Raw genomic sequence first — 129,827 nt, 5'->3', positions numbered from 1 at the left:
TTAGGGACTCTCCAATCCAATCCTGGTGGTTTTGGGGTCACCTCTGGAAAAGCCAATCCTGGGGATTTTGGGGTCACGTCCAATCCGATCCCGATGTTTTGGGGTCCCCCCAGCAGGAGAATTCCCAGATTTGGGATTTGGGGTTCCCGTTTCCCGTCCCCGTGGGGATCCTCCTGGTCCTGGTTTTCACATTCCGAGCGGGAATTGGGGAATTTTGGGGGGAAATTCCGAGTTTTGGGACCGAATTTCCCCAGGGGAGAAACCCTGGAAAGGGCCCGGAGGCATCCAAAGGGTCCCTGGAATTTTTGGGGTTTTTTTGGGATTTTTTGGATTTTTTTGGGAGTTTTTTTGGGTTTTGGGGAGGAGCAGTTTGGGGGGGTTTTTTGGGGGGGTTTTTGGGGGTTTTTTTGGGGTCAGGAAGCGGCTCCGGAGCTCTCAGGGGTCGGATCCCGACGGGTCTGGAAAAAGAAAAAAATGGAAATTTCAGCTCAGAAAAATGTAAAAAAAAGAGAAGTTTTTAAAATAAATTAAGGGGGTTTTTAATTAAATTGAGGATTTTTTTTTTTAATGAATCAAAGAATTTTTAAATAAATCAAGGAAATTTTAAATAAATCAAATAATTTTTAAATAAATCAAGGAAATTTTAAATTAAATTGAGGAATTTTTAAATAAATCAAGGAATTTTTAAAATAAATCAGAATTTTTAAATAAATTTGATTTTTTTAAATAAATCAAGGAAAATTTTAAATAAATCAAGGAGTTTTTTAATTAAATCAAGAAGTTTTTTTAATAAATCAAGGAATTTTTAAATAAATCAAGGATTTTTAATTAAATCAAGGAATTTTTAGTTAAATCAAGGAGTTTTTTAAATCTCTAAAGGAGTTTTTTAATCTCTAAAGGAGGTTTTTAGTATCTAAAGAATTTTTTTTCTGTGGTTTTGGGGCTTTTTTGGGCTCAGACCCTCCTGGGGCTGGAAAAGGATCGGGAATTTCGGGAATTTCAGCTCCGGGGGAGGAAGGAGCTGCAGAGGATCAAAATCAGAAATAGAAATGAAATAATCAAATAATAAAACCAAATAATCAAATGAAATAATCAAACCAAATGTGAAAATGAAATAATAAAATGAAATATTTTTTAAAATATAAAATAAAATAAAGTAAAAATTGAAACTGGTTAAAATGAAGTAAAACGAAGTATGTTCGAATATTGAAATATTAAAAATATTTTTAAAAATAATAATGAAAAATAAAAAATATTTTTAAATAAAAATAAAAGTTAAGTAAAAATATAAATAAAAATAAATATAAATAAAAATAATAAGAATAATAAAAATAAATAAATAAATGAATAAAAATCATTAAAAATAATAATTAAAAATTTAAAAATAAAAATAAAAATAAAGAAAAAAATTAAGTAAAAATAAAAATATAAATAAATATAAATATAAATAAAAATAAAAATAATAAAAAATTAAAAATAAATAAAAAATAAATAAAAATAAAAATACTAAAAAAATAATAATTAAAAAAATAAAAATAAAAATAAAAATAAAAATAAAAATAAAAATAAAAATAAAAATAAAAATAAAAATGAAAATAAAAATGAAATGGAGGATTTTTCACAGCTTTTCCCCGTCAGGTCGTGGCTGATTTGGGAAACAAACTCAGGGAATTCCAACTCTGGGATGGCTGTCCCTGTGTCTGTCTGTCCGTCTGTCTGTCCTTCTGTCCCTGTGTCCATCTGTCCCTGTGTCTGTCCCCCTGTCCCTCTATGTCTGTCCCTGTGTCTGTCTGTCCCCCTGTCTGTCCATCCATCTGTCTTGTCCCCGTGTCTGTGTGTCTGTCTGTCCCTGTCTCTGTCCCCCTGTCTGTCTGTCCCCCTGTCTGTCTGTGTGTCCGTCCCTGTGTCTGTCTGTCCCTCTGTCTCTCTGTCCCCATGTCCCCCTGTCTGTCCCTCTGTCCCCCTGTCTGTCTGTCCCCGTGTCTGGCAGTGTGTCTGTCCCTGTGTCCGTCCGTCCCTCTGTCCCCATGTCTGTCCCCGTGTCCCTCTGTCTGTCCATGTGTCTGTCTGTGTGTCTGTCCCTCCCCCCGCGCCGGCCACTGCTGCTCTTCATCCTCATCATCCTCATCTTCCTCCTCCTCATCTGCATCCTCATCTTCATCTTCATCCTGATCCTCATCCTTATCTCATCCCCATCATCCTCATCTTCATCCTGATCCTCATCCTTATCTCATCCCCATCATCCTCATCTTCATCCTGATCCTCATCCTTATCTCATCCCCATCATCCTCATCTTCATCCTGATCCTCATCCTTATCTCATCCCCATCATCCTCATCTTCATCCTGATCCTCATCCTTATCTCATCCCCATCATCCTCATCTTCATCCTGATCCTCATCCTTATCTCATCCTCATCATCCTCATCTTTATCCTGATCCTCATCCTTATCTCATCCTCATCTTCATCTTCATCCTGATCCTCATCCTTATCTCATCCTCATCTTCATCCTCATCTTCATCATCTTTATCCCAATCCTTATCTCACCCTCATGAATTGGGAATTGGGGAATTATTTGGGAATTTTTTGGGAAATTTTTGGGAATTTTTTTGGGAATTTTTTGGGAATTATTTGGGAGTTTGGCCCCTTGGATCTGGGATTCCCAGGAATTTGGGAATATTTGGGAATTATTTGGGAATTTGGCCCCTTGAGCTGCCTCGTGAATCTGGGATTTTGGGAAATTTGGGAATTATTTGGGAATTAATTGGGAATTATTTGGGAATTTGGCCCCTTGGATCTGGGATTTTGGGGAAATTGGGAATTAATTTGGGAATTTGGGAATTATTTGGGAATTTGGCCCCTTGAGTTGCCCCGTGAAACTGAGAATTTGGGAAATCTGGGAATTATTTGGGAATTTGGGAATTATGTGGGAATTTGGGGATCTGGGATTCCCAGGAATTAATTTGGGAATTCTCTGGGAATTCTTTGGGAATTCTTTGGGAATTCGGGAATTATTCGGGAATTTGGCCCCTTGAGCTGTTCTGTGAATCCGGGATTTTGGGGAATTTGGAATTAATTTGGGAATTATTTGGGAAATATTTGGGAATATTTGGGATTTTGGCCCCTTGGATGTGGGATTTTGGGGAAATTTGGGAATTATTTGGGAATTCTTTGGGAATTTTGGGTGGATCCCACCCCTGGACGGGAACCAGGAGATTTTTTTGGGGTAAAAATTCAAATTTCATCCTCCCAATCCCCCCGAGCTTTTCCCTGGGGTGAATTTCTGCTCCTGGCTCCTCTTTTCTCACTTTTATTTTAATTTTTTTGGGGAAAAACCCTCCAAACCTCCCCATTCCCAACTCCAGCCCCTCCAGGGATTCCTCCCCATCCCACTTTTCCCTGGAATTTTTCCCTCCTCTCCCTTTTTCCTCCATTCCCAACCCCTGGAACAACAAAATTCCCCAAAAAAATTTCCCCCAGAAGCTCCAAATGACCCCAAATTCCACAAGGAATTTTTTTTCCCTTTTTCTCTGCCCCCAAACTCTCCCAGGAAAAAAATAAAATTAAAATCCCATTTTTTCCAGAATTAAGATCTCATTTTTTCTAAAATTAAAATCCTCTTTTTTTTTTCCAAATTTAAATCCTATTTTTCCAGAATTAAAATCCCATTTTTTCCAAAATTAAAATCCTCAATTTTTCCAAATTTAAATCCTATTTTTCCAGAATTAAAATCCCATTTTTCCAGAATTAAAATCTCATTTTTTCCAAAATTAAAATCCCATTTTTCCAGAATTAAAATCTCATTTTTTCCAAAATTAAAATCCCATTTTTTTCCAAATTTAAAATCCCTTTTTTTTTCCAAATTTAAATCCCATTTTTTCCAGAACTAAAATCTCATTTTTTCCAAAATAAAAATCCCATTTTTTCCAAATTTAAATCCCATTTTCTCCAAAGGGGGATTTAAAAGCCAAATCTGGCAATGGGATGGAGGTTTTTATTTTTTTTTCCAAGAACTTGGGGCAGAATTCCCGGAATTTTTCTATTTTTGGAGAAAAAAAAAGAGAAAAAATTCCCTCCTTACCCCCCAAATCCGCCGCCTTCCCGAGGATTTTCCTCCGGGCTCTTCCATCCGTGGAGAAAAACAGAGAAAAAATAAAAAAAAAACCCAAAAAACTTTCCTTGGATTTGATTTTCCCAAGTCCCGGGATGGGAAATTTGGGGGGGAAAAAATCGGGAATTTTTCTGGGAGGCTCCAAAGGGGAATTTCCCGGGAATTCTCCGGGAATTCTCCTCCTCACCCCAAAAAAACCCGAATTTATCCGGGCCGGGCCCGAGCCGGAGCCTCATTGGCCTCTCCCGCCGCCCCCTCCCCTTTCGCCTTTTTTTATTAATTTATTCCTCATAAATATGGAAATTCGGGAATTCGGGATTTCATTGGGCGGGGGAGACCCGGGGGGGAGAGAGGGAGGGGGAATATGGGGGAAAAAAGGGAAAAAAGGGGGAAAAATGGGGGAAAAAATGAAAAAAAGGGGAAAAAAAGGGAAAAGGAAAGGGAAAAAAGGGGGAAAGAGGAAAAAGAAAGGGGAAAAAAAGGGGAAAAAAGGGAGAAAAAAGGGGAGGAAAAGGGAAAAAAGGGGAAAAAAGGGAAAAGGGGGGAAAGGGAAAAGGGGGAAAAAGAAAAAAAGGGAAAAAGGGGAAAAAAAGGAAAAAAGAGAGAGAAAAGGGAAAAAAAAGGGAAAAGGGGAAAAAGGGAAAAGGGAGAAAGAAGAAAAAAAAAGGGAAAAAAGGGGGGGGAAAGGGGGGGAAAAGGGGGAAAAGGAAAAAAAAAGGGGGAAAGGGGGAAAGGGGGAAAGGGGAAAAGGGAAAGAAAAGGAAAAAAGGCAAAAAAAGGGGGAAAAGGGTAAAAGGGAAAAAGAAAAAAGGGGGAAATGGAAAAAGGTAAAAAGGGGAAAAGGGAGGGAAAAAGGGGGGAAAAGTGGAAAAAAGGGGAAAAGGGGAAAAAGGGGGAAAAAAAAGGAGAAAAAAAGGGAAAAAAGAGAAAAAGGGAAGAGGGAAAAAGGGAAAAGAGGGGAAAAAAAAGGGAAAAAGGGAAAAACGGAAGAGCAGCTGCTCCCGGGGCTGATTCCCGAGGGGAATCCGGGAAAAAAAAATAAACGGGGGAGGAAGAGCCGGGAGAGAAATTCCTGGTCCTGAAAAATGGGAAAAGGGGAAAGAGATCAAAAAAAAAAAAAAAAATGGGAAAAGGGACCCAAAAAATGGGGAAAGGGAACCTGGAGGGGAATTCCCAGACCTGAAAAATGGGGAAAGGGACCCAAAAATGGGGAAAGGGACCCAAAAAAATGGGGAAAGGGACTCAAAAAAATGGAAAAAGGAACCCGGGAAATGGGAAAAGGACCAGAAAAATTGGAAAAGGGACCCAAAAAATTGGAAAAGGGAATAACCCGGGAATAATCCGGGACAACTTTGGGACCGGTTTTGTTCTTGCCCCTCTGGGATTGTCCCGGTTTTCCCAGGAAATTGGGGGAATTTGGGAAAATCCCTTTTCCCAGGGAGTTTGGGATTGGGATCCATGGGGATTGTCCCGGGAGGGGGTTTGGGGTGTCCCGGGAGGGGTTTGGGGTGTCCCGGGAGGGGGTTTGGGGTGTCCGGGAGGGGGTTTGGGGTGTCCCGGGAGGGGGTTTGGGGTGTCCCGGGATGGGTTTGGGGTTTGGGGTGTCCCGGGAGGGGTTTGGGGTGTCCCGGGATGGGTTTGGGGTTTGGGGTGTCCCGGGAGGGGTTTGGGGTGTCCCGGGAGGGGGTTTGGGGTGTCCCGGGAGGGGTTTGGGGTGTCCCGGGAGGAGTTTGGGGTGTCCCGGGAGGGGTTTGGGGTTTGGGGTGTCCCGGGAGGGGGTTTGGGGTGTCCCGGGATGGGTTTGGGGTTTGGGGTGTCCCGGGAGGGGGTTTGGGGTGTCCCGGGAGGGGGTTTGGGGTTTGGGGTGTCCCGGGAGGGGGTTTGGGGTGTCCCGGGATGGGTTTGGGGTTTGGGGTGTCCCGGGAGGGGTTTGGGGTGTCCCGGGAGGGGGTTTGGGGTTTGGGGTGTCCCGGGATGGGTTTGGGGTGTCCCGGGATGGGTTTGGGGTTTGGGATTGTCCCGCCCGGGTCTGTCCCGGGACATCCCGCGGCTCCTCCCGGCCCCGGGTCCTGGGCCTGTCCCTGTCCCTGTCCTTGTCCTGGTCCCCATCCCTGTCCCCATCCCCGTGCCTTGTCCTTATTCCTGTCCCTGTCCCCATTTCTTGTCCCTGTCCCCTCTGTCGCTGCCGTGGCGCTGCTATTCCTGTCCCTGTCTCTGTCCCCATCCCTGTCCCCATCCCCTCTCCAGTCCCTGTCCCCATCCCTTGTCCGCCTCTCCTGTCCCCCTGTCCCTCATCCCTGTCCCCTCTCCCTGTCTCCTCTCTCTGTCTCTGTCCCTGTCCCCATCCCTGTCCCCGTCCCCTGTCCTTATCCTCCTGTCCCCCTCTCCCTGTCTCCTGTCCCCATCCCTGTCTCCCTCTCCCAGTCCTCATCCCCTCTCTGTGTCGCTGTCCCCCATCCCCTGTCCCTGTCCCCATCCCTGTCCCCATCCGGTCTCTCTGTCGCTGTCCCCATCCCCGTCCCCCCCCCGGTGTCCCCGCGGCCGCAGCTGTTCCCGGAACGGCCCCGGAGCCGCCGGCGACACGCGGGGCTCAGCTGGCGACAGCGATGGGGACAGCGACAGCGGGGACAGTGCCAGCAGTGCCAACAGAGCCAACAGAGCCAGCGGGGACAGTGCCAGCAATGCCAACAGAGCCAACAGAGCCAGCGGGGACAGCGACAGCGATGGGGACAGCGACAGCGGGGACAGTGCCAGCAATGCCAACAGAGCCAGCGGGGACAGCGACAGCGGGGACAGTGCCAGCAGTGCCAACAGAGCCAGCAGAGCCAGCGGGGACAGCGACAGGGCCAGCAGCGACAGTGGGGACAGCCATGGGGACAGGGCCAACAGCGACAGCGGGGACAGTGCCAGCAGTGCCAACAGAGCCAGCACAGCCAGCGGGGACAGCGACAGTGCCAGCAGAGCCAACACAGCCAGTGGGGACAGCCATGGGGACAGTGACAGTGACAGTGCCAACAGCGACAGCGGGGACAGCGATGGGGACAGGGCCAGCAGAGCCACTGGGGACAGTGGGGACAGGGGTGGGGACAGCGATGGGGACAGTGCCAACAGCGACAGCGGGGACAGTGGGGACAGTGACAGTGCCAACAGCAACAGCGGGGACAGCAGAGCCAGCAGAGCCACTGGGGACAGCGGGGACAGCGACAGTGACAGCAGTGACAGCGGGGATAGGGGTGGGGACAGCGACAGCAGAGCCAGGGGACAGGGATGGGGACAGGGATGGGACAGGGATGGGACAGGGATGGGACAGGGACAGGGATGGGGACAGGGATGGGGACACAGGGACAGGGATGGGACAGGGATGGGGACACAGGGACAGGGATGGGACAGGGATGGGACAGGGATGGGGACAGGGATGGGGACAGGGATGGGACAGGGATGGGGACAGGGATGGGGACAGGGATGGGACAGGGATGGGGACAGGGACAGGGATGGGGACAGGGATGGGGACAGGGATGGGGACAGGGATGGGACAGGGATGGGGACAGGGACAGGGATGGGGACAGGGATGGGGACAGGGATGGGGACAGGGACAGGGATGGGGACAGGGATGGGGACAGGGATGGGGACAGGGATGTTACAGGGATGGGGACAGGGATGGGGACAGGGACAAGGACAGGCACAGGGATGGGACAGGGACAGGGACAGGGACAGGGATGGGGACAGGACAGGAGATGGGGAGAGGGGACAGGACAGGGATAGCAAGGGGACAAAGCAGGGACAGAGCACGGATAGGGACAGGGATGGGGACAGGGATGGGGACAGGGATGGGGACAGGGTCAGGGTCAGAGCAGCAGAGCCCGGAGCGGCTCCAGGAACATTCCCGGTGCAGCCACAGCCCAAACCCCAAACCCCAAAGCCCAAATCCCCATCCCTTATCCCGAATCCCCATTCCCATCCCAAATCCCCCTCCCCCGCTGCCCGAGGGGATTTTTTTGGATCATTCCCGGCTCCTCCTGCATCCCAAATCCTCATCCATCATCCCCATCCCTCATCGCAAACCCCCCTCACTCCTCCACGAGAGGATTTTTGGGATCATTCCCGGCTCCTCCTCCATCCCAAATCCCTCATTCCCATCCCAAATCCCCCTCTCCTCCTCCCAGAGAGTTTTTTATGGGATCATTCCTCACTCCTCCCACATCCTTCACCCCAAACCCCCATTCCCATCCCAAATCCCCTCTCCCTGCAGGGATTTTTTGGGATTGTTCCCGGCTCCTCCTGCATCCCACATCCCAAATCCCCATCCCTCATCCCGAACCCCCCTCACTCCTCCACGAGAGGACTTTTTGGGATCATTCCCGGCTCCTCTCGCATCCCTCACTCCCCATCCTCACCCCAAATCCCAAACTCCAACCCCCAAACTCTGCACCCTCATCCCAAATCCTCCTCCCCTCCTCCCTGAGAGTTTTTTATGGGATCATTCCCAGCTCCTCCTGCATCCCAAACCCCAAATCCCCATCCATCATCCCAAATCCCTAATTCCCATCCCAAATCCCCCTCCCCGAGCATTTTTTGGGGATCTTTCCTGAATCCTCCCGCATCCCAAATCCCCATCCCAAACCCCCATCCCTCATCCCAAACCCCAAATCCCCATCCCAAACCCTCATCCCAAACCCCCATCCCTGATCCCAAATCCCCATCCCTCATCCCAAATCCCCATCCCTCATCCCAAACCCCAAATCCCCATCCCAAATCCCCATCCCAAATCCCAAATCCCCATCCCAAACCCTCATCCCAAATTCCCATCCCTCATCCCAAATCCCAAACCCTCATCCCAAATCCCCCTCCATCATCCCAAACACCAAATCCCCATCCCTTGTCCCCATCCCTCATCCCGACCCCCGTCCCTCCTCCCCGAGAGGATTTTTGGGATCATTCCCGGCTCCTCCCTCATCCCAAATCCCCCATTCCCATCCCAAACCCCATCCATCATCCCAAATCCCCCATTCCCATCCCAAATCCCCTCCTTTCCTCCCCCGTGGGGATTTTTGGGATCATTCCCGGCCCGGGCTCAGCTGGGGCCGCCCGCGGCTCGTCCGGGCGCGATTCCAGCCGGGAATGAACCGGGAATGATCCCAGCACCTTCCACTGGGAATTCTGCAGCTTTTCCCATCCCTGATGGTCCCAAAATGGGATTTGGGGGGTCCAGGCTGATCCCAAAATGGGGAGTGGGATTGGGGATGAGGATGGGGAATTTCTGATCCCAGGAGAATTCCCTTTTCCCGGGAATTCTGCAGCTTTTCCCATCCCGGATGTCCCAAAATGGGATTTGAGGGGTCCAGGCTGATCCCAAAATGGGGAGTGGGATTGGGGGATGAGGATGGGGAATTCCCGATCCCAAATTTGGGATTGTTTTGTCGGGAATTCCCTCCAGGATGGGCCCGGCTCAGATTTTTCCTTTTTTTTTATTTTTCTTCCTGTTGGGAATTTCCCGGCTGGGATTGGTGGGAATGGGGGAGTTCAGGTAGGGATGGCCCCGGATCCCAGAGATCACAAAGAAAGATCCCAAAAGCCCCAAAGGTCCCAAATATCCCAAAGGTCCCAGAAAACTCAAAGTTCCCAATGGTCACAAAGGTCCCAAAAGACCCCAAAGGTCCCAAAAGACCCAAAGATCCCAAATGTCCAAAAGATCCTACAAATCCTGAATGTCCAAAAGGTCCCAAAGATCCCACAGATCCCAAAGATCCAAAAGATCCCAAAGATCCCACAAATCCCAAAGATCCAAAAGAACCCAAAGATCCCACAAATCCCAAAAATCCCACAAATCCCAAAGATCCAAAAGAACCCAAAGATCCCAAATATCCAAAAGATAACACAGATCCCAAAGGTCCCAAGGATCCTAAAGATCCCAAATATCCCAAAAATTCCACAAGTCCCACAAATCCCAAAGGTCCAAAAGGTCCCAGAAAACCCAAAGAACCAAAAGATCCCAAAGGTCCCACAAATCCCAAAGATCCAAAAATTCCCAAAGTTCCCAAAGGTCAGGAAGGTTCCTGTGGTGCTGTTGGGATTTTTTTCATTCCCAATCCCAGGAATTCCTGGAATTTCTCTTTTTCCCTTCCTCTTTTTCCTAATTTTCCCATATTTTTTCTCAGCTCTTCCCATTTTTCCCCCCTTCCTTTTCCCTTTTTTTTTTTTTTTTTTTTTTTTTTTTTCTCTTTCCCTTTCCCTTTTTTCCTGGTTTTCCAATTTTTTCCCGTTTTTTTCCCATTTTTCCTCAGCTCTTCTCATTTTTTCCTGAATTTCCCATTTTTTTTCCTGGCTCTTCCCACCAGGATTTGGGATCACTCCAGGACGTGGATTTGGGATTTGGAATTCTCCAGCCCTTTCCCAGCCCAATTCCCATTTTTTCCAGGAATTCCCATATTTTCCCTAGAATTCCCAGACCAATTCTCATTTTTCCAGGAATTTCCAGCCCAATTCCCATTTTTTTTCCAGGAATTTCCATTTTTTCACAAGAATTCCCAGCCAATTCCCATTTTTTTCCAGGAATTCCCATTTTTCCCCAGGAATTTCCAGCCATTTTCCATGATTATTTTGGGATCCAAATCCCATCCCTTTTCCCTCAAATCCCAACTCCAATTCCCAAAATTTTTTCCCTTTAATTTTTTTTTTTTTTTTTTGTGGCTCCCCCGAGAAAAGAAACCCGGAATTACAAAAAGTTCCTTGGGAGTTCCATGGATTTATTGAAAATATTTACAAATCCCAGGAAAAAAATTAAAAAAAAAAAAAAAGAAGGAATTTTTCCATCGGGACATTCCCAGACCCTCCCCTTGGAATTCCTCACAATTCCCCAAAAAATTCCCAAAAAATTTCTCCTCTTTGTCCTTCATTTATCTGGATTTTGGGAAAAAAAATGATGGAATTCTGGGAAAATTCCGGGAATTTCCCACTCAGGACATTGACCCAACCCAGAAATTCCTGGATTTTTTCACTTGGGGCACCGAATCCAACCCGGAATTCCAGGAATTTCTCACCCAGGACATGGATCCAACCTGGAATTTTGGGAATTTCCCAAGGCAGAATTTTGGGAATTCCCATTTCCTGGGAATGCCTCTGGCATTTCCAGCGTCGGGAGATTCCTGAGGGTGATCCCGACTTTCCTGGAGTTTTCCAAGGAGAATTCCCGTTTTTTTCAGGCCATTCTGTGGACTTTTCCAAGGAGAATTTCCCAAGATTTTCCAGGAGTTTTCCAAAGGAGAATTCCTGCTTTTTCCAGGCCCATTCCTGGATTTTTCCAAAGGAAATTCCTGTTTCTTTCCAGGCCCATTCCATGGAGTTTTTCACGGGAGAATTCCCATTTTTTTCTGACTCATTCCACCGATTTTTCCAAGGGAAATTCCCAAGGTTTTCCAGGGAGTTTTCCAAAGGAAATTCCCATTTCTTTCCAGGCCCATTCCGTTGAGTTTTCCGAGGGTGATCCCAACTTTTCCAGGCCCATTCCATGGACTTTTCCAGAGGAAATTCCTGTTTTTTTCAGGCCCATTCCATAGAGTTTTCCAAGGAGAATTCCCAAGGTTTTCCCAGAGTTTTCCAAGGGAAACTTCCATTTTTTTCCAGGCCCATTCCATGGACTTTTCCAAGGGAAATTTCCGAGGTTTTCCAGGACTTTTCCAAAGGAAATACTGTTTTTTCCAGGCTCATTCTGTGGAGTTTTCTGAGGAAATTCCCAAGGTTTTCCAGGAATTTTCCAAAGGAAATCCTGTTTTTTTCCAGGCTAATTCTGTGGACTTTTCCAAAGGAAATTCCCATTTTTTCCAGGCCCATTCCATGGATTTTTCTGACAGAAATTTCCGTGTTTTTTCCAGGCCCATTCCACGGAGTTTTCCAAGGAAATTCCCGAGTTTTTCCCGGATTTTCCCAAGGAAATCCCCGCATTTCCCGGGATGTCCCTCAGTACCCTCCGGGGCCGGGTTGGCTGAAGAGAACGTCGGCCTTGGAGTTGATGAGGAAAGTGCAAAGCAGGGACAGGAACAGCACCAGCAGCCCCAGGAACAGCGTCAGCAGCTGGAAAAACGGGAATTTGGGAATGAGAAATGGGGATTTTGGGAATTTGGGAATTGGGGATTTGGGATTTGGGGATTCAGGGATTTGCCCCAGGAATCTCTGGGATCAGGGACAGGAACAGCACCAACAGCCCCAGGAAAAGAGTGAGGAGCTGGAAAAATGGGAAAAACGGGAATTTGGGATCAGGAATTGGGGATTTTTGGGATTGGGAATTTTTGGGATTTGGGGGTTTGGGATTTGCCCCAGGAATCGCGGGGATCAGGGACAGGAGCAGCACCAGCAGCCCCAGGAACACCAGGAAATGGAAAAATGGGAATTTTGGGATCAGGAATTGGGAATTTTGCGGATTTGGGATTTGGGTATTTGGGGATTTTGGGGATTTGGGGATGTGGGGTGAGGAAGGTGCAGAGCAGGGACAGGAGCAGCACCAGCAACCCCAGGAACAGAGTGAGGAGCTGGAAAAACGGGAAAATTTGGGAATGAGAATTGGGGATTTGGGATTGGGAATTTGGGGATTTGGGATTGGGATGACCCCAGAGTCCCTCCCCACGTCCCCTCTGTCCCTGTGCCCTCCTCAGTGTCCCTTCTGTCCCCTCAGTGTCCCTCATGTCCCCCCCGGTGTCCTTATGGTGTCTCTGCTGTCACCTCCATGTCCCTGTCCCTCTGTCCCCTGTGTCCCCTGTGTCCCTCTGTCCCCGTGGTGTCCCCAATGTCCCCAATGTCCCCAGTGTCACCTCCATGTCCCTGCTGGCCACCAGAAGATCCGAGCCCTGATGTCCTTCCACCTGCTCTCAGTCCATGTGGAGAACTCAGTGGAGTCCCTCTGTCCCCTCAGTGTCCCCTGGGTGTCCCCAGTGTCCCTATGGTGTCCCCAGTGTCCCCAATGTCACCTCCATGTCCCTGCTGGCCACCAGGAAGATCCGAGCCCTGATGTCCTGTGTCCCTGTGTCCCCTCAGTGTCCCCTGTCCCCTGTGACCCCTGGGTGTCCCTAATGTCCCCATGGTGTCCCCATTGTCACCTCCATGTCCCTGCTGGCCACCAGGAAGATCTGAGCCCTGATGTCCTTCCACCTGCTCTCAGTCCACGCTGAGAACTCGGTGGAGTCCCTCTGTCCCCTCAGTGTCCCCTGGGTGTCCCCAGTGTCCCTATGGCGTCCCCAGTGTCCCCATTGTCACCTCCATGTCCCTGCTGGCCACCAGGAAGATCCGAGCCCTGATGTCCTTGTGTCCTGTGTCTGTCCCTGTGTCCCCTCAGTGCCCTCATGGTGTTCCCTGGGTGTCCCCAGTGTCCCCAATGTCCCCGTGGTGTCCCCAGTGTCCCCAATGTCCCCACTGTCACCTCCATGTCCCTGCTGGCCACCAGGAAGATCCGAGCCCTGATGTCCTTCCACCTGCTCTCAGTCCACGTGGAGAACTCAGTGGAGTCCCATCGGCGCAGCTCGAAGGCCGGGGACAGGGCGGGGGACAGACGGACACCGGAGCGGACACAGCCCCCCAGCCTGGAGCTGGAGTTCCCTGCCAGGGGGCCCTGCGACCACCAGTACTCGAACAGCTGGGAAAACAGGGATTAAACATGGAAAAATGAGAATTAGAGCCAAAAAAATGGGAATTTTACGTGGAAAAATGAGAATAAAACACAGAAAAATGAGAGTTCTACACTCCTCCCGGGTGAGGTTCACCCTGACCCTGGTGAGGTTCCCCAGCACGGCCCCAACCCCAAATCCCAAACCCCAATTTTCCCACATTCCAATGCCTCACCTGGTGCTGCAATCCCGGGTTTTTCCCAGGATTCTGACCCTGAAATCCCATTCCCATTATCCCTGGTCCCAATCTCATTATCCCAGTCCTCAGCTCTGGCTGCAATCCTGGATTTTTCCTGGGATTCTGACCCCAAATCCCAATTTTCCCATATTCCCAGTTCTCCCCTCTTATCCCAGACCCCATTCCCACATTCCCAGGTCTCACCTGGTGCTGCAGTGAGGGGCTTTTCCCGGGGTTCAGACACTCCTCCCGGGTGAGGTTCACCCTGACCCCGGTGAGGTTCCCCAATCCCAAATCCCAAACCCCATTATCCCTGACCCCAAATCCCATTATTCCCACATTCCCAGGCTGACCTGGTGCTGCAGTGCGGGGTTTTTGCCGGGGTTCAGACACTCCTCCCGCGTGAGGTTGACCCTGACCCCGGTCAGGTTCCCCAATCCCAAATCCCCAATCCCCAATCCCAAATCCCAAATCCCAAATCCCAAACCCCATTATTCCTGACTCCATTCCCACATTCCCAGTCTCACCTGGTGCTGCAGTGCGGGGTTTTTGCCGGGGTTCAGACACTCCTCGCGGGTGAGGTTCACTCTGGTCCCAGTGAGGTTCCCCAGCACAGCCCCAATCCCAAATCCCATTATCCCAATCCCAAATCCCATTATCCCCATCCCAAATCCCACATTCCCAGGCTGACCTGGTGCTGCAGTGCGGGGTTTTTGCCGGGGTTCAGACACTCCTCGCGGGTGAGGTTGACCCTGACCCCGGTGAGGTTCCCCAGCACGGCCTGCAGCAGCTGCGTCGTGTTGGTGGGGCTGGACACGGCCACGTAGTGCTGGGGAAACGGGCCTGGAACAACAGGGAAAACAGGGAAAAATAATGGGAATTCTGGCTGAAAAGGTCACTGTAGTGCTGGGGGAACAGGCCTGGAACAACAGGGAAAAATAATGGGAAAAACAATGGGAAAAACAATGGGAATTCTGGCTGAAAAGGTCACTGTAGTGCTGGGGAAATGGGCCTGGAACAACAGGGAAAAATAATGGGAAAAGTGGGATTTGGAACAGGAAAAATGAGAAAAACATGGGAAAAATGGGATTGGAGACAAGAAAATGGGATTGGGGACAGGAAAAGTGCGAATTCTGGATGGACACGGCCATGTAGTGCTGGGGAAGAGGGCCTGGAAAACAGGGAAAAATAATGGGAAAAATGGGAAAAACAATGGGAAAAGCAATGGGAAAATAATGGGAATTCTGGCTGAAAAGGTCACTGTAGTGCTGGGGGAACAGGCCTGGAAAAACAGGGAAAAATAATGGGAAAAATGAGAAAAACAATGGGAATTCTGGCTGAAAAGGTCATTGTAGTGCTGGGGAAACGGGCCTGGAACAACAGGGAAAAATAATGGGAAAAACAATGGGAAAATGGGATTCAGAATGGATATGGCCATGTAGTGCTTGGGGAAATGGGCCTGGAAACAATGGGAATAATAATGGGAAAAGTGGGAAAAACAATGGGAAAAGCAATGGGAATTCTGGCTGAAAAGGTCACTGTAGTGCTGGGGGAAAGGGCCTGGAAAAGTGGGAATTATTGTCAGGAAAACAGGAACTACAGGCAGGAAAAATGGGGATTGCAGCTCATGGGAATCACAGCAGGAAATTGGGAATTACAGGTGGGAGAAATGGGATTTACAGCAGGAAAAGTGGGAATTAGAGCAGGAAAAGTGGGAATTTCCAGTGTTTTCTCACCCAGGATCCCCTTCTGGTCAGGTTTGATCACGGACTGGAACCAGGAATTGTTGGAGTTGATCAGGAATCCATAGAGGAGCCGAGTGACCTGGGGAAAACAGGGAATTCCATCAGGGAAAATCCCAAATTCCATCAGGAAAACCCTGGAATTCCATCAGGCCCCGGGCAGGGAGGTCAGGGATGGAGCAGTGCCCAGGGAAAAGAGCAGGAGAGAGATGGGAATGGGGATCCCAGGAAAATTTGGATTTGAATTCCAAGAATTCCAGGAAAATTGGGGACTCCAATTCCAGGAACTTCAGGAAAATTTGGGATCCTAATTCCAAGAAAATTGTGGATTCTAATTCCAGGAATTCCAGGAAAATTCCAATCCCAGGGATCCCAACCCTGAGCATTCCAGGAAAACTGGGGATTCTAATTCCAAGAATTCCAGGAAAATTGGGGACTCTAATCCCAGGGATTTCAGGAAAATTTGGGATTCTAATTCCAGGAATTCCAGGAACAGGAAAATTCAGGATTCTAATTCCAGGAATTCCAGGAAAATTGAGGATTCCAATCTCAGGGATCCCAACCCTGAGCATTCCAGAAAAACCAGGCTAATGGGGGAGTTCCAGCCCAACATTCCCAGAATTCCCAACACTCCCAACATTCCCAAGGAACACTCCCAGAATTCCCAATGGATGTTCCCAATGAACGTTCCCATTGTTCCCAATGGACATTCCTATCATTCCAAATGAAAGTTCCCAATGGATATTCCCATTAAACATTTTCAATGAACATTCCCAATGGACATTCCCAATAAATGTTCCCAATGAACATTCCAATGAACATTCCCATCGTTCCCAATGGACGTTCCCATCATTCCCGATGAATGTTCCCAATGAGCGTTCCCAACGGACATTCCCAATGGACATTCCCATTAAATGTTCCCATTAAACGTTCCCATTAAACATTCCCAATGAACATTCCTAGTGAACAATCCCATCATTCCCAATGGACGTTCCCAATGGATGTTCCCAATGAACCTTCCCAATGAACATTCCCATCATTCCCAATGACCATTCCCAATGGACGTTCCCAATAAATGTTCCCAATGAACAATCCCATCATTCCCAATGAACGTTCCCATCATTCCCATTAAAAATTCCCAATGACTATTCCCAATGGAATGAATGTTCCCAATGAATGTTCCCATCATTCCCAATGGACGTTCCCAATGGACATTCCCATCATTCCCAATGGACGTTCCCAACGTTCCCAATAAACTTTCCCAATGAACATTGCCGTCATTCCCAATGAACATTCCCAATCAACATTCCCATCATTCCATATGAAAGTTCCCAATGACCATTCCCATTAAACATTCCCAATGAACGTTCCCAATATTCCCAATATCCATTTCCAATGGACATTCCCAACGAACACTCTCATTAAACGTTCCCAATGAATATTCCCAATGAATATTCCCAATGAACGTTCCTAATGAACAGTCCCAGAATTCCTAGCACTCCCAGCAGACATTCCCACCCAACATTCCCGGAATTCCCACCGTTTGTGGGTCGGCCTGGATGCTCTCGATGCCGGCGGTTCCCCCGGCCAGGGTGAACAGAGTCCGGGCCAGCAGCGTCCCCACCTCGGCCAGCGCCTGCAGGGAATGGGATCAGTCCTGGGGTTCCCGGAATTCCCGGGAAAACACAGCCCGGGACAGAGATCCCAGTCCCAGAGATCCCAATCCCAAAGATCCCAAAGTTTCCAATCGCGAAGATCCCAGATCCCAAAGTTTCCAAAGTTCGCGTTCCCAAAGATCCCAGTCCCAAAGTTCCCAGATCCCATAGATCCCAGATCTCAAAGTTTCCAAAGTTCCCGATCCCAAAATTCCCAAAGTTCCTGATTCTAAAGATCCCAGATCCCAAAGTTCTCAGATCCCAGGAATCCCCTGGATCTTTCCAGTCCTTTATTCCTGGCTTTTCCCTCCTTTCCCACAATTCCCAAATCCCTCAGGATTAATTCCCGCTCCTTTTCGCACCTTTCCCTCCCCTCCAGTTCCCATTCCCAATCCCAGGAATTCGCAGCTCCTGATTCCCAGGAATCACCTGGATCTTGAATCCCACATCCCAGGAATCCCAGATTCCAAATCCCCAGCTCCCAAATCCCAGGAATTCCCCAGATCCTGAATTCCAACTCCCAAATCCCAGGAACCCCCAACTCCCAGGAATCCCAGGAATCCCCAGATCCCAAACCCCTGGATCCTGAGCCCCAAATCCCAAACCCCAGGAATCCCCAGACCCCAAATCCCCTGGATCCCAAATCCCAAACCCCAGGAATCTCCTGGATCCCACATCCCAGGAATCCCAGCTCCCAAATCCCAGAAATCCCCAAATCCCAGAAATTCCCAAATCCCAGGAATTCCCAAACCCCAGGAATCCCCAGCTCCCAACTCCCAGGAATTCCTGGATCCCAATTCCCAGGACTCCATGGATCCCAAACCCAGGAATCCCTGGAATTCCCAGATCCCAAACCCCAGGAATCCCCGACTCTCAGGAATCCCTGGAATTCCCAAACCCCCGGAATTCCCGGGAATGCTGCAGGACCTTTGCGGTGTTGGTGACGAATTCCAGCCTCTCCTCGGGGCTCATTCCCTCGGGATAACGGATCCCGATGTTCTCGGCCGTGTCGTAAATGCTCTGGAAATACCTGGGGAGAAACCGGGAAAATCATGGAAAAATTCCTAATGAGATTGGGAATTCCCCTGGAAATATCTGGGAATAAAATCCTGGAAAAATTCCCGAGGGGATCAGGAATTCCCCAGGAAATAACTGGGAATAAAATCCTGAAAAAATTCCTAATGGGAAAGGGAATTCTCCTGGAAATATCTGGGAATAAAATCCTGAAAAAATTCCTGATGGGAATGGGAATTCCCCTGGAAATATCTGGGAATAAAAACTGGAAAAATTCCACTGGGAAAGGGAATTCCCCTGGAAATATCTGGGGATAAAATCTGGGAATAAAATCTGGGAAAATCCTGGAAAAATTCCTGAAGGGATCAAGAATTACTCTGGAAATATCTGGGGATAAAATCTGGGAAAATCTTGGAAAAATTCCTGATGGGAACAGGAATTCCCCTAGAAATATCTGGGAATAAAATCTGGGAAAATCCTGGAAAAATTCCTGATGGGAACAGGAATTCCCCTGGAAATATCTGGGGATAAAATCCTGGAAAATTTTTCTGATGGGATCAGGAATTCCCCTGAAAATATCTGGGGATAAAATCTGAGAAAATCCTGATGGGAATGGGAATTCTCCTGGAAATATCTGGGGATAAAATCTGGGAAAATCATGGAAAAATTCCTGAGGGAAAAGGGAATTCCTCAGGAAATTTGGATTGGGATTTGGAATTTTTGCAATTTAAGGGTTTTGGGGACTTTGGGATTTGGGGTTTTGGATTTGGGGATTTTGGGGTTTTTGGGATTTGGAGTTTTTGGATTTGGGATTTTGGGGATTTGAGGGATTTTGGGGATTTGGAGTTTCTGGGATTTGGAGCTTTTGGATTTGGGATTTTTGGGATTTGGGAATTTGGGGATTTAGAGTTTTTGGGATTTGGGGATTTGTCAGATTTTGGGGTTCGGGGTTTTTGGGATTTGAGGATTTTGGGTTTTTGGGTTTTGGCATTTTTGGATTTGGGGGATTTTGGGATTTGACGGTTTTGGAGAATTTGGGATTTGGGGATTTTGGAGATTCCCAAACCTCCATCCCAGAATTCCTTCGGAAAAGCCGGATCGGGGTCAGGGGAGGTGACCCCAATAACCCCCTCAGGACCCGCAGAGCAACGACCCCAAACCGACCCCACAAACCCCCCGGGGCTGCTCGGGAGTCGCAGCTGCGGCTCCTCCGGCCCCGGAGCCTCTTCCCAAAAAAACCAACAAAAAACCCGGAATTTTCTCCCGCCTGAACGAGCGATTCCCTCGCGCTGCTCCGAGCATTCCCACAATTCCCACAATTCCCCAAATTCCCACGGGATGGGAGAAAATCTGCCTCAAAATCCTGGATTTGGGGGGTGGAAAATCCCTGGAAAAGGGAATTCCCGGATTTTTTGTGATGGGATTTCGACAGGAAGAGTCAAATCCTGCTGGAAATCCCCGGATTTTGGGGTGGAAAATCCCTGGAAAAGGAAACTTGGGATTTTTTTGGGATGAAAGTCTCACAGGAACAGGCAAATCCTACTGGAAATCCTGGATTTTGGGGGTGGAAAATTCCTTGGAAAGGGAATCTGGGGGTTTTGGGGATGGGATTTCCATGGGAAGAGTCAAATCCTGCTGGAATTCCGGATTTTTGGGATGGGAAGAAAATCCCCTTGGAATTCCTGGGTTTTGGGGTGGAGAATCCTTTGGAAAAGGGAATCCAGGGATTTTTGGGATGAAATTCCCATGGGAAGAGCCAAATCCTGCTGCAATTCCGGATTTCTGGGATGGGATTCCCACAAGAACGAGCAGCTCCTACGGGGATTCCCAGATTTTGGGGTGGAAAATCTCTTGGAAAAGGGAATTCCCAGATTTTTTGTGATGGGATTTCGACAGGAAGAGTCAAATCCTGCTGGAAATCCCCGGATTTTGGGGTGGAAAATCCCTTGGAAAAGGGAATTCCCAGATTTTTAGAATGGGATTCCCATGGGAAGAGTCAAATCCTGCTGGAAATCCCCGGATTTTGGGGTGGAAAATCCCTTGGAAAAGGGAATTCCCAGATTTTTAGAATGGGATTCCCATGGGAAGAGTCAAATCCTGCTGGAAATCCCCGGATTTTGGGGTGGAAAATCCCTGGAAAAGGAAATTCCTGGATTTTACCTGTTCCTGAACTCGGTGCTGTGGTCAGTGAGCACCACCCCGGGGAGGCTCCGGGCCCGGAGGAACCTCTGGAATGACGAGGGCGGGAGGGGCTGGGAAAATCCCGGTTCCCGAAGGGAAATCCCGGGAACCCCCGAGCCAGAACTCCGGAGGGCCTGGAGCAGGGACTGCACCTGGGAAAACAGGGAAAAATGGGGAAAAATGGGGATTATTCCGGGAATTCTGGGGGTTCTGGGAATTCTGGAGGGCCTGGAGCAGGGACTGGACCTGGGAAAATGGGGAAAATGGAATTATCCCGGGAATTCTGGGAATTCTGGGAATTCCAGAGAGTGGACAGGAGGGTCTGAACCTGGGAAGGGAGGAAAAAATGGGAAAAAATGGGAAAAAAAGGGAATTATTCTGGGAATTCCAGGAAAAAAACCCGGAATTCTGGAGCAGACAGCAGGGTCTGAACCTGGGAAAAGCAGGAAAAAAAAAGTGAATTCTGGGAAAAAAAAGGGATTTCCAGGAAAAAAGTAGGAATTTTGGGAATTCTAGAGTGGACAGGAGGGTCTGCACCTGGAAAAATAAGGGGAAAAACAGGAATTCTGGGGAAAAAAAAGGGAATTCCAGGAAAAAAACAGGAATTCTGGGAATTCTGGAGGGTGGACAGGAGGGAAAACGCCTGGGAAAATGGGAATTATTCCGGGAATTCTGGGGGTTCTGGGGATTCTGGAGGGTGGAGAGCAGGGTCTGCATGTGGGAAAATGGGAAAAAAAAATGTGAATTAAGTCTGCACCTGGAAAAAATGGGGAAAAAATAGGAAAAACCGGGAAAAACCGGGGAAAAATGGGAAAAAATGGAAAAAATGGAAAAAAATGGAAAAAAAAATGGGAATTCTGGAGGGCAGAGAGAAGGGACTGAACCTGGGAAAATGGGAAAATGGGGATTATTCCGGGAATTCTGGGGGTTCTGGGAATTCCAGAGGGTGGGGAGAAGGGACTGCACCAGGAAAAGGCAGGGAAATTTGGGATTGGAAACATTCCAGGCTGGGATATTTTGGGATTTGGAACATTCCAGGCTGGGATATTTTAGGGATTTGGAACATTCCAGGCTGGGATATTTTAGGGATTTGGAACATTCCAGGCTGGGATATTTTGGGATTTGGAACATTCCAGGCTGGGATATTTTGGGATTTGGAACATTCCAGGCTGGGGTATTTTAGGGATTTGGAACATTCTCAGGGAGATTCCAGGGTAGGATTTTTTGGGATGGGATTTTTCTGGGATTTGGGAACATTCCAGGCTGGGATATTTTGGGATTTGGGACATTCCAGGCTGGGATTTTTCAGGACAGGATTTTTTTTGGGATTTGGGAACACTCCAGGCTGGGATATTTTGGGATTTGGGACATTCCAGGCTGGGATATTTTGGGACTGGGATATTTTGGGATTTGGGACATTCCAGGCTCACCTGCTGATCCAGGGATTGGTTCTGTCGGGAAACGGGGTCCGTGTGCATCCACAGCACCGAGTCGCTCCTCAGGGACACCTGAACAGCAGGGATGGGAAATCCGGGAAAACTCAGGGAAATCCGGGAAAACTCAGGGAAATCCAGGGAAAACTCAGGGAATTCCAGGGAAAACCCAGCCCCAGGGATGGGAAATCCAGGGAAAATTCAGGGAATTCCAGGGAAAACCCAGCCGCAGGGATGAGAATTCCATGGACATGAAGCCCCAGGGAGGGAATTCCATGGAAATGAAACCCTGGGGAGGGAATTCAAGAGAAAACCCAGGAAATTGCAGGGAAAACTCAGGAAATTCCAGGGAAATGAAGCCCCAGGGAGAGAATTCCATGGAAATGGAGCTGCAGGGGGGGAATTCCAGGGAAAAGGAGCCCCAGGGAGGGAATTCCAGGAAAAATTCCAAGGAATTCCATTGAAAAGGAGCCCCAGGGAGGGAATTCCAGGAAAAACTTCAGGGAATTCTGGGGGAACCTCAGGGAATTTTAGGGAAATGGAACCTCAAGGAGGGAATTCCAGGGAAATGAAACCCTGGGGAGGGAATTCCAGGGAAAACTGAGGGAATTCCACGGAAATGAACCCCCAGGGAGGGAATTCCAGGGGAAACTCAGGGAATTCCAGGGAAATGAAACCCTGGGGAGGGAATTCCAGGAAAATGAAACCCCAGGTAGGGAATTCCAGGAAAAGCTCAGGAAATTCCATGGAAATGGAGCCCAGGAAAAGCTCAGGAAATTCCATGGAAATGGAGCCCCAGGGAGGGAATTCCAGGAAAAAGCCAGGAAATTCCATGGAAATGAAGCCCCAGGGAGGGAATTCCAGGGGAAACTCCAGGAAATTCTGTGGAAACAGAGCCCCAGGGAAGAAATTCCATGGAAATAAAACCCCAGGGAAGGAATTCCAGAGAAAACTCAGGAAATTCCAGGGAAATGAAACCCCAGGGAGGGAATTCCAGGGAAAACTCCTGGAAATTCAGTAGAAAAGGAGCCCCAGGGAGGGAATTTCAGGGAAAACTCAGAGAATTCCATGGAAATGAACCCTCAGGGAGGGAATTCCAGGCAAACGAAACCTCAGGGAGGGAATTACAGGGGAAACTGAGGGAATTCCTAGGAAATGAACCCCAAGGGAAGAAATTCCAGGGAAAACTCCAGGGAATTCCAGGAAAACAAAGCCCCAGGGAGGGAATTCTGGGGAAACCTGGGCTCCCTGACCTGGCCCAGCTCGAGGAAGGCGTGGATGTTGTGCAGCCCCAGGGGAAACTTGTCCTGCTCCATGTCAAACACCAGCCGCGAGCTCCCGATGTAATCAAACGTCTCCTGGAACGGGGAATAATGGAATAACGGACCCCGAGTGACGGGGGGACACGGGAAATGGGGAAAGGGGGAAAGGGAAAAGGGGAAAAGAAAATGGGAAAAGGGGGAAAAAGGAACAAGGGGAAAAAGGAGAAAAAAGGGAAATGGGAAAAGTGAAAAGGGTAAAAGGGAAAAAGAGAAGGGGAAAGGGAAAAAGGAAGAAGGGGGAAAGGGAAAAGGAGAAAAAGGGGAAAAGAGAAAAGGAGAAAAAGGGGAAAGGGAAAGTGGAAAAGAAAGGGAAAAATGGGAAAGGGAAAAGGGAAAAAGGGGGAAAAGGGGGGAAAGCGGCAAAAAGGAAAAAGGAGAAAAAAGGGGAAAAGGGGGAAAAAGGGAAAAGGGGAAAAAGGGAAAAAAGGGGAAAGGGAAAAGGGGAAAAGGGAAATGGGAAAAGGGGAAAAGGGAAAAGGGGAAAAGGGAAAAGGGGAAAAAGGGAAAGGAGAAAGTAAAAGGGGAAAGGGGAAGAGAAAGAGAAAAAAGGGAAAAGGAGAAAAGGGGAAAGGGGAAAAAGGGGGAAAAAGGGGGGGAAAAGGGGGAAAGGGGGGAAAAGGGAAGGGAAAAGGAGAAAAAAGGGGGAAAAGGAAAAAGGGGAAAGGGAAATGAGAAAGTAAAAGGGGAATGGAAAAAGGGGAAGAGAAAGGGAAAAAGGGAAAGGGGAAAAGGAGAAAAGGGGGGAAAAGGAGGGAAAAGGGAGGAAAGGAAGGAAAAACCAAGGAATGATGGGAAAGAAATGGAAAAAGAAAGGAAATAAATGGGAAGAAAGGTAAAAATGGAAAAAAGAAAAAAAAAACAGGGAAGAAAGAGAAAAAAGGAAGGAAAAAATGGAAAAGATGGGAAGTTCAGGGGAAGTTCAGGGGAAGTTCAGGGGAAGGGAAGGGAAGGGAAAGGGAAAGGGAAAGGGAAAGGGAAAGGGAAAGGGAAAGGGAAAGGGAAAGGGAAAGGGAAAGGGAAGGGAAGGGAGGGAAGGGAAGGGAAGGGAAGGGAAGGGAAGGAGGAAGGAGGGAAGGGAAGGGAAGGGAAGGGAAGGGAAGGGAAGGAAGGAAAGGAAAGGAAAGGAAAGGAAAGGAAAGGAAAGGAAAGGAAAGGAAAGGAAAGGAAAGGAAAGGAAAGGAAAGGAAAGGAAAGGAAAGGAAAGGAAAGGAAAGGAAAGGAAAGGAAAGGAAAGGAAAGGAAAGGAAAGGAAAGGAAAGGAAAGGCTCTACCCCCTGGAAGAAGACAGAGACGTTCCTGGGCAGGCTCTGGGCCCCCGGGGCTCCCTGCAGGGCCTGAGCCGCCGCCAGCAGAGACACAAAGGAGCCCACGGAGCCCTCGGCCCCCGGGGCCACGTTCCAGAAAAACGAGTGGCTGTCCACCTGGAAAAATGGGAATTACATAGAAAACATTCCAGAAAAACGAGTGGCTGTCCACCTGGAAAAATGGGAATTATATAGAAAACATTCCAGAAAAACGAGTGACTGTCCACCTGGAAACACAGAGAACATTCCAGAAAAACCAGTGGTTATCCACCTGGAAAAATGGGAATTATATAGAAAACATTCCAGAAAAACCAGTGGTTATCCACCTGGAAACACAGAGAACATTCCAGAAATACCAGTGGTTATCCACCTGGAAAAATGGGAATTACACAGGGAATGTTCCAGAAAAACGAGTGGCTGTCCACCTGGAAAAATAGGAATTATATGGGAAACATTCCAGAAAAAACCAGTGGTTATCCACCTGGAAAAATTGGAATTATAGAAAACATTCCAGAAAAAACAGTGACTGTGCACCTGGAAAAATGGGAATTATATGGAAAATATTCCAGAAAAACCAGTGGTTATCCACCTGGAAAAATGGGAATTCTATAGGAAATATCCCAGAAAAACCAGTGATTGTCCACCTGGAAAATCCACTTGGAAAAATGGGAATTACACAGGGAATGTTCCAGGAAAACGAGTGACTGTCCACCTGGAAAAGTGGGAATTACACAGAGAACATTCCAGAAAAATTAGTATTTTCAGGATTTTTCCAGGTTTTTTTTTTTTTTTTTCACAAATTTTCCAGGGATTTCTCCATGATTTTCCTGGGATTTTTTCTGGGACTTCCCTGAGATTATCCCAGGATTTTTCCAATGATTTTCTCTGAGATTTTTCCAGGATTTTCCAGGGATTTTTCCAGGGATTTCCCCCTTATTTTCCCTGGATTTTCCCCAAGATTTTCCCAGGATTTTCTTGTGATTTTACAATGGACTTTCCTGGGATTTTCCCCAGGATTTCCCTGGGATTTTTCCTGGGATTTTCCCAGGGACTTCTCTGAGATTATCCCAGGATTTTTCCAGGGATTTTTCCCTGGGATTATCCCAGGATTTTTCCAGGGATTTTCCAAGGATTTTTCCTTGATTTTTCCAGGGATTTTCCTTGAATTTTCCCCTGATTTTCCCTTGATTTTTCCAGGGATTTTCCCATGATTTTTCCTTGATTTTCCTGGGATTTTCCCCAGGATTTCCCTGGGATTTTCCCCTGATTTTTCCAGGGATTTTCCCATGATTTTCCCCTGATTTTTCCCAGAATATTCCCATAATTTTCCCATAATTTTCTCCAATATTTCCCCTTATTTCCCCGTGAACTGACCCGTGTGGCGGCCAGGACGAGGCGCTGCTCGGGCTCCACCTTCCCCGAGGAGTTGATGGGCTGGAGGGAACTCCAGACATTGAAATCCAGCAGAGGGTCACACACGATCTCTGGGGGAAAAAAACATTCTCAGGAATTCCACTAAAAACCAGGAGAAAAATGGAATTCCCGAGAAGATTTTCATGGAAAAAAGGGAAGAATTGATGGGATTGAAGGCAGAACCCACAAAGGGATCACAAAGAACATCCGGGACAAGAAGAAAACATTAAAGGGGTCAAAACAACACCAAAAATGAAGCGAAAATCAGGAAAATTCCACTAAAAATCAGGAAAATTCCACTAAAAATCATAAAAATTCCACAAAAAAACCAGAAAAAAAAGGAGAATTCCTTGGGAGTGTCCATCTCACCGGGGTTGATGCTGAAGGTGCTCTGCAGGGAGCTGCGGCGCATGCAGGTGACGGTGCTGGCGGCCGCGTGCATGTGAGACTGTAACTGCATCGCACACAGCGGGAACTCCGGGGCGTCAGATCCATCCCGGGGCACGTTGTGGGCACGGAAACACTGGGGAAAAATACAGAGAGATGGTTAAAAATGGGTTACGGAGTGAGGGGATTTTTTGGGATTTTTTTGGGAATTTTTTTGGGGATTTTTCGGATTTTTTTAAACATTTTTTTGAGGTTTTTTATGGATTTTTCGCAAAATTTTTAATATTTTTGGTGGATTTTGTAATGGGTTTTTGATGAATTTTTTAAAGGGATTTTTTCACAAGGATTTTTAACAGATTTTTTAATTTTAAGTTTTTTAAACCTTCTTTTTATTACTACATATTTATAATTTATTACAATTTATTTATATATTGTATTATTGTCTTACTTCAAGTTATAATGTTTTACTATTGTAATAAATCCCATTGTATTGTTGTATATTATATAATACACTGTATTACATTAGATTTTATTATGCTGTATTATATTGTGTTGCACCACATCATACTATACGATATTATTATTATTATATATTATATTATACTATACTATATTGTTATTATTATATCACTACGTAATTTATCTATATTATTTTTATTTGGTGTTTTCCTTTTATTTTTTTTTATTTCTGTGAGGTTTTAATAGATTTTTCCCCTGATTTTTTAAAGATTTTTCAAGGATTTTTTTTAGGTTTTTATGAGTCCTATGAACTCTAATGGATTTTAATACATCTTGATACATCACGAATTTTTAATGGATTTTAATGGATTCTTCCCCCTCCCCCTGGGGGAGGTTGTGGGCAGGGAAACACTGGGGAAAAAAATACAGGAATGGTTAGAAAGGGGGCAGGGAGTGAGAGGATTTTTTTGGGATTTTTTTTGGAATTTTTTTTGATTTTTCACAAAGTTTTTAATATTTTTGATGGATTTTTGTAATGGGTTTTTGATTAATGTTTTAAAAGGATTTTTTCACAAGGATTTTTAATGGAATTTTAATTATTTTTTAAAAGGATTTAAGCTTTGCAAGTTTTTTTATTTATCTTATTTTTATTATTATGTGTTTATAATTCGTTGTTGTTTATTTATACACAATATCACTATATTATTTTATATTATAATGGATCATTATAATATATTACATTGCACTGTATTACGTTACATTAGATTATAGTGCATTATATTATACTATATTACATTATATTATATTATATTACATTTTATTACATTATATTATATTACATTTTATTACATTATAATATTACACTACTTTATACTATACTCTATTGTACTGCTAATATAATATAATATAATATAATATAATATAATATAATATAATATAATATAATATAATGTTATATCATACCATATATTTTAGTATATTATATTAATTATATTATATTGTACTATATTACACTGTTATTACATTGTTATTATTGCATCATTTATATTATTTTTATTTGTTGTCTTGGCTTTTTTTTTTTTAAATTTTTGTGAGTTTTTAATGGATTTTTCCTTGAACTTTTCAAGATTTTTAAACGACTTTTTAAAACAGATTTTTATAAACCCTGTCAGATTTCTAACAAACTTTAAATGGATTTTTTTTTTCCCTTTTTTTCTCCTTTTTTCCCCCATTTTTTGGCACCTCTTTGATCACTTGGGTCTCGTTGGCGTCTTCCAGGAGGAAAATGGGGAAGGGAAAATCCTCGTAGGAAACTCCGCTGCCCCCGGGGTTCCACAGGGAGCCGTTGCAGTGGGCAAACTCCGGGCCATAGGCCTCGGAATAAACTCCTAAAATGGTGAAAAAACAGGGGAAAATGAGTAAAAAATTGGGGGAAAATTGGGAGGGAATTGGGAGAAAATTGGGAGAAAAATGGGGGAAAAATGGGGGAATAATGGGGTGAAAAAGAGGGAAAAATGGGGGGAAAATCAGGTAAAAATGGGGGAAAAATGTGGAAAAATGGGGGAAAAATGGGGGGTAATTTGGTCAAAAATTGGGAGAAAATTGGGAAAAAAATGGGGGAAAAATTGGGGGAAAAATGGGGGGAAAAATGGGGGGAAAAATGGGATAAAATTCGTGTAAAAATGGAAGAATAATGGGGGAATAATGGGGGGAAAAGTGGGGGGAAAATAGGGGGGAAGTGGGGAAAAGTGGGGGAAAAACGGGGAAAAAGGGGGGAAAAATGGGGGGAAAATGGGGGGAAAAATGGGATAAAATTCGTGTAAAAATGGGAGAATAATGGGGGAATAATGGGGGGAAAAGTGGGGGGAAAATAGGGGGGAAGTGGGGAAAAGTGGGGGAAAAACGGGGAAAAAGGGGGGAAAAATGGGGGGAAAATGGGGGGGAAATGGGGGGAAAATGAGGGAATAATGGGAAAAAATGGGGAAAAAATGGGGAAAAAATGGGGAAAAAATGGGGGGGAAATGGGGGGAAAATGGGGGGAAAATGGGGGGAAAATGGGATAAAAATGGGATAAAAATGGGATAAAAATGGGATAAAAATGGGAAATGTGAAGGGAAAAATGGGGGAAAACTGTTAAAACAGGAAAATGGGTTAAAAATGAAAAATGTGGGGGGAAAAATGAGGAAGAAAGAAGGAAAAAAGTGAATTTTCCTCACCAAATCCATCATTGGGACACTTCAATCCCGGGGAAAAGCCCTGGGCAGGGGCAGGAGAAGCTGCAGCCACAGCCAGACCAGAAATCCGGGAAGTTCCTTTCAGCTGCATCAAAATCTCCCTAAAAAAGGGAAAAAAAAGGGTTGGAATGAAGGATTTATACAAAGAAAAGTGAAATCTGGGGGTGAATCAAGGAAATGAAGGAAAAAAATCCCCTAATTTTTATTTTTGGGGGGTTTAAAAAAGGAAAAAAATCCTGGATTTTTATTATTGGGGGCTTAAAATGTTGGGAAAATCAGTGGGGCAAAAACTCAGCCACTTTTTCCAAGAAAAAGGTTAATTTTTGGGTTTTTTTTAAAAAAATCAGGGATCAATATTCCACAGATTTGGGAGTGGCCAAATCCCATTTAAAAAAAAAAAAGGACGAACGAAACAAAAAAATAAAAAAAGGAAGAAACAAACAAAAAAAGGGAAGAAACAAAAAAAAAAAGAAAAAAAAAAAGGAAGAAACAAAAAAAATATAAAAAAGGAAGAAAACAAACAAAAAAAGGGAAGAAACAAAAAAAAAGAAAAAAAGGAAGAAACAAAAAAATATAAAAAGGAAGAAAACAAATTAAAAAAAAGGATGAAACAAAAAAAAGAAAACAATAAAAGGAAGAAACAAAAAAATATAAAAAAGGAAGAAAACAAAACAAAAAAAGGATGAAACAAAAAAAAAAGAAAAAAAAGAAATAAAAAGGAAGAAACAAAAAAATATATAAAAAAGAAGAAAATAAACAAAAAAAGGGAAGAAACAAAAAAAAAGAAAAAATAAAAAAAGAAAAAAAGGAAAAAAACAAACCAAAAAAAGGACGAAACACAAAAAAAAGAAAAACAAGAAAAAAAAAGAAAAAAGGAAAAAACAAAAAAAAATTTAAAAAGGAAGAAATAAAAAAAAGGATGAAACAAAAAAAAAGGATGAAACAAAAAAAAAGGAAGAAACAAAAAAATATTAAAAAAAGGGAAATAAAACAAAAAAAAGGAAGAAAAACAAAGTTTAACAACAAATATTATTAAATATTTAATAAATATTCAAGGAATAAACCTCTAAAATCCCAATTAAATCAAGAATATTCCAACCCCACAACTCGGGGTGATGGAAAGACTTAAAAAATGGGATTTTATCCCAAATTTTGGGTTCCAAACCGCACCTGTTGAAGAGGTTCCCGTGGAGCAGGACCATGTACGGGGGGTTGGGGCCTTTGGAAAGGGCCCAGTCCAGGTCCTGCTCCTGCTCCACCACGTGGATCACGCCCGTGTCCCCGCTCAGCGACGCTGCAGATGAGAAAAATAAAGGAATTAACTCAGCAAAATTCCAGAGAATTCCAGAAAATTCCATGGTTTTTAATGGAAAAACAGGAGAGGGATGAGGGAAAGAAAAATGGGATGGAAATGTGGGATTTATCCCACCAAAATTCCAGGGAATTCATCAAAATTCCGTGTTTTTCCATGGAAAAATAGAGCAGGGGGATGGAGATTTTAGGGAAAAAGAGTGGGATGGAAATGGGGGATTTGTCCCACCAGAATTCCAGGGAAATTCCTGAAAATTCCATGTTTTTTCCAGGGAAAAGCAGGAGAAGAGGATGAAGGGTTTTAGGGAAAAGCAGTGAGATGGAAATACAGGAATTATCTCCTCAAAATTCCAGAAAATACCTTGAAATTCCATGGTTTTTCCATGGAAAAATAGAGCAGGGGGATGGAGGTTTTAGGGGAAGAGCAGTGGGATGGAAATGGGGGATTATCCCACCAGAATTCCAAGGAATTCATCAAAATTCCATGGTTTTTAATGGAAAAGGAGAGAATTCTCAAATTCCCAGGATTCCCGTGGCTCTCACATTACCAAGGTCACCAGGAGAGCCTCTCAACCCCCCCAGAATTCCCAAAATTCCCCAAATTCCCGGGATTCCCGTGGCTCTCCCACTGCCAGGATGACTGGGAGAGTCCCTCAGACCCCTCAAACCTCTCAGAATTCCAAAAATTCCCAAATTCCTGGAATTCCCGGGATTCCCATTGATCTCCCACTGCCAGGATCACCAGGACAGTCTCTGACATCCTTCAAAACCCCTCAGAATTCCCAAAATTCCCAAAATTCCTGGGATTCCCATTGAATTCCAACTGCCAGGATCACTGGGAGAGTCCCTGACACCCTTCAAAATCCCCCAGAATTCCCAAAATTCCCAAATTCCCATCAATCTCCCACTGCCAGGATCATCAGGAGAGTCCCTCACATCCCTCAGAATTCCCAAATTTACCTGAAATTCCCCCAAAATTCCTGGAATTCTCACACTGGCAGCCGATCTGGTGGGTGGCATTGAGGAGGCAAAAACCTCCCCATACCCCTCAGAATTCCCAAAATTCCCAAATTCCTGGAATTCCCATCAATCTCCCACTACCAGGATCACTGGGACAGTCCCCCACACCCCCCAGAATTCCCAAAATTCCCCACAATTCCCAAATTCCTGGGATTCCCATCAATCTCCCACTGCCAGGATCACCAGGACAGTCCCTGACATCCTCCAAAAAACCCCGCAGAATTCCCAAAATTCCCAAATTCCCAGGATTCCCATTGATCTCCTACTGCCAGGATCATCGGGAGAGTCCCTCACACCTTTCAAAACTCCCCAGAATTCCCAAAATTCCCGGAATTCCTGGAATTCTCACACTGGCAGCCGATCTGGTGGGTGGCGTTGAGGAGGCAGAAACCCCTTCACACCCTCCAGAATTCCCAAAATTCCCAAATTCTCAGGATCCCCATTGATCTCCCACTGCCAGGATCACCGGGAGAGCCTCTCACATCCCCCAGAATTCCCAAAATTCCCCCAAATTCCCAGAAATTCCCGGAATTCTCACACTGGCAGCCGATCTGGTGGGTGGCGTTGAGGAGGCACAACCCTCCCCACACCCCTCAGAATTCCCAAAATTCCTGAAATTCCCCCAAAATCCTGGAATTCTCACACTGGCAGCTGATCTGGTGGGTGGCGTTGAGGAGGCAAAAACCTCTTCACACCCTCCAGAATTCCCAAAATTCCCGGAATTCCCATCAATCTCCCACTACCAGGATCATCAGGAGAGTCCCCCACACCCCCCAGAATTCCCAAAATTCCCAGAAATTCCCGGAATTCCTGGAATTCTCACACTGGCAGCCGATCTGGTGGGTGGCGTTGAGGAGGCGCACGCAGGGGGCCGTGTGGTTCAGGGGGATGTAAATCTTCCTCTGCACAGAATTCCCCAAACACGGACCTGGAAAGGGGAAAAAACGGGAATGGGGTCAGGAAAAACAACCAGGACCCCAAAAGGCTCAAGGGGGTCCCTAAAAGGGTCAAAGGGGGAAATGGGGACCCCCAAAAGGTCAATGGGGACCCAAAGGGCAAATGGGGGACCCCAAAAGGCTCAGCCAGGACCCCACTGGGGACCCCAAAAGGGCAGAGACCCCAAAAGGGGCCAAAAGGCTCAAAGGGGGAAATGGAGACCCCAAAAGGCACAGCCAGGACCCCAATGGGGACCCCAAAGGGCCAGTGGAGACCCCAAAGGGGGCAATGGGGACCCCAAAAGGCTCCAAGGAGACCCCAAAAGGCCAATGAGGACCCAAAAGGGCCTCAGGGGACCCCAAAATGGTGAATGGGAACCCCAAAGGGGACAATGGGGACCCCAAAAGGCTCAGACAGGACCCCAATGGGGACCCCAAAAGGGGCCAGTGGGGACCCTAAAAGGATCAAGAAAAAAACAAAAAAGGGTCAATGGAGACCCTAAAATGCCCAATGGGGACCCCAAAAAGTTCATAAGGGACCCCAAAAGGGCCAATGGAGACCCCAAAAGGATCAGCCAGGACCCCAAAGGGGCCAATGGGGACCCTAAAGGCTCAAATGGGAACCCTAAAAGGTTCAACAGAAACCCCAAAAGGCTCATCCAGAACCCCAATAGGGACCCCAAAGGGCTCAAAGGGGACCCCCAAAGGCTCCAAAGGGACCCCAAAACATCCCCCAGGCCGCTCCTCCCCCTCCCCTCCCTCAGGAATCTCCCTCCCTCCCCTCCCTGAGGCCTCACCCGCCGCCAGCGCGGCCACCAGCAGCGCGCGGAGCATCCCCAGGGAACTCCGGCCCATTCCCGGACAATTCCGGCCCATTCCCGGGAAATCCCGGCCCGGCCCCGCCGCCATCCCTTCCCCTGAGACCCTTCACTTCCGCAAAGCCGCCGGAAGTGACGCACCGGAAGCGGTGCCGGTTTCCGGGGCGGCCCCGCGGTGCCGACGTGGAGGTTCCGGGTTGAGGCCGGGCCGGGGGGGAACCATGTTGACCAAATTCGAGACCAAATCCGCGCGGGTTAAAGGTGAAAACAACGGGAAAAACCGGGAAAAAACCGGGATTGAGGGGTGGGGGAGAGGAGGGGGAGAGGGGATTGGGAGGGGAAGGAGAAATTCCGGTGTGGAGGGAGAGGGGGGGAAAGAGTGGAGGAGCCTGAGGGGCTGAGAATGGGGAAAAGGGGGATCCGGGGGGGGATTTGGGGTTTTTCCAGGGGAAATTTGGGATCCTCCAGAGGGTTTGGGATATTCCAGGGGGGAATTTGGGATATTCCAGGGGGTTTGGGATATTCCAGGGGAAATTTGGGATCTGATCCCAAAGAATGGGACGGGACAAGAGGGAATGACCAGGGATGGAAATCTGGGATGATTTTTCCATGGAAAAAGGGTCAGGAAGCATCAGGAGGAGCTCAATTCCCATCCCTGGAGGTTTTCAAAGGAATTCCTGGAAATTCTTGTGGCTCCTCCTGGAGAAAAGGGGGATCCAGGGGGATTTGGGATCCTCCAGGGGGGATTTGGGATCTGATCCCAAAGAATGGGACGGGACAAGAGGGAACGACCAGGGGGGGAAATTTGGGATGATTTTGGGATATTTGGGATGATTTTTCCATGGAAAAAGGGTCGGGAATCATCAAGATGAACTCAAGGAGGGTCAGATCCCCGTCCCTGGAGGTTTCCAAAGGAATTCCTGGAGATTCTTGTGGCTCATCCCAGAGAAAAGGGGGATCCAGGGGGGATTTGGGATTTTCTGTCCCCTTTTCTGTCCCATTTTTTCCTTATTTTTTCCCCACTTTCCCCCTTTCCCCCCCCTCCCTTTTTCCTGGCTGTTTTCCCCCCATTTCTCCCCCCTTTTCTCCCCCATTTCTGTCCCATTTTTTCCCTTTTTTCCCCCTTTTCCAGACCCATTTCCCATTTTCCCCATTTCCCCATTCCCCCCACTTTTCCCCCATTTTTTCCCATTTTCCCCATTTTCCTAGTTTTTTTTCCCAATTTTTCCCGTTTCTGTCCCAATTTCCCTCATTTTTCTTCATTTTCCCCCCCATTTTCCCCCCATTTTTCCTGATTTTTTCCCCACTATTTTCCCCATTTTTCCCCATTTTCTGTTCCATATTTCCCATTTTTTCATCATTTTCTCCCATTTTCTGTCCCATTTTTCCCCATTTTCCCCCCATTTTTCCCCTTTTTTCCCCCTTTTTCCCCTTTATTTCCCTTCTTTTCCCCCGTTCCCCCCTTTTTCCCCCCATTTTTCCTCTTTTTTCCCCACTATTTCCCCCATTTCCCCCCATTTCCCCCCTTTTTTCCCCATTTTTTCCCCATTTTTCCCCCCATTTTTCCCCATTTTTCCCCATTTTCCCCCCATTTTCCCCCACTTTTCCCCATTTTTTCCCCACTATTTTCCTTATTTTTTTCCCCATTTTCCCCCATTTTTTCCCCCCTTTTTTCCCCTTTTTTCCCCATTTTTCCCCCATTTTTCCCCCATTTTTTCCCCATTTTCCCCCATTTTTTTCCCCATTTCCTGTCCCATTTATTCCCATTTTTTCACCATTTTTCCTCCCCAGGTCTGTCGTTCCACCCGAAGCGTCCGTGGATCCTGACGAGTCTCCACAACGGCGTCATCCAGCTCTGGGACTACCGCATGTGCACCCTCATCGACAAGTTCGATGAGCACGATGGTCAATCTGGGGAAAAAACGGGAAAAAACGGGAAAAATGGGGTCCCACAGAGCCTGAAGCGTTCCCAAAAATTTGGGGAAAAAATCCTGAAAAATTCGGGGAAAAATGACCAAAAGTTTGGGGAAAAATACCTGGAAATTTGGGAAAAATTCCTGAAAATCTGGGGGAAAAATTCTGAAAATTTGGGGGAAAATTCCTCAAAATTTGGGGAAAAAATCCTGAAAAATTTGGGGGGAAAATGACCAAATGTTTGGGGAAAAATTCCCGAAAATCTAGCGGAAAATTCCCAAAAATCTGGGGAAAATTTCCTGAAAATTTGGAGGAAAAATTTCCTGAAAATCTGGGGGAACATTCCCCAAAATCTGGACAAAAAAATTCTGAAAGTTTGGGGAAAAAAATCCTGAAAATCTGGAGGAAAATTCCTGAAAAATTTGGGGAAAATGATCAAAAGTTTGGGGCATAATGAGCAAAAGTTTGGGTTGTGCCCCCTCATTGACAAGTTTGATGAGCACGATGGTGAATCTGGGGAAAAAATGGAAAAAAATGGGAAAAACCAGGAAAAAAACGGGAGTTCTGGAGTCCCACAGGGTTCCCCAAAACATGGGGAAAAAAATCCTCAAAATTCGGGGAAAAAATCGTAAAAATTTGGGGGAAAAATCCTGAAAATTCGGGCAAAAATGACCAAAAGTTTGGGGAAAAATACCCGAAAATTTTGGCAAAAATGACCAAAAGTTTGGGGGATAATTCCTGAAAAATTTGGGAAAGTTCCTGAAAATTTGGGGGGAAAATATCCCCAAAATATGGGGGAAAATTCCTCAAAATTTGGGGGAAAAAAATCCTGAAAATTTGGGCAAAAAAGGACCAAAAGTTTGGGGGGAAATGATCAAAAGTTTGGCGAAAAATTCCCGAAAATCTGGGGGGAAAACTTCCTGAAAAATTGGGGAAATTCCTGGAAATTTGGGGAAAAAGGACCAAAATTTGGGGAAAAATTCCTGAAAAGTTTTGGTTGTGCAGCCTCTTTGACAAGTTTGATGAGCATGATGGTAAATCTGGGGAAAAAATGAGAAAAAAATGGGAAAAATGGAATTCTGGGATCCCACAGGGTTCCCCAAAATATGGGGGAAAATTCCTCAAAATTTGAGGGAAAATATCCCCAAAATCTGGGGGAAAATGACCAAAATTTGGGGAAAAATACCTGAAAATTTGGGCAAAAATGACCAAAAGTTTGACTGAAAAATCCTGAAAATTTGGGGGAAAAAATCCTGAAAAATCTGTGGGAAAATTCCCAAAAATCTGGGGAAAATTTCCTGCAAGTTGGGGAAAAAATCCTGAAAATTTGGGGGGAAAAATCTTGAAAATTTGGGGAAAGAAACTTGAAAATTTGGGCAAAAATGACCAAAAGTTTGAGGGAAAATACCAGAGAAAATGAGGGAAAAGTTCCCAAAAATTTGGGGGAAAATGACCAAAAGTTTGGGGGAAAAAATTCCTGAAAATTTTGCAGAAAATTCCTGAAAAACTGGGGGGGAAATTCCCGAAAATCTTGGGGAAAATTCTTCAAAATTTGGGGACAAAAATCTCGAAAATTTGGGGGAAAATTCCCAAAAATTTGGGCTGGGACTTTGAATTCCTGCTCATCCCTGGAGCTGTTCCAGGGGGATTTTCGGGATGGATTTCAGGGATTTTCCTGAATTTTGGGAATTCCAAAGGTGGTTTTTGGGAATTCCTGGAGGTTTTTTGTGGCAATTCCCAGATTTTTTTGTGGGAATTCCTAGGGATTTTTGGGGAATTCCTGGGTTTGTTTTTTTTTTTGTAATTCCTGGAGGCTTTTTAGGGAATTCCAAAAGGATTTTTTTTGGAATTCCAAAGGGGTTTTAAGAGAATTCCAAAGGTTTTTCTGGGAATTTCAAAGGTTTCTTTGGAATTCTTGGATTTTTTTTTTTTTAATTTCTGGGAGGTTTTTTGGGAATTCCAAAGGGCTTTTTTAGGAATTCCTGGGTTTTTTTAGGAATTTCCAGATTTTTTTTTTGGAATTCCAAAGGTTTATTTGGAAATTTCAAAGGGTTTTTTTGGGAATTCCTGGAAATTTTTTTGAGAATTCCTGGAAATTTTGGGGGGGAATTCCTGAAGGTTTTTGGGGAATTCCTGGGGATTTTTTTTTTTTTTTGGAATTTCAAAGGTTTATTTGGGAATTCCAAAGAGTTTTTTTTGGAATTCCTGGAATATTTTGGAGGAATTCCAAAGAGTTTTTTTTTGAATTCCTGGAAATTTTTTGGCAATTCCTGGTATTTTTTTAACCATTTCTGGTTTTTTTTTGGGAATTTTAAGTTTTTTTCTTAATTCCAAAGGGTATTTTTGAAATTCCAAAGGATATTTTGGGAATTCTTGGTATTTTTTAGGAATTCCAGGGATTTTTTTTTGATAATTTCATGTATTTTTCCCTTCCCAGGCCCCGTGAGAGGAATCGATTTCCACAAGCAGCAGCCGCTCTTTGTCTCCGGGGGCGACGATTACAAAATAAAGGTGAAAAAATCCCATTTTTCCCCTTTTTTCCCCTCAAAAAAACCCCCAAAAATTTTGGGAATGAATGGGAAAAAAATCCTGGGAATTTCATGGATTTGAGGGGGAAATCTGGGATGGAAAATTGGATTAAAGTGGGAAAAATGGAGGGAAAATTTGGGAATAAATGGAAAAAATTGGGAATTTTGTTTCCCTGCTCCCCTGGGCTGGGGCTTGGCCTTTCCCAGGTTGGAATTTTGGGGATAATTCCTGGAATTTTGGGATGATCAGTGGAATTTTGGGATAATTTCTGGAATTTTGGGTTCCAGGTGTGGAATTACAAACTGCGGCGCTGCCTCTTCACCCTCCTGGGACACCTGGATTACATCAGGACAACCTTCTTCCACCATGTGAGAAATTGGTTTATTATTATTATTATTATTATTATTATTATTGGTTTTGGTTTTGTTCGTGTTTTATTTGGGTTTTTTTTCAGGAGTATCCCTGGATCCCGTTGGTGGGGAATTCCCAGGGCTGGGATCTCTCCCTGTCCCGGTTATTTTGTTTCTATTTTTATTTTTATTTGTATTTGTATTTGTGTTTTTCTATTATTATTTTTTATTGTTATTTTTGAATTTTATTTTATTTTTATTTTTTCAAGAGTATCCCTGGATCCCGTGGGTGGGGAATTCCCTGGGCTGGGATCTCTCCCTGTCTCCAGTCCTCTAATTTTTATTTTTATTTTTATTTTTATTTTTATTTTTATTTTTATTTTTGTCTGTGTTTTATTTGGGTTTTTCTTCAGGAGTATTCCTGAATTCTGTGGGTGGGGAATTCCCAAGGCTGGGATCTGTCCCTGTCCTGGTTATTTTATTTTTATTTTTATTTTCATTTTCATTTCTATTTTTTTAGTATTTTTATTTTTTAAGAGTATCCCTGGATCCTGTGGGTGGGAATTCCTGGGGCTGGGATCTCTCTCTGACCCCAATCTTGGTTATCTTTATTTTTTAATTTTATTTTTTTTTAATTTATTATTATTATTCTGTTTTTGTTCGTATTTTTGGTTTTATTTTTATTTTTGCTTGTGTTTTATTTGGGTTTTTCTTCAGGAGTACCTCTGGATCCTGTGGGGAATTCCTGGGGTTGGGATCTCTCTGTGACCTCAATCCTACTATTTTTAATTTTAATTTTAATTTTTTATTATTATTTAAATTATTTTTTTATTCTTATTATTACTATTAATTTTTATTTTAAATTTTTATTTTTGTTTGTGTTATTTGAGGAATATCCCTGGATCCTGAGGGGAATTCTCAGGGCTGGGATCTCTCCCAGTCCTCTATCCTGGTTTTCATTTATTTTTATTTTTATTTTTATTTTATTTTTAATTTTATTTTGTCTATTTATTTTTATTTTATTTCTATTTTCCAGGAGTACCCCTGGATCCTGAGCGCCTCCGACGACCAAACCATCCGAGTGTGGAACTGGCAGTCGCGCACCTGCGTCTGGTCAGGGAAGGGGATTTTACTGGGATTTTCCCAGAATTTTCAGGGAATTTTCCAGGAATTCCCTCAGGATTCCTCTTGGAATTTTTCTGGAATTTTCTTGGATTTTTCACAGAATTTTCCCAGATTTTTCCTAGAATTTTTCTGGATTTTTTTCTGCAATTTTCCTAGGATTCCCATGGAATTTACCTGGGATTTTCCTGGATTTTTTCGGGAATTTTCCTGGGATTTTTCTGGAATTTTCCTGTGATTATCCTGGAATTTTCTCGGAATTCCCACAGGATTCCCCTGGGATTTTCATGGAATTTTCCTGGCATTTTTCTGAATTTTCCTGAGATTTTCCTGGATTTTTCAAAGAATTTTCCCAGAATTTTCCCAGGGTTTTCAGGGAATTTTCATGGAATTTTCCTGGAATTTTCCTGGAATTCCCTCAGGATTCCTCCTGGAATTTTTCTGGAATTTTCCTGGATTTTTCACAGAATTTTCCCAGAATTTTCCTGGGATTTTCATGGAATTTTCAGGAAATTTCTTCAGGATTTTCCTGGGATTTTCCCGGAATTTTCCCAGAATTATCCTGGAATTTTCCCAGAATTTTCATGGAATTTTCCTGAAATTTTCCCGGGATTTTCCCGGGATTTTCCCGGGATTTTCCTGGGATTTTCCTGGAATTTTCCTGGGATTTTCATGGAATTTTCCTGGATTTTCCCGGGATTTTCCTGAGGTTTCCATGGGATTTTCCTGGGATTCCCTCAGGATTCTGCCTGGGATTCCCCACAACTTTCCCCCAGAATTCCCCCTGGAATTCCCTTGGGATTTCTCTGAGATTCCCCTGGAATCTTCTGGGATTCTCCTGGAATTCCCCTCAGGATTCTCCTGAAATTTTCCTGGGGTTCCACCGAGATTCTCCCCCCTGGAATTCCCCCTGGATTCCCCTTGGGATTTTCCCAAAATTTCCGCTGGAATTCCCCTGAGATTCCTCCAGGATTCCCCCAGGTTCCCCCTCTGGAATTCCTGCTGGATTTTCCTGGAATTTTCCTGGAATTTCCTTAGCATTTCCCCCAGGATTCCCATGGGATCCCCCTGCAACTCTCCTCAGGGGTTCTCCTGGAATTCCCTCGGGATTCCCATGGGATCCTCCTGGAATTTTCCTGGAATTCCCTCAGGATTTCCCAGGATTCTCTCTGGGATTTTTCTGGAATTTTCTTGGAATTTCCCTCAGGGTTCCCCCTCAGGATTTTGGCATTCCCGGATTCCCCCTGGATTTCCCCTGGGACTCCCCTCAGGAATTTTCCTGGAATTTCCACAGGATTCCACCTGGGATTTCCCTGGGAATTCCTCTGGAATTTCCCCCTGGAATTCCCTGATTCCCTTCATTTCCTGGCTCCCAAATCTTGGTTTTTTATGGAATTTTTTCTCCTTTTTTTTCCCCAGTGTTCTGACAGGCCACAACCACTATGTGATGTGTGCCCCAAATCCTGTTTTTTAATGGATTTTTTCCCTTTTTTTTCCCCATTTTTTCCCTTTTTTTTTCCCATTGTTTCCCCCATTTTTCTTCTTTTTCTCCTCCCCCTTTTTTTCCCAATTTTTGCCATTTTTTACTATTTTTCCCGTTTCCTCCCCCCATTTTCCCCCCATTTTTCCCCCGTATTTCTCCATTTTTCCCCCATTTTTTCCCCATTTTTTCCCCATTTTTTCCCCCATTTTCCCCCATTTTTCCCCCCATTTTTTCTCATTGTTTTCTCTTTTTTTTTCCCATTTTTTTTGCAGTGTTCTGACAGGCCACAACCACTATGTGATGTGTGCCCAGTTCCACCCCGGGGAGGACCTGGTGGTGTCGGCCAGCCTGGACCAGACTGTGAGGGTTTGGGACATTTCTGGTGAGAATCCGGGGAAAAATGGGAAAAATTGGGAAAATCTGGGATTGGGGATGGGTTTGGGATGTTTTTGGGGAGATTTTAGGGGAAAACGGGGAAAAAATGGGATAAAAACGGGAAAAAATGGGATAAAAATAAGGGAAAAATGGGATAAAAACTGGGGGAAAATGGGATAAAAATAAGGAAAAAATGGGATAAAAATGGGGGGTAAATGGGATAAAAACTGGGAAAAATGGGATAAAAACTGGGGAAAAATGGGATAAAAATGGGAAAAATGGGATAAAAAACAGGACTGGGAATGGATCAGACTGGGAGGGTTTGGGATATTTCTGGTGAGAATCCAGGGAAAAATGGGAAAAATTGGGAAAACCTGGGAAAATCTGGGATTGGGGATGGGTTTGGGACATTCTTGCTGAGATTTTAGGGGGAAAAATGGGATAAAAACTGAAAAAAATGGGATAAAAACCAGGTTTGGGAATGGGAATGGACCAGACTGTCAGAGTGTGGGACATTTCTGGTGAGAAATCCCAAAAAATCCTGGGAATGAGGGGCTGGAAAAGGGTCTGGAGGATCCTGAGGGATCTGGGGGGGCTGAGCCTGGAGAAAAGGGGGATCCAGGGGGGATTTTCCCGAGATTTTCCTGGGTTTTCCCCATGTTTTTCCCCATGTTTTTCCCATGTTTTTCCCCATGTTTTTCCTGTTATTTTCCCATGTTTTCCCTGTTCCCCAGAGCTGAAGAAAAAGAACCTCTCCCCTGGGGCCGTGGAAATTTTATCCCAAATTTCCCTGGAATTTTTTTCTCCATTTCTACAATTTCCCTGAAATTTTTATCCCCATTCCTCCAATTTCCCTGATTTTTTTTATCCCCATTTCTCCAATTCCCCTGGAATTTTTATCCCCATTTCTCCCATCCCCATTTTTCCTCCCAATTCCTCTGGGGTTTCTCCCCATTCCCCTGCAGGATTTTTCCATTTCTCTGGGATTTTTTCCCCCATTTTTTGGGATTTTTCCCTCATTTTTTAGGTTTTTTTTCCCCCCCATTTCTGTGGGATTTTTCCCTCATTTCTGTGGGATTTTTCCCCCATTTCTGTGGGATTTTTCCCCCATTTCTGTGGGATTTTTTCCAGTTTTTCCCATGTTTTTCCCCATTCCCAGGGCTGAGGAAGAAGAACTTCTCGCCCGGGGCTGTGGAATTTTTATCCCAAATTTCCCTGGAATTTTTCTCCCCATTCCTCCCATTCCCATTTTTCCTCCCAATTCCTCCAATTCCTCTGGGGTTTCTCCCCATTCCCCTGCAGGATTTTTTCCATTTCTCTGGGATTTTTTCCCCCATTTTTTGGGATTTTTTCCCCCATTTTTTAGGTTTTTTCCCCCCCATTTCTGTGGGATTTTTCCCTCATTTCTGTGGGATTTTTTCCCCCATTTTTTGGGATTTTTTTCCCCCATTTTTTAGGTTTTTTCCCCCCCATTTCTGTGGGATTTTTCCCTCATTTCTGTGGGATTTTTTCCCCCATTTTTTGGGATTTTTTCCCCCATTTCTGTGGGATTTTTCCCCCCCATTTCTGTGGGATTTTTTCCCCATTTCTGTGGGATTTTTTCCAGTTTTTCCCATGTTTTTCCCCCTCCCCAGGGCTGAGGAAGAAGAACCTCTCCCCGGGGGCCGTGGAGTCGGACGTTCGCGGCATCACCGGCGTCGACCTGTTCGGCACCACCGACGCCGTCGTCAAACACGTGCTCGAGGTACCTCCAAATTCCCAAAATCCAGGGAAAACACCCCAAAATCCAGGGAAAACACCCCGAAATCCAGGGAAAACACACCAAAATACAGGGAAAACACCCCCAAATCCATGGGAAATATCCAAAAATCGATGGAAAACAACCAAAAATCCATGGGGAACACCCCAAAATCCATGGGGAACACACGGAAATCCAGGGAAAACACCCAAAATCCAGGGAAAATACTGAAAAATCCAGGGAAAACATCCCGAAATCCAGGGAAAACACACGAAATTCAGGGAAAAAAATCCCAAAAATTCAGGGAAAAAAATCCCCAAAATCCATGGGGAACACACAAAAATCCTGGGAAAATACCCAAAAATCCATGGGAAACACCCCAAAATCCGAGGGAAATACCCAAAAATTCAGGGAAAACAGCCCGAAATCCAGGGAAAACAGCCCAAAATCCAGGGAAAACAGCCCGAAATCCAGGGGAAACACCCTGAAATCCAGGGGAAACAACCAAAATCCAGGGGAAACACACAGAAATCCAGAGAAAACAACCAAAATCCTGAGGAAATGTCCCAAAATCCAAATTCCCAATCCCATTCCCAGTTTTTTCCCTGGAATTCCCAGGGCCATTCCCTCTGTTTTCCCTGGAATTCCTGCTCCCATTCCCAGTTTTTTCCCCAGTTTTTCCTGATCCCATTCCCATTTTTCCCCTGGAATTCCAGGGCCATTCCTGCTGTTTTCACTGGAATTCTAAGTGTTGTTTTCCCAGTTTTTCCTGCTCCCATTCCCAGTTTTCCCCTGGATTTCCAGGGCCACGACCCGAGTGTGAACTGGGTGTGTTATTCCCAGTCCTGGTGATGTTTTTCCCAATCCCATTCCCAGTTTTTTCCCTGTTTTTCCTGGTCCCATTCCCATTTTTTCTCCTCCATCCCAGGACCACAACCAGGGGGTGAACTGAGTGTGTTATTCCGAATCCCATTCCAGTTGTTTTCCCTGGATTTCCAGGGCCATTCCCACTGTTTTCTCTGGAATTCCTGGTGTTGTTTTCCCTGTTTTTCCCGCTCCCATTCCCATTTTTTTGTGGAATTCCAGGGCCACAACCGTGGAGTGAACTGGGATTCCTGGTGGTGTTTTCCCTGTTTTTCCCAATCCCATTCCCAGTTTTCCCTCTGGATTTCCATGGCCATTCCCACTGTTTTCCCTGGGATTCCTGGTATTATTTTCCCTGTTTTTCCCAATCCCATTCCCATTTTTTCCCTGGAATTCCAGGACCACGACCGGGGTGTGAACTGGAATTCCCATTGTGGTATTCCCTGTTTTTCCCGATCCCATTCCCATTTTTTTCCCTGGAATTCCCAGGGTTGTTCCCAATCCCATTCCCATTTTTTCCCAGTTTTTCCTGCTCCCATTCCCTGTTTTTCCCCCTCCCATTCCCATTTTTTGTGGCATTCCAGGGCCATGACCGTGGTGTGAACTGGGCCGCCTTCCACCCGTCGATGCCGCTGATCGTGTCGGGGGCCGACGATCGCCAGGTGAAGATCTGGAGGATGAACGGTGAGAAAAAAACAAAATAAATGGGAAAAAAAATCTGGAATTCCGGCTGGGAGGGGCCAAAGAGGGAATTCTGCCCCAATCCCAGAATTTTCCTGCTTTTTTTTAGGATTTTGGGGAGTTTTTTTTGCCCCGTTTCTCCAATTTTCCTGGAATTTTTATCCCAAATTTCCCTGGGATTTTTATCCCCATTCCTCCAATTTCTCTGGGATTTTTATCCCGGTTCCTCCAATTTCCCCTGGGATTTTTATCCTCATTTCTTCTCATTTCCCTGGAATTTTTATCCCCATCCCTCCCATTTCCCTGGATTTTTTTTATCTCTGTTCCTCCCATTTCCCTGGAATTTCTCCCCATTCCCTTCTAGTTTTTCCCATTTTTCTGGGATTTTTCTTCTATTTCTTGGGGTTTTTTTCCCCATTTTTCCAAGAATTTTTCCCCATTTCTGTAGGACTTTTTCCCAGTTTCTCCATGATTTTTTCCCTATTTTTCCCATTCCCCTGCTGGTTTGTTTTCCTATTTCTAGGGTGTTTTTTTCCCCATTTCTCTTTGGTTTTTTTCCCATTTTTCCCCCCAAACTGCAGAGTCCGAGGTGTGGGAGGTGGACACGGGAGGCACTGGGGCGTTTTTTCTATTTCTCCAATGGGATTTTTCCCATTTCCTTGTGATTTTTTCCCATTTCTCTGTGATATTTCCCCATTTCTCTCATGTTTTTTCCCATTTTTCCATGTTTTTTCCCCATTTTCCCCAGAGTCCAAGGCGTGGGAGGTGGACAGGTGTCGAGGCAGCTTTTTCCCATTTCCCTGGTGGTTTTTTTCCCCATTTTTCTGGTCTTTTTTTCCCGTTTTTTGGTATTTTTTCCCCATTTCTCCAGGATACTTTCCCATTTATTTGTAATTTTTTCCCATTTTTTCAGGATATTTCTCCGTTTTCCGTGGATTATTTCCCATTTTTCCCTGTTTTTCCCCCTGAATTTGCAGAGTCCAAGGCGTGGCAGGTGGACACGTGCCGCGGTCACTACAACAACGTTTCCTGTGCCCTTTTTCCCTGCTGGTTTTTTTCCATTTTTTCAGGATTTTTTCCCATTTCTCTGGGTGTTTTTCCCATTTTTTCAGGATATTTCTCCGTTTTCCGTGGATTATTTCCCATTTTTCCCTGTTTTTCCCCATTTTCCCCAGAGTCCAAGGCATGGGAGGTGAACACAGGAGGTGCTGGGGCAGTTTTTTCCCATCTCTTGGTGTTTTTTCCCATTTCTCTGGGTGTTTTTCCCATTTTTTCAGGATATTTCTCCATTTTCCGTGGATTATTTCCCATTTTTCCATGTTTTCCCCCAGAGTCGAAGGCGTGGGAGGTGGACACGTGCCGCGGTCACTACAACAACGTTTCCTGCGCCGTTTTCCACCCGCGGCAGGAGCTGATCCTCAGCAACTCCGAGGACAAAAGTATCCGGGTCTGGGACATGTCCAAGAGGTGGGAGAGGCCCCGGGGATCCCCTGGGGATTCCTGGAATTCCCAAAATTCCTGAATTTTTCCCTTTTTTCCCCCAGGACGGGGGTGCAGACCTTCCGCAGGGACCACGATCGGTTCTGGGTGCTGGCGGCACATCCCAACCTCAACCTGTTTGCTGCAGGTGAGGGACACAATTCCTGGTGGGAATGACAAATTTCCTCCTGGGAATCCTGGAATTCTGGGTGGAAATCCTGGAATTCTGGGTGGGGATACCTGAATTTTGAGTGGGAATCTCAAATTCCTACTGGGAATCGTGGAATTCCCGTTGAGAATCTCAAAATTCTGGGTGGGAATCACAGAATTCTGGGTGGGAATTGTGGAATTCTGGATGGAAGTCACAAAATTCTGGGTGGGAGTCATGGAATTCTGAGTGGGAATCATGGAATTCCTGCTGGGAATTCTGGAATTCTGGGTGGGAATGTTGGAATTCTGGATGAGAATCTCAAAATTCTAAGTGGGAATTAAAAATTCCAGGTGGGAATGCCAAAATTCTGGGTGGGAGTGCTGGAATTCTGGGTGGGAATCTCAAAATCTGGATGCGAATCTTGGAATTTTGGGTGGGAATCAAAAATTCCTACTGGGAATCGTGGAATTCCCACTGGGAATCATAAAATTCTGGGTGGAAATCACAAAATTCTGGGTGGGGATCATGGAATTCTGGGTGGGAATGTTGGAATTCTGGGTGGGAATCATGGAATTCTGGGTGGGGATCCCTGAATTTTGAGTGGGAATCTCAAATTCCTACTGGGCATCGTAAAATTCTGGGTGGAAATCACAAAATTCTGGGTGGGAATGTTGGAATTCTGGGTGGGAATCCTGAAATTCCTACTGGGAATCCTGGAATTCTGGATGCAAATCCTGGAATTCCTACTGGGAATCCCAAAATTCTGGATGGGAATCATGGAATTCTGGGTGGGAATATTGGAATTCTGGGTGGGAATCGTGGAATTCTGGGTGGGAATCACAAAATCTTACTGGGAATCCTGGAATTCTGGGTGGGAATCCTGGAATTCCCAATGGGAATCATGAAATTCTGGATCAGAATCCCAAATTCCTACTGGGAATCCTGGAATTCTGGATGGGAATCACAAAATTCCAGGTGGGAATCACGGAATTCTGGATGGGAATCCCAAATTCCTACTGGGAATCCTGGAATTCTGGATAGGAATGCCAGAATTCCCACTCGGAATCCCAAAATTCCGTGTGGAAGTGTTGGAATTCTGGATGGGAATCCTGGAATTCTGGGTGGGAATGCCACCAAAATTCTGGATGGGGATCACAAAATTCCAGATGGGAATCTCAAAATCTGGGTGGGAATCCTGGAATTCTGGATGGGAATCCTGGAATTTGGGTGCTGGCGGCGCATCCCAACCTCAACCTCTTCGCTGCTGGTGAGAGACAAAATTCCCTTGGGAATCACAAATTTCCTGATGGGAATCCTGGGATTCTGGGTGGGAATGTTGGAATTTTGGGTGGGAGTCACAAAATTCTGAGTGTTTTCCCAGACCACGACGGGGCCAGGCTGGTGTTGAGGCTGGAGCGGGAGCAGCCGACACTCCCAAAATTCCCGATACAATTCCCAATATTTCCCCTGTTATTCCTGATACAATTCCCAGTGTTTTTCCTGGAATTCCTGGTGTTATTCCCATTGTTTTTCCCTGGATTTCCAGCTGTAATTCCCACTGTTTTTCCCAGAATTGCAGGGCACAACAGGCTGGTGTTGAGGCTGGAGCGGGAGCAGCCGACACTCCCAAAATCCCCAATACAATTCCCAATATTTTCCCTGGAATTCCTGTCAATTTTCCTGAATTTCCAGCTGTAATTCCCAGTGTTTTCCCATTGTAATTCCCCCTGTTTTCCCCCCAGGGCACAACAGGGCCATACAGGTGTTGAGGCTGGAGCGGGAGCAGCCAGCGCTTGCTGTGCTTGGGAACTCCAGAATTTCCAGTATTTTTCCCTGGAATTCCTGATACAATTCCCAGTATTTTCCCTGGAATTCCTGTTGTAATTCCCATTGTTTTCCCTGTTTTTCCCCAGGCCATGATGGGGGCATGCTGGTGTTCAAGCTGGAGCGGGAGCGCCCGGCCCTGGCGGTCCATGGCAATTCCTGATACAATTCTCAGTATTTTCCCTGAATTTCCAGCTGTAATTCCCAGTATTTTTCCTGGAATTCCTGGTGTTATTCCCATTGCTTTCCCTGTTTTTCCCCAGGCCATGACGGGGGCATGCTGGTGTTCAAGCTGGAGCGGGAGCGCCCGGCCCTGGCCGTGCTCGGGAACTCCCAGAATTTCTGATGTTTTTCCCTGGAATTCCTGATACAATTCCCAGTATTTTCCCTGGATTTCCAGCTGTAATTCCCATTATTTTTCCCTGTTTTTCCCCCAGGCCATGACGGGGGCATGCTGGTGTTCAAGCTGGAGCGGGAGCGCCCGGCCCTGGCCGTGCTCAGGAACTCCCAGAATTTCTGATGTTTTTCCCTGGATTTCCAGCTGTAATTCCCCCTGTTTTTCCTGGATTTCCAGCTGTAATTCCCCCTGTTTTTCCCTGGATTTCCAGCTGTAATTCCCCCTGTTTTTCCTGGATTTCCAGCTGTAATTCCCATTGTTTTTCCCTGTTCCCCAGGCCATGACATGGGCATGCTGGTGCTCAAGCTGGAGCGGGAGCGCCCGGCCCTGGCTGTGCTCAGGAACTCCCAGAATTTCTGATGTTTTTCCTGGATTTCCAGCTGTAATTCCCATTATTTTTCCTGGATTTCCAGCTGTAATTCCCATTATTTTTCCCTGTTTTCCCCAGGGCACGACGGGGGCATGCTGGTGTTCAAGCTGGAGCGGGAGCGCCCGGCCCTGGCTGTGCTCAGGAACTCCCAGAATTTCTGATGTTTTTCCTGGATTTCCAGCTGTAATTCCCATTATTTTTCCTGGATTTCCAGCTGTAATTCCCATTATTTTTCCCTGTTTTCCCCAGGGCACGACGGGGGCATGCTGGTGTTCAAGCTGGAGCGGGAGCGCCCGGCCCTGGCTGTGCTCAGGAACTCCCAGAATTTCTGATGTTTTTCCTGGATTTCCAGCTGTAATTCCCATTATTTTTCCTGGATTTCCAGCTGTAATTCCCATTATTTTTCCCTGTTTTCCCCAGGGCACGACGGGGGCATGCTGGTGTTCAAGCTGGAGCGGGAGCGCCCGGCCCTGGCCGTGCTCAGGAACTCCCAGAATTTCTGATGTTTTTCCCTGGATTTCCAGCTGTAATTCCCATTGTTTTTCCTGGATTTCCAGCTGTAATTCCCAGTGTTTTTCCCTGTTTTTCCCCAGGGCACGACGGGGGCATGCTGGTGTTCAAGCTGGAGCGGGAGCGCCCGGCCCTGGCCGTCCACGGCAATTCCCTGTTCTATGTCAAGGATCGGTTCCTGCGGCAGCTCGACTTCAGCAGCTCCCGCGACGTGGCCGTCATGCAGCTCCGCAGGTGCCCCAAAATATCTCCCAAAAACACCCCAAAATGTCCAGCCAGGGTCCCAAAAAATCTGGCTGGGATGCAGAAAAAATACCCACAAAAATATCCCGCTGGGATCACAAAAATCCCCCCAAAAAATCCAGCCGGGGTCATGAAAAATCTCCCCAAAAATCCAGCCGGGATCAAAAAAATACCCCAAAATATCCAGCCAGGATCCAAAAAAATTCCCAAAAAAATTCCCCCAAATATCCCACTGGGATCCCAAAATATTCCCCAAAATATCTCCAAAATATCCCCCAAAACATCCCCCAAAATGTCCAGCCAGGGTCCCAAAAAATATGGCTGGGATACAGAAAAAATACCCACAAAAATATCCCGCTGGGATCACAAAAAAGCCCCCAAAATATCCCTGGAAAGTATCCCACTGGGGTCCCAAAAATCCCCCCAAAAATCCAGCCGGGATCCTGAAATATCCCCCAAAATATCTCCTCAAAAATCCCACTGGGGTCCCAGAATATCCCCCCCAAAAAGTCCCACTGGGATCCCAAAATATCCCACGGGGGATCCCAAAATATCCCTGAAAAATATCCCACTGGGGTCCTAAAAATCCCCCAAAAATATCCCCCAAAATATCCCCCAGAAATATCCCACTGAGGTCCCAAAAAATCCCCCCAAATATCCCCCAAAATATCCCACTGGGATCCCAAAAATCCCCTCAAAAATATCTCACTGGGATCACAAAAATCCCCCAAAAATCCAGCCGGGATCCCAAAAAATCCACCAAAGTATCCCACTGGGGTCCTAAAATATTCCCCAAAATATCCAGCCAGGATCCCAAAAAATTCCCCCAAAAATCCCCAAAATTATCCCATTGGGGTCGCAAAATATACCCAAAAATATCCCCCAAAATATCCCACTGAGGTCCCAAAAAATCCACCAAATTATCCCCCAAAATATCCCACTGGGGTCCCAAAAATCCCCAAAAATATCCAGCCAGGGTCCCAAAAAATCTGGCTGGGATCCATAAAAAATCCCTGAGAAAATCCAGCTGGGATCCTGAAAAAAAGCCCCCAAAATATCCAGCTGAGATCCCAAAATAATCCGGCCCAGAGCACAAAAATATCCCCCCAAAATATCCAACCAGGATCCTGAAAAATCCCCCAAAATATCCCACTGGGATCCCAAAATATCCCTCAAAAATATCCAGCCTGGATCCCAAAAAATCTAGCTGGGATCCCAAAAAATCCTCCCAGGATCCTGAAAACATCCCCCCAAAAATATCCCACTGGAGTCACAAAATATCTCCCAAAATATCCCCCAGAAATATCCCACTGGGATCCCAAAATATCCCTCAAAATAATCCACTGGGATCCCAAAAAATCCCCCAGAAAATTTGTCTGGTGTCACAAAAAAATCCCCCAAAATATCCCACCAGGATCCCAAAATATCCCCCAAAAATCCAGCTGGGATCCCAGATTTTTAAATCATAATTTCCCTAAAAAATGGAAAATTTTAAATTCTAATTTCCTTAAAAAAGGGAAAATTTTAAATTCTAATTTCCTTGAAAAAGAAGAAATTTTGTGGTTTTAGAGGGACTGTTTCAGACTGGAGGAATTTAAAAATTTCTCCCTGGAAAATTCCATTTTTTTTCCACGAAAAAATATCTGATTTTTTCCCTTTTTTCCATGAAAAGAAAAAAATCTGATTTTTCCCTTTTTTCAATGAAAAAAAAAAATCTGACCTTTACCCTTTTTTCCATAAAAATTTTTGATTATTTTCCCTTTTCTCCACAAAAAAAAATCTGATTTTTTTCCTTTTTTTCCACAAAAAAAGTGATTTTTTCCCATTTTCCCACTAAAAAAAAATCTGATTTTTTTCTCAGTTTTCCATTAAAAAAACCTGATTTTTTCCCCTTTTTCTGTGAAAAAAAAATCTGATTTTTTCTCCTTTTAAAAATCCAATGTTTCCCCTTTTTACCTCTGAAAAAAAATCTTATTTTTTCCCTTTTTCCCTTTAAAAAAATCTAATTTTTCCCCTTTTTTTCTCCTTTCCCCAGCGGTTCCAAGTTCCCGGTGTTCAGCATGTCGTACAACCCGGCCGAGAACGCCGTCCTGCTCTGCACCGTGAGTGTGAAATTCTGATTATTTGGGGGGAAAAACCACCAAATTCCTCATTTTGGGGGGAAATTCCTTCAAATTCCATATTTTAGGGAGGAAAATCCATCAATTTCTGCTTTTTTTCTAGGAAAAAATCCCTTAAAATTCACTTTTTTGGGGAAAAAATCCCTCAAAATTCACTTTTTTGGGGAAAAAAAGTCCCTCAAAATTCACTTTTTTGGGCAGGGGAGAAACTATCAAATTTCACTTTTTTGGGTGGAAAAAAATATCCCTCAAAATTAACTTTTTTTGGGGGGGGGGAAATCCCTCAAATTCTGCAATTTTTGGCAAAAAAAATCTTAAATTCTACATTTTGGGGGAGAAATTCCTCTATTTCTGGGGTTTTTTTGGGGGTAAAATCCCTTAAAATTCACATTTTTTGGGGGAAAAAAATCCCTCAAAATTCACATTTTTCTAAAAGAAAAAAATCAAAATTCACATTTTTGGGGGGAAAACGCAAATTCCATGTTTTGTGGAAAATCCCTGAAATTCCATTTTTGGGGAAAAAAATCCCTCAAAATTCACATTTTTTTGAGGGGGGGAAATCCCTCAAATTCCCCATTTGTTTTTTTAGGAAAACCCCTCAAACCCCTGGGTTTTTTGGGGCAGAATCCCTAAAAAATCCCATTTTTTAGGAAAACTCCTCAAATCCTGGGGTTTTTTTGAGGCAGAATCCCCTAAAATCCCCATTTTTTTTTAGGTAAAACCCTCCAACTCTTGGTTTTTTTGGATCAAAATCTCCTAAAATCCCCATTTTTTTAGGAAAAACCCCTCAAATCCCACATTTTTTGGGTCAGAACCCCTAAATTTCCCGATTTTTTTAGGAAAAACCCCTCCAACTCTTGTTTTTTTGGGTCAAAATCCCTAAAAATTCCCCATTTTTGTTTTGGAACCCCCCCAAATCCAACACTTTTTGGGGTCAAATTCTCCCCTTTTCTAGAAAAAAACTCCCCAGATTCTACATTTTTTGGGGATCAGAACCCCTAAAATCCTCTATTTTTCTTAAAAACCCCCTCAAATCCTGGGTATTTTTGGGTCAAAACCCCTAAAATCCTCTATTTTTTTAGGAAAAAACCCTGTAGCTCTTGATTTTTTGGGGGTCAGAATCCCTAAAATCCCCCATTTTTTAGGAAAATCCTCTCCAACTCCTGTTTTTTTGCGGCAAAATCCCTAAAATCCCCCCCCCCCCTTTTTTTTTTTTAGGAAAAACCCCTCATTTTTTGTTTTTTTGAGGTCAGAACCCCTAAAATCCCCATTTTTTTTTTAGGAAAACCCCTCATTTTTGTGGAAAAACCCCTAAAAATCCCCATTTTTTTTTTTTAGGAAAACCCCTCATTTTTGTGGAAAAACCCCTAAAATTCCCCATTTTTTTTAGGCAAACCCTTCATTTTTGTGGAAAAAACCCTAAAATTCTGTATTTTTTTCCCCCCAGCGAGCGACAAACCTGGAGAACAGCACGTACGACCTGTACAGCATCCCCCGGGACAGCGACACGCAGAACCCCGACGGTGGGGGGGACAAAATAACCCAAAATCCCCCAAAAAAACCCCAAAATCCCAAATTTCCAAAATCCCAGCAGTGGGTGGGGCCCAAGAAGCCCAAAAATCCCAAATCTCAATGGTGGGTGTGACTCAAATCCCTCAAAAATCCCAAAATTTCCAAGATCCTGATGGTGAGTGGGGCCAAAATACCCCCCAAAATCCTAAAAACCACCAAAATCCCAAAAATCCCAGAACCTCGATGGTGGCTGGGGCACAAAAATACCCAAAAAATACCAAAAAAATCTCCAAATTCTCAAAATCTCGATGGTGGGTGGGGCTTGAATCCCCCAAAAATCCCAAAATTTTAATGGTGGGTGAGGCCTGAAATCCCAAAAAAATCCCCAAAAATCCTAAAATTCTCAAAATCTCGATGGTGGGTGGGGCACAAAAATAACCCAAAAATACACAAAAATCCAAAAAAAATCTCAAAATCTCGATGGTGGGGCCAAAATACCCCAAAAATCTCCAGAAATCCTGATGGTGGGTGGGGACAAAATAACCCAAAAATACCCCAAAAATCTCGAAAATCCCCAAATTTCCAAAATCCCGACAGTGGGTGGGGCACAAAGAGCCCAAAAATCCCAAAAAATCCTAAAATTCCCCACTGTGGGTGGGGTCCAAAAAGGCCAAAATTCACAAAAATCCCCAAATCCTGATGGTGGGTGGGGCCAAAATACCCCCAAAAATCAAAAAAACCCTCAAAATTCCCAAAAATACCCCAAAATTCTGATGGTGGGTGGGGCTCAAATTCCCAAAAAATCCCAAAAATCCCCAAAAACCGCAAAAAATCCCCAAAATTTTCATGGTGGGTGTGGGCTGAATTCCCAAAAATCCCAAAAAACCCCAAAAATCCCAGAATTCCCACCCCCCTCATCCCCTTTATTTCTCCCTAAAATTCTCTTTTTAAAATCTTTTTTTTCCCTTAATTTATCCTTTAAAAACCCCTTTTTTTGACCCTAAAATTCTGTTTTATTTCTCCTAAAAAATCCCTTTTTTTTACCCTTTTTTTCTTTTATTTATACTGAAAAATCCCCTTTTTAAAATCCATTTTTCCCCTTTGTTCATTCTTAAAAATCCCTTTTTTTATCCCAATTTTCCCCTTTATTTCCCTTTAAAAAATCCCTTTTTTTTTACCCTCTTTTCCCCTTAAAAATCCCCCTTTTTTTTAACCCCATTTCCCCCTTAAAATCCCCTTTTTTACCCCATTTTTTATTTAAAAATCCCTTTTTATTTTAAACCTCCCCCTCCTTTTCCTCCCCCTTTTTTTGGCCCTTTTTCCCCTTTAAAAAATTCCCATTTTTCCTTCCCCTTTTCCATATTTTCTCAGGAATTCCCTGATTTCCCTCCCAGCTGGAGCTTGGCCCAGAATTGTTTAATTTTTGTGACATTTAAATCCAAAAAAAACCCCTAAAAACGACAAAACCAAAAATTTATTTTATTTCTCTTTCCTTTATAAACCCCATAAATTTAATTTTCATTTTTTTTTGGGTGGAATTTACCATCCCAAGCTTTGATTTAAAAGGATAAAAAAACCCCTCCAAAATTATATTTTTTAATTTATTTTTTTCATCTATAAAATTCCAGCTGCTCCCCCTTTGTCAGGAAATAAAAATAAAACAAAATAAATTGGGGAAAATAAAATAAAATTTGATTTTTTTTTTCAGAGATTTATTGATTTTTGGAGGGAATTATTTCCCTGCTGGGCTGGATTTGGATGAAAAGAATAAAAAAACCCCAAAATTTTAATTTTTTTGGATTTTTTTCCAGTTGGGAAATTGGGAAGATCCATCAAATCCCTGGAATTGATGGAAGGAGCAGCTGAGACCCAAAAAAATGAGGAAAAAATGAAAATTTCACAGCCAGGGGAGGGAGGAGGGGAAGATTTGGAGGAAAAAACTCAAATTTGGGAATTTTGGGGGAAAATTATTGATTTTTTGGGGGAAAAACCCTCAAATTTCTGATTTTTTTGGTGAAAATCCCCTTAAATTCCACATTTTTTTGGGAAAAAATCCCTCAAATTCCCCATTTTTTGGATAAAATCCTCTAAAATTCCACATTTTTTGGGGGAAAATCTCTCAAATCCCTGATTTTTTGGGGAAAAAACCCCTAAAAATTCTGATTTGGGGGGAAAAAAACCCCTTAAATTCCATTTTTTTTTATAAAATCCCCTCAAATTCCACATATTTAGGAGGAAAATCCCTCAAATCCCAGAATTTTGGGGAAAGTCCCTTAAATCCCACATTTTTTGGGAGAAATCCCCTCAAATTCCATATTTTTAGATAAAATCCTCTAAAATTTCATATTTTTTGGGGAAAATCCCTCAAATCCCAGATTTTTTTGGGAAAAAAAGCCTAAAAATCTCTGATTTTTTGGGGTAAAACCCCTCAAATTGCACTTTTTTAGGGGAGAGGAAAATCCCCATAAATCCCATAAATCCCATCCCAGTCCCACCCTATAAATCCCATCCCATAAATCCCATAAATCCCAGCCCATAAATCCCATAAATCCCATCCCATAAATCCCAGCCCATAAATCCCATGAATCTCATCCCATAAATCCTGTAAGTCCCATAAATCTGATAAATCCCATCCCATAAATCCCATCCCATCAATCCTATTAATCCCACCATATAAATCCCATAAATCCCATCAATCCTGGGTCTGATTCGGGGTTTTTTTGGGGTTTTTGGGTGGGACAGGACCCCATAAACCTCATAAATCCCATTAATCTCATAAATCCCATAAATCCTGGTCTGATTTGGGGGTTTTTGGGGGTCTGATTTGGGGTTTTTGGGGGTCTGATTTGGAGTTATTTGGGGTTTTTTGAGGTCCCAGCTCCAGAAGGGAAGCCCTCCTTGGGGCTCACGACCATGTGGGACCCCATAAACCCCATAAATCCCGTAAATCCCATAAATCCTGGTCTGATTTGGGGTTTTTGGGGTTTTTTGGGTTCCCAGCCCCAGAAGGGAAGCGCTCCTCGGGGCTCACGGCCGTGTGGGTGGGACAGGACCCCATAGACCCCCTAAACCCCATAAATCCCATAGATCCCATAAATCCTGCTCTGATTTGGGGTTTTTGGGGGTTTTTGGGATCCCAGCTCCGGAAGGGAAGTGCTCCTTGGGGCTCACAGCCGTGTGGGTGGGACAGGACCCATAAACCCCATAAATGCCATAAATCCTGGTGTAATTTGGGGTTTTTTGGGTTCCCAGCCCCGGAAGGGAAGCGCTCCTTGGGGCTCACGGCCGTGTGGGTGGGACAGGACCCCATAGACCCCATAAACCCTGGTCTGATTTGGGGTTTTTTGGGGTCTGATTTGGGGTTTTTGGGGTTGTTTTTGGGTTCCCAGCCCCGGAAGGGAAGCGCTCCTCGGGGCTCACGGCCGTCTGGGTGGCCCGGAACAGATTCGCCGTCCTGGACAGGATGCACTCGGTGAGAATTTGGGGATATTTGGGGGAAAATTGGGAAATTTGGGATCATGGGGATGGGATCCAGAGGGACCTGATCCCAAAAAAAGGGTTGGGATTGGGATAACGGGTGTTGGGATAACAGGGATGGGATCCCGAGGGGGCTGATCCCAAAAAAAGGGATTGGGATTGGGTTAAGGGGGATCAGGTCCAGGGGAGCCTGATCCCAAAAAAGGGTTGGGATTGGGATAATGGGAATTGGGATCACAGGGATGGGATCCAGGGGGGACTGACCCCAAAAAAAAGCTTGGGATTGGGATAACAGGGATTGGATCCAGAGGGTCCTGATCCCAAAAACAGGAATTGGGGTCACAGGGATCAGATTTAGAGGGTTTGATCCCAAAAAAAAAAAAAAGGGTTTGGATTGGGATAATGGGAATTGGGATCACAGGAATTGGGATAACAGGGATCTGCTCCAGGGGGGCTGATCCCAAAAAAAGGGGATTGGGATCGTGGGGATGGGATCCAGGGGAGCCTGATCCCAAAAAAAGGGGTTGGGAAAACCAGGAATGAGGGGCTGGAAAAGGGTCTGGAGAATCCTGAGGGATCTTGGGGGGCTGAGCCTGGAGAAAAGGGGGATCCAGGGGGGATTTGGGATATTCCAGGGGGGGATTTGGGATATTCCAGGGGGATTTGGGATCCTCCAGGGGGGATTTGGGATATTCCAGGAGGATTTGGGATATTCCAGGGGGGATTTGGGATATTCCAGGGGGGATTTGGGATATTCCAGGGGGGGATTTGGGATATTCCAGGGGGGATTTGGGATATTCCAGGAGGATTTGGGATATTCCAGGGGGGGGTTGGGATATTCCAGGGGGGATTTGGGATCTGATCCCAGGGAACGGGGCCGGGACAAAAGGGAACGGCCTCGAGCTGGGCCAGGGGGGGAAATTTGGGATGATTTTTCCATGGAAAAAGGGTTGGGAGCCACAGGAAGGGGTTGGATCCCCATCCCTGGAGGGAATTCCCAAGATTTGGGGCAGATTTGATGCTCCTGGAGGGATTTTCCAACCTCAAGAATACCAGAATTCCAGGAAAAAAAATCAGATTCCCAACTGTGCACCCTCAAAACAAAACAAAACAAAACAAAACAAAACAAAACAAAAACAAAAAAAAAAAAAAAAAAAAAGGAGGGGAAAAAATCCTGGAAAACCCCAATCCCAAAGGGCACAAAAATCCCTAAAAAATTCCAAAAAAATTCCAAAGAATCCCTTAAATATTCAAAAAAAAATCCTTAATTTTTTTCTAAAAATCCCTTTAAAAATCTAAAAAAATCCCTAAAAATTCCCCCAAATCCTCAAAAAATTCCCAAGAAATCCCTAAAAATTTCCCTAAATATCCCCAAAAAAGTCCAAAAAAATCCCTTAAAAAATTCCCAAAAAATCCCCAAAAAATCCCCCTAAAAAAATCCCGGAATTCTCTTCCCTGGGGAAACAGATCCTGATCAAGAACCTGAAGAACGAGATCACCAAGAAGGTCCCAGTCCCCAACTGTGACGAGATTTTCTACGCGGGAACCGGGAATTTGCTGCTCCGCGACTCCGACTCCATCACCCTCTTCGACGTCCAGCAGAAAAGGTGGGGATTGCCTGGGAATTTCTGGGAATTTCTGGGAATTTTTTGGGAATTTCTGGGAATTTTCTGGGAATTTTTGGGAATTTTTTTGAATTTTCTGGGATTTTTTTGGAATTTTCTGGGATTTTCTGGGATTTTTTTGGCAATTTTTGGCAATTTCGCACCTAAATCCTGATTTTTTTGCCCTAAATCCTGTTTTTTTTCACCCTAAATCCTGTTTTTTCCATACTAAATCTTGATTTTTTTCTGTACCAAACCCCCTTTTTTTCACCCTAAATCCCTTTTTTCTTCACCCTAAATCCCATTTTTTCCCCTAAACCCCTTTTTTTTTACCCTAAATTTCATTTTTTCCACCCTAAATCCTGTTTTTTCCATACTAAATTTTGATATTTTTTTTTGCAACAAATACCCTTTTTTTCACCCTAAATCCCCTTTTTTCCTACTCTAAATTCTGGGGTTTTTACCCTAAATCCCGTTTTTTCATCCTGAATTCTGGTTTTTGCCCACTTTACCCCAAATTTTGCTTTTTCTGCACTAAACCCCATTTTTATCCACCTAAAGTCCCCTTTTTTCCACCCTAAATCCTGTTTTTTGCACTCTAAATCCCTTTTTTTCCCACCCCAAATCCTGCTTATTCCTATGGAAAAATGGGAAGGGCTGGAAAAGGGATCTGCTGGGGGAGTTTTTGGGATCCATGAGGGTTTTTTGGGGATCCACTGGAGTTTTTTGAGATCCTCTGGTGGTTTTTGGACCCTCTGGGTGTTTTTTGGGATCCACTGATGGGATTTTTTGGATCCACTGATGGTTTTTTGGGATCTACTGGGGGATTTTTTGGGATCCACTGGAGTTTTTTGGGATCCCTTGGTGGTTTTTGGACCCTCTGGGTGTTTTTTGGGATCCAGGGGTGGATTTTGGGCCTTTCCCCGACCCCAAATCCGTGTTTTTCCAGGACTTTGGCCTCGGTGAAGATCTCCAAGGTGAAGTACGTCATCTGGTCGGCCGACATGTCCCACGTGGCCCTGCTGGCCAAGCACGGTGAGTGCCGGGGGAAATCCTGGGGTTTTCATGGAATTTCCCAGATTTTCTAATGGAATTTCCCAGTTTTGTAATGGAATTTCCTGTTTTTTAATGGAATTTCCCAGTTTTAAATTGAATTTCTCATTTTTTTAATGGGATTTCCTGGTTTTTAAATGGAATTTCTGTTGTCATTCCCGTTCGTTCTTGTTATTCCTGTTGTGGTTCTCGTTGTGATTCCCGTTGTTGTTCCTGTTGTCATTCCCATTATTCCTTTTGCCAATCCCATCCCTATTCCCATTGATTCCCATTCCCATTTGTCCCATTTTCATTCCCATTTCCATTTCTATTCCATTCCCATTCTGATTTCCATTTTCATTTTCATTCCCATTCCATTCTATTCCCACTCCCATTCCTGTTTCCCTTTGTCATTCCCATTCCCATTATTCCCATTCCCGTTGCCTTTCCCATTATTCCCATTATTCCTGTTATTCCCATTATTTCCACTACCATTGCATTATTCCCATTATTCCCATTATTTCCATTCCTATTCCCATTATTTCCATTCCTGTTGCCGTTCTCATTCTCATTCATTCCTATTCCCATTATTCCTGTTCCCTTTCCCATTATTCCCACTGCCATTCCCATTGTCATTCCCACTGTCATTCTCGTTGTTGTCATTCCCACTGCTGTGATTCCGATTGTCATTCCCATTATTCCTGCTCATTCCCTTTATTCCTGTTGTTATTCCCGTTGCCATTCCCACTATTCCCACTGTTGTCACTCCTGTTGTGATTCTCATTGTCATTCCCATTATTCCAATTCTCATTTCTGTTGTGATTCCTGCTGTCATTCCCATTGTTCCCATTGCCATTGCCATTCCCATTCATTCCCATTCCCATTCCCACTGTTCCTGTTGCCATTCCCGTTACTCCCATTGCCATTCCCCATTTCCCATTATTCCCATTTCCCATTCCCATTCTTCCCATTTCCCTTTCCCATTCCCATTTCCCATTCCCATTCCTGTTATTCCCGTTGCCATTCCCGTTACTCCCATTGTCATTCCCTGTGTCATTCCCGGTGCCATTCCCGTTACTCCCATTGCCATTCCCCATTTCCCATTATTCCCATTTCCTATCATTCCCATTCCCATTATTCCCCTTTCCATTCCCATTATTCCCATTCCCATTATTCCTGTTGTCATTCCCCTTATTCCCGTTATTCCCGTTGCCATTCCCGTTGCCATTCCCATTATTCCTTTTGCCATTCCCATTATTCCCATTCCAATTCCCGTTGTTATTCCCGTTCCCAGCCATCCTGATCTGTAACCGGAAGCTGGAGTCGCTGTGCCAGATCCACGAGAACATCCGAGTGAAGAGCGGGGCCTGGGACGAGAGCGGCGTCTTCATCTACACCACCAGCAACCACATCAAATACGCCGTCACCTCGGGGTCAGCCCTGGAATGCCGGGAATGCCGGGAATTCTGAGCCGGGAATTCACCGGGAATGCATCGGGAATGGGGCTGGGAATTCACCAGGAATTCACCGGGAACAGGGCTGGGAATGCACCAGGAATACACCAGGAATGGGGCTGGGAATTCTGAACCAGGAATTCTGAACTGGGAATTCACTGGGAATGCACTGGGAATTCATTGGGAATACACTGGGAATGGGGCTGGGAATTCACTGGGAATTCACTGGGAATGGGGCTGGGAATTCACCAGGAATACACCAGGAACAGGGCTGGGAATTCTGAACTGGGAATTCTGAACTGGGAATTCTGAACCGGGAATGCACCGGGAACAGGGCTGGTAATTCTGAACCAGGAATTCACTGGGAATCCTGAACCGGGAATTCCAAACCAAGATGGGCAGAAATTCACTGGGAATACACCGGGAATCCCTCACTGGGAATCCCTCACCAGGAATACACCGGGAATTCACTGGATGGGTGGGAATTCACCGGGAATGAAGGGGAATCCCTCACTGGGAATCCCTCACCAGGATCAAAGCAGAAATTCCTCACTTGGATGGGCAGGATCAAACTGGGATCAAACCGGGAATTCACCAGGAATTCCTCACTGGGATGGCCGGAACTCCCCAGGATAGCCAGGATCTGACTGGGACAGCTGGAATCTCCCTGGGATGACCTGGAATTCCCAGGAATTCCAGGATCTGACCGGGAATGTCCCCCCATCTCAGGGATCACGGGATCATCCGGACCCTGGACCTGCCGATCTACGTGACGAGGGTGAAGGGGAACAACGTTTATTGCCTGGACCGCGAGTGCCGGCCCCGCGTGCTCACCATCGACCCCACCGAGTTCCGCTTCAAACTCGCCCTCATCAACAGGAAATACGACGAGGTGGGGAAAATATGGGATTGGGAATGAGGGAGAAATGGGGTTGGGAATGGTGGATGAGGACAGGGAGTGCTGGCCCCATGTGCTGATCATTGACCCCACCAAGTTCTGCTTCAAACTCACCCTCATCAACAGGAAATACAACGAGGTGGGGAAATCTGGAAGATCTGGGATTGAGGGGAGATCTGGGATTGGGATTGAGGGGGAATGGGATTGGGAATGGAAGGAAATGGGGTTGGGAATGGTGGAAAAATACAGGTGAGCTCCACATGCTCCTCATCGAGCCCACCAAGTTCAGGGTCAAACTCACCTCATCAACAGGAAATAGGATGAGGTCGGGAAATCTGGGATTGGGGGAAAAGGGGAAAATCTGTTCCTGAGGATTTTGGGAAGAGGGGCTGGCAAAGCCTTTCCCCAGGATGGAAGAGCCTTTCCAAGGGATGGGAAGAGCTTTCCTGAGGATTTGGGAATAGGGGCTGGAGGATTTTGAGAATGGGGCCTTTCCTGAGAATGGGAAGAGCCGTTCCCGAGGATTTGGGATTTAGGGCTGGAGGATTTTGGGAATAGGGTCTGGCAAATCTTTTCTCAAGGCTGGGAAAGAGCCTTTCCTGAGGATGGGAAGAGCCTTTTCCCAATGATTTTTGTGCTGCTCTGGCCCTGCCAGGTGCTGCACATGGTGAGGAACGCCAAGCTGGTGGGGCAGTCCATCATCGCCTACCTGCAGAGGAAGGGCTACCCCGAGGTGGCCCTGCACTTCGTCAAGGACGAGAAAACACGGTTCAGCCTCGCCCTGGAGTGTGGCAACATCGAGGTGAGGGGGATTTTGGGGTGGTTTGGGGTAAAAATGTGCCTCAGCCTGGCCCTGGAGTACAGGAACATCGAGGTGAGGCAGGAAAAAGGATATTTGGGGATGTTCGGGGGTAAAAACACATTTCAGGCTGGCCCAGGAGTGTTGGAACATCAAGGTGAAGGGAGAACTGGGGGATTTTGGGGTAGTTTTGGGGGTAAAAATGGGCTTCAGGCTGGCCCTGGAGTGTGGGAACATCGAGGTGAGGGGAGAACTGGGGGATTTGGGGGTAAAAATGTGCCTCAGCCTGGCCCTGGAGTGTGAGAACATCAAGGTGAGACAGGAATGGGGGATTTTGGGGTGGTTTTGGGGTAAAAATGTGCCTCAGCCTGGCCCTGGAGTGTTGGAACATCAAGGTGAGGGGAGAAATGGGGGATTTTGGGGTGTTTTTGGGGTAAAAATGGGCTTCAGCCTCGCCCTGGAGTGTGGGAACGTCGAGGTGAGAGGAGAACTGGGGGATTTTGGGGTGTTTTTTGTGGTAAAAACACACTTCAGGCTGGCCCTGGAGTGCAGGAACATTGAGGTGAGGGGGCAATGGGGATGTTCTGAGGGATTTGGGAATGTTTTGGGATGCTCTGGGAAGTTTGGGTTTGGATGTTTTTGGGTGTCAATCCCTGTTCCCATTCCCCATTCCCAACCCCAGAATTCCAGAATCCCTGCTCCCAATCCCTCTAACCCCATTCCCAATCCCTGGAATCCCTGAATCATGGAATTCCTTGGGAACAGGTGAAAAGGGCTGCTGGGGGAGGCGGCCCTGCTGCAATCCCTGTTCCCATTCCCCATTTCCAATCCCTCTAATATCACTCCTGACCCCTCTAACCCCATTCCTGACCCCTCTAACCCCATTCCCAATGTCTCTAACCCCTCGAATTCCCGGAATTCCCTGTGAACAGATCGCCCTGGAGGCAGCCAAGGCTCTGGACGACAAGGGCTGCTGGGAGAAGCTGGGGGAGGTGGCCCTGCTACAATCCCCGTTCTCAATCCCCATTCCCAACCCCAGAATTCCAGAATCCCCATTCCCAATGTCTCTAATTCCTGGAATTCCCTGGGAATAGATTGCCCTGGAGGCAGCCAAGGCCTTGGATGACAAGGGCTGGGGGGAGAAGCTGGGAGAGCTGCAATCCCTGCTCCCATTACCCATTCCCAACCCCAAAATTCCAGAATCCCCATTCCCAATTCCTCTAACCCCATTCCTGACCCCTCTAACCCCTCTAATTCCTGGAATTCCATGGAACAGATCTCCCTGGAGGCAGCCAAGGCCCTGGATGATAAGGGCTGCTGGGAGAAGCTGGGGGAGGTGGCCCTGCCGCAATCCCTGTTCTCTATCCCCATTCCCAACCTTTCTAACCCCATTCCTGACCCCTCTAACCCCTGGAATTCTGGAATTCCCTGTGAACAGATCGCCCTGGAGGCAGCCAAGGCCCTGGACGACAAGGGCTGCTGGGAGAAGCTGGGGGAGGTGGCCCTGCTGCAGGGGAACCACCAGGTGGTGGAGATGTGCTACCAGCGCACCAAGAACTTCGACCGCCTCTCCTTCCTCTACCTCATCACCGGGAACCTGGAGAAGCTCCGGAAGATGATGAAGATCGGTGAGATCCCAGTGGGAAATCATGGGAAAGTCGTGGAGTTTGGGAAAAAGAGAGGGGATGGGGGTCCTGGGAAACTGCTGGAGTTTGGGGAGGAAGGAGGAGATGGAGCTCCTGGAGTTTGGGAAGGGAACGTTGGGATCCGGTGAGGAAAAAACCTGGAATTTGGGAAAGACGGGGACAGTGAGATCAAGTGGGGAGAACTGGAAAACTCCTGGAATTTGGGAAAGAGGGGATGGTGGCTTTTGGAAAACTCCTGGATTTTGGGAAGGGAACTTTGGGATCCAGTGGGGATGGAGCTCCTGGAAAACTCGTGGAATTCAGGAAGGAGGGGACTGGGGCTCCTGGAAAACTCCTGGAAAACTGGAATTTGGTAAGGAGGGGACAGTGGGACCCAGTAGGGAGAATTCCTGGAAAACTCCTGGAATTTGGGAAGGGAACAGTGGGAGCCAGTTGGGGTGAAGTTCCTGGAAAACCGATGGATTTTGGGAAGGAGGGGATGGGAAGACTCCTTGAAAACTTGTGGAATTCGGGAAGGGAACAGTGAGATCTACTGGGCAGAACTCCTGGAAATCCCCTGGAATTCGGGCAGGAGGGTCAGGGAGGACTCCCAGAACCCTGGGAATGGTGGATAATTCCCGTTTTCCCCCCGGATGCAGCGGAGATCCGTAAGGACATGAGTGGGCACTACCAGAACGCGCTGTACCTGGGGGACGTGGCCGAGAGGGTGCGGATCCTGCGCAACTGCGGCCAGAGTGAGTCAATTCTGAGGGGAATTCTGGAATTCCGGGGACAGGGAGACATTCCCAAAGGGAATTACAGGTTTCTGGACACAGGGAGACACTCCTCATGGGAATTCTGAGTGTTCAGGGCACAGGGAGACATTCCTGATGGGAATTCTGGGCATAGAGAGTCCTTCCCAACAGCAATTCCAGATTTCTGGGCACAGGGAGTCATTCCCAAAGGGAATTCCAGATTTCTGGGCACAGAGAGTCATTCCCAATGGGAATTCTGGAATTCCAGGCACAGGGAGCCCTTCCCAACAGGAACTCTGGGTGTTTCGGGCACAGGGAGTTACTCCCAAAGGGAATTCTGTCCTGGGAACTTGGGAAAGGCTCTTGGGTCCCCAAGCACCTCCATTACTCTCAGGATCATTCCTGTTATTCCAGTGGCTATTCCCAGTATTTCCCGTTATCCCAGTGATTAATTCCATCATTCCAGTGGCCATTCCCAGTGTTTCCTGTGGTCATTCCCAGGGCCATTCCCGTTATTCCAATGGCTATTCCCAGTATTTCCCGTTATCCCAGTGATTAATTCCATTATTCCAGTGGTTATTTCCATTTTTCCAATGGCCATTCCCAGTATTTCAGTAGCTATTCCAGTGATTAATTCCATTATTCCAGTGGTTATTTCCATTACTCCAATGGCCATTCCCAGTGTTTCCCATTATTCCAGTGGCCATTCCCAGTGTTTCCTGAGGCCATTCCCATTATTCCAGTGGCCATTCCCAGTATTTCCCATAATTCCTGAGGCCATTCCCAGTATTTCCCATTATTCCAGTGGCCATTCCCAGTGTTTCCCGAGGCCATTCCAGTGGCCATTCCCAGTGTTTCCCGTCATTCCCAAGGCCATTCCCAGTGTTTCCCGAGGTCACTCCAGGCCCATTCCCGTTTTTCCAGAGTCCCTGGCATTCCTGACGGCCGCCACACACGGGCTGGACGAGGAGGCCGAGAGCCTGCGGGAATCCTTCGACCCCGAGAAGGAGACGGTGGGAAAACAACGGGAAAACTCCCGGAAAACAACGGGAAAACACCGGGAATGAGGGAGGGAGGGCAGGGATGGGGGAAATCCTGGGAAACTCTGGGAATTTGAGATGGGAAGAGTGGGATCCACCAGGGAGAAATCCTGGAATTTGAGAGGGAGGGAGGGAATGGCAGGGATAGGGGAAATCTTGGAAAACTCCTGGAATTTGGGAAGGAGAGCAGGGATGGGAGGACTCCTGGAAAACTTCTGGGATTTGCAAAGGGAATACTGGGATCCAGTGGGGAGAATTCCTGGAAAACTGTGTGAATTTGGGAAGGGAACGTTGGAATCCAGTTGGGGAGAAAACTGGAAAATGCCTGGAATTTGGGAAGGAGTGGGTGGGGGAACTCCTGGAAAACTCCTGGAATTTGGGAAGGGAACATTGGGATCCAGTGAGGATGGAGCTCCTGGAAAACCCCTGGAATCTGAGAAGGGAAGAGTGGGATTCACTGGGGAGAACTCATGGAATTTGGGAAGGAGGGGATGGGGGAAATCCTGCAAAGCTCCTGGAATTTGGGAAGGAAACAGTGGGATCCATTGGGGAGAACTGGAATTTGGGAACAGTGGAATCCAGTGGGATCCATTGGGGAAGGGAGGAACAGTGGGATCCAATGGAGAAAACTCCTGGAAACCCCCTGGAATTCAGGAAGGAAGCGACAACAATGCAGAGAAAACCCCTTTTTGAGCCCCCCCAGCTGAGGGCAGGGCCGGGAGGGATCCCAAGGATCCAACAGGATTTTCCCAACCCTTTCCTTTCCCTGGCCGCCCCCAGATCCCGGCGGTGGATCCCGAGGCTCGACTGCTGCAGCCCCCAGCCCCGGTGCTGCCCCTGGACACCAACTGGCCCCTGCTGACCGTGTCCAAAGGCTTCTTCGAGGGCTCCATCGCCGGGAAAGGTCGGAATTCCTGGAATTCCCAACATTCCTGGGTTCCCTGGGAGTGTTTGGGATCAGCACGGGGAGGTTTTCCCCTGTGGAAAACCCAGGGAATGTTCTGGGAATGGGAAGGTGGGATGGGAGAAAATGGGATGGGATTGGGAACCTGGGAATGGCCCAGGATCACAAGGATCTGGGATTTGGGAATTGGGGCTGAAGGGTTTTGGGAATTGGGGCTGGCAAAGCTTTTCCCGAGGTTGGGAATCTGCTCCCGTGGGGAAAGTCATTCCCATCCTTCCCATGTGGGAAGTCATGGAATGAACAGGGCTGGAAAAGGGTCTGGAGAATCTTGAGGGAACTGGGAATGTTCATCCCAGAGAAAAGGGGGATCCAGGGGGGATTTGGGATCCTCCAGGAGGGATTTGGGATCTGATCCCAGGGAACGGGGCCAGGACAAGAGGGAACGGCCTCGAGCTGGGCCAGGAGTGGATATTTGGGATGATTATTCCATGGAAAAAGGGTCAGGAATCATCAGGAGAGGCTCAGGAAGGTTTGGACCCCCATCCCTGGAGGTGTCCAAGGAATCCCTGGATCCCTGAGGATCCCTGAGGATCCTTCCCACCACCCTGGAGATTCTCCCTCACCCTCATAAACCACAAAATTCCACAAAATCCCACCCAAGACACAACACCACAAGGTCAGGGTGGGGTTTTCCCCTCCTGGAATTCTCTCCTGAGGGATTTTCCCTGGTTTTTTTCAGGAAAAGGAGGAGCCCTGGCCGCCGACATCGACATGGACACCGTGGGCACCGAGGGCTGGGGCGAGGACGCCGAGCTGCAGCTGGATGAAGGTGGGAAAAATCTTGGGATTTTCCAAATTTCCCTTGGGAAAAATCCCATTCCCTGCCCACCCTGGGACCCCCTGGCATTCCCTGCCCACCTGAGGCCCCCTGGAATTCCCTGTCCCCCTGGAATTCCCTGCCCTTCCCTGCAGATGGATTTGTGGACGCCGGGGAAGGATTTGGAGAGGAAGGAGCTGGAAAAGGGCAGGAGGAAGGAGGAGGATGGGAAGTGGAAGAGGATTTGGATCTTCCCCCTGAGCTGGTAGGAGGATCCTGGGGCATCCCAGCGCTTTTTCTTTGGGGATTTGGGAAGCAGGGAATGTTCTGTGGGATTATCCAGGTGGGATTTCAGCTGGAATTTTGGGATTTTCCCCTCAGGACGTCCCCGCTGGTCCTGCAGGAACAGCCGAGGACGGATTCTTTGTGCCCCCCACCAAAGGCACCAGCCCAGCCCAGGTAAAACCCTCAAAAAACCCAAGAATTTCCTCCTTTTCCCTTCCTTTTTTTGGGGGATTTGTGAGCCCAGTGTGGGAATTCAATTGTGGGAACTCTGCCCATCTCAATCCCACCTGGATTCCCTTCTCTCTTTCCCAGGTGTGGTGTAACAACTCCCAGCTGCCCGTGGATCACATCCTGGCAGGATCCTTCGAGACAGCCATGAGGGTGAGTCCTCCACGGAATTTTTCATGGGAAAAAAAATCACCTTTCCCCCCTTTATTTTCCCTGTTTCACCCCAAATCTTTGCTTTGTGTCCATTTGGGAAAATTTCATCCCATTTTTACTGTGGGAACAACACAAAGTGAGGCTTCACCGCTGCCTGATTCAGCTTTTCCCGACCCAATCCATGATTTTTTAATTTAATTTCTTTTAATTTTTTCCCCATCAGCTGCTCCACAACCAAGTGGGACTTCCATGATTTTTTTAAATTTAATTTCTTTTAATTTTTTTCCCTGTCAGCTGCTCCATGACCAGGCAGGAGTTCTATGATTTATTTTAATTTCTTTTTATTTTTTTCCCCATCAACTGCTCCACGACCAGGTGGGATTTCCATAATTTTTTAAATTTAATTTCTTTTAATTATTTCTCCATCAGCTGCTCCACGACCAGGTTGGAGTGACCAATTTTGGGCCCTACAAGCAGCTTTTCATGCAGACCTTTTCCCGAGGCAGGACGACATTCCAGGCTCTCCCCAGCCTCCCCTCCATGTATGGATTCCCACACCGAAACTGGTGAGTCATTTTCCTCCCAAATTCCAGGGATTTTCTTGGGAATGCTCTTCCCAAGGTTGGGGATGAGCGTGAGCTGTGGGTGATTCCTGGCAGGAATTCCCTGGGTGGCTCCAGGGATGGGGAGGAGTTGGAATTCTCAGTTTGGGGAGGAATTTGGGAATTGTCAGGGGGCAGAGATGGGGCTGAGCTCGGGGCAAAATCCAGGGAATGTTCAGGGCTGGATCCTCATGGAATGAGGGGCTGGGAAGTGTCCAGGGAATGGAGCTGGAAAAGGGACTGGAGGATCCTGATGGAGCTGGGGGGGCTGAGCCTGGAGAAAAGGGGGATCCAGGGGGGATTTTGGGATCCTCCAGGGGGGATTTGGGATCTGATCCCAGGGAATGGGGCTGGGACAAGAGGGAACAGCCTCGAGCTGGGCCAGGGGGGAAATTTGGGACTTTTTCCATGGAAAAAGGATCGGGAATTATCGGAAGGGACTCAGGGAGGTGAATCCCCATCCCTGGAAGGGATGAATGAATTCTCAGCCTGCTCTGACCTGGCCTCTCCTGGAATTCCATCCCACCCATACAAATCCCCCTATCCCTAGACCCCAAAATCCATCCCTAAACCCCAAAATCCATCCCTAAATCCCCAAAATCCATCCCTAAACTCCCCAAACTCTCACTCTCCCAGAAAGGAGAGCCCCAAGAACGCTCTCCCGGCCGTGGGGCTGAAGCTCAGTGAGCTCATCCAGCGACTCCAGCTCTGTTACCCCAAAATCCATCCCTAAATCCCCCAAAATCCATCCCTATATCCCCCAAAATCCATCCCGAAATCCCCCAAAATCCATCCCTAAATTCCCAAAATCCATCCCTAAATCCCCAAATCCATCCCTAAATTCCCAAAATCCATCCCTAAATCCCCCCAAATCCATCCCTAAATCCCCAAATCCATCCCTAAATGCCCAAAATCCATCCCTAAACCCGAAAATGTTGGGATTCCAGGAAGGAGAGCCCCAAGAACGCCCTCCTGGCCGTGGGGCTGAAGCTCAGCGAGCTCATCCAGCGACTCCAGCTCTGTTACCCCAAAATCCATCCCTAAATCCCCCAAAATCCATCCCTAAATCCCCAAAATCCATCCCTAAACCCCAAATCTTGGGATTCCAGGAAGGAGAGCCCCAAGAACGCTCTCCCAGCCGTGGGGCTGAAGCTCAGCGAGCTCATCCAGCGACTCCAGCTCTGTTACCCCAAAATTCATCCCTAAACCCATCCCTAAATCCCCAAATCCATCCCTAAATCCCCAAAATCCATCCCTAAATCCCCAAATCCATCCCTAAATCCCCTAAAATCCATCCCTAAACCCCAGATCTTTGGGATTCCAGGAAGGAGAGCCCCAAGAACGCTCTCCCGGCCGTGGGGTTGAAGCTCAGTGAGCTCATCCAGCGACTCCAGCTCTGTTACCCCAAAATCCATCCCTAAATCCCCCAAAATCCATCCCTAAATCCCCCAAATCCATCCCTAAACCCCCAAAATCCATCCCTAAACTACAAAATGGTGGGATTCCAGGAAGGAGAGCCCCAAGAACGCCCTCCCGGCCGTGGGGCTGAAGCTCAGCGAGCTCATCCAGCAACTCCAGCTCTGCTACCCCAAAATCCACCCCTAAATCCCCAAAATCCACCCCTAAATCCCCAAATCCATCCCTAAATCCCCAAAATCCATCCCTAAACCCCAAATCTTGGGATTCCAGGAAGGAGAGCCCCAAGAACGCTCTCCCGGCCGTGGGGCTGAAGCTCAGCGAGCTCATCCAGCGACTCCAGCTCTGCTACCCCAAAATCCATCCCTAAATCCCCTAAAATCCATCCCTAAACCCCAGATCTTTGGGATTCCAGGAAGGAGAGCCCCAAGAACGCCCTCCCGGCCGTGGGGCTGAAGCTCAGCGAGCTCATCCAGCGACTCCAGCTCTGTTACCAGCTCACCACGGCCGGCAAGTTTGAGGAGGCCGTGGACAAATTCCGCCTCATCCTGCTCAGCGTGCCCTTGTTGGTGGTGGACAACAAGCAGGAGATCGCCGAGGTCAGGGGGAGTCCGATGACCTCAGTGGGGTTAATGAGGGGGAATTTATGGGGAGGAAATGGGGGATTTTTGAGGGGAAAATGTGGGTTTATGTGGAGAAAATATGGAATTCCTGAGGGGAAAAACACAGAATTCCTGAGGAGGAAATATGGGATTTCTGAGGGGGAAATGTGGGGATTCTGAGGGAGAAATATGGGAATTCCTGAAGGAAAAAACACAGAATGCCTGAAGGGGAAAATGTGGAATTCCTGAGGAGGAAAATGTGGAATTCCTGAGGAGAAAATGTGGGATTTCTGAGGGGGGAAATGTGGAATTTCTGAGGGGGCAAACATAGGAATTCCTGAGGGGGGAAATGTGGGGATCCTGCCCTGGAAAACATGGAATTCCTGAGGAGAAAATGTGGAAATTCTGAGGAGAAAATGTGGGATTTCTGTGGAAAAAATGTGGGATTTATGAGGGAGAAAATGTAGGATTCATGAGGAGAAAATGAGGAATTCCTGGGGGAAAAAACACAGAAGTCCTGAGGAACGAAATATGGGATTTCTGAGGGGGGAAATGTGGGGATCCTGCCATGGAAAATGTGGAATTCCTGAGGGGGAAAACATGGGAATTCCCGAGGAGAGAAATGTGGGAATTCCTGAGGAGAAAATGTGGGAATTCCTGAGGTGAGAAATGTGGGGATCCTGCCCTGGAAAACATGGAATTCCTGAGAGGGGAAATATGGAATTCCTGAGGAGAAAATGTGGGATTTCTGAGGGGGAAATGTAGAAATTCCTGAAGGAAAAAACACGGAATTCCTGAGGAGGGAAATTTGGGATTCCTGAGGTGGGAAATGAGTCCCCAGGGCAGGTTTTGACCCCGGTTTTTGGGTTTTGTCCCCCAGGCACAGCAGCTGATCGCCATTTGCCGGGAATACATCGTGGGCTTGTCCATGGAGATCGAGAGGAAGAAACTGCCCAAGGAGACTCTGGAGCAGCAGAAAAGGATCTGTGAGGTGCGGGAGGCCTGAGGGGAAAACAGGGAATTGCTGAGGGGGAAATGTGGGATTCCTGAGGGAAAAATGTGGGATTTTTGGGGGGAAAATGTGGACATTTCTGAGGAGAAAATGTGCAAATTTCTGAGGGGAAAAGGTTGAAATTTGTGAGGGGAAATATGGGAATTCCTGAGGGGGGAAATGTGGGATTTCTGAGGGGCAAAATGGGGGAATTCCTGAGGGGAAAATGGGATTTTTGGAGGGGAGAAATGTGGAATTCCTGAGGGGGAAAGTGTGGGATTTTTGTGGGGGAAAATGTACGAATTCCTGAGGTGAAAATGTGGAATTCCTGAGGGGAAAATGTGGGATTTGTGAGGGGGGGAAATGTGGAATTGCTGAGGTGAAAATGTGGAATTTCTGAGGCGAAAATGTGGAATCCCTGAGGGGGAAAATGTGAGATTTCTGAGGGGGAAAACACAGAATTCCTGAGAGAGACATATGGGATTTCTGAGGGGGAAAACGGGGGAATTCCTGAGGGGAAAATGTGGAATTGCTGAGGGGAAAATGTAGAATTTATGAGGGGGGCGGGGGGAACGGATTGAAAACTTAACCAATCAGGGAAGAGATCCAAAATGACCCAGTCTGGGTACAGAACCGGGGGAGAACAAAACAACCAATCCGGTGAGGGTAATTAACATATCAGGAAGTAGGAGCAAACAGGGGATTGGTTAACCGAGAACAACAGGGGATTTGATTGGTCAGCTCCGTTCAGGGCTTGGTGCCCTCCCGGGAGCGCTTCTTTTTCCATACTGTCCTCAGGGGGCACCACAGCTCAGGGGGAAATGTGGGGTTTCGAAGGGGGAAATGTGAAATTTCTGAGTGGGAAATGCGGGAATTTCTGAGGCAGAAAATGGAGGAATTCCTGAGTGGGAAATGTGGGATTTCTGAGAGGAAAAGGTTGGAATTTGTGAGGGGAAATGTGGGAATTCCTGAGAGAGGAGCATGTGGGATTTCTGAGGGGGAAATGTGGAAATTTCTGAAGTGAAAATGTGGGATTTTTTGAGGGAAAATGAGAACATTTCTGAGGGGAAAATATGCAAATTCCTGAGGGGAAAAGGTCGAAATTTGTGAGGGGAAATGTGGCAATTCCTGGAGGGGAAATGTGGGAATTCCTGAAGGGAGAAATGTGGGATTTCTGAGGAGAAAATGAGGAAATTCATGAGGGGAAAATGTGGGATTTATGAGAGGAAAATGTGTGAATTTCTGAGGGGAAAGGTCAGAATTTGTGAGGGGCAATATGGGAATTCCTGAGGGGGTAAATGTGGGATTTCTGAGGGGGAAAACACAGAATTCCTGAGAGAGACATATGGGATTTCTGAGGGGGAAATGTGGAAATTTCTGAGGCAAAAATGTGAGATTTTTGAAGGAGGGAAGTGTGACATTTCTGAGGGGGAAAATGTGAAATTCCTGAGGGGAAGAGATGGGGAATTCATGAGAGGAAAATGTGGGAATTTCTGAGGGGAAAAGGTTGAATTTGTGAGGGGAAATATGGGGATTCCTGAGGAGGGAAATGTGGGATTTCTGAGGGGGAAAACACAGAATTCCTGAGATAGACATACGGGATTTCTGAGGGGGAAATGAGGGAATTTGTGAGAGGAGAAGGTCGGAATTTGTGAGGGGAAAATGTGGGAATTCCTGAAGGAGGAAATGTGGGAATTCCTGAGGGGAAAAGATGGGGATTTCTGAAGGGGAAAATATTGGAATTTGTGAGGAGAAATGTGGGATTCCTGAAGTAGGAAATGTGAGATTCCTGAAGGAGGAAATGTGGGAATTCCTGAGGGGGGAAATGTGGAATTCCTGAAGGGATTTCTGAGGGAGAAATGTGGGAATTCCTGAGGGGAAAATGTGGGAATCTCTGAGGTGAAAAGGTCAGAATTTCTGAGGGGAAAACATGGGAATTCCTGAGGAGGTAAATGTAGAATTCCTGAATGGGGAAACGTGAGATTCCCAAAGTAAGAAAAAACTCACTCCAAATTTTCAATTCCACCTTCAATACAAACCCAACAAGAGCTGCCTGGAAATGAGGGACTCTCAGTCCCAATCCCCTTTATCCCCAAGGATTCTAACCTTGTTTTCCATGTCTCCCCCTGGCAGATGGCCGCCTACTTCACGCACTCCAACCTGCAGCCCGTGCACATGATCCTGGTGCTCCGCACTGCCCTCAACCTCTTCTTCAAACTCAAGAACTTCAAAACGGCCGCCACCTTTGCCCGGCGCCTGCTGGAGCTCGGCCCCAAGCCCGAGGTGGCCCAGCAGGTGGGAGCCCAAATGGCCCTGTCCCCAAATGTCCCTGTCCCCAAATGGCCCTGTGCCCAATGGCCCTGTCCTCAAATGTCCCTGTCCCCAAATGTCCCTGTCCCCAAATGTCCCTGTCCCCAAATGGCCCTGTCCCTAAATGGCCCTGACCTCAAATGGCTTCGTCCCCAATATCCCTGTCCCCAAATGGCCCTGTCCCCAATATCCCTGTCCCCAAATGGCCCTGTCCCCAAATGGCCCTGTCCCCAATATCCCTGTCCCCAATATCCCTGTCCCCAAATGGCCCTGTCCCCAATATCCCTGTCCCCAATATCCCTGTCCCCAAATGGCCCTGTCCCCAATATCCCTGTCCCCAATATCCCTGTCCCCAATATCCCTGTCCCCAAATGGCCCTGTCCCCAATATCCCTGTCCCCAATATCCCTGTCCCCAAATGGCCCTGTTCCCAAATGGCCCTGTCCCCAAATGGCCCTGTCCCCAAATGGCCCTGTCCCCAAATGGCCCTGTCCCCAATATCCCTGTCCCCAAACAGCCCTGTCCCCAAATCCAAGGTGAGGTCCTCAGATGAGGCCCTCAAGTTGGGGAAACACTTTGTTTGGGGTGTCCCTGTCCCCCAAACCCTCCATGAATCCCTCAGATATGAAGCCCCCTTCTGACTCCATTTTTGGGGTGTCCCTGTCCCCAAACCCTCCGTGAGTCCCTCAGACATGAAGCCCCCTTCTGACTCCATTTTTGGGGTGTCTCTGTCCCCAAACCTGAGCTGTTAGAAACCCCCACTGTGACCCCATTTTTGGGGTGTCCCAGTCCCCAAACCCTTGATGAGTCCCTCATGTTAAAAACCCCCTCTCTGACCCCATTTTTGGGCTGTCCCCATCCCCAAACCCAAACTAAGACCCTCAGCTGAGTCCTTCAGGTGTGAAACCCCCACTCTGACCCTATTTTTGGGGTTGTCCTTGTCCCCAAACCCAACATGAAGGCTCATGTAAGAAACCCCCTCTCTGACTTCATTTTTGGGGTATCCCTGTCCCTAAACTCAAACAGTTAGAAACCCCCACTGTGACCCTTTTTTTCAGGTGTCCCTGTCCCCAAACCCAATCTGAAGCCCTCAGATGTGAAACCCCCCGCAAACTATGACCCCATTTTTGGGGTGTCCCCATCCCCAGACCAGAACTGCAACCCTCAGGTGTAAAACCTCCTCTCTGCCCCCATTTTTGGGCTGTCTCCATCCCCAAACCCAAACTGAGACCCTCAGCTGAGTCCCCCAGATGTGAAACCCCATTTTTGGGCTGTCTCCATCCCCAAACCCAAACTGAGACCCTCAGCTGAGTCCCCCAGATGTGAAACCCCATTTTTGGGCTGTCCCCATCCCCAAACCCAAACTGAGACCCTCAGCTGAGTCCCCCAGATGTGAAACCCCATTTTTGGGCTGTCCCCATCCCCAAACCCAAACTGAGACCCTCAGCTGAGTCCCCCAGATGTGAAACCCCATTTTTGGGCTGTCCCCATCCCCAAACCCAAACTGAGACCCTCAGCTGAGTCCCCCAGATGTGAAACCCCATTTTTGGGCTGTCCCCATCCCCAAACCCAAACTGAGACCCTCAGCTGAGTCCTTCAGGTGTGGAAACCCCCTCTCTGCCCCCATTTCTGGGCTCTCCCATCCCCACACCCTCCCAAACTCTCCCCAGACCCGTAAGATCCTGGCGGCGTGCGAGAAGAACCCCGTGGACAGCCACCAGCTCAACTACGACCAGCACAACCCCTTCGACATCTGCGCCGCCTCCTACCGGCCCATCTACCGCGGCCGGGCCCTGGAGAAGTGTCCCCTCAGCGGGGCCTGCTACAGCCCCGAGTTCCGCGGGCAGCTCTGCAGGGTCACCACGGTGAGGGCGGGGGAATTCGGGGTTTGGGGGTGTTTTTGGGTGATTAGAGGGGAAAAAATTGGGTTTTCGGAGGGGGTTTGGGGTGTTTCGCTACAAGAAAGGGTTGGGGAGTTGGTGTGGAAGAGGCTCCTGAAGGGGAATCTTGTTCATCCGTGGAAATATCTTCTCAAGTATCCCCAAAAATCTCCCCTCTCAGAGGGGATTTGGGGTGTTTCCCATGAGGAAGGGCTGTGGGAGTTCGGTTGCCTTGGTCTGGAGGAGGCTGAGGGGGAATCTCATCCATTCATGGAAATATCTTCAATATCCATGGAAATATCTCCAATACCCCCAAAAATACCTTCTCTGAGAGGGGATTTAGGCTCTGGAATGTTTTCCCTACAAGAAAGGCTGTGGGAGTTGGACCTGCTTGGTCTGGAGGAGGCTGAGAGGGAATTTTATCCATCTGTGGAAATATCTTCAATATCCATGGAAATATCTCAAATATCCACAGAAACAGCTCAACTGCCCCCTAAAATCTCTCAAATTTCCACCCAAATCTCTCAAATTCACACCCAAATCCCCCCAAGGGATCTCAGGACCCTTCCAGTGCTCCCAGCATAGCCCAGGAGTGACAGCCACAAACCCAACCCCTAAATCCTTAATTTTCCCCCCTAAACCCCATATTTTTTCCCCCCTAAACCCCAGATTTCCCCCCTAAAGCCTCTCTCTGTCCCTGCAGGTGACGGAGATCGGGAAGGACGTGCTGGGGCTGCGCATCAGCCCCCTCCAGTTCCGTTAGGAATTCTCCTGGAGGAGGAAATTCCCGCTGCCCCATCCCAGCTTTTCCCCCCAATCCCTCCCCTCGGCCATTCCCAGTTTTTCCCCACCCTGAAATGCCACAATGAGGAGTTTTTTCCCCCACATTTAGCAGGAATTTTTGTTCCCAAACTGCTTTTCCTGCGCTTTTATCCTGGATTTTTTCCACATCCTGGTTGTGACACAACCACCTCTGCTCCCCTCAAAATCCCCCCAAAAAATCCCTTGGATTTGCTTTGTGAATCCCAAATGCAGGGAAATCCTGCTCCCTCTGGAAGTGTTTGTTGACTCCTTGTCCTTAATGAGTCGCCCTCGTTAATAAAGCTCGTTAATCACCTCGATTTTCCTGGTTTGCAGCCCAGGACACACCGAAAAAAATTGGAATTGAATCCCTTTTCCCACCTGTGCTTGGGAATGTTCCAGAGGGTGGGATGGGCCCCCTGGGATGATTTGGAGCTGGGGGTGGTAATTAGTGCAGTGGGAAAGGAGGAGAATTCCCAGTTTTCCAAAGGAATGGGAAAATCCAGGCCAGGCCGTGGGTTTGGGGGGAATTTGGGCCGGTTTTGGGTGGGTTTGGGGAGGAGGGAAAAGGGGGAAATGTTTCCTGTGTTCCCCATTCTGCTCCTGGAGATTCCTGCTGGGATTCCCATATTCTTTTTGGGATTCCCAAATTCCTTCTGAGATTCCCAAATTCCAGCCAGAATTCCCAAATTCCTGCTGGGATTCCCAAATTCTTCCTGGCATCCCCAAATTCCTTCCAGAATTCCCAAAATCTGACAGAAATCTCACAGGATTTTTTGTGCAAACTCTGAGATAAAAAGTCTCTGACTGAGGAAAGGCCATGGGACAGGGACAGACATTGCTAACAGATAAATGGAATTGAAATCCAAATTATTATTGTTATTATTTAAGTTATTACAGAAGTTTTAAGTCATGACTGTACAACACAAAATATTTTGGAGAAATCGAACACGTGAAAGATATTTTACAGCAAAACCTCTCAGGCTGGTTTTCTCACCCGAGATTCAGGTTGTTTAAAGTCCTTGGCCCTCTAAAAGCCCCGAGTTGTGTTGGTACAAAGAGGTGGAGTCTTCAAGGTTCTGTTTTCTGGTTTCTCGAGTTGTTCATTATTTGATATCTCAGAATTTTTCTCCGCTCCCAGCCGAGGTCTGGACAGGGCTGGGACATGAGGGGACGGCCCCCGATGGGGGTCACCTTACATTTATACAGATAATTACATTTATACAGATAATTTCATTTATACAGATAATTACATTTATACAGATAATTGCATTTATACAGATATTTACGTAAAGGTTATTTATTATTTCTCACCAATGCCCAGTGCTTACACTAAGAGGGTCACTTCTGCTTTGACCCAACCCACTCTCACTGCCTTGTGTCATCCCCACCCCAGAAGATGGAGGATGAGGAAGAAGGAGAGGGACATGAGGTACCACCCAAATTCCACCACCTTGTCCCCCATTTGCCTCTATTCTAAGAATCCTAAAACTACTAAATTTTGTATGTTCTACTGTGCTAAACTGCTATTTTCACTTCCTGGTGATTTGCAATTCCTCTCCTAATGCTGGAAGTTTCTCCCATGGGCTGAGATCAAACTCAGTGTCTTCCTGGGCTGTGCCAAGGTCTCCAACCCCCCTGGACCGGCTCCTCACCCCCTGTCCAGGGCTCAAATTCCCTTTCCCAGGTCCCAGCTCATCCAAGGGGATTTCCTGGACTCCAACAGTCTGAGCACTGGTCTGTGCAGGTCTGTGGCCAGTCCTGGCCCTGATCCACACCGGCCAGTTCTGGCACCAGTCCAAGCTGGTCCAAGATCCACGCTGGCTCTGATCTGCACTTCTTCCTGGTCAGTTGCAGCCCTGGTCAGAGCAGGTCCCTGGTCAGTCCTGGCTCTGGTCAGAGCAGGTCCCTGGTCAGTCCTGGCTCTGGTCAGAGCAGGTCCCTGGTCAGTCCTGGCTCTGGTCAGAGCAGGTCCCTGGTCAGTCCTGGCTCTGGTCAGAGCAGGTCCCTGGTCAGTCCTGGCTCTGGTCAGAGCAGGTCCCTGGTCAGTCCTGGCTCTGGTCAGAGCAGGTCCCTGGTCAGTCCTGGCTCTGGTCAGAGCAGGTCCCTGGTCAGTCCTGGCTCTGGTCAGAGCAGGTCCCTGGTCAGTCCTGGCTCTGGTCTGAGCTGGTCCATGGTCAGTCCTGGCTCTGGTCAGAGCAGGTCCCTGGTCAGTCCTGGCTCTGGTCAGAGCAGGTCCCTGGTCAGTCCTGGCTCTGGTCTGAGCTGGTCCATGGTCAGTCCTGGCTCTGGTCTGACATGGTATGTGATCTCTGGCGGTGCTGACAAGGCCCGTCTCGACTCTGTTCTGTGCTTGACCCAGGCCAGTCCCGGAGCTGACCCCAAACACTTCACGGGCTGGAGAGAGCCCTGGTGGCCCAGCCCGGAAGTGGCAGAACTCTCAGATGAGGCACTCACCGGTCTGTCTGTGCGGGCCGTACGGGCTGGCGAGGAACCTGTTGGAAGGCCAGAGGAAATAGAGATTTTCCTGGGTTTTGTTTGGTTTTAAATGTGCTTTTCCACAATGGCAGCTTCAACTCTTTTAAGTTAACCAAGTGTCAATCTTCAAACCCAGCCAGCTGATTGGCTCTTCAAACAGACAGCTGTTTGGCTCCACCCCACAGGGAACCACACCCACAGCCCGTGGGCTGTCCCCAAATTAAAACAACCTGTTCAACCCCCACAGGGGGATGCGACAGGAGGACCCCAAATCTGCCCCAAACCCACCTAAAATCCACCCCAAATCCGCCCCAAATCTGCCCCAGATCCACCCCAAATCTGCCCTCAAACACCCCAAATCCACCCCAAATCAGCTCCATCCCAGCTCTGTCCCCTCCCAGGTCCCACCTCCTCCCCAGGGCTCCAGGGATGGTTTTCCACTCTCTCCTTGGGATTTGCAGAACAAAAAAAGAGAAACAAACAAAATCACCACCAGGACTGTGACCCCGACTGTGACTCCGATCGTGATCCCGCTGCCTGAGGGGGTGTCTGGAAAAGGGAGAAGATCCCAAAATCAATCCGGCTCTTCCTGGCATCGGGAATTTGGCCTCCAACCCCTCCCTGATCCCTCGTTCCAGGAGAACTCGATCCCAGCCAGGGCAGAGGACGAGCACGAGCGGCTTGGGGGAAGCACCGGTAGGAGAATTCCAAAATCCCCAAATCCTCAAACCCCAAATCCCCAGAATCTTCAAATCCCCAGAATCCTACAGTTGTGGGTGGGAACCTCTCGGGGTTGGGTTTGGGGCCACCACTCCTTGCCCTGTCCCTGGGAGCTGCGGGAAGATCCGGAACATTCCCTGGGAAGGGTTTTTGGGAGGGGCTGGAGGGGGCTGGGCTCAGGCTCCCCAATCCCCCTCCCAGCTGGACATGGAAAAGCTGCTCCGGACACTTGGGGACGCTTGGGGACATTTGGGGACACTTGGGAGCACAGCTGGCCATGGACAGAGGGTGGCAGCTCACCTGGTCCAGGAGGGTGTGTGGAGTTTTCTGGTGAGGGGAGAGAACAGAGACAGGAGTCAGAGCTTCCCTCAGCAGCCCGAGCCCAATCCCATCCCAAATCCCAACCCCAAATCCCAACCCCAAATCCCAGGCCCAAATCCCACTTGGCTCTCAGGGGAGCAGGATCAGCCCATCCCAACCCCAACATTCCCATCCCAATCCCAACCTTTCCCCGGCTCTCACCTGGGCACAGCCCCTCGGGGGTGGTAATGGTGACGCTCCTGCTGCTGACGGCGTTCCGGGCCGTGCATGTCAGTGGCTCCAGCTTATCCAGGGAGGATTTATCCACCACTGTCAGCACCACAGGCCTCTCTAGCCTCAGCTCACCCCACCCTGTCCAGGTGTAGGAGATGTTCCCAAATCCGTCGCCGGTCACGGAGCAGTGCAGGGAGAACTTGCAGATGCTGCCCGAACACGCCTGAGTCTCACAGGTCACTTTGGGCTCTGTCAGCTTCCCTGGGGGCACAGGGGAGTCAGAAATTTCTCTTTTTTTGTAGCCTAAAAACCCCCAAAACAACACTAGAAGCACCTACTGTACACGAGGAGGGTGAAGGTGGATATTTTCCCATCAATGGTCACAGAGTAGGTCCCGGCGTCCTCCATCCTCAGCTGGGAGATGCTGAGTGCCCGGCCCCTCTCGGAGACAGTGAAACGAGTTTTGAATTTGTCTCGATGAAATATGGGTCGAGGAGGATCCTCAAATGCCACGGACACTATGGGATCATTCCCAAAACTCCACAAAGCTCCATTTCCATCTGTGTCATCACTACGTAAGGTCACGGACCCACCCATGGCCCCAATCAGCTCTGGGGTGTCACTGGGGCTGTCTGGGGAGAGAAAGTGGGGAGAGAACACGGGGTGAGGGTGGGATGGAGGTGCTGAACCAAGAGAATTAGTCTGATCCTGGCTCAGCTCCGAGGTAGTGCTCAGAACTTGTGGCTACTTCAGCCTCAGGCACCTCTGGGTCATGGACAATGGAGCACAGGGAAGGAAAAGGTGCCAAGGAAGAAAAACTTCCACGCAGAGGAGCGTGAGGAAGGAGCCTGGAGGGAGAACAGGAGGGAAAAAGGAACCAGGATTTTGGGGAAGGCTCAGAAAGGTGGGGAAGGTTGGCAAAGTCTGAGTTCAGGGAGCTGAGCAGGACAGGGAGCTCCTGGCCAGACCTGCAGCTGCTCCTCGGAGGAGAAACGCGGAGTCCTGGAGAGGTTTGGGCTGGGAGGGGATTTTCACTGACCCCGTGGCAGCCCCTGGAACCTTCCCCTGCCCCGGGCGGCTCCGTCCTGGCCGCGGTCACTCCCAGGGACGGCCAATCCATGGGATGACCTCTGCCAGGAGCTCCCCGGGCAGCAGCTGGACACAGGCTGGACCAGAGGTGGACCTTGGGCTCCATCCACAGCTCAGAGATCCACGGCAGCCCCAGATCCCAACACTGGGCACAAACCCAACCCCGCCGAGCTGCTCCGCTGCTCCCGCTCTCCCCTGACCCTAAAAACCCCCAAACCACCCCAAAATCTGGTTCCCGAGGGACGAGGGGCACGGGGCACTTACAGGTTTGGGTGAGGAGCGTGAGGATGGCGAGGAGCTGGATCCAAAACCCCTCCATGGGGGTCCAAAAATGAAGAGGATTTGGGGCATTGAGCACTCAGGCAATTAAGATGAGGAAGAAGTGCGCCTGTGCAGCTTTTGTGTGTCTGGGTGCAGAGGAAGGGGTTGGATGTGGTTTGTGATGAAAATGACGTTGAGAGGTGGCAGCTCACGCTCACAAATGGAAACCTGGTGTGTTTCAAGAGGCAAAAAACCCTCCAAAACTCATTTTCCAACCAAAGGTGACAGTGACACAAGACCAGGTGGGACAAAGAGTGTCACTGTGGCCATGTGTGACAAATGTCTCAGGAGCTCCGTGAGGACCAGCCTGGAGAGGGTTATCCCCGGGAATATCATAATTTGGGAATTGGTGCCCATGGATTTGGGGTCTCCGGGGTGTCCCTGAGCCCAAATCCTGGACCGGTTTGGGTGGGAAGGGACCCTAAAGCTCATCCCGCTGTCCCAGGTGGCTCCAAGCCCTGTCCAGCCTGGCCTTGGACACTCCCAGGGATGAGGAATCCATGGAATCACCCGGGCCGGGGCCTCCCCACCCTCCCAGGGAACAATTCCTGCCCCAAATCCCGCCCAGGTTCCCCCTCTGTCAGTGTGAACCCATTCCCCTTGGCCAGGCACTCCATCCCTTGGGGAAACGTCTCCTTCCGTTTTTACTGAAGCCCCTGAATTTGTCACCTCTGTCACCAGATTTGGGGTTGGTTTGGTGCAAAAACAGGAACCAAAGGGCAGGAAATACCTCTCTGACCTCCTTGGTTTTCTGTATTTGTGTTAAAAACCTGCTGGGGGCTGGATTTGGAAACAGAAAAACAAAACCAAACCCTAAAAGTCTCCCTGGTGGCTTTAAGGGGCCTTGAGGGACAGAAATATCTCAGCTACCCACAGAAACATCTCCAATGTCCATGGGGGGGGGTTGGTTTGTAACCAGTACAAACACCAATTCAGTGCAGGTTTGGGGTCTCCAGTGAGAGTTTCCTGCCCGTGCAGCAGTTACAGAGAGGGTTCAGTGCTGGCCAAAGCCCAGGCACTCACCAGAGTTATTTACTCCTTCCCTGCTCTGAGATAGGGGTGAGGAGGAGGAGGGCAAAACAGGCTCAGAGCTTTAAAGGGTACAAAGAGAACTTTATTCAAAGAACTAAAATAAATTAAAATAAATGTAAATTGAAAAAAATGAAATTGAAAGAAAATTAAATTACAAAACAGTGAAACTAAAATGAAAAAAGTATAAAAAAAAGGAAGTAAGAACAAGCCTTTGGAACACTTCTCCTTCCCCCACAGCCTCTTTCCTTTCCCACGGACAACGTAAGAAGACAAAACCTGGGACTTTCAGTCAGTTCACCAACTCCAAAGAATCCTTCAGTTCCCTGAGGGACAGGAGTCTCTCTTGCCGTGCCATGGAGATTTCTCCACAAAGAACAGTTTAATTTCCACGAGGACCAGCCTCTGGAAATCTGCAATCGTGGGGTCCTGCCCATCTTTAGCTGCGTCCCTGGGCCGTGTCAGCAACTGGGGGCTCTTGCTAAGGGTGAGCTGTTCCAGCAAGGAAACAAAAGTTCTTTCACCCCATCTCTGGGAACAGAGGTTTTCCCTCTTCTCTTTTTGGGGCGAGGTTTCTCGTCCTCCTCATCTCTCTCTGTTCAAACTCCTCCTTGTCCACGGCTCCATCTGCTCATTCCAAGGCCGGCGCTTCTGCTGGCGGCTGTGGTTGGGACGGGACATCCCCTCCCCGGCGCCTTCCACGAGTTACAGTGAACAACAAACCCTGATACAGCAAATGTCTCTTCCCCACGGCCTCACAAAAGGATTTCAGCCCAAGGCCGAGGCATCTCCTCAGTCCCCTCTGCTCTGGGATTTGGCTCCTTCCTGACTGACCCCAGTGTCCCCATGTTGTTTTCTCTATGTGTCTCCACCCTTGACTTTATCCTGGCTCGGTAGAGAATTGGTGTTTGTAGGTTTGTTTGTTTTCAAGCTTTATGAATTGAATATTTTCCCATGGAAATTCCCATATTTGTGAAGATTCCCATTAAAAAAATCATATTTTAAAGGATGTTATCTATGCAAACTTCCATTTCAAAGGTTTTCCTTGGACATTTCCGTTGAAAATTCACACTTTAATGGAAGCTTTCCATTAAAATTCTGTTTTCATGACATTTTCCCACAGAAATTCCCATTTTAAAGACATTTTCCATGGAAATTCTCATTGGAATTTCTCATTTTACAGAGTTCTGCAGAGCTGAAGGGTTGATCTGCACAAGTCTCTCCATGGGAGAGGTCCCTCTGTGTTTGGGTCCCATCAGGTGGTCCCCGCGGGCAGCTGCGAGTTGTGCTGGTGTGAGTTCAGTCCCAGCACTGATCCATGGCCAGTCCTGCCCCTGGTCTGTGCTTGTCCAAGGCAGGTTGTAGCTCTGGTCTGAGCTAGCCTATGTTCCATGCTGGTTCTGAAAACGTCCATCCCGACCCTGGTCTGCTGCTGTCCAAGTTCCATCCTGACCCTGGTCTGCTCCTGTTCAAGACCAGTCCTGGCTCTGGTCTGCTCATGTCCAAGGCCCATTCCGACCCTGGTCTGCTGCTGTCCAAGGCCCATCCTGACCCTGGTCTGCTCCTGTCCAAGACCAGTCCTGGCTCTGGTCTGAGCTGGTTTGTAGTCTGTGCTGGTGCTGAAATGCTCCATCCCGACTCTGGTCTGTGCTGGTCCGAGGGCAGTCCCGGTGCTGGTGCCAACAACCTCATGGCCTCGGGAGAGCCCCGATGGACCGGCCTGGCAGTAGCAGAACTCTCAGATGAGCCACTCGCCAGCCTGGCCCTGTGGGCTTTGCAGGCCTGCCAGTAACCTGTTGGAAGGCCAGAAAAAAGAGCTTGTCCTGAGCTTTGTTCGTTTTTAAATGTGCTTTTCCACAGTGGCAGGTTCAACCCTTTAAAGTGAGTTAACTGTCAATCTTCAAACCCAGCCAGCTGATTGGCTCTTCAAACCCAGCCAGGTGATTGGCTCCGCCCCACAGGGAACCACACCCACAGCCCGTGGGCTGTCCCCAAATGAAAACCCAAAAATCTGTTAAACCACCACAGGGAGATGGACAGAATCCGGAGAACCCCAAAGTCACCCCAAATCCACCCAAACCCACCCCAAGTCAGCTCCATCCCAGCTCTGTCCCCTCCCAGGTCCCACCTCCTCCCCAGGGCTACAAGGATGGTTTTTCACTCTCACCTTGGGATTTGCAGAAGAAAATGTAGAATCCCAACAAAATCACCACCACGACTGCGACCCCGACTGTGACCCCGACTACGACCCCAATCCAAAATGAGCTCCACAAGAAGGTGTCTGGAAAAGGGAGAAGATCCAGTGGTGACATCCCAAAATCAATCCGGCTCTTTGTGGCATTGGGAATTTGGCCTCCAACCCCTCCCTGATCCCTCGTTCCAGGAGAACTCGATCCCAGCCAGGGCAGAGGACGAGGATGAGCGGCCTGGGGGGAAGCAGCAGCGGGAGAATCCCACAATCCCAAAATCCCAGAATCCCCAAAATCCCACAGTTGTAGGGTGGGAAAGGATCTCTGGAGATCTCCCTGCGGGGTCACCCCGAGCAGGGGACATGGCCGGGTGGGTTTGGGGTGGCTCCGTTGGGAAGAGGTTCCCCAAGGGAGGTGGAACCTCTCTGGGTTGGGTTTGGGGCCACCACTCCTTGCCCTGTCCCTGGGAGCTGCGGGAAGATCCGGAACATTCCCTGGGAAGGGTTTTTGGGAGGGGCTGGAGGGGGCTGGGCTCAGGCTCCCCAATCCCCCTCCCCGGCTGGACATGGAAAAGCTGCTCTGGACACTTTGGGTCACTTGGGTACATTTGGGGACACTCAGAGACACTTGGGGACACTTGGGGACACTCAGGGACACAGCTGGCCATGGACAGGGGGTGGCAGCTCACCTGGTCCAGGAGGGTTCGCTGAGTTTTCTGCTGAGAGGAGAGAACAGGGACAGGGGTCAGAGCTTCCCTGGGCACCCCGAGATGCTGAGAGGGGGATCAGCCCAACCAACCCCAGCATTCCCACCCCATCCAAATCCCAACCTTTCCCAGTGTTCTCAGGGGACCAGGATCAGCCCATCCCTCCTTTCCCTCCCAACCTTCCCTGCTTCTCAAAGGAGTGGGATCAACTCATCACAACCTCAGCATTCCCATCCCAACATTCCCATCCCAACTCCAAATCCCACCTTCCCGTGGCTTCCAGGGGACTGGGATCAGCCCATTCCAACCCCAACAGTCCCATCCCACCCCGCCTTCCCATGGCTCTCACCTGAGCACAGCCCCTCGGGGTTGGTGACAGTGATGCTCCTCCTGCTGACGGCGTTCCGGGCCGTGCACCTCAGTGGCTCCAGCTCATCCAGAGAGGATTTATCCACCACCCTCAGCACCACAGACCTCTCTTCCTGCACCTCACCCCACCCTGTCCAGGTGTAGGAGACGTTCCCAAATCCGGTGCCGGTCACGGAGCAGCGCAGGGAGAAGAGGCAAACTTTGTCCGAGCAGCCCTGGGCCTCACAGGTCACCGTGGGCTTTCTCAGCTCCCCTGGGGGCACATCAGAGTCAGAAATTTCCCTTTTTTTGTAGTCTAAAAACCCCCAAAACAACACTAAAAACACCTACTGTACACGAGGAGGGTGAAGGTGGATATTTTCCCATCAATGTTCACAGAGTAGTTCCCGGCGTCCTCCATCCTCAGCTGGGAGATGCTGAGTGCCCGGCCCCTCTCGGAGACAGTGAAACGAGTTTTGTATTCCTCTTTTAAAAACACAGGTTGCTGAGGACCCTTAAATGGCACAGTCAGTATGGGATCATCCCCAAAACTCCACAAAGCTCCGTTTCCATCTGTGCTGGGGCTGCGGAAGGTCACAAACCCGCCCACGGCCCCGATCAGCTCTGGGGTGTCACTGGCGCTGCCTGGGGAGAGAAAGTGGGGAGAGAACACGGGGTGAGGGTGGGATGGAGGGGGAATGAAGGTGCTGAACCAAGACAATGACTCTGATCCTGCCTCAGCCCCAAAACCACCCCAAAATCTGTTCCCAAGGGACCAGGAGCACGGGGCACTCACCGGTTTGGGTGAGGAGCGTGAGGAGGGCGAGGAGCTGGATCCAAAACTCCTCCATGGCCTGAGACAGAGATTTGAAAACTCCAGCTGGTCCTTTAGAGTAAATTTCAGAACATGCACGGTGTGTTAGAATAGTGCTCTAGAATATATGAGATCACATTTTAGAAGACACTCAGTGAACACCAAATGCCCTTTTGCACATTTTCAAGCACCACAAGCATCGGGACCCTTCGGTGTTAATAAGAAGAACGAGCCCAAACAGCAGAATAACAGGGCTGAGAATGCAAATAAAGAAAAGAACACAGACTCTAAGGTGGTGGTTTGTTCCCTGGAAAAAGTGCCCAAGGGGCCAAAGCACAGACGGGAGAGATAAAGGTGAAGGGACAGAACGGAGGAAGAGTTTGTTTCTTCATCCTTGGAAGAAAACCAGAGACCACCACAAGGGCCTGAGCATCCCCAGAGGGGCGTGGAGTGAATGACCACCCCGAGCGAGGATGGGCGGGGTCAGGGAATGAATATGTATGAGGGGGTGTGGAATGTCATCAATATGTGAGACCTCAGGGAATAATAAGGGGGTGTCTATAATAAGGGTGTCTTGGTGAAATTATTCCCCACCCATCTTGAAGTTGACTCAAAACACACCTTTTTAAACAACTGTTATTAGTTGTGGAGTGTTACAAGTGTTATAAATGCGTATTATATAGCTGGTTTTTCACAAATATTAACAGGAATACTCTATGTATAATGGAACAGTATTATGGTTTATTAATAGAATTTAGAAAGGTAATGAATGTGTATGTTTTGATTGTCCCAAAGAGTTTACAATAAAAAACTGCCAGCTCCCTCATCACCCTGGGCTGGATCCCATCTGGGCCCAGAGATTGATGAGTGTCCAAACATCTCAGCAGTTCTCTGAGTGCCTCCTCTTGGATATTGGGGGGACCATTCTGTTCCCTGACACCACCAACCAGCCCAGGAGGACAGTTGTCTCAAGGCAAGTTGTCTTCCCACTGAAAACTGAGGCGAAGAGGGCGTTAAGCACTTCTGCCTTCCCCTCATCAGCTGTTGCTAAGTTCCCTCCGTTATCTAATAGAGAGCAAAGGTTGGCCTTACCTTTCCATTTATCATTAATGTGTTTGCAGAAACAGTTTTTATTGTCCTTCACAGATGTCACCATTTTGAGACCAAACAGCTTTGGCCTCCATAATTTTTTCCCTACATTCTCTAGCAACCCCCTTAAACACTTCCCAAGAGACCTGACCCTGCTTCCAAAAACGATACATCCTCTTTTTATTCCTGAGTTCATCCAAAACCTCCTTGCCCATCCAGGCTGGGCGTTTGCCTCGTCGACTCCTCTTCTGTTCCTGTGCCCTCAAATTCTCTGTTTTGAAGAACACCCAGCTTTCCTGAACTCCTTTGTTTTTAAGGGCTGCATCCCAAGGAACTCTCTGGATAAGTCTCCTATATAGGCCAAAGTCTGCCCTCCAGAAGTCCAGTGTAAGAGTCTTATTGATGTCCCTCCTGATTTCACCAAATATCAAGAACTCTGTAATTTCATGGTCACTCTGCCCCAGTCTCCTCCAACCACCACATCTCCCACCAGCCCATCTCTGTTTGTGAACAACAGATCCAGCACCGTCCCTGCCCTGGTGGGCTCACCTACCTGCTGTGACAAAGAGTTGTCTTCTATGTGCTCTAAAAACTTCCTGGACTGTCTGTTCTCTGCAGTACTGAGTTCCCAGCAGAGGTCTGGCAGGTTGAAGTCACCTACAAGAACAAGGGTTGGTGATCCTGAAACATTCTCCAGCTGCTGATAGAATAAGTGGTCCAGCTCTTCCTCCTGGTTGGGTGGACAATAACAGACCCCCAGTAGGATGTCAGCCCTGTTGGTTCTCCCCTTAATTCTCACCCACAGCCATTCAACTGAATTGGAACTAACTTCATTAGTTCCAATACCTGTGGTGCCAAAAGCCTTCTCAATATAAAAGGCCACCCCTGCACCTGTTCTCCCTTTCCTGTCCCTTCTGAAGGGCCTGTAGCCCTCGAGTGCAGTGCTGCAGCTCTGTGAGTTATCCCACATTTCTGTGGTGGTGACCACACCACATCATTGCTGTTGCACCAGGACCTGCAGCTGTTCCCCTCCTGTTTGTTACCCATTGGTATAAAAGCCCTTCAGCTGGGCTGCTGATCCCACCCCTAACTCAGGCTCAGCACCCTTGGCTCTGCTTCCACCTGCATCCCCTTCCCCCTTCAGACCTGGTTTAAGGCCCTCTCAGTGGGGCCTGCCAGCCCCTGAGCCAAGAACCTTCTGCCCTTCACAGAGAGATGTGTCCCACCTGGTTCCGACAGAGCAGGTGCCGTGAAAGCTGCGCCGTGATCAAAGAATCCCAAATTTTGTCCATGACACCTTTAAGCCACTTCTTAACGATGTGAGTTCTCCTGTTTCTTCCATCATTTTTCTCCACCACTAAAGGGACTGAGCAGAACACGATCTGTGTCCCTGTCTTATCCAGCACTTGACCCGATGCCCCAAAGTCCCTTTGGATCACCTTGACACTGCTCTTTTTGATCTCATCACTGCCAGCCTGGAGTATCAGCAGTGGGTGATAATCCCTGGACTGAATTACCCCAGGAAGTCTCTTAGTAATATTCTTTATTTTCATGTTTATCCTCCGTAGGGAGGCAGCAAACTTCCCTGTGGGATGGGATGGGTCTGGGTGACATATGGTGCCCTCTGTTTCCTTTAGAAGGGAGTGACCTACTACAATTACCCTTCTTTTCTTCTTGATGTTAGAGGTGGAGATCTGTCTTACAGATGAATCCAAACAGGGAGGCTCCTTGGGCAGACAATGTCCCTCTAAATCACCTCAATCATCCCGCTGGTTCTCTAGGGCCTCATTCCTATTCTGAAGTGGCACCTGCCTGGGAGATGGAGATTGGGAGAAGTTTTTATTGTTACCTCCCTGAGCAGGGACCCTTTTCCACTCCCCTTCATCTACCAGGTGCTCTTCTATTTCCTGGGAGTGAGAGTCATACGAGTCCTCTGAGTGCAGATGGGCCTCCCTTAAAGATGGAAGGGCTGAACTCCACCAGTCTATTTCCCCTTCACTTTCCCTGAGACTCCTTAATCGTTCAACTTCCTCCCTACTCCTTAATTGTTCAACTTGCTCCCTAAGCTCAGCCACCAGTGAAAGGAGGTCGTTCACTTGCTCATACCACAGGCACGCCTCCTTCACAACATGCCCTGAAATAACATAAAAGCTCAGACACTCTGGGCAGGAATGGATCTGTACAGACACGTCCTTTTTGGAGAGCTCCACTTGGTCACCACATACACTAATACCAACAGCAGCTTTTGACCGTGTTGAAACCATCACCAACAGACACCACAAGACCAAACAGCCAAGCAGAAACACCTCAAACAACACAAGACACAGCACTCCTTACCCAGCAAGAGATCTTACAACCCTGACTGCACAAAGTACTGCGCAAACTGCCTTGGCCACGCTCAGAGACCTGACACGTCCTTGTTTGTCCTCTCCTTGGTGACCTCGCTCCCTCTTATAATGGATCACTCAGCAACTTGGGAGCTCCACCCCTCGCTCCTGAATGACTCACTAATGTCCCTGCTCTGGGTCCCCGTTGGGTTTCACAGCTGGGTCCCCGCTCGCCCTCCCCACCCTCGCCCCCCACTCACCTTTCCCTGCGCGCTCGGTCCCTGCAGGAGCTGCCTCACGCCGCACACCGGCCCCGCTGTGTGTCTGCCCTCTGGCTCACCTCGTTCAGGTGTGTCTGAATGGAAGTTGCTCTGCCCCATCCCTTCCCCCTCCCAGCTCAGTGTCAACAGCCATAGAGCACCTGCAATCTATCACTGAGTGCAAAGTACCACTCAGATATATTTCTGTGGTAACACAGGTATAACTCCAACAGGCCAACAGCTTTCCAACCTTCTGTACCAATTACCACAACATGGCCTTGTCCTCCTTTCATTGTCTCACGCTGCCTCCCCTTCCATAAGCTGTGAGAGCATCGCGGTTTCCCTTTCATGACCCGTGTTGGGACCCAAACAAGGGCAGGTGGGCAAAGGTTGTTGAGCTGCCAAGAGTGGACAGCGAGGGGACTGGAGAGGGCTGTACCCAAGGCTATAATATACACCCAAGGCTATATATATCCATTGTTGAGGGTTAGGTTTGCTCCTTTTTTACTTTAAAGAATTTTTTTCCCATGAGTTACGAAGGAGACCAAATGTTGGATACTTAAGGGTACTTTTTTTTTTCTTATCCATTGTAACTCGAGAAGGGAGGGGGTAACTGCCTTCCCTGATAACAAGCCAGCTGTTAAAAACCGTGTGGGGTGTTGTTTTTCATCTCTGTTCACTCTTCCACTACCCCCATGGGAATACCTCCTGTTAATGGGCCATCAAAGTTCACCAGTGACATCACACATGACATCATCCCATTGTGAGATGCTCCACCCAGGGAGAAGGAGCCAAACCATTTCCATCCAGAAAAAAAGGAGCCACAAGTGCCACCAGCTCTCTCCGGTGTTTCCCACAGGACCCCCAAAGGAAGACCGGACCCATTTCAGGACCCCTGGCTCCACAGGACCAACATCTCTGCTTCCACCAGGACACATCTGCCACTCCAGGAGGGCTGACTTTGGGCTGTTTCCAACGCCCTGATTAACAGGGCGTCAGGTTGTATTTTTCTGACTCTGTTTGTTTGTTTGTTGGGTTTTTTTTGTTTTTTTTTTTGTTTTTTTTTTTTTTTTTTTCTGGGATTTCTTGTTTGTTTGTTTGCTTATTATTTTGTACTATAACATTTGTATTTTTAATATCCCTAGTAAAGAATTGCTATACCTATTCCCAAAATCTTTGCCCGACAGCCTTTTAATTGCAAATTTATAATAATTTGGAAAGAGGAGGGTGGGGAGGGGCTTGCATTCCAAGGGAGGCTCCAATCTTCCTTGGCAGACACCTGTCTATTCAAACCTAGACAGTTTCTCGTCCTCCTCATCTCTCTCTGTTCAAACTCCTCCTTGTCCACGGCTCCATCTGCTCATTCCAAGGCCGGCGCTTCTGCTGGCGGCTGTGGTTGGGACGGGACATCCCCTCCCCTGCGCCTTCCATGAGTTACAGTGCCCGGCCCCTCTCGGAGACAGTGAAACGAGTTTTGTATTTGTCTTCTGAGAATACGGGTCGAGGAGGATCCCTAAATGCCACAGTCACTATGGGATCATTTCCAAACCTCCACAAAGCTCCGTTTCCATCTGTGCTGGGGCTGTGGAAGGTCACGGTCCCGCCCAAGGCCCTGATCAGCTCTGGGGTGTCACTGGGGCTGCCTGGGGAGAGAAAGTGGGGAGAGAACACGGGGTGAGGGTGGGATGGAGGGGAATGAAGGTGCTGAACCAGGACAATGAATCTGATCCTGCCTCAGCCCCAAAACCACCCCAAAATCTGGTTCCCAAGGGACCAGGAGCACGGGGCACTCACCGGTTTGGGTGAGGAGCGTGAGGAGGGCGAGGAGCTGGATCCAAATCTCCCCCATGGGCTGAGACAGAGATTTGAAAACTCCAGCTGGTCCTTTGGAGTAAATTTAAGAACATGCACGGTGTGTTAGAATAGTGCTCTAGAATATATGAGATCACATTTTAGAAGACACTCAGTGAACACCAAAGGCTCTGCTGAACCAGCAGGGAGGCCGCTACAGGGGATTCCCTGGTCGAGAGGAGACCTGCCAGAGACCTTTGGGGTCAGACCCAGTGAACCCCTGTGTTTGTGAGCTGCGGCTGTGGGGTTGTAAATTCTGGGCTTTGCACCGTGTGTGTGTGTGGGGCACCAGGAATGTACCGCCCGTGGTGTGAGCAGGCACAGTGCGGAATGTAGAGCTGAGAAAGGAGCAGGGGAACCCTCACTGCCTGTTGCTAATCTCCTCAGGGTAGGAGGTTATGATTTATGCCAGAATGTTGAACTGCCCTGATCTGAGGCCTGGTCAAGGCCTGGTTTGAGGCTTTGTCAGGGCCTTGGAGCCATGACGTAGATAAAATTCTTTTAGGGTTGTGGCGCAGTTAAAAAGAGTTCTTAAGGTGTTTGGGAAAAGTATTAAGATTTGAAGGTCACTGAGTGAAGTAGTTAGTAGGCACATGTGTAGCCACCTAAACTGTAAGTTACATAGTGTGTGTTTTCATTCTTTCCCTTGCTGTGTGCCAATGACTGAGCTATCCGAACTGTAAACTATATAGAAGTGTATAAAAGACGCCATTTCTCTCGAAATAAAGGAGTTGCGCAGTTTTAATCACACTGATCGGACCTGCGTTGCATCTGTCCAGTCCTCCCTTTTTCTATCAAGGTTTCCCTGGCTAAAACTGCCAAAGCGTCTCAAGGGAATTTGAGTGGATTTTGTCTGTAGAGTTGCTGATTTTTGGGCGGGTGTGGTGGTCAGACGTGTCTGTGCTGATCGTGTGTGGGTATTGAGTGTCAGAGACACCCTGGGTGTGTTTTGGGCAGCTGAAGCAGCGGCTGAAAGATTCGGAGCAAGGGCTGTGTGTGTGTGTTGTGTGTTCAGTAACGTGTATTCAGAGTGTTTACTGCAGGGAAAGCTGTGCCTTGTTTAATTCATAGGATTCCTCTCAGCCTGTCCCAGGACAAGAGAAGCATTTCGTTTCCGGGAACGCGGAACAGGCAGATTGATTTTGCTGCGCTCCTCTCGACCAGGGAGCTGTGTGGGATGGGCGGTGCAGGAGGGTCGGAGGACTCGCTTCCCACAGCACGGACCGAGCCGTCTGTCAGAGCCGAGCCGATGGAGCTCGCCTTCCCCGGCACGGCTGGGGCCGGGTCTCCTCTTGCCCTCCCCACCCTCGCCCCCCGCTCACCTTTCCCTGCGCGCTCGGTCCCTGCAGGAGCTGCCTCATGCCGCACACCGGCCCCGCCGTGTGTCTTATATCCAGCTCACCTTGTCCAGGTGTGTCTGAAAGGAAATTGCTCTGCGCCGCCCCTTTCCCCTGCTGGCTCAGGGTCAACGGTTATAGAGCACCTGGTATCTACCCCTGGGTACAAAGTACCGCTCAAATCTTATCTCTGTGGTAATAAAGCTAAAATTCTAGCAAGCTAATTGCTTAACAGAACCACTGCACTAATTACCCAGAACGTAGCCTTGTCCTCCTTTCATTGCCTCACAGCTGGCTCCTCTTCCATAAGCCACGAGAACACCCCGTTTCCCCTTCATGACCCATGTTGGGACCCAAACAAGGGCAGATGGGCCAAGGCTGTTGAGCTGCCAAGAGTGGACAGCGAGGGTGAATTATTAAAAAAATATGGATATTGATCTAATACCAATATCCAACAATGATGGACAAAGACTCTCTAACAGTTTAAAGTGATAAAGTGTGTGTTTATTAAGAGGCCAGACAGGACATTTGGGGCTCCCAAAGACACACCACGATTTACAGATGATCACAGGGAGTTTTTACGTCCAGGAGTATTGAACACCCAAAACACAAATGCACATTCACAACTCTGGTACATCCTATTCCCCTGTTCCGTATGGTAATTAGCCAAAATCCATTAAACATGCGTGGTTTGTTCTTTGAAATGGGTTCGTAGTCTTTTTTATGGGGTGGGGTCCCAAAATGATGAAGAAAGATTGTCTTCCTCAGCTCTGACTTTTTAACCTTTTAGTGTTATGTGACAACTGAATCCTGTTTGTCCAGGACTGTTTGATTTATGATTGTTTGAATTCATGGAGTGTCTTGATTATTCAGAATGTAAAATCCTGGTTTGACAGGATTCATCATTTATTTGTTCCTTCAATGATTTATCAGTTCCTTCATTCCGGCTTGTGATAACAAAAGGGAAGCTCAGCTACCTCACCTCAGCAATATCTATTTTAACTAAAGTCCTTAATTCTTCTAAATCAACTCTTCAAGGGGACTGGAGAGGGCCAAGACTATAAATTGGTCAGCTTTATATGCAATAAAACAAGGTCCCTCAGAAACACCATCTGAATTTCCAGACCCCCTGAGGGATGCCTTGTGCTGCCACCCCTCACTGGATCTGATCCCCAGATACAACAAGTAGTAAACTTATCTCTGAGGCAATCTACAGGAAATATTAAATACAAACTTTAAAAAAGTCAGAGAGCCAGATGGGAGAAACTTACAAGTCCTTTTGGGGGAAGCGTGGAGGGTTTTTAGTGTGAAAAACGAGGTTCACTTTTTGGTAAATTTTAAGAAATATGTTTAATAACAAAAAATTAAGACAATTAGGAGATTAAAAGAGCAAAGTGTGGTCGGTTGGGTGACCTGGACACTCAGCCAAGTCCCCACCCCACTGTCTCAGAGACATTTGTTAAATACCATTTCTATTGCATCAGTTTATAAATATTCATATTTTTCCATAAACTAGTTTTTGTATTCCCAGAACTGTTTTGCATGGCCCTTCTTTGGGTCTGCCTTTTTAGGGCATTAGAGAAGAATATTCATATTTTTCCATAAACTAGTTTCCATATCCCAGGAACTGCTTTGTAGGCCCCTCCCTGGATTTGCCTTTTTAGAGCATTTGTGTTTCATGGTTGTGTCTTTATTATCAGCTCAAGTTTGGGCCTTGGTCCAGACTTTCTTCAGATGGGAGTCCTGGTGATGGTCAGAGCTGGTCTGTGGCCAGTCCTGGTGATGGTCACACTGGTCTGTGACCACTCCTGGTGATGGTCAGAGCTGGTCCGTGGTCAGTCCTGGTGATGGTCACCCTGGTCTGTGGTCAGTCCTGGTGATGGTCAGAGCTGGTCTGTGGTCAGTCCTGGTGATGGTCAGAGCTGGTCTGTGGCCAGTCCTGGTGATGGTCAGAGCTGGTCTGTGGTCAGTCCTGGTGATGGTCACCCTGGTCTGTGGCCAGTCCTGGTGATGGTCACCCTGGTCTGTGGCCAGTCCTGGTGATGGTCAGAGCTGGTCTGTGGTCAGTCCTGGTGATGGTCACCCTGGTCCGTGGCCAGTCCTGGTGATGGTCAGAGCTGGTCTGTGGTCAGTCCTGGTGATGGTCACCCTGGTCCGTGGCCAGTGATGGTCAGAGCTGGTCCATGGTCAGTCCTGGTGATGGTCACCCTGGTCTGTGGCCAGTCCTGGTGATGGTCAGAGCTGGTCTGTGGCCAGTCCTGGTGATGGTCAGAGCTGGTCCTTGACCACTCCCTGTGATGGTCAGAGCTGGTCTGTGGCCAGTCCTGGTCAGAGCTGGTCTGTGGTCAGTCCTGGTGATGGTCACCCTGGTCCGTGGCCAGTGATGGTCAGAGCTGGTCCATGGTCAGTCCTGGTGATGGTCACCCTGGTCTGTGGCCAGTCCTGGTGATGGTCAGAGCTGGTCCGTGGCCACTCCCAGTGATGGTCAGAGCTGGTCTGTGGTCAGTCCTGGTGATGGTCACCCTGGTCTGTGGTCAGTCCTGGTGATGGTCACCCTGGTCTGTGGCCAGTCCTGGTGATGGTCACCCTGGTCTGTGGCCAGTCCTGGTGATGGTCACCCTGGTCTGTGGTCAGTCCTGGTGATGGTCACCCTGGTCTGTGGCCAGTCCTGGTGATGGTCACCCTGGTCCGTGGCCAGTCCTGGTGATGGTCACCCTGGTCTGTGGTCAGTCCTGGTGATGGTCACCCTGGTCTGTGGCCAGTCCTGGTGATGGTCACCCTGGTCTGTGGCCAGTCCTGGTGATGGTCACCCTGGTCTGTGGCCAGTCCTGGTGATGGTCAGAGCTGGTCCGTGGCCACTCCCTGTGATGGTCAGAGCTGGTCTGTGGTCAGTCCTGGTGATGGTCACACTGGTCTGTGGCCAGTCCTGGTGATGGTCAGAGCTGGTCCTTGACCACTCCCTGTGATGGTCAGAGCTGGTCTGTGGTCAGTCCTGGTGATGGTCAGAGCTGGTCCGTGGTCAGTCCTGGTGATGGTCACACTGGTCTGTGGCCAGTCCTGGTGATGGTCAGAGCTGGTCTGTGGCCAGTCATGGTCAGAGCTGGTCCATGGTCAGTCCTGGTGATGGTCACCCTGGTCTGTGGCCAGTCCTGGTGATGGTCACCCTGGTCCTTGACCACTCCCTGTGATGGTCAGAGCTGGTCTGTGGTCAGTCCTGGTGATGGTCAGAGCTGGTCTGTGGCCAGTCCTGGTGATGGTCAGAGCTGGTCCTTGACCACTCCCTGTGATGGTCAGAGCTGGTCTGTGGCCAGTCCTGGTCAGAGCTGGTCTGTGGTCAGTCCTGGTGATGGTCACCCTGGTCCGTGGCCAGTGATGGTCAGAGCTGGTCCATGGTCAGTCCTGGTGATGGTCACCCTGGTCTGTGGCCAGTCCTGGTGATGGTCAGAGCTGGTCCGTGGCCACTCCCAGTGATGGTCAGAGCTGGTCTGTGGTCAGTCCTGGTGATGGTCACCCTGGTCTGTGGTCAGTCCTGGTGATGGTCACCCTGGTCTGTGGTCAGTCCTGGTGATGGTCACCCTGGTCTGTGGCCAGTCCTGGTGATGGTCACCCTGGTCTGTGGCCAGTCCTGGTGATGGTCAGAGCTGGTCCGTGGCCACTCCCTGTGATGGTCAGAGCTGGTCTGTGGTCAGTCCTGGTGATGGTCACACTGGTCTGTGGCCAGTCCTGGTGATGGTCAGAGCTGGTCCGTGGCCACTCCCTGTGATGGTCAGAGCTGGTCTGTGGTCAGTCCTGGTGATGGTCACACTGGTCTGTGGTCAGTCCTGGTGATGGTCAGAGCTGGTCCGTGGTCAGTCCTGGTGATGGTCACCCTGGTCTATGGTCAGTCCTGGTGATGGTCAGTGGTCACCTCGCAGTGTCAGGACAGTCCCGCTGTCCTGGTCCAGCCCTGACAGAAATCTCAGTTGAGCCCCTCGCCAACCTGAGCAATTCCCTGGGAATTTGGGATGGGGGAATTCAGGGATCTGGGGGTGGGAATTTTGGAATTTTTGCCAGGAATTTCAGGATTCCAGGATCCTCCAGGATTGGATTTTCCAGGTGCTGTTGGATCCAGGGGTGGAAAAAGGGGCTGGGAAAGGAAATGGGAAAAATTCCAGGATGGGAATGAGGGGCTGGAAAAGGGTCTGGAGAATCCTGAGGGATCTGGAGGGGCTGAGCCTGGAGAAAAGGGGGATCCAGGGGGGATTTTGGGTTTTTCCAGGGGAAATTCGGGATCTGATCCCAAAGAATGGGACGGGACAAGAGGGAACGACCAGGGGTGGAAATTTGGGATGATTTTTCCATGGAAAAAGGGTCGGGAATCATCAGGAGGGGCTCAGGAAGGGTCAGATCCCCATCCCTGGATGATTCCAGGAATTCCTGGAATTTTGGGTGATCCCGGATCTGCTCCTACAGCGCCCTCAAGTGGCAGATCCGGGAATTGCCGCGATTTGGGATTTGGGGATTTGGGGATTTTGGGATTTGGGAGATTTGGGGATTTGGGGATTTTGGGATTTGGGAGATTTGGGGATTTGGGGATTTGGGGATTTGGGAGATTTGGGGATTTGGGGATTTGGGATTTGGGATTTGGGGATTTGGGGATTTGGGGATTTGGAAATTGGGGATTTGGAAATTTGGGATTTGGGGATTTGGGATTTGAGGATTTGGGATTTGGGGACTTGGGGTTTCAGGGAATTGGGGATTTGGGGATTTGGGATTTGGGATTTTGGGAATTTGGGGATTTGGGATTTGGAATTTGGGATTTGGGGATTTGGGATTTGGGGTTTGGGATTTGGAGGTGCCCAAAGAATTCCTGGAGATTCCTCTGGATGACCAAGAGGGAACGGCCTCGAGCTGGGCCAGGGGTGGAAATTTGGGATGATTTTTAAATGGAAAAAGGGTCGGGAATCATCAGGAGGGGCTCAGGGGAGGTCCTTTGGAGGATCCCAAATCCCCCTGGAATATCCCAAATCTCCCCCCAGATCCCTCAGGGACAATTCCCATCCTCATTTTTCCTCATTTTCCCCTCATTTTTTCCCCCATTTCCCCCCATATCCCCCCATTTTCCCCCATTTTTTCCTGATTTTTCCTCATTTTTTTCTCATTTTCCCTCATTTTTTTCCTCATTTCCCCCCATTTCCCCCCCATTTTTCCCCCATTTTCCCCCATTTTCCCCCATTTTTTCTCTTTTTTACCCATTTTCCCCCATTTCCCCCCCTTTTCCCTCATTTTCCCTCATGTTTTCCTCATTTTTCCCCCCATTTTCCCCATTTCCCCCCATTTTTCCCCCATTTTCCCCCATTTTTCCTCATTTTCCCTCATTTTTTCTTCATTTTTTTTCTCATTTTTCCCCATTTTTCCCCATTTTCCCCGTTCCTGTGTCTCCTCACCAAACCCGTTTTCAGTCCCGGGTGTGGTTTGGGCCGAGCCCCAAAACCCAACCCTGGCCTGCTAAAAATAACACACACAAAAAAAAAGTGGTTTAAGTCATCAAAATGACTGAAATAACCAAAATAACCAAAATAAAATAACCTTTCCTGCCCAATTAATTCTCAATTAATTCTCAATTAATTTTCAACTCCTGCTCAATTAAGTCTCAATTAATGCTCAATTCCTGATCAATTAATAAAAGAATTTTTGGGGAAAATCCATCAGAAAAAAGGGAATTTTAGGCCACCAGGACCTTTAAGAAAATAATTTTGGGGGGGTTTTTGGGTGGTTTTTTTTGGGAAAATCCATCAGGAAAAAGGAATTTGGAGCTTCCAGTGCCTTTAAGAAAAGAATTTTTGGGGAAAATCCATCAGAAAAAGGGAAATTTTTTTTCTGATTTTCTGCCACCAGGACGTGCCTGGACCTTTAAAAAAAAGAATTTTTGGGGTTTTTTGGGGAGGAAAATCCATCAGGAAAAAGGAATTTAGAAATTTTTCAGGAATATGGGAAATCTCTCCGGAACTTTGGGCCGAGCTCCCGGAGATGGGACAAGATAGAAAAATCTATCCCAAAAAAATTTGGGCTGAACTCCCGCAGATGGGACACGACGGAGAAAAATCTCTCCCAAACTTTGGGACACGACGGAGAAAATTCTCCGGAACTTTGGGCTGAACTCCCAGCCTTGGGACACAATGGAGAAATTTCTCCGGAACTTTGGGCTGAGCTCCCAGCCCTGGGACACAAAAATCTCTTGTAAATATTGGGCTGAACTCCCAACCCTGGGACACAATGCAGAAATTTCTCCGGAACTTTGGGCTGAGCTCCCACAGGTGGGACACAATGGAAAAATCTCTTGTAAATATTGGGCTGAGCTCCCAGCCCAGGGACACAATGGAGAAATTTCTCCGGAACTTTGGGGTCTGGTTGTGAAATATTCCGGTCACGAGTTCATCCCGCAGGGAATAAAAGCCACTCCTGGGGATCTCCAAACCCTCATCGGCTCCTCTTTGGCTCCTTCCTCCAGCAGGACACACCAGGTGGGTCCTTTCCTCCCCTTTCCTCCCCTTTCCTCCCCTTTCCTCCCCTTTCCTCTCCAGGTGAGGCATTTTTTGGGGAGGAAAAAATGGGATTTTCCATCATTTTTCCCCAGTTTGGGGCTCCCTCCCGTCAAAAAGTTCCTCCCGCGGCGGGTGGAAATGGTGGAATTTTGGGGAGTTTTGTGGCCCCAGTTGGAGATTTGGGATTTTTTTGGTGCTAAAGCCAAGATCAGAGGTCAAACCCGGCCTAACAAAGCCGGGGAGGCAAAAGGCTCCGAGGGTTTTCCTTCCTCCCTTCCCTCGGCTCGTTTTTTATTCTCTGGGAATCTCGACTTTTATTAAAGTGGGTTTGAGCAAAGCTGAGCTGAAGGAGAAGCTCCAGGAAAAGGAGGAGAAGAGGAAAATAGGGGAAAAATCTCAGGATTGGGAGTTTGATCAGGGAAAAATCCTTTGGGGACGGTCCCGGGGCTGGATTCTGATTCTATAATTATATAGACCCCAATATTTGATAAATATCAATATTTTTATTGATATTGGGTATCAATATCCCAATATTTGATAATATTCTCAGTATTTCATTATATACCCAATATTTGATAATGTTTCTAGTACTTGATAAATATTCCCAGTATTTTATAATATTCCCAATATTTGATAATAGTCCCTGTGTTTCATTATATTTCCAATATTTGATAGAATTTCCAGCATTTGATAATATTGCCAGTATTCATTTTGTTTTATATATATATATATAAGTATTCTGCAGGGAATGGGATCCCAAAAAACAAAACCCCAACAACGAGCTGGGGGGAAAACTCAATCTCCCCAAAAATCCACGCTGGAATTTAATCCCAATCTCTGCCCCTGCTTTAAACCCGGGATTAACTTTAAACCCAACGGGGGGTGGGAGGGGGGAAACTGAGGCAAAAACCTCAACGCCTCAAAAAAAGGCGAATTCGAACTTTAAAAAAATGTGGCTTTTTTTTTTTTTTTTTTTTTTTTTTTTTTTAAAATTTCAGCCCGATTTTGAATTTTTTTTTAGGCTCAACCAGGATGTCCTCGCATCGGCCACACAAATCCCCTGCCCGGTGCCCCAAGGACCCCAAGGGCAATGTCAACCAAGGCCACAGTAACCAGACTGTAACCCAGGGTGGGATTTCCATCAGCGGCCACGTCAGCGGTGGCAACAACCAGATTGGCTCCACCAGTTCCTGCCAGGGCCAGGGTAAACCCTCCGAGGAAAAACAGAAGCAAGGATGGTGAAAATCCGCTGCTCCCCCCGAAAAAAGTCGGAATTTTCCCGCCTCTCTCCGGAAAAAGTCGGAATTTTCCCGCCTCTCCCGACTCATCTCCGGGATCTGCGGCCGCCGGCAGGAATTCCCCCCGTTAATGATGAAATGGGATTAATCGAGCTTGGAAAAATGATTAGAAATGAGTTAGTTTTGTTAAGTACGAGTGATTTCGCTTTTGATTCCGGTGCTTAATTTGGGACGTGGCGCAATAAAACGATGGAGCAGCCTTGTGGTGGTTTTTTGGGTGGTTATTTTCTTCTCTTTCTCTTTTATTTATAATTATTTTTAATTATTTTTAATATATATTTATTTACTATTTATTTATTTATAGTTTTTTTACTTTATTTATATTTTATAATTTTATTTGTTTATTTATATTTTATTTATTTATATTTTATAATTTTATTTGTTTATTTATATTTTATTTATTTATATTTTATTTATATTTATATTTATATTTATACTTATATTTATATTTATATTTTGTTTGTTTATTTATATATATTTATTTATTCATATAATTTATTTTTATACTTCTTTATACTTTTTATACTTCTATACTTTATAATTCTTTGGAATTCTTTCCCCAAATCCCCTCATTATCAAACACCATTTCCCCACCAAAACCTCAAGTTTTTTTTAAAACCTTTTATTTATCCAATAAAAACCAGGAGGGCAAAAAAAAAACACCCCCCAAAAAAACCAAAAAAAAGGGGGAATTTGACCATTCCAACATTCCACGAGATATTCCAGGTGGGATCTGGGCTGGATCCCGAGGATTGGAGGATTCAGGGATTCAGGGCTTGGGGGATTTGAGGATCAGGGAGTCGTGACAGGCCACGGCGATGCCCCCGATGAGGTTGAGGAACTCCTGGAAATCCAACTGCCCGTCGCTGTTCAGGTCCAGCTTCTTCATCATCCTGTCCACCACCCCCGGGTCCTTCTGGTTCTGGGGGAAGAGGGAAAAAAAAAAAAGGGATTTGGGGTCTGGAATTAGGGGAAATTCCCTGTGTGGGGAAGGGATGGGAGATCGGGGAGTCTTGGAATAGTTTTGGGGTGGGAAATCCTGAAATATCCCGATCCAGAGGCAGGGAGGTGGATCCAGGCTGGAATTGGATGGGAATCCATGGAATAATTTGGGGAAGGGGAGGATTTATTTCCTAAAATCCCATCTGAGCCAGCCCAGGGGTGGATTTATCCCAAAAATCCTGTCTGAGCCAGCCCAGGGAATCCTGGAGTGGTTTTGGGATGGGAAATGCTGAAATGTCCCGACCCAGGGGCAGGGAGGTGGATCCAGGCTGGAATTGGATGGGAATCCATGGAATAATTTGGGGAAGGGGATTTATTCCCTAAAATCCCATCTGAACCAGCCCATGGATTCCATTGCTCCCATGGATTCCATTGCTCCCATCCCATGGATCCCATGGCTCTTGTGGATCCCATCCCATTGATCCTGTGACTCCCATTGCTCCCGTAGATCCCATGGATCCCATTGTTCTCACTGCTACCATAGATCCCATCCTGTAGATGGGATTGATGGATCATATGGATCCCATACCATAGATCCCATGGATTCCATCCCATGAATCCCATAGATCTCATGGATCCCATTCCATAGATCCCATGGATCCCATTCCATAGATCCCATGGATCCCATAGATTTTATCCCATTGCTCCCATGGATTCCACGGCTCCCAGGGATCCCATCCCATGGATCCCATGGGTCCCATCCCATTGATCCCATGGCTCCCACAGATCCCAGGCCATGGATCCCATGGATCCCATTGCTCCCATCCCATGGATCCCACGGATCCCAGGCCATAGATCCCATTGCTCCCATGGATCCCACTGATTCCATTGCACCCATCCCATGTTTCCCATGGCTCCTGTTGCTCCCATGGATCCCATCCTGTAGATCCCATGGATCCTACTGATCCCATGGATCCCATCCTATGGTTCCCAAGGATCCCATTACTCCCATGGATCCCACTGCTCCCTTGGATCCCATACCCCGGTGCAGGCGGCCAGCTCGGTGTCCATGAAGGAGCGGAACTCCCTCTTGGGGATTCCCATTGCTCCCATCCCACTGATCCCATTGCTCCCATGGATCCCATTGATTCCATTGCTCCCATGGATCCCACTGCTCCCGTTCCATGGATCCCATGGCTCCCACAGATCCCAGGCCATAGAGCCCAGTGCTCCAATGGATCCCATGGACCCCATAAATCCCATCCCATTGATCCCATCCCATTGATCTCATGAATCCCACTGCTCCCATGGATCCCAGGCCATAGATCCCATTGGTCCCACTGCTCCCATGGATCCCACTGATCCCATTGCTCCCATCCCATGGATCCCCTGGATCCCACTGCTCCAGTGGATCCCATGGATCCCCTGGATCCCGTACCTTGGTGAAGGCGGCCAGCTCAGTGTCCATGAAGGAACGGAACTCCCTCTTGGGGATTCCCATTGCTCCCATGGATCCCATTGCTCCCATGGATCCCACTGCTCCCGTTCCATGGATCCCATGGCTCCCACAGATCCCAGGCCATAGATCCCAGTGCTCCAATGGATCCCATGGACCCCATAAATCCCATCCCATTGCTCCCATCCCATGGATCTCATGAATCCCAGGCCATAGATCCCATTGGTCCCACTGCTCCCATAGATCCCAGTGATCCCATTGCTCCCATCCCATCGCTCCCATAGATCCCGCAGATCCCATGGATCCCCTGGATCCCGTACCTTGGTGAAGGCGGCCAGCTTGGTGTCCACGAAGGAGCGGAACTCCCTCTTGGGGATTCCCATTGCTCCCATGGATCCCACTGATCCCATCCCATGTATCCCATGGATCCCAGTGCTCCAGTGAATCCCACAGATCCCTCATTCCCATGCCTTGGTGCAGGCGGCCGGCTCGGTGTCCATGAAGGAGCGGAACTCCCTCTTGGGAATTCCCATTGCTTCCATGGATCCCACTGATCCCATGGCTCCCATCCCATGGATCCCAGGGATCCCACAGATTCCATCCCATTGATCCCAGTGCTCCAGTGGATCCCCTGTCTCGGGTACCTTGGTGCAGGCGGCCAGCTCGGTGTCCATGAAGGAGCGGAACTCCCTCCTGGGAATTCCCATTGCTTCCATCCCACGGATCCCATTGCTCCCATTGCTCCCATTGCTCCCATTGCTCCCATTGATCCCATTCCAGTGCTCCAGTGGATCCCACAGATCCCCTGGATCCCCTGTCTCGGGTACCTTGGTGCAGGCGGCCAGCTCGGTGTCCATGAAGGCACAGAACTCCCTCTTGGGAATTCCCATTGCTCCCATGGATGCCATAAATCCCACTACTCCCATCCCATGGATCCCATGGATCCCGTGGATCCCCTGTCTCGGGTACCTTGGTGAAGGCGGCCAGCTCGGTGTCCATGAAGGAGCGGAACTCCCTCTTGGGAATTCCCATTGCTCCTATCCCATCACTCCCAATGCTCCCATGGATCCCATTGCTCCCACTGCTCCCATGGATCCCGTGGATCCCGTGGATCCCCCATTCCCGTACCTTGGTGAAGGCGGCCAGCTCGGTGTCCATGAAGGAGCGGAACTCCCTCTTGGAGAGGGCGCAGGCGTCGCCCTCGCGGCCGGCGTAGCGCTGGAACACGGCCAGCAGGGACTCGATGCAGCGCTCCGTCTCCGTCGGCTGCCACACACAACACCCAGGGAGGGTTTTTTGGGATCAGTGCATGGGTGGGAGAACCCTGTGCCCATTCCAGGAGGGATTCCAGGATTTGGGATCAGAGGAGCCTCCTCTTCCCTTTCCAGGTATGGTTCCAGGAGCAATCCCAGGATTTGGGATCAAGGGCTGGGGGAGACCCTGTGCCTGTTCTAGGAGTGATTCCAGGGACAATTCTGGGATTTGGGATCAGGGGGGCTTGGAGAGACTCCTGTGCCCATTCCAGGAGTGATTCTGGTTTTTTGGGATCAGGAGGAGCCTCCTGTGCCCTTTCCAGGAGCAATTCCAGGTTTTTTGGGAGCAGGGAAAGGCCCCTCTGCCCATTCCAGGAGTTCCTGGGACAATCCCAGGTTTTTTTGGGATGAGGGAAGGGCTGGGGGAGTCTCTTGTGCCCATTCCAGGAATAATTTTGTTTTTTTGGGATCAGGGAAGGGCTGGGGAAGTTCCCTCTGCCCATTCCAGGAACAATTCCTGGGGTTTATTTTGGGATGAGGGAAGACCTGGAAGAACATCCCGAGTTATTTTCAGGACCAGGAAAGACCTGGAAGAAAATCCCGATTTTTTTTTTTCCGGATAAGGGAAGACCTGGAGGAAAATCCCAGTTTATTTTTGGGATAAGGAAAGACCTGGAGGAAAATCCTTGTTTATTTTTGGGTTGAGGAAAGACCTGGAGGAACATTCTGATTTTTTTTTCAGGATGAGGGAAGACCTGGAAGAAAATCCCAGTTTATTTTTGGGATAAGGGAAGACCTGGAAGAAAATCCTGATTTATTTTTGGGATAAGAGAAGACCTGGCAGAAAATCCCGATTTTTTTTGGGTTTGAGGGAGGGGCCGGCAGAACCTCCCGGGTTATTTTCGGGCTCGGCCCGACTGGTCCCGCCGCATTTTTCCCCGGATTTCTCTGGAACCGCTCCCGGAAAATAAAAAAATCCCCGGGGGAGGCGAGAAACGGCCCGGCCGGACCCGCCCTTTGGCTCGGGCGGATTTTTGGGCGTTAATTCACTTTTTTTTGCCCTTTTCCCTCTTTTTTTTCCCTCATTTCTCCCCCTACCCTCCAATTTTTCCAGGTTTTTCACCCTTTCCCTCCGTTTTTCACTTTTCCCCAGATTTTTCTCTGTTTTTCTCAGATTTTTCTCTGGTTTTTTCCTGTTTTTTTTTTTTTTTTTTTTTTTTTTTTTTTCCATTTTCTCCCAATTTTTGTCCCTGGTTTCCCCCAATTTTTCGCCTTTTTTTCCCCTGTTTTTTTTTTAGATTTTTTTCCCTGTTTTTCCCCATTTTTCTCCCTATTTTTCCCCCTCGTTTTCCCCCCATTTTCCTCCAGTTTTTTTTCCCTCTTTTTCCCTCCTGTTTATCCAGATTTTTTTCCCCTGTTTTCCCCATTTTTTCCTCCCTTTTACCCCCCATTTTCTACCATTTTTTTCCTTATTTTCTCCCTTTTTTCCTGGGATTTTTTTTCCCTGTTTTTCCCCATTTTCCTCCCCATTTTCCCCCCTTTTACCCCAACTTTTCAGCCGCTTTTTTCCTTATTTTCTCCCTGTTTTTCCTTCTTTTCCCCCCTTATTTTCTCCCTGATTTTTCCAGCCTGTTTTTTTCCCCCTGTTTTTTCCCATTTTCCTCCCGATTTACCCCCCTCGTTTCTCCCCATTTTCAGCCGCTTTTCCCCTTATTTTCTCCATTTTTTTCCGGGATTTTTTTTCCCTGTTTTTTCCCCATTTTCCTCCCAATTTTCCCCTCCAAATTTTCCTTGTTTTCCCCCCTTTTTCCCCCCTCATTTTTCCTTCCCTCTCCCCTCCCCACCCCAAAATTTGGGGCATTTTCCTCCCCCCCCCCCCCCAAAAAAAAAAAAATCGCTTTTTTCCCCTCTCTAAAATCCCCCCTTTCTTTTTTTTTTTTTCCTTTTCCCTGGAAAATTCCTTCCTTCAGCCCCAAATTTTGAGACATTTCATTAAAAAAAAATTAAAAAAAAAATTTAAAAAATTAAAAAAAAAATATTAAAAATCCCTTTTTCCCCCCCATTCATCCCCTAAAAACCCCTCCAAAAATCCCCCAAAAATCTCATTTTTCTCACCATTCTGGCTCCTCTCAGGGTGGGACTCGGCGGAAAGAGAAAAAAATGAAATTAAAGCGAAGTTTCGGGGGAAGTGGCTCAGCCCCGGCCCCGCCCGGGCTGACTCAGCTCAGGGTGAGGCCTTTGGGTAATTCCCGCTTCCAGCGGGGACAGAGGGACTGGGGCGGGGACGGGGCAGAAATCTTGGTCTGGGTTCCTAAATCCTGGTCTGATCCCAAATCCCAGGTTGTTCTTAAATTCCCGCTCAATTCCCAAATCCCAGTTTGTTCCTAAATCCCAGTTTGTTCCCTAATTCCTGCTCAATTCCCAATTCTGGGTTATTCCTAAATCCCAAGTGGTTCCTAAATCCTGTTCTGGGTTCCTGAATCCTGGTCTGGGGTCCTAAATCCTGAATTGTTCCCAAATTCCTGCTCCATTCCCAGTTCTGGATTGTTCCTAAATCCTGATCTGTGTTCCTAAATCCCCATTTGTTCCTAAAATCCTTCTCAATTCCTAAATTCTGGGTTGTTCCTAAATCCTGGTCCATGTTCCTAAATCCCGGGTTGTTCCTAAATTCTGGGTGGTTCCTAAATCCCCGTTTGTTCTTAAATTCTGGGTTGTTCCCTAATTCCTGCTCAATTCCCAATTCTGGGTTGTTCCTAAATCCTGATCCTGGGTCCTAAATCCTGTTCCATGTTCCTAAATCCTGTTCCATGTTCCTAAATCCTGTTCCATGTTCCTAAATCCTGGTCCGTGTTCCTAAATCCTGTTCTGAGCTCTTAAATCCTGGTCTGAGTTCCTAAATCCTGGTCCGAGATCCTAAATCCTGTTTTGGGTTCCTAAATCCTCTTCTGAGTTCTTAAATCCTGCTCTGTTTTCCTAAATCCCCATTTGTTCCGAAATTCCTGCTCAATTCCTAAATCCCGGTTTGTTCCTAAATCCTGGTCCAGGTTCCTAAATTAAGGTGGTTCCTAAATCCTGGTCTGGGTTCCCAAATCCCAGTTTGTTCCTAAATTCTGGGTGGTTCCTAAATCCCCGTTTGTTCCTAAATCCTGTTCCCAATTCCCAAATCCCGGTTTGTTCCTAAATCCTGCTCCAGGTTCCAAAATACTGGTCTGAGTTCCTGAATCCTGATCTGGGTTCCCAAATCCCGGGTTGTTCCCTAATTCCTGCTCAATTCCCAAATCCTGGTTTGTTCCTAAATTCCGGGTGGTTCCTAAATCCTGATCTGGGTTCTTAAATTCTGGGTTGTTCCCTAATTCCTGTTCAATTCCCAAATCCTGGGTTGTTCCCAAATCCTGGTCTGGGTTCCCCCAAAACCCGGGTTGTTCCCAAATCCTGCTGGATTTAAACCCAAACTGGGAATGTCTGACCCAAACTGGGAAATCCTGACCCAAACTGGGACCCAAACTGGGAATGCCTGACCCAAACTGGGAATGTGGGACCCAAACTGGGAATGTCTGACCCAAACTGGGAATGCCTGACCCAAACTGGGAATGTGGGACCCAAACTGGGAATGTCTGACCCAAACTGGGACCCAAACTGGGAATGTCTGACCCAAACTGGGAATGTGGGACCCAAACTGGGAATGCCTGACCCAAACTGGGAATGTGGGACCCAAACTGGGAATGTCTGACCCAAACTGGGACCCAAACTGGGAATGTCTGACCCAAACTGGGAATGTGGGACCCAAACTGGGACCCAAACTGGGAATGTGGGACCCAAACTGGGAAATCCTGACCCAAACTGGGACCCAAACTGGGAATGCCTGACCCAAACTGGGAATGCCTGACCCAAACTGGGAATGTGGGACCCAAACTGGGAATGTCTGACCCAAACTGGGAAATCCTGACCCAAACGGGGACCCAAACTGGGACCCAAACTGGGAAATCCTGACCCAAACTGGGAAATCCTGACCCAAACTGGGAATGTGGGACCCAAACTGGGAATGTGTGACCCAAACTGGGAATGTCTGACCCAAACTGGGAATGTGTGACCCAAACTGGGAAATCCTGACCCAAACTGGGAATGTGGGACCCAAACTGGGAATGTCTGACCCAAACTGGGAATGTGGGACCCAAACTGGGACCCAAACTGGGAATGTGGGACCCAAACTGGGAATGTGGGACCCAAACTGGGAATGTGTGACCCAAACTGGGAATGTGGGACCCAAACTGGGAATGTCTGACCCAAACTGGGAATGTGTGACCCAAACTGGGACCCAAACTGGGAATGTGTGACCCAAACTGGGAAATCCTGACCCAAACTGGGAAATCCTGACCCAAACTGGGAATGTGTGACCCAAACTGGGAAATCCTGACCCAAACTGGGAATGTCACACTCAGAGACTCTGCAGGAATCAGTTTTTTATTCCCATTTTTCATGCGACAAAAAAGGAAAAAGGAAAAAAGAGGAAAAGGAGGAGGAGGAGGAGAATCCCCCACCCATCACCAGCACCCCGAGGTGCTCCAAACCCCCGGCCTGGGGCTGGAATTGAGCCCAAAAAAGTGATTTTTTTTGGGATTTTTTGGTGATTTTTAGGCCTCAAAATCAGGATTTTTTACCCCATTTCCAGGCCCAAAAATCAGGATTTTTTTTCCCATTCTCAAAAATTTCCAGACCCCAAAATCAGGATTTTTTCCTTAACTTTGAGAATTTCCAGACCCCAAAATCAGAATTTTTTCCCCCATTTCCAGACCCCAAAGTCAGGATTTTTTTCCCCCAACTTTGAGGATTTCCAGACCCCAAAATCAGATTTTTTTTTCCATTTCCAGACCCCAAAATCAGGATTTTTTTCCTCCATTTCCAGGCCCCCAAATCAGATTTTTTCCCCCATTTCCAGGCCCCAAAATCAGAATTTTTTCCCCCATTTTTGAGGATTTTCAAGCCCCAAAATCAGATTTTTTCCCCCATTTTCACGCCCCAAAATTGATTTTTTTTTTTTAATTTTTCACCTCAAACCTGAGAGCAGAAACCCAAGAGGACCCAAAGTGACACCCCAGGGTGCAAAATACGCCAAGAGGGACCCAAAAGACTCCGATTAGAGCAGAAAAAAAAGTGATTAAATAACGAGAAAACCCCAAATCCTGAAGAATTCCTGACTCATTCCAAGAAAAAAAGACCAAAACTCCTCAGAAATGGGAACGAGGACAAGAAAAATCCTCCAAAAGAGCTGGAGATGCTCCAAAGAGGAGGAAAAAATCCACCTCAGGACGTTTTGGATTCATCCCTGGGGCGATTTGGGGCTTCCTTGGAGGTTTCCTGGCTTTGTTTGGCGCCGCCATCCCGAGGAATTTCGAGATTTTTATCGGGATCCTCCTCAAGAACCTCCTGAATTTCCTCTCCAACGATTTCTCCGGGATTTTTTTGGGATCCATCACCTTGGGGTTGATCCTCAGCACCTCTCAAGATCTCATGGTGGTTCTTCACCACCTCCACCTCCTCCTTCTCCTCTTTTCCAGAACTTTCCGGCCGTTCCTGGGGGTTTTTTTGGGATTTGGGCGTTGGCGACCGCGAGGACACGGAGCAGGTCCGGACCCTGGGGGGCTGCCCGGGTTGGTGACACACGATCTCGTAGGTGACGTTTTTGGGGTCCTCGGGGTTCTGGAGGACGTGGACAAGGTAGGACACGGCCCGGGGGTCCAGAGGGTCCGGGAGGGGCCGGAGCTCGGGCTGGACCTCGGGGTCAGGGAGGAGCCGGACCTCGGGCCGGAGCTCGGGGTCAGCGGGGCGGTACCGCAGCCGGAGGTCGGTGACGGGGACGTCGCGTCCTGGGGGACAGAGGTCGGCGGTGTCCACGTCCAGGGTTTGGAACGGGCAGGGATCGTCCTGGTCCTGTTCTTCTTCCTCTTCCTCTTCCAGCACCTCCAGCCTGATCTCCTCACGCTGCTCTCGCTGGTCACTGAGGGTCACTGCGGCCTCTCTGGCCGGGGTCCGGCGCTCGGAGAGCTCCAGGTCCTGTTCCTGGTCAATTCTCCTCCCCCTCAGGGATTGTTCCCTCTCCCTGACCCGGGAAATTCTTCTGGTTTCTTCACCTTCATGAAGTCGCCTCCCATCCACTTCAACCTCACGAATTTCACGCTCTTGGGTCTCCCGTCTCCTTTGCTCCGAGACCTCCAGCTCCAGCTCCTGTTCCTGATCAATTCTCCTCTCCCTCAGGGACTGTTCTCTGTCTCTGACACGGGAAATTCTTCTGGTTTCTTCACCTTCATGAAGTCGCCTCCCATCCACTTCAATCTCACGAATTTCACGCTCTCGTCTGTCCTGTCTCCTTTGCTCAGAGACCTCCAGTTCCTGTTCCTGATCAATTCTCCTCTCCCTCAGGGATTGTTCCCTCTCTCTGACACGGGAAATTCTTCTGGTTTCTTCACCTTCATGGGGTCTCTTCTCATCCCCTTCAATCTCACGGATTTCACGCTCTTGTCTGTCCCGTCTCCTTTGCTCAGAGACCTCCAGCTCCAGCTCCTGTTCCTGATCCACTCTCCTCTCCCTCACAACTTCTTCCCTCTCTCTCCTGGGGCAAATTCTCCTGTCTTCCTCACACTCTTGGGGTCGTTCTCTCCTCCTCAGCTCCTCCCGTTGTTCCCGTTCCCGGATCTCTCGGCGCACTTTGACCTCGGCTTCTGCTGCTGCCACTGAGGTCTCTCTTCTCCTCTCAGAGATTTCTTCTTTCCTCCTTCCATCTATTTCAGCTTCACGGATTTCACGCTCTCGTCTGTCCCGTCTCCTTTGCTCAGACACCTCCAGCTCCAAATCCCGTTCCTGATCCACTCTCCTCTCCCTCAGGGACTGTTCCCTCTCTCTTCTGGGGATAATCCTCCTCTCTGGTTCTGCTTCCTCTTCACACTCACGGGGTCGTTCTCTCCTCCTCAGCTCCTCCCGTTGTTCCCGTTCCCGGATCTCTCGACGCACTTTGGCATCAACTTCTGCTGCTGCCACTGAGGTCTCTCTTCTCCTCTCAGAGATTTCTCGTTCCCTTCTTCCATCAGCTCCAATCTCACGGATTTCACGCTCTCGTCTGTCTCGTGTCCTTTGCTCAGACACCTCCAGGTCCAGCTCCTCTTCCCAATCCACCTTCCTCTGTCTCAGAGTTTGTTCCCTCTCTCTCCTGGGGCAAATTCTTCTGGTTTCTTCACCCTCACGGGGACATTCCCTCCTCCTCAGCTCCTCCCGTTGTTCCCGTTCCCGGATCTCTCGGCGCACTTTGACATCAACTTCTGCTGCTGCCACTGAAGTTTCCCTTCTCCGTTCATAAGTTTCTCGTTCTCTCCTTCCATCAGCTCCAATCTCACGGATTTCACGCTCTCGTCTGTCCCGTGTCCTTTGCTCAGAGACCTCCAGCTCCAGCTCCTCTTCCTGATCCACTCTTCTCTCTCTCAGTGTTTCATCCCTTTCTTTTCTGGGGCGAATTCTTCTTTCCTCCTCACACTCTTGGGGTCCTTCCCTCCTCCTCAGCTCCTCCCGCTGTTCCCGTTCCCGGATCTCTCGGCGCACTTTGGCATCAACTTCTGCTGCTGCCACTGAGGTCTCTCTGTCCCTCTCGTACCTCAGGGCTTCTCGTCTCCTCCCATCAGCTCCAATCTCACGGATTTCACGCTCTCGTCTGCCCCGTGTGCGGCTCTCAGAGATGTCCAGCTCCAGATCCCGTTCCCGATCCACTCTCCTCTCTCTCAGGGACTGTTCCCTCTCTCTCCTGGGGCAAATCCTCCTCTCTGGTTCTTCTTCACACTCTTGGGGTCGTTCTCTCCTCCTCAGCTCCTCCCGTTGTTCCCGTTCCCGGATCTCTCGACGCACTTTGGCATCAACTTCTGCTGCTGCCCCTGAGGTCTCTCTTCTCCTCTCAGAGATTTCTCGTTCCCTTCTTCCATCAGCTCCAATCTCACGGATTTCACGCTCTCGTCTGTCCTGTGTGCGGCTCTCAGAGATGTCCAGCTCCAGTTCCTGGTCAATTCTCCTCTCCCTCAGGGACTGTTCCCTCTCTCTCCTGGGGAAAATTCTTCTTTCTTCTTCACACTCCTGGGGTCGTTCTCTCCTCCTCAGCTCCTCCCGTTGTTCCCGTTCCCGGATCTCTCGGCGCACTTTGGCCTCGGCCTCTGCTGCTGCCACTGAGGTCTCTCTTCTCCTCTCAGAAATTTCTCGTTCCCTTCTTTCATCAGCTCCAATCTCACGGATTTCACGCTCTCGTCTGTCTCGTGTCCTTTGCTCAGAGACCTCCAGCTCCAGCTCCTGTTCCTGATCAATTCTCCTCTCCCTCAGGGACTGTTCTCTCTCTCTTCTGGGGAAAACTCTACTGTCTTCTTCAAACTCTTGGGGTCGTTCTCTCCTCCTCAGCTCCTCTTGTCGTTCCCGGATCTCTCGGCGCACTTTGACCTCGGCTTCTGCTGCTGCCCCTGAGGTCTCTCTTCTTCTCTCATAAGTTTCTTGTTCTCTCCTTCCTTCAGCTTCAGCTTCATGAATTTCACGCCCTCGTCTGTCCTGTCTCCTTTGCTCAGACACCTCCAGCTCCTGTTCCTGGTCAATTCTCCTCTCCCTCAGGGACTGTTCTCTCTCTCTGACACGGGAAGTTCTTCTGGTTTCTTCACCTTCACGGGGTCTCCTTCCATCTACTTCAGTTTCACGGATTTCACGCTCTCGTCTGTCCCGTCTCCTTTGCTCTGAGACCTCCAGCTCCAGCTCCTGTTCCTGGTCAATTCTCCTCTCCCTCAGGGGCTCTTTCCTCTCTCTGACCCTGGAAATTCTTCTCTCTGGTTCTGCTTCCTCTTCACACTCTTGGGGTCGTTCTCTCCTTCTCAGCTCCTCCCGTTGTTCCCGTTCCCGGATCTCTCGGCGCACTTTGGCCTCGGCTTCTGCTGCTGCCACTGAGGTCTCTCTTCTCCTCTCAGAGATTTCTCCTCTCCTCCCATCCACTTCAGCTTCACGGATTTCACGCTCTCGTCTGTCCCGTCTCCTCTGCTCAGACACCTCCAGCTCCAGATCCCGTTCCTGATCCACTCTCCTCTCCCTCAGGGACTGTTCTCTCTCTCTGACCTGGGAAATTTTCCTCTCTGGTTCTCTCTCCTCACACTCCTGGGGTCGTTCCCTCCTCCTCAGCTCCTCCCGCTGTTCCCGTTCCCGGATCTCTCGGCGCACTTTGGCCTCGGCTTCTGCTGCTGACACCGAGGTCTCTCTGTCCCTCTCGAATCTCAGAGTTTGTCTTTTTCCATCAGCTCCAATCTCACGAATTTCACGCTCTCGTGTCTCGCGTCTCCTTTGCTCAGAGACCTCCAGCTCCAGCTCCTGTTCCTGATCAATTCTCCTCTCCCTCAGGGACTGTTCCCTCTCTCTCCTGGGGAAAACTCTACTGTCTTCTTCACACTCACGGGGTCGTTCTCTCCTCCTCAGCTCCTCCCGTTGTTCCCGTTCCCGGATCTCTCGGCGCACTTTGACATCAACTTCTGCTGCTGCCACTGAAGTTTCCCTTCTCCGTTCATAAGTTTCTCGTTCTCTCCTTCCTTCAGCTCCAATCTCACGGATTTCACGCTCTCGTCTGTCCCGTCTCCTTTGCTCAGAGACCTCCAGCTCCAGCTCCTCTTCCTGATCCACTCTTCTCTCTCTCAGTGTTTCTTCCCTTTCTTTTCTGGGGCGAATTCTTCTTTCCTCTTCACACTCCTGGGGTCCTTCCCTCCTCCTCAGCTCCTCCCGCTGTTCCCGTTCCCGGATCTCTCGGCGCACTTTGACCTCGGCTTCTTCTGAGGTCTCTCTTCTTTCATACGCTTCTTGTTCCCTCCTTGCATCTATTTCAGCTTCACGGATTTCACGCTCTCGTCTGTCCCGTGTCCTTTGCTCAGACACCTCCAGCTCCTGTTCCTGGTCAATTCTCCTCTCCCTCAGGGACTGTTCCCTCTCTCTGACTCGGGAAATTCTTCTGGCTTCTTCACCTTCACGGAGTCTCCTTTCATCCACTTCAGCTTCACGAATTTCACGCTCTCGTCTGTCCCGTGTCCTTTGCTCAGACACCTCCAGCTCCTGTTCCTGGTCAATTCTCCTCTCCCTCAGGGACTGTTCCCTCTCTCTGACTCGGGAAATTCTTCTGGCTTCTTCACCTTCACGGAGTCTCCTTTCATCCACTTCAGCTTCACGAATTTCACGCTCTCGTCTGTCCCGTCTCCTTTGCTCAGACACCTCCAGCTCCAGCTCCTGATCCACTCTTCTCTCTCTCATTCTCCCTTTTCTTCTGGGCTCATCTCTTCCCTCCCTCTCCTGCTCCTCCCGGATTTCTCCTTCCACAAATTCCACCTCCCTTTTTCTCCTCCTCCCGAATTCCCCGACCTCGATCTCTAACGGTTCCTCCAGGTACCCCTGGTGTGGCCTCCTGGGCTGGGCCCATTCCAGCTCCTCCTCTGGGTGATTCCTCCTTCCAAACTCTCTTTGTTCTCTTTGTTCCACCTCCCGTGGCCGGTTGTCACCTCTCCAATCTCCTCCTCGAGGCCTCTGGCTCCTTCCATCCCTCCCCAGCTCCCCGCGGTTCCGCCGGTCCTGCCGAGGTTGTGGTTCCTGGAGCTGCCTGCCCGTCCTCACGTCCTCCTCTGCCTCCTCCTCCTGGAATTCTCCCCGATTTCTCCTCTCCCGTTGCTCCCTTTCCCTTTCCAGCTCCGGGAGTTGCCTCCTCCTCGTCCTCGTCCTTCTCTCTTCCAGTTCCTGGCTCTGCTCATCTTGATTCCTCTCCCAGATTTCTCGCTCTTCCTCCTCCTCCTCCTGGAATTCTCCCCGATTTCTCCTCTCCCGTTGCTCTCCTCGCTCCAGGAGTTGTCTCCTCCTCGTCCTCGTGCTTCTCTCTTCCAGTTCTTGGCTCCTTTGAGGGATCAGCTCCTCCCTGAGTGGTTCCTCCTCCTTCCTGCGGAATTCCCGCTCTTCCCTCCTCCTTCCTCCCAAAATTTCCTCTTCCCCCGTCACCCTGATGTGTCTTTTCCTCTCATTTTCGCGATTCCTCTCCCAAATTTCTCCCTGTTTTTCCTCCTCCTCCTCCCGGAGCTGCCGGCGGCTGGTTCTGCTCCGGAATTCCGGCTCCTGGAGGGATTTTCTGCCCGTGGGGAGTTTTGTTCTCTGCACCAGGAACGGGGCTCGGGGCTGGAACCAGAAGCAGCATTTGGCCACCCGGAAGACCAAGAGGAGGAACTCGTTGAAGTCGATGTCGCCGTCGCCGTCCCACTCCAGGAACTGCAGGATCTTCTCGATGGTCTGAGGGTCGTGAGCTTTCTGCAGGGGAAAAAAATATAAAAGGAGGAAAAAAGGATTTTTGGTGGGGTTTCTTAGAATTTTTTTTTCTTGTTGTGTTTTTGGTTTTTTTTTTTTTTTTTTTTTTTTGGGGGGGGGTTTGTTTGTTTTGTTTTTTTCATTTTGTTTTGGTTTTTTGGTTTGTTTTTTTTTTTTTTTGTTTGTTTGTTTGTTTGGTTTGGTTGGGTTTTTTGGGTTTTTTTTTGTTTGGTTTTTGTTTTGCTTTTTTGGGAGTTTTTTTGTTGTTTTTTGGTTGGTTGGTTGGTTGGGTTTTTTTGGGGTTTTTTGTTTGGTGGGTTTTTTTTGGCTGCTTAGGGGTGGAGAAATGCAAAAAGTGCAAAAAAAGGGGAAAAAAAAAAATCACAGGAATTCTCCTTCCACCTCTCATAATTTCCATTTTAGGGCTCAGCAGAGTTGTGGGAATTTATTTCTCGTTTTCCTGTCTGCAGCTGAGCAGATTTTTCCTCTTTTGGGGGGTTTTTCCTTCTGTAGGATGAATTTCCATGAAGGAAAACCAAACCTCTCCCCCTGCCCCAGTTCATTCTGAACCTTTAACCCTTTTTTTTTGTGGCAAAATGAGTCAGAAGTGTTGTGGGAGCAGCCACAGAATGTCAGGATTGGGAAAGAAATCCAAAATCTTTGGGTCCGACCTGGGGTCCACCAACCCAGACCAACATCCAGGAATTTTGTGGAAACCTCCAGGGATGGGGATCTGACCCTCCCTGAGCCCCTCCGGATGATTCCCGACCCTTTTTCCATGGAAAAATCATCCCAAATTTCCCCCCCTGGCCCAGCTCGAGGCCATTCCCTCTTGTCCCGGCCTCGTTCCCTGGGATCAGACCCCAAATCCCCCCTGGAGGATCCCAAATCCCCCCTGGATCCCCCTTTTCTCCAGGATGAACATTCCCACCTCCTCCATTCCCACCTCAATGGAGGATCCTCCAACCCTTGGTGAACCCAGCCCTTGGTTGAACCTTCCCCTTTCCTGTTCCCAGAGGAGATTTTGATGTTCCCACACCCCAAATCCCTCCTGGAGGATCCCAAAATCCCCCCTGGAGGATCCCAAATCCCCCCTGGATCCCCCTTTTCTCCAGGATGAACATTCCCTCCTCCCCTGGGATTCTCCATTCCCTTGGTGAACCCAACCCTTGGTGGAACCTTCCAGAGGAGATTTTGGTGTTCCCAGACCCCAAAACTCCCCACTCACCACGATCCCGTCCCCGAATTCCCTGAGGAGCAGCTCCCTCATCCTCCAGAGCCCCATTCCCTGGGATCAGACCCCAAATCCTCCCTGGATGATCCCAAAATCCCTCCTGGAGGATCCCAAAATCCCTCCTGGATCCCTCTTTTCTCCAGGATGAACATTCCCATCTTCTCCATTCCCACTTTCTCCATTCCCACCTCAATGGAGGATCTTCCAACCCTTGGTGAACCCAACCCTTGGTTGAACCCTCCCCATTCCCGTTCCTGTTTCCAGAGGATATTTTGGTGTTCCCAGACCCCAAACCCCCTCACTCACCACGATCCCGTCCCTGAATTCCCTGAGGAGCAGCTCCCTCACGCTGCGGCGGCTCAGGGCCTCGCCCCGGGCCTGCTGCTGGAAAACGCCAACGATGGTGGCGACGCTGTCCAAGAACGGGGACATCCTGCGGGTCTGGAGCGAGCCTGGAGGGGACAGAGGGGACAGGAGGGGACAGGAGGGGACAGCAGGGGACAGGAGGGGACAGGAAGGGACAGGATGGGACAGGAGGGGACAGGAAGGGACAGGAAGGGACAGGAAGGGACAGGATGGGACAGGAAGGGACAGGATGGGACAGGAAGGGACAGGAAGGGACAGGAAGGGACAAGAGGGGACAGGAAGGGACAGGAGGGGACAGGAGGGGACAGGAAGGGACAGGATGGGACAAGAGGGGACAGGAAGGGACAAGAGGGGACAGGAGGGGACAGGAAGGGACAGGAGGGGCCAGCAGGGGACAGGATGGGACAGGAAGGGACAGGAGGGGTCAGGAAGGGACAGGAGGGGACAGGAGGGGACAGGAGGGGACAGGAAGGGACAGGAGGGGTCAGGAAGGGACAGGAGGGGACAGGAGGGGACAGGAGGGGACAGGAGGGGTCAGGAAGGGACAGGAGGGGACAGGAGGGGACAGGAGGGGACAGGAAGGGACAGGAGGGGTCAGGAGGGGACAGGAGGGGACAGGAAGGGACAGGAAGGGACAGGAGGGGACAGGAGGGGACAGGAGGGGACAGGAAGGGACAGGAAGGGACAGGGGGGGACAGCAGGGGACAGGAGGGGACAGGAAGGGACAGGAGAGGACAGGAATGGACAGGAGGGGACAGGGGGGGACAGGAGGGGACAGGAGGGGACAGGGGGGGACAGGAGGGGACAGCAGGGGACAGGGAGGAGGTTTGAGGTTAAAAATGTAAAAATTTGAAAGGTTTTTGTCACCAGAATTCCCTACGGGAAAGGCGGAGCTGGAGGTGGATGGTGGGAAGCGGGTCGGACGTGATTGGCTGGAGGGAGGTGTGGGATGGATGAGGAGAACTGTGATTGGCTGGTGGGAAGTGTGGATTGTATGAGCAGAACTGTGATTGGCTGCAGGGAGGTGTGGACAACATAGGAGCAGAAAGGTGATTGGATGAAGGGATTTAGAGAGTCTATTTGACAAGTGGAATTTAATATTTAATAATATGGAATAATTCCATAATTTAATATGGAATTTAATGTCCTGAGTAAAACAAGGTTTTAAGAATTTATACATGTGGGCAGTGCAGGAGCAGGAAGGTGATTGGCTGGAAGGAAGTGTTGAATGTATGAGCAGGAAGGTGATTGGCTGAAGGGACACATGGACAGCGTATGAACAGAAAGGTGATTGGCTGATGGGATGACGGACAGCAGCCCTTCAGCTGGGCCAGCCAATGGCTGCCCTTCATTCTGCTGAACTCTTTTAGGTCTCCCTTTGTTTCCAGCCATGTCAGATAAAAATTAAATATATAAAAATATGAGATTTTTACCCCAAATCAATCCCTTTATCCCTGTTCCTGCAGGACCAATGGGATGGAGGATCCATTTGGGAATTCCCGGCTCCACATTCCGCGGTTTTAGTGGGATCGGGGAGTGGCCCCGGTGACGCCTTTAGTGGGATCGGTGACGGGGACGCGGCCGTGGGGTGGGGGTGACTCAAGGGGTGACCCCAAATCCCACCTCGTGGGACAATCCCCTTGGAATGAGCCCCAAAGGTCACCCAATCCAAATCCTCTCCACCTCTCCAAAATTTTTCTCGGATCATCCCCGTGGCCTCATTCCAGGAGGTTTGACCCAACCCAAGACAAGATCTCAAAAGCTGCTCCAAGAAAAACCTCGGAGGCCTCGTCGTTCCTTCCCTTTTCCTTGTGGGATCCCCCAAATCTCCAGTCGGGAATTTCTGTGCCCGATCTGATCCCAAAGGAATCCGAGCTGGGAATTCCCGGCCTCAGGAACGTGACAGGGCACATGAGGGTTCGCTGTAATCCCCAAAAAAAGTTTTCTGGGGTTTTAATGGATTTTCGTGGGATTTAAATGGGATTTTCATGGGATTTTCATGGGATTTTTATGGGATTTCCATGGGATTTCCATGGGATTTTCATGGGATTTTTATGGAGTTTCTATGGGATTTTCATGGGATTTCTATGGGATTTTTATGGGATTTCCATGGGATTTCCATGGGATTTTCATGGGATTTTCATGGGATTTTCATGGGATTTTTATGGAGTTTCTATGGGATTTTCATGGGATTTCTATGGGATTTCTGTGGGATTTCTATGAGATTTCCATTAAATAATGGAAAAGGAGCCACTTCTCCAATGGGGTCCAGCTCCCCGAATTTCCTTCCCTCATGGACAACCCAACAATTCCAGCGGGAGGAAACCACCTCAAGATTCCCCAAAAAAACTCCGGCAATGACTGTCCCAAATAACAGAGAACCCCGGAGAAACTCCGATATTCCCAACAAAGGAAATATTCCCAACAGAGGGAATTATCCCCAACAAACAGAATATTCCCAATATCCCCCACCAAGGGAATATTCCCAATATCCTCAACAAATGGAATATCTCCAACAAATGGAAATATTTCAAACAAAGGGAATTATTCCCAACAAATGGAATATTCCCAACAAACAGAAATATTCCCAACAAATGGAATATTCCCAACAAACAGAAATATTCCCAACAAAGTAATTATTCCCCCAAAAATGGAAATATCCCCAACAAACGGAATATCCCCAACAAATGGAATATTCACAATATCCCCAACCAACAGAAATATTCCCAACAAACGGAATTTTCCCCAACAAATGGAAATATCCCCAACAAAGGGAATTTTTCCCAACAAACAGAAATATTCCCAACAAACGGAAATATTCCCAACAAATGGAAATATTCTCAACAAACAGAAATATTCCCAACAAATGGAATATTCTCAACAAATGGAATTCCCCCAAAAATGGAACTACTCCCAACAAACGGAATATCCCCCAACAAATGGAATATTCCCAATATCCCCAAAAAAGGGAATTATTCCCAACAAATGGAAACACTCCCAACCAAGGGAATATCCCCAATATCCCCAACCAAGGGAATATCCCCAACAAATGGAAGAATATTCCTAATATCCTCAACCAATGGAATACCCCCAAAAAATGGAATACCCCCAAAAAATGGAATATCCCCAAGAAAGGAAATATCCCCAACAAAGGGAATTATTTCCAAAGAAATGGAAATACCCCCAACAAATGGAAGAATATCCCCAATCTCCCCATCCAAATCCCCACTCACCGAATCTCCGTGGGTTCCGAGCCGTTCCTGGAGGATCCTTTTCCTCCCGGGGCCCTTTGGGGCTCTTTTATCGCGCCCGGGTCGGGGTTGGGCTCCGGCCCCGCCCCTCGTGGTCCCGTCCTGATCCACCCAAAGGGCTCATTTGGGGTTTGATCAAACCCTCCCCTGTCATTTCCCAGCCCTGAAATAGCAGCGGCTCCTCCGGGGCCGGGAACGCCCAAGCCGGGCCCAGCCCTGGGCGGGAAAATGGGATTATTGGGCATTTTTTTGGGTTTTTTTTTGGTGTTTTATGGGTATTTCTCAACCCGCGCCCAGCCCTGGGTGGAAAAATGAGATTATTGTTGACTTTTGGGGTTTTTTTTGGTGTTTTATGGGTGTATTTCCCAATCCGGGCTGAGCCCTGGGTGGGAAAATGGGATTATTGGGAATTTTTTTGGGTTTTTTTGGTGTTTTATGGGTGTATTTCCCAATCTGGGCCCAGCCCTGGGCAGAAAAATGGGATTATTGGGGATTTTTTGGGGGTTTTTTTGGTGTTTTATGGGTGTATTTCAGGTTTCCCAATCCGGGCCCAGCCCTGGGCGGGAAAATGGGATTATTGGGGATTTTTGGGGTTTTTTTGGTGTTTTATGGGTGTATTTCCCAATCCAGCTGAGCCCTGGGCAGAAAAATGGGATTATTGGGAATTTTTTTGGGTTTTTTTGGTGTTTTATGGGTGTATTTCAGGTTTCCCAAGCCGGGCCCAGCCCTGGGCCGGAAAATGGGATTATTTGGGATTTTTTTGGTTTTTTATGGTGTTTTATGGGTGTATTTAAAGGTTTTTTTTTGGTTGTTTTTGTTAATTTTGAGTCGTCTTTCAGGTTTTTTAAAAATTATTTTAATTGTTTTGTGGTTGATTTTTGGGGTGTTTTTTTGTCGTTATTGTTTTATTGTTGTATTTCAGGGATTTTTTTTTTTTTTTGTTATTTTTATTATTTTATGGTCACATTTCAGGATTTTTTAAATTCCTTTTATTATTTTATGGTCATATTTCAGGTTATTTTTATTATTTTTTATTATTTTTATTATTTTATGGGCACATTTCAGGATTTTTTTTTTTTGTTGTTTTTATGATTTTGTCACATTTCAGGTTATTTTTATTATTTATGGTCGTATTTCAGGATTTTTTCATTATTTTTATTATTTTATGGTCAAATTTCAGGGTTTTTCTTTATTATTTTTATTATTTTATGGGCACATTTCAGGATTTTTTAAAAAATTATTTTTATTATTTTATGGGCACATTTCAGGATTTTTTAAAAAATTATTTTTATTATTTTATGGGCACATTTCAGGTTATTTTTGTTATTTTTATTATTTTATTGTCACATTTTTGGTTTTTTTTTAAATTATTATTTGTGGGGTTTTTATTATTTTTATTATTTTTATTATTTTTATTATTTTATGGTCACATTTCAGGATTTTTTAAAAATTATTTTTTATTATTTTATGGTCACATTTCAGGTTTTTTATTATTTTTATTATTTAATTGTCACATTTCAGGTTTTTTTTATTATTTTTATTATTTAATTGTCACATTTCAGTTTTTTCTTATTATTTTTATTATTTTATTGCCACATTTCAGTTTTTTTCATTATTTTTATTATTTTATGGCCACATTTAGGGTTTTTAATTATTTTTATTATTTTATATTACTATATTATTATTTTGTGGTTTTAAAATTATTTTTATTATTTTATGGTCGCTTTTCAATTATTTTAAATTGAAATTTTAAAATTTTTTTAATTATTAAAATAATTTTCAGAAATTTAAATTATTTTCATTTAAATTCTAAATTCAAAATTATTTTAAAATATTTTAATTATTTTATTGTCACATTTCAGGGTTTTTAAAATTATTTTTATTTTTTTAATTATATGTATTATTTTTATTAATTTTTTATTACATTTCATTTTTAAATTAATTTCTGGTCAAATTTTGGGGTTTTTATTATTTTTATTATTTTATTGTCACATTTCAGATTTTTAAAATTAATTTTTATCACATCTTGGTGGTTTTAAAAATTATTTTTATTATTTTATGGTCATTTTTTTTGTTATTTTTGGTCACATTTTCTATTTTTTTTAAATTATTTTTATTATTTTTAGGGAGTTTTTAAAATTAAAAAAATCTGGAAAGAATCCAAAGGGTGGGAAGGGATTTTAAATCCAAATATTTTTCTTTTGGGAGGGACTTTGGGGACTTTAAAGCCAAAAAAAAAAAAAACCAAAAAAAAACCACATCAAAAGGAAAATTAACATTCCAAAGGAATTAATTAAATTCATTAAACTCCTTGGGTGGGAATTAATTAAATAAATTAAATTCATTAAATAAATTAAATAAATTAAATAAATTAAATAAATTAAATTAATTAAATTAATTAAATTAATTAAATCCATTAAATGGGAAATTTGTGACTTTTACGAGCCAAGAAATTCCCAAAAGGGGATTTTTTTTAGTCTCTTTTTAAAATCTATTTTTTAAAATTATTAAAATGAATTTTTAAAATTTAATTAATTTTTAAATGCATTGAAACCATTTTTAAATTATTAAATTAATTTTTAATTGTATTGAACAATTTTAAAATTTTTAAATTAATTTTTAATCATTGAATTTTAAATGTATTGAACCATTTTTAACAATTAAATTAATTTTTAAATGTAATTTTAAAATTGAATTGGATTTTTAGATTTTTAAAATTTTGAATTTAATTCGTTTTTTTAAATTTTACTGAATTTTTAAACTTTTAACTTTTAAATTTATTTCGGTTTTTTAAGTTTAATTTTCTACTTTAATTTAATTCTTTAATTTTTAGATTTTTAAATTTAATTCATTTTTTAAAATATCATTTTTAAATTTGGTTCAATTTTCAAAATATTTGAATTTTTAATTTAATTAATTTTTAAAATTTAATTTTTAAATTAAATTCAATTTATTAAATTTTTAATTTGATTTCTTTTAAAATTTAATTTATTGCATTTAATTGAATTTATCAATTTTTAATTTATCCAATTTTAAAATTTTTAATTTTTCTAATTTTTTAATGTTTAAGATTTTGAATTTAATCCATTTTCTAAATTTAATTTTCAAGTTTAATTTAATTTATTAATGTTTAATTTTTAAATTTCCTAATTTTTTAATGTTTAGGATGTTGAATTTAATCCATTTTCTAAATTTAATTTTCCAATTTAATTTTATTTATTCATTTTTAATATTTTTTTAAATTTTGAACTTTTTCAGTTTTGAGTTCAATTCATTTTTTAAAATTCAATTTAAATTTTTAATTTAATTTTTTATCATTTAAAATCTTAATTTAATTTTTAATTTAATTTTTTTTTAATTTAATTTTTTAATTTAATTTTTAAAATCTTAATCCAAATTAATTCAATTTTAATTTTAACTCTCTCATCACTTTATAAAAACTCCAGAAAGTCCCCAAACCCCAAATTCCCGTTTGACGCCACCCGGCCCCTCCCTTGGGCGTCACCCCCTAATTAATCCCCCCCTTAATTAAATTAATTACCTTAATTACCTTAATTACCCCTAATTACCCCCCAAACCCCATTTCAGGCTTTGCTGCCCCTTTTCTCATTTATTATTATTTATTTTTTCTCCCAAATCCCCCTCAGCTCGTTAATTAAGGGTTAATTAACCCTTTAATGAGCCCCTTGGACGCTGCAATTCCCGGGGGGGTCATTATGCAAATGAGGGGGCGGGGCCTGGAGCTGTCAATCATCCGGGGCGGGAACGAGGCTCGGCCACGTCCTGGGGACAAATTCACTTTTTTCTGAAGGATTTGCCCCAAAAATGATTTTATTGATTGAGCAGAAATTGAGACTTAATTGAGAATTAATTGGGCAGGAATTGAGAATTAATTGAGCAGGAATTGAGAATTAATTGAGAATTAATTGAAAATTATTTGGGCAGAAATTGGGCAGAAATTGAGAACTAATTGGGGCAGGAATTGGGCAGGAATTGAACAGGAATTGAGAATTAATTTGGAATTAATTGAGCAGGAATTGAGAATTAATTGAGAATTAATTAGGAATTAATTGAGAATTAATTGAGCAGTAATTGGGCAGAAATTGGGCAGAAATTGGAAATTAATCAGGCAGGAATTGAGAACTAATTGAGAATTAATTGAGCATTAATTGAGCAGGAACTGGACAGGAATTGAGAATTAATTGAGCAGGAATTGAGAATTAATTGAGAATTAATTGGGCAGAAATTGAGAATTAATTGAGAATTAATTGAACAGTAATTGAGCAGGAATTGAGAATTAATTGAGAATTAATTGAGCAGAAATTGAGAATTAATTGGGCAGGATTTGAACAAGAAATACTATTTTATTTTGGTTATTTTGGTGATTTTGCTTGTTTTGATTATTTTCTTAACTTGGTAACTTTAATCATTTTCTTAACTTGGTAATTTAAATCATTTTGATGATTTAAATGACTTTAATTTTTTTTTTTTTTTTTTGTGTGTGTTATTTTTAGCAGGCCAGGGTTGGGTTTTGGGGCGAGGCCCAAACCACACCCGGGACTGAAAACGGGTTTGGTGAGGAGACACAGGAACGGGGAAAATGGGGAAAAATGGGGGAAAAATGGGGGGAAAATGGGGAAAATGGGGAAAAATGGGGGGAAAATGGGGAAAATGGGGAAAAATGGGGGGAAAATGGGGAAAATGGGGAAAATGGGGAAAAATGGGGGGAAAATGGGGGGAAAATGGGGAAAATGGGGAAAAATGGGGGGAAAATGGGGAAAATGGGGAAAAATGGGGGGAAAATGGGGGGAAAATGGGGAAAAATGGGGGGAAAATGGGGGGAAAATGGGGAAAAATGAGGGGAAATGGGGGGAAAATGGGGAAAAATGGGGGGAAAATGGGGGGAAAATGGGGAAAAATGGGGGGAAAATGGGGGGAAAATGGGGAAAAATGGGGGGAAAATGGGGGGAAAATGGGGAAAAATGGGGGGAAAATGGGGAAAAATGAGGGGAAATGGGGAAAAATGGGGGAAAAATGGGGAAAAATGGGGAAAAATGGGGATGGGAATTGTCCCTGAGGGATCTGGGGGAGCTGAGCTTGGAGAAAAGGGGGATCCAGGGGGGATTTGGGATCCTCCAGGGGAATTTGGGATCCTCCAGGGGAATTTGGGATCTGATCCCAAAGAACGGGCCGGGACAAGAGGGAACAAACTCAGGCTGGGCCAGGGGGGGAAATTTGGGATGATTTTTCCATGGAAAAAGGGTCGGGAATGATCAAGATGAACTCAGGGAGGGTCAGATCCCCATCCCTGGATGATTCCCTGGAAAGTCTTGTGGCTCATCCTCAAGAAAAGAGGGATCCAGGTCAGAATCAGGAATTTTTCCATGGAAAAAGGGTCGGGAATCATCAGGAGGGGCTCAGGGAAGGTCCTTTGGATTTTCCCAAATTTCCACCCCTGGCCCAGCTCGAGGTTGTTCCCTCTTGTCCCGTCCCATTCTTTGGGATCAGATCCCAAATCCCTCTGGAATATCCCAAATCCCCCTGGAATATCCCAAATCCCCCCTGGAATATCCCAAATCCCCCCTGGAATATCCCAAATCCCTCTGGAATATCCCAAATCCCCCTGGAGGATCCCAAATCCCCCTGGAATATCCCAAATTCCCCCTGGAATATCCCAAATCCCTCTGGAATATCCCAAATCCCCCTGGAATATCCCAAATCCCCCCTGGAATATCCCAAATCCCTCTGGAATATCCCAAATCCCCCTGGAGGATCCCAAATCCCCCTGGAATATCCCAAACCCCCCCCGGAATATCCCAAATCCCCCTGGAATATCCCAAATCCCCCCTGGAATATCCCAAATCCTCCTGGAATATCCCAAATCCCCCTGGAATATCCCAAACCCCCCCTGGAATATCCCAAATCCCCCTGGAATATCCCAAATCCCTCCTGGAATATCCCAAATCCCCCCTGGAATATCCCAAATCCCCCCTGGAGGATCCCAAATCCCCCCTGGAATATCCCAAATCCCCCCTGGAGGATCCCAAATCCCCCCTGGAATATCCCAAATCCCCCCTGGAGGATCCCAAATCCCCCCTGGATTCCCCTTTTCTCCAGGATGAACCACAAGAAATTCCAGGAATTCCCTCCAGGGATGGGAATCCAAAGGAAAAGGGAAAAAAATCTTGGAAGGAGCTCAGGGAGGGTTTGGATTCCCATCCCTGGAGGTGCCCAAAGAATTCCCAAAGATTCCTCGGGATGACCAAGAGGGAACAAACTCAAACTGGGCCAGGGGTGGAAATTTGGGATGATTTTTCCAGGGAAAAAAGGTCGGGAACTTCTTGAAGGGACCCAGGGAGGGTCAGATCCTCATCCCTGGAGGAAATTCCTGGAAATTCTTGTAGTTTATCATTAAGAAAAGGGGGATCCAGGTCAGAATCAGGAATTTTTCCATGGAAAAAGGGTTGGGAATCATCAGGAGGGGCTCAATCTCCATCCCTGGAGGGAATTCCTGGAGATTCTCGTGGCTCATCCCAGAGAAAAGGGGGATCCAGGGGGGAATTTTGGGTTTTTCCAGGGGAAATTTGGGATCTGATCCCAAAGAATGGGACGGGACAAGAGGGAACGGCCTCAAACTGGTCCAGAATGGGAAATTTGGGATGATTTTTCCATGGAAAAAAGGTCGGGAATCATCAGGAGGAGCTCAGGGAGGGGTTGGATCCTCATCCCTGGAGGAAATTCCTGGAAAATCTTGTAGTTCATCATTAAGAAAAGGGGGATCCAGGTTGGAATCAGGAATTTTTCCATGGAAAAAGGGTCAGGAATCATCATGAGGAGCTCAGGGAAAGTCAAATCCAATCCCTGGAGGGATTTCCTGGAGATTCTTGTGGCTCCTCCCAGAGAAAAGGGGGATCCAGGGGGGATTTTGGGTTTTTCCAGGAGAAATTTGGGATCTGATCCCAAAGAATGGGACGGGACAAGAGGGAACGACCAGGGGTGGAAATTTGGGATGATTTTGGGATATTTGGGATGATTTTTCCATGGAAAAAGGGTCGGGAATCATCAGGAGAGGCTCAGGGAAAGTCAAATCCAATCCCTGGAGGTTTCCAAGGAATTCCTGGAGATTCTTGTGGCTCATCCCAGAGAAAAGGGGGATCCAGGAGGGATTTTGAGCTCATCCAGGAGGAATTTTGGGTTTTTCCAGAGGAAATTCAGGATCTGATCCCAAAGAACGGGACGGGACAAGAGGAAAAAGCCTCGAGCTGGGCCAGGGGAGGCTCAGGGTGGGAAATTTGGGGAAAAAACCTCCTGGAAAAGGAAAAAAAATCAACAATTAATTCAATTCGAATTTGATTTTTTTTAAATCAACAATTAATCTGCTTTTGAGGTTTTTAAATTAATTTTTTATTAATACAATTTTATGACGATAAATTTTTAAATTACAATTAATTCAATTTAAACACAATTAATAATGAATTTATTTTTATTACAATTAATTCGATTTTTTTTCTTTTTTTTTTTTTTAATTTCACCCGAATCAAACTGGGGAAAATTCTGGAAATGAGGAAAAAAATTTGGGAAAAGGGTCTCAGGGACCCCAAATCCTTCAAATCCTTCCCCCCATTGGATCCAAATCCTAATTTTTGGGGCGGAACCAGCGCTGACAACGGGACAGACAGAGCTCGACCTTTCCCCGGGGGGAATTCCCAGTTTGGGGTGGGGAATTCCCAGTTTGGGGTGGGGAATTCCCAGTTTGGGGTTGGGAATTCCCAGTTTGGGATCCACAGGGATCAATGAAAATCCCAGTTTGGGATCTGCCATCCTGGGGGGAAATCCCAGTCTGGGATTGGGAATTCCCAGTTTGGGACCCACAGGGATCCATGGAAATCCCAGTTTGGGGTTGGGAATTCCCAGTTTGGGACCCACAGGGACCCAGAGAAATCCCAGTTTGGGGTTGGGAATTCCCAGTTTGGGGTGGGGAATTCCCAATTTGGGGTGGGGAATTCCCAGTTTGGGGTTGGGAATTCCCAGTTTGGGACCCACAGGGATCCATGGAAATCCCAGTTTGGGATTGGGAATTCCCAGAATTCCCAGTTTGGGACCCACAAGGATCCCCCGGGATCGTTCCCCGACCCAAATCCAGAACCTCGAGGGTCCCGAGCTCCGGAACCGCCGACGGAAATTCCACTGAATTCTTTTCTGGGAAATCCTTATTTTCCAAAGAAATTTTTTCCAAGGAATTAATTTTTTCTATGGAATTCTTTTCCATCTCATCCAGGCAGGTGTCGAGGGGACAGAATTCCACCCCCAGGATGGATTTTTGCAGGGGGAACCTCAGGAGGCCCATCCCGGGCGTGTCCACCGTGAAAGGTTCGGATTTTTCCGGGAATTTTTCATGGGAAGGAACGGGATCCACACTGGAATTCATTGACCTGTAAAATAATAATAATAATAATAATAATAATAATAATTTCCCTTTTTTTTTTTTTTCAGTTTTACTGGGAATTTAATAAAAAAAATGATCCCAAGGAGACTCACCCGGGTCAGGAGTGGCAGAGCTGAGTTGGGTGAAAATGGGATTTTCCTG

The 129,827-nt window shown here is 47.3% G+C and overlaps 5 protein-coding genes across 7 annotated transcripts; 1 reads left to right on the top strand and 4 right to left on the bottom strand.

Annotated features, from left to right (window-relative positions):
- Positions 1–10,097: 10,097 nt before the first annotated feature.
- On the bottom strand, positions 10,098–33,283 carry NCSTN (nicastrin). The gene is made up of 17 exons (XM_083878754.1): positions 33,145–33,283; positions 32,236–32,340; positions 30,252–30,375; positions 29,064–29,182; positions 28,090–28,235; positions 26,371–26,524; positions 25,963–26,072; positions 24,556–24,705; positions 23,216–23,320; positions 21,960–22,037; positions 20,509–20,681; positions 18,262–18,364; positions 17,220–17,315; positions 15,674–15,761; positions 14,629–14,780; positions 13,516–13,728; positions 10,098–12,176 (listed from the first exon to the last, which is right to left on the bottom strand). The coding sequence occupies exons 1-17, from the start codon at positions 33,254–33,256 to the stop codon at positions 12,063–12,065; spliced, it is 2,142 nt and encodes a 713-aa protein (XP_083734880.1). The 5' UTR covers positions 33,257–33,283; the 3' UTR covers positions 10,098–12,062.
- Positions 33,284–33,323: 40 nt separating this feature from the next.
- Positions 33,324–76,819, top strand: COPA (COPI coat complex subunit alpha). Of its 3 annotated transcripts, XM_083879202.1 has the most exons (33): positions 33,324–33,426; positions 34,957–35,070; positions 37,517–37,590; positions 37,896–37,976; positions 38,995–39,071; positions 40,836–40,945; positions 42,573–42,682; positions 44,125–44,224; positions 45,553–45,688; positions 45,766–45,848; positions 49,036–49,186; positions 51,231–51,297; positions 52,763–52,838; positions 56,217–56,299; positions 57,772–57,911; positions 58,858–58,943; positions 60,235–60,373; positions 61,124–61,286; positions 61,948–62,094; positions 63,530–63,719; positions 64,376–64,471; positions 65,396–65,484; positions 66,292–66,415; positions 67,155–67,244; positions 67,388–67,497; positions 67,614–67,691; positions 67,830–67,898; positions 68,328–68,464; positions 70,332–70,515; positions 71,399–71,509; positions 73,643–73,804; positions 75,489–75,683; positions 76,402–76,819. In XM_083879202.1, the coding sequence occupies exons 1-33, from the start codon at positions 33,387–33,389 to the stop codon at positions 76,459–76,461; spliced, it is 3,672 nt and encodes a 1,223-aa protein (XP_083735328.1). In that variant the 5' UTR covers positions 33,324–33,386; the 3' UTR covers positions 76,462–76,819. The 3 variants fall into 3 exon arrangements, with proteins under 3 accessions (XP_083735328.1, XP_083735330.1, XP_083735329.1); XM_083879204.1 differs by lacking the exons at positions 70,332–70,515; positions 71,399–71,509; positions 73,643–73,804; positions 75,489–75,683; positions 76,402–76,819 and adding an exon at positions 69,137–69,219; XM_083879203.1 differs by lacking the exons at positions 33,324–33,426; positions 34,957–35,070; positions 37,517–37,590; ... (1 more) ...; positions 38,995–39,071; positions 40,836–40,945 and adding an exon at positions 41,433–41,459.
- Positions 76,820–78,725: 1,906 nt separating this feature from the next.
- Positions 78,726–81,695, bottom strand: LOC310919473 (SLAM family member 7-like; the record flags this gene model as incomplete). Its single annotated transcript, XM_083878840.1, has 6 exons — positions 81,585–81,695; positions 80,570–80,863; positions 80,220–80,492; positions 79,998–80,024; positions 79,386–79,526; positions 78,726–78,994 (listed from the first exon to the last, which is right to left on the bottom strand). The coding sequence occupies exons 1-6, from the start codon at positions 81,637–81,639 to the stop codon at positions 78,726–78,728; spliced, it is 1,059 nt and encodes a 352-aa protein (XP_083734966.1). The 5' UTR covers positions 81,640–81,695.
- A 3,294-nt stretch (positions 81,696–84,989) lies between these two features.
- On the bottom strand, positions 84,990–93,698 carry LOC310919472 (SLAM family member 7-like; the record flags this gene model as incomplete). Its single annotated transcript, XM_083878839.1, has 5 exons — positions 93,577–93,698; positions 86,710–86,843; positions 86,265–86,558; positions 85,915–86,187; positions 84,990–85,096 (listed from the first exon to the last, which is right to left on the bottom strand). The coding sequence occupies exons 2-5, from the start codon at positions 86,762–86,764 to the stop codon at positions 84,990–84,992; spliced, it is 729 nt and encodes a 242-aa protein (XP_083734965.1). The 5' UTR covers positions 86,765–86,843; positions 93,577–93,698.
- A 7,204-nt stretch (positions 93,699–100,902) lies between these two features.
- On the bottom strand, positions 100,903–109,542 carry LOC310919471 (protein S100-A11-like; the record flags this gene model as incomplete). Its single annotated transcript, XM_083878838.1, has 3 exons — positions 100,903–102,335; positions 104,940–105,077; positions 109,480–109,542. The coding sequence occupies 3 exons, from the start codon at positions 109,540–109,542 to the stop codon at positions 102,183–102,185; spliced, it is 354 nt and encodes a 117-aa protein (XP_083734964.1). The 3' UTR covers positions 100,903–102,182.
- Between the last annotated feature and the right edge of the window lie 20,285 nt (positions 109,543–129,827).

Source organism: Zosterops lateralis (assembly GCF_965231275.1).
Source record: "Zosterops lateralis genome assembly, chromosome: 27".
NCBI classification, from domain to species: domain Eukaryota; kingdom Metazoa; phylum Chordata; class Aves; order Passeriformes; family Zosteropidae; genus Zosterops; species Zosterops lateralis.
The sequence above is the reverse complement of the archived record's forward strand: the minus strand, read 5'-3'. Positions and strand labels throughout refer to the sequence as shown.

Excerpts from the sequence above, each read along its gene's own strand:
- NCSTN (XM_083878754.1), bottom strand. The coding sequence starts at position 33,256 with ATGGCGGCGGGGCCGGGCCGGGATTTCCCGGGAATGGGCCGGAATTGT. Across the intron at positions 29,183-30,251 it reads CACGGGAACCTCTTCAACAG|GGAGATTTTGATGCAGCTGA; the intron begins GTGCGGTTTGGA and ends TCCCTTTTTTAG. Across the intron at positions 24,706-25,962 it reads TCGTCCTGGCCGCCACACGG|GTGGACAGCCACTCGTTTTT; the intron begins GTCAGTTCACGG and ends CCATTTTTCCAG.
- COPA (XM_083879202.1), top strand. The coding sequence starts at position 33,387 with ATGTTGACCAAATTCGAGACCAAATCCGCGCGGGTTAAAG. Across the intron at positions 60,374-61,123 it reads AAATACGCCGTCACCTCGGG|GGATCACGGGATCATCCGGA; the intron begins GTCAGCCCTGGA and ends CCCCCATCTCAG. Across the intron at positions 67,498-67,613 it reads TGGATCTTCCCCCTGAGCTG|GACGTCCCCGCTGGTCCTGC; the intron begins GTAGGAGGATCC and ends TTTTCCCCTCAG.